This window comes from Mesocricetus auratus, unplaced genomic scaffold (assembly GCF_017639785.1).
Source record: "Mesocricetus auratus isolate SY011 unplaced genomic scaffold, BCM_Maur_2.0 Super-Scaffold_100010, whole genome shotgun sequence".
Classification (NCBI taxonomy): Eukaryota; Metazoa; Chordata; class Mammalia; order Rodentia; family Cricetidae; genus Mesocricetus; species Mesocricetus auratus.
In genome coordinates, this window is record NW_024429194.1 from 68,500,234 (window position 1) to 68,643,127 (window position 142,894).

The 142,894-nt window shown below is 43.8% G+C and overlaps 1 protein-coding gene and 1 long non-coding RNA gene across 5 annotated transcripts; one reads left to right on the plus strand and one right to left on the minus strand.

The window, feature by feature from the left end:
* Positions 1-24,028: 24,028 nt before the first annotated feature.
* LOC110340385 lies at positions 24,029-28,618 on the minus strand. The gene is made up of 4 exons (XR_002382180.2): positions 28,377-28,618; positions 25,255-25,339; positions 24,837-24,915; positions 24,029-24,124 (listed from the first exon to the last, which is right to left on the minus strand). It is a non-coding gene; the product is annotated as an uncharacterized LOC110340385 (long non-coding RNA).
* Positions 28,619-30,344: 1,726 nt separating this feature from the next.
* On the plus strand, positions 30,345-116,522 carry Slc38a4 (solute carrier family 38 member 4). Of its 4 annotated transcripts, none has more exons than XM_040753902.1 (16): positions 30,345-30,509; positions 90,322-90,552; positions 95,165-95,255; positions 95,761-95,876; positions 98,460-98,533; positions 99,010-99,102; positions 101,555-101,636; positions 101,718-101,821; positions 101,908-101,966; positions 102,705-102,980; positions 103,107-103,186; positions 104,266-104,366; positions 105,824-105,948; positions 111,663-111,807; positions 112,808-112,905; positions 114,245-116,522. In XM_040753902.1, the coding sequence occupies exons 2-16, from the start codon at positions 90,434-90,436 to the stop codon at positions 114,344-114,346; spliced, it is 1,665 nt and encodes a 554-aa protein (XP_040609836.1). In that variant the 5' UTR covers positions 30,345-30,509; positions 90,322-90,433; the 3' UTR covers positions 114,347-116,522. The 4 variants fall into 4 exon arrangements, with proteins under 4 accessions (XP_040609836.1, XP_021081152.1, XP_040609837.1 ...); XM_021225493.2 differs by lacking the exon at positions 30,345-30,509 and adding an exon at positions 36,582-36,802; XM_040753903.1 differs by lacking the exon at positions 30,345-30,509 and adding an exon at positions 36,584-36,802 and having other exon boundaries at positions 101,718-101,800.
* The last annotated feature ends 26,372 nt before the right edge of the window (positions 116,523-142,894 follow it).

Consider the following 142,894-nt stretch of genomic DNA (forward strand, 5'->3'; position numbering starts at 1 on the left):
GACCTGGAGCTCATCAGGTAGGCTAGTCTGGATGCCCAGCGAGCCTCAGAGATCTCCACCCATCTCCACCTCCCCAGCACTGGGATTATAAGCATGTATCACCATGCCTTGCTTTACATGTTGGCTCTGAGGATGAAACTTAGGTCATCATGCTTGCACAGCAAGCACTGTATGGACTAAGCCTTAATTCCTGCCTACTTCATGGAGTCATTTTATTTTGGATGCTAGACCTCATGAGATCTCCTATAAGTAAATGCTCCCCTCCCTCATATGCCTAATTAAGTATTCTTTAAAAATTATTCATTTAAATTTCTCATTTAACTTTATTGCATATATATTGGTGTGAAGGTGCCAAATCTCCTGGTACTGGAGTTACAGACAGTTACAAGCTGCATGTGGGGGCTGGGAATTGAACCCAGGTCCTATGGAAGAGCAGCAGCCAGGGCTCTTAACTGGTAAGCCCTAAAATTTTCATTTACACACATGTGTGTACACATACTTGTGGTGCTTGTAGAGACTAGAGAAGGTATTGGATGCCCTGTAGCTGGAGTTGCAGGTGATGATGAGCCACCTGATGCTGGTGTTGAGACATGAACTTGGACCTTCAGGAAGAGCAGTGAGCTCTCTTTAGCTATCGAGCCGTCTCTGCAGCCCTGAGCAAAGAACACTAAATGCCAAACTGAAAATGTGTAGAACGTTATAATGTTGTTATATAAAAGACATCTGCTGTCCACCTTCACAGAATTTATATGCACCTGCTTAACTTTCATTTAGAAAAATGGTTTTTTTAGGGGATTCCCTGTCTCCCTTCGCATGCTATCATTGGAACGCCTTTGCATCCAGCTTTACCTGGTTTTGGGAGGTCTGAACTCCAGTCTCCAATCTTGCATGGCAAGTACTATATCCCCAAGTCATCCTCCCAGTTCCCCAAGCTCCCACTCTTTAGCTAGAATTCTGAGGAAACTCTCTTGGGTTGGATTCCCTAGGTTTGAATTAAAGCTTGCCTGTCATCAGCAATACCATGTTGACATGTCAGAAAACCTTTCTATAGACACACTGCTAATTAGTTCTCTGTTGGCACATGGGTAATAGGATTGCACAACAGGTACACTGCAGTTGTGCATACCCATAATCCCAGCCACTCAGGAGGCTAGGACTAAGTACAGAGAGAGCCCAGCATTTGAGACTAGCCCTGAGGCCCCATATAAAAGTATGGATGGAAATAAGTTTTATGTAGCGTGCTTAGAGTAGCCTAGGGATGCTGATACCCTAATTTCTTACCTTATGGGGTCTTTTGTACTTTGTCTATGACTATGACTTAATTCCTATAGTTATTTTATCTGGTTGCCCAATTCATATTGAGCCAACTCACTATTACGTGGGAAATTATATCCAGCTACAAATTTATTTATTCTGTTTCCTGAATCCCTCCCAGAAAATATTTAAACAGCTATTTTAGAGAAACATTTATTTTTGCCATTTAGCACATTTAAAAACAAAAAGCAAACAAATAAACATACTTTCCTAGGGCAATGAATTTAGTCCTTCACCTATGTGTGTGTGTGTGCGCGTGCGCGCGCGTGTGTGTGTGTGTATGTGTGTGTGTGTGTATGTTGTGTGTATTAGTATGACTGTGTGCACATGTGCATATAGGTGGACATGTACATGGGTATGCATGGTATAGAGGATAGAGCTCTACATAGAGTATGTTCCTCTATTGATGGGGGAAGTCCTTCTGTGTATATGTTGTCCTACTGGTTGATTAATAAAGCACTGTTGGCCAATAGGGAAGCAAGATACGTGGGACTAGGAGTCCATAAGTATTCTGGGAAACAGAGGCACAGTCAGTCATGATGTTGGACACCAGGGGAGTAAGAGGTCCGAACCCTTTCTCCGTTAAGAAAAGGCCACATGGAAATACTCAGATTAGCAGTTATGGGTTAATAATTAAGTCAGAGCTAGCCGATAAAAAAAAAAACAAGCAAACGGCCAACAGCTTTATAATTAATATAGTGTTTCGTGTGTTATTTGGGGGCTGAGACACATACAGGATCCAGGCAGCTGGCAGAAAGAGTACACATTACACTTTATCACTCTTCATCTCATTTTTTTGAGACAGGGTCTCTCACTAAACCCAACTGTCTTGCATTTGACTGGGCTGGGCAGCCAATGGTCTTCAGAGATCTGCCTGTCTCCCCAAGTGCTGGATTATAGGTGTATGCCTCCATGCCTGGCTTTTTCTATAATTTCTGGGGATCCAAATTCAGGTCCGTGCATTTGGATTTGGCATGCACTTTACCAGCTAAGCCCGCCAGTTCAGTTTTATACATATGGTTAACAAGAGCAATCTGTACCACACTTTATCTTCTTATTCCAACTACATTCCAGAAGGTTTTGGTCCTGCTGATCTAAGGAATCCGCGCTTGTTGCTTTGTCCTCTCGTCCTCTGTGGTAGAGGATGATAATTTTGTTCTCTTTAATGTTTTGTTTTCTGTTGTCTGCAGAGCTGCCAGACATGGGCTAGAGTACCATGGTGTCTTGGATGCTCTCCAGACACAAATATCATTTTTCAGACCATAAAAGGAGTCTAAGAGCTTTTGGCAAACAGGGTAGTGTTGACTCAACCTCAGAAGGACTAACTTCATGCTGATGGGCACAGCAGAGAAAAGAAAACACAAGGCAGCAAAGGGGCCACCACAGATCACAGTTTTCGTGCAGGTTATGTCAAGACGAAGAACTCATCTGCAGTGTTTTTGTGTCCACACATGCCATGTATGTTATTGTACCTTTCTTAAATGATCCACTTCAGGCAGGCACTTTAACCCACACTGCCAATGGGAAAACTCAGGCATAATACCTTTAAGGCAACTTCACCAAATAGATACGAAAATGGTGGCACTTCAGAACGCCAGATCCAGGTCTTATTATATCTCAAAACTCAGGTTCATTCTTCTGTTACCACAGTGTCTCTTTAGAGGTCGGAGGTTGGTGAGAAATTTCAGATCACAGAAACCATCAACAAAGGGGAATTCTCAAGATCTGTCAACTTTCCATTAACATGTTGAATGTGTTAAACTTTTTTGAATTAACGTGTTGAAATGTGTTGGAGCTTTCTATACTTCACCGGCTGACTTGCAGGCAGAGCAAATGGGTAGATTTCTTCCAGTTTCACAGGAACTTGAGTAAGCTGCACAGCCAGGTCAGACTCGGCTGGCCTCCCAGCCGTTTTCACCCCGTTCTACAAATAGAGCGGTGACATTTTTACACCTGTGGTTGGTACTAAACACACGCTTGTGTGCACACCCTGAGCTTACTGCTTCCCTCTATGTTGACAGCCATATCTCAAATCATAGCTAGGAATAGAAGAAGGCCAAGAAACCCAACACTGCTTTCACATTCCAGAACTCTCAAAAGAGCATGATGGGAAAAGCAGAGTGGCCTTCAACAGGCAACGGACAGGTCAGTTCCGGATTGGGAGACTTCTTATCCTGAGGGAGCTGTTCACCAGCGACTGGATCTGCTCTTGTCCTAGGCTGGCAAGCCAGGCACTCGACTTTCTTGTCTGAATACCTTCTCAGATCACAGGGTTGGCTGGTGTGTGAGCACACAGTAGGTCCTGCTGTCTGTCACTTAGTACCACTGCCTGTCCCTTAGTGCCAGTCGAGGGCTTTCTTCTTTGTGTGCTTGCTGATGGCTCAGTTGGTTAATTAGTGTGGCCCTGCTGTGTGGATGCTAATTGATTTGGCCATCTGAGGCTGTAGGCGAGGCCCATGATCAAGGCTAATAGCCACTATCCATCCCACAGAGGCCACACCTCAACCTTCCCTTTGCCACAACCTGCTTTTAATTGAAGGGTAGCTGCAGCGGGGAGGTAAGGAGCTTCTGTGTGCTGCTGGAGAATGCAAACATTCCGGCTCCCTCTAACCCAGTCATCCCCAAACTTTGGCGCTCATGGCAGTCGTCTGGTGTGCTTGTTAAGACACAGGTGGCTGTGCCCCACCCTGAGGACTTCCCTTTCACTCATCCTAGGATGGAGCCCAAGCGGATGTTCCCGGCATTCACCCCATTGGTGCCTAAACAAAGCATGGCAGTCTTCAAAGCCTGGGGTTTGCCAGTGAAGACACTAAGGTTTTGTGAGAAAAGCAGCGAGACACCCAGGCGCCCTGGCTTCCCCTTTGAACAGAATAGAAATGTGGAGAAGCTACAATGAACCTCTTGTAGCCCTTCTCAAAGACTCCTAGGCTAAGTGTCAGCATCACCTGCAGACCCACCCAGAGGGCTGCAGCTCTCAGGCCTCACCTAGGTACCATTAGAATGCTGTTAATAGAACCCCACAAAGTCCCAGGAATAAATGTGGGAACCGCTGCCCAGGCCCAAGCTCACATGACAGTGACCCATCCCAGGTGAACTTGAGGTGATCACCGTAGATTCCCACTGGCAGCAGAGCAGGACAGAGGTGGAGTTTGTGTCTACCTTGCCCAGTGTGTGGAAATCAGTGTGGCCCATGGCAACAGTCAGGTCCCCACGCTAGAAGGGTCCTTCAATGTGTCCTTTACAATGACACCCATCCCCCTTCTCCACGGAGATCCTTCCTTCTCATCCCTACCAGTGTCACCTACGAGTCTGCTTTCCGATTCTAAAACGTAAGTCATCTGAAAGATGTTCCGAGGGAGCTGGGGAGCTGGGGGACCCAGCGGGTTAAGCCCTTGCTGCATAAGCATGAGGCTATAAGGTCAGATCAACATCCATGTAAAAGTGTAAAAGTGGGAGGTAGCAGCATGCGTTTGTAATTAGCATGGGGGAGGGCGGGGTGGCAGCATGTATGGCAACTAGCATGGGGAGGGGAGGGGTGGGGCGGGACAGCTGGAAAACTTCCACTTCTGAGATGCATCCCTGGTCCTTTAGCCTTTCTTTCTAATGTCATCATTTTGTTAATGTTTTTAACCTACATTTTAAAATTTTCTTTATAGGTCCTCCACGCTAATGTGTTAGATCTAGGGTTTGCAAGTATTTCAATATTTTCATCACTTTCACAGATAAAAGGTTTTCACTTTGCTGATGTCCAGTTTGTTGTCGTTTCTTCTTTGTAGGAAAACGGCAAATAGGAACTCAAACAGAAACACAACACAGGATGAATGACAGGGATCGCTTACACCTTTCCAGAGTAGCCTGTAAAATACAAGTCAAGCCAACTTGCTTCCCTGTATAAAACATCTTAGTGACTTCCCATTGCCTCCAGCCTCCTAGTGGCTTTAGCATGAAGTTTAAGGCTTTGCACTATTGGGTGTAGCCGCCACTCTCCACTGCTTCCCCACAAGGGACAAGTTTGAGTTTCTGGAGAAGCTGAGCCATCGTCAGTGTCCTCCCCTCCCCACGAATGCCTCCAGGATCCTACTGCATTGCTGTGGTGCTCTTGCCTCCAGGATCCTACTGCATTGCTGTGGTGCTCTTGCCTCCAGGATCCTACTGCATTGCTGTGGTGCTCTTGCCTCCAGGATCCTACTGCATTGCTGTGGTGCTCTTGCCTCCAGGATTCTACTGCATTGCTGTGGTGCTCTTGCCTCCAGGATCCTACTGCATTGCTGTGGTGCTCTTGCCTCCAGGATCCTACTGCATTGCTGTGGTGCTCTTGCCTCCAGGATCCTACTGCATTGCTGTGGTGCTCTTGCCTCCAGGATTCTACTGCATTTCTGTGGTGCTCTTGCCTCCAGGATCCTACTGCATTTCTGTGGTGCTCTTGCCTCCAGGATTCTACTGCATTTCTGTGGTGCTCTTGCCTCCAGGATTCTACTGCATTTCTGTGGTGCTCTTGCCTCCAGGATTCTACTGCATTTCTGTGGTGCTCTTGCCTCCAGGATCCTACTGCATTTCTGTGGTGCTCTTGCCTCCAGGATCCTACTGCATTGCTGTGGTGCTCTTGCCTCCAGGATCCTACTGCATTTCTGTGGTGCTCTTGCCTCCAGGATTCTACTGCATTTCTGTGGTGCTCTTGCCTCCAGGATTCTACTGCATTTCTGTGGTGCTCTTGCCTCCAGGATCCTACTGCATTTCTGTGGTGCTCTTGCCTCCAGGATTCTACTGCATTTCTGTGGTGCTCTTTCCATGTGCTGCCTGATGCTGCCTTCTGAGTTTGAACCACACTGTGGCAGGATGAGAGTGACCATCTTTCCCTACCCGTTTCTCTCCACTCCTTGAGCAGAGTGAAGGACTGTTCCTTTACTTCTGTCTTCCCACTGCCTCTCAAAATGCCCATTGCATAGGCAGCCTACCCCTGCTCCCTCGCAGCACCACCCAGCAAGAAAAAGAAACAGAACCAAACTGAAATGTTAACTCGCAAATGAAACATTACTCATGGGGCCTCTGATCAGCTTTCACAAAATTCTGCAATTACAGAGCAGCCTTCATTATCCAGCCCTGTGTGGTCAGTCTTCAGGCAAAATGTTTTATAATTAGGTCATTAATTGTTTCTTTATCTCCTTAGTGAGAAATGTTTATCCTCTTAGAGATGTTATCATCTTAGAGATGAGGGAAACCGAGCCCAGATATGTCAGAAACCACATCCAAAATCACCAGCAAATCATTAGCTCTCACTAGGAAGTCTCTCTGGCTTTGGCCCTGTTGTGCAATAGCACAGGATGTTGGTGAGGTCCACCAAAGTCAGACAGCACTAAGAGAACATCATCTAACACAGTGTTCTATGTGGGACCATGAACAACAATTGAATAATGATCATTTAGAATGTCTGTTCAATGCAAGAACTGAACAAATGCATCCTTGTGTCAGTATGGTAGAATATTACTTTAAGATGTGTGACTTTTGTTTATACTGCATTTGTTTAACTCTGTGAAGCTGTGATTCTTTGCCTGTCTAAAACACCTGATGGTCTACTAAAGCGCTGAACGGCCAATAGTGAGGCAGGAGCAAGGATAGGCGGGGCTGGCAGGCAGGGGGTGTAAATAGAAGGCAAAAGGAGGAAAAGGACAAGAGGAGGAAGACATCAGGGGCCAGCCACCCAGCCAGCCTCGGAGTAAGAAGGAAAGTAAGCTATACAGGAGTAAGAAAGAAAAGCCCAGAGGGAAAAGGTAGACGGGTTAATTTAAGATAAGAAAAGCTGGCTAGAAACAGGCCAAGCTAAGGCTGGGCATTCATAATCAAGAATAAGCCTCTGTGTGTGGTTTACATGGGAGCTGGGTGGTGCCCCCCCAACAGCAAAAAGGCAAAGCGCCCAAAAGAGTGAAAACTTCACACTACATGTCAATGCCGAGTTTAAGATGGCAGACTCCTGAGTCCTGCGTGGCACAAGCCTACTGGTGAGTCTCTGATAGAACAGACTCCCCTGCTTCCTACAGCAGCTCTAACATTGTAAGCAGAGAAAACTCCTCCAAACATTATTTGACCTGGGTCTCTCTCTCTCTGTTAGCTGAGAGTTAGCAATGGTGACCATTAGTTCTGGTTTCTTCCTGTCATTGTGATAAAATACTCTGAGCAAAGCCACTTAGTGAAGGAAAGGGTTTATTTGATTCTTGGACCTTCCTAGACCAAGACTGGATCTCTGCCCATGCTTGTTCTCTTTTTCAATGGCCATAGAGCTTCCAGGTCACAGTCCATCACTGAGGGAGGCCAGGGCAGGAACTTGAAGCAGAAGCCACAGAAGCTGTTGTGTGTGGCTCCCTCGCTCAGGCTATAGTGGTTAGATAACTTTATTATACAGTCCAAGACCACCTGCTTAGATATGGTAGCAGCCACAGTGGGCTGGGCCCTCCTACCATAATTACCAATAAAGACAGACCTTCGTTGACACACCCATGGGCCAATCTGATGTAGGCAGCTCCTCAATGGAGACTTTCCTTTCCGATGACTAGGCTGTGGAAATTGACAATCAAGGCTAGCTAAACACTATTCTAATCTTCTCATGCTGTCAGACTAGCTTTGCTCTCTAATACTGTGGCCTAGCAAAAAGGGGAAAGGGCTGTTTAAAGGGAAAAGTGGACACCAGGGAAAATTCTTAATGGGAAGAGTGAACGCTAGGGAAAATTCTGGAAGATGGGCCCCCCATATAACCTTCTCTTCTGCTTCTAAGGTAGCACAGTCTCCTTCGCAAGGCTGTGTGATTTGCAGATATTGTAGAGCTAGGGCCTTCTTAGACCAAGATTGTTGCTGGATCTTCACCCATCTTTGTCTTCTTGTATACCTACCACATGGCCAGGACGTCAAAAACTTCACTGACTTTTCAGAGAACGGACTAGCAACTGTGTCTTTTAGCTGCTAGAGTCACAGTGAACACATCACAGACTCCCTGAGGTGACTAGGAGAGTTCTTAAGCAAGCACTGAGCCAGCCAAGGTCCCAGCTGCCATGCATTGGACTTGCAATGGAACTTACCATTGTAAGTGCTAGGGCCATGCTTCTCTTGGGTTGTTCCTTGCAGGGGTGTGACACTAAGCATGATGATGAAAATGTTTAAGTAGATTCTGTAAAGAGAGGAAGGGAGGAAGGAAGGGAGGGAGGGAGGAAGGGAGGCAGGGAGGGAGAGGGCAGGAGAGGGAAGGAGAGAGGAAAGAAAGGAAGGAAAAAGGGAGGAAGGGAGGGATGTAGCAGTGTCTAGCTGGTGAACCTGTAATGGTGGCCACACCCCTTTGGGCGTGACTTTGGGCAGACAGAAGTGGAAAGAGGGAAGCTTGAGGTGTGGCTTTCTTTGTAAGGTCTTCCTGGTGGGTCAATCGATCCGGTAGGAAGGGCAGAGAAATGCTCCTGTGGTTCTTTATATTTTTCTGTGTGTTTCCCCAATAAACACCCATTTATCATTTGTCTTGGGTCTAGTGAAATCTTTACACCTACACCTTCAATTGGCACCCAACATGGGGATCAAACCCATGACCCTGAGATTAAGAGTCTCATGCTCTACCGATTTATGCCTTCAGAAGGAGAAGGGGAGAGGAGGAGAGAGGAAGAAAGGAAAGAAGGGAGAGAGGGAGAGAGGATGTGAAGGACAAAGGGAGGAAAGCAGGGAGGAAGTAAGGGCTTCACCATTACTCTAGAATTTAAATGCTCCTCCCCAACTTCTTGCCCTCTCATCGTTTACTTTGGTTCTGACAGCTCATTCACATGTCTGTTTCTCGTGGGGGCCATACTAGCATCCAAACCTAATATTCAACTCTCCCCACCAGTCTCTGCTCACTCTGACCAATTCCAGAAACTCTCCCCACACGAATCTTATAATTACACTCTGTGATCAATGTTAGGAAGAGAATGAGCAAGATACTCATCGAGCAAATACAACTCACTGGGGACTGTCACCCACAAGGAAGCTGCTTTTAGATGGAAACTTAAAGAATAACAAATACTACTCAGCCAGGGAAGCAGGTAGGCTAACTGCAGATCTCCAAAAAATGAATCCCCCGAATCCAAATCCCCACCTCACCCAAGCTCTGCAGCAGACCCCTGCAGCCTTCCTCCCCCAGTTGTCTTGTAAGGAGACCCCACAGGTCTTCCCCTCCTAACATCCCTCCCTATACTCACTGCTCTACCCAAATCCAGCAGGCACTCCCTAGGGGCCCATAGGCCACTGTGGCCAGGAAAGCAAACAGGCTACCTGCAGATCTTCACTTATTGGTCCTCTTCTCCAAATCCAACCCCCAGTCTAAGCCCCAGCTCTGCAGTAGGCCACCAGCTGAGGCCCCCCTTCCCGACCGCATTTCTAGTGGATCACACAGATGCCCCCTTCCATCTCCTCACTCATTGCTTTATCCCACCCCCAAATCCAGCAGCCAATCACTGGGAAGCTGCAGGCCACCCAAACCAGGGAAGCAGCAGGCTCGCTGCAGACCTTCACCTCTCCCTCTGTCCCTCCAAATCCAATCCCCCAGCCTCATCCCCAGCTCTGTAACCTGCCTTCTGCTGAGGCCTCTCCTCACGCTCGGCCCCCATTCCCAGGGGACTAGACAGATCCTGGAGGAACACCCTGCTTTCCTCCCTCCTGCAGACCTCCTCAGCACCCCAGTCCATTCCCATTCCTAAATGTCAGCTCCCAATACCTAGAAGCACATTTTACCCAGAACCCCCAGTGGCCACACCTACCAGGATCCCAGAAGAATTTCCTACAGGCAACACATGGCAACCACACTCTCCTAGGAACCAAGGAATAAAATATCCACCCAAGACAAGACCAGATATCAGCACATAGATTTACAATCTTCCTAAATCCAGATGTCTACATGCTAGTATAAAAACATGATCAATAGTAGCCAGGACAATATATCTCTACTAGAGCCCAGTAGCCTTATGACAGTAGGCTTGAGAATTGCAACATAGCTGAAGCATAAGACAAAGACCTTAAAATAGCCTTTGTGAATATGATAGAAGTTATTTAAAGAGGAAATGAATAAATCCCTTAAAGAATCTGTGAGAACACAAACAGTTTAATGAAATGAATAAAACAGTTCAAGACCTAATGTGGAAACGGAATCAAAGACGAAAACCTAAACTGAGGAAAATCTAGAAATAAAAAATTTGGAAACTTGAACAGAAAGTGCAGAGGCAAGCCTCACCAACAGAACACGAGAGATGGAGGAGAAAACCTCAGGAATTGAATTGAAGAAATGGATACCTTGGTCAAAGAAAGTGTTAAATCTAAAAAACTCCTGACAGAGAACATCCAGGAAATCTGGGACCCTAGGAAAAGACCAAATCTAAGAATAACAAAAAAAAAGAGGACAGAGAAAAAACCTAAGTCAAAGGCACAGAAAATATTTCAACAAAATCATAGAAGAAAATTTCTTTAACCTAAAGAAGGAGATGCCTATCAAAGTATAAGAAGAATACAGGACACCAAATAGACTGAACCAGAAAAAAAGCGTCCCCACTGCACACAATAATCAAAACACTAAACATACAGAACAAAGAAAGAATATTAAAAGCTGCAAGGGGAAAAGACCCATATAAAAGCAGACCTATTAGAATAACGCCTGACTTCTAAATGGGTACTCTAAAAGCCAGAAGAGTCTGGACAGATGTGCTGCAGACTCTTAAGAGACCACAGATGCCAACCTGAACTGCTATACCCAGCACAACTTTAAATCACAGTATATGGGGAAGATAAGACATTCCATGATAAAACCAAACTTAAGCAATATCTATCTACAAATCCAGCCCTACATAAGATAAACTCCAATCTAAAAAGGTTAATTACATACAAGGAAAAACAGGGAATAGACAATCTCAGACAAGTAAAGTCAAAACAAGGGAAACACACACACACACACACACACACGTCAGGAATCAACAGTCATTGGTCAGTGATGTCTTTCAACATCAGTTGTCTCAGTTCCTAATAAAAAAGACCCAGGCTAGCAGAAGGGATGCAAAAACAGGCAGGTTTCATCTGCTCTTTTTTGAACCAAGAAACTGCTACAAGCAAGAAACACCTTAACATCAAGGATACACATCACCTCAGTGTAAAAGGATAGAAAAAGATACTCCAAGCAAATGGACTTAAGAAGCAACAAGATGCAGTCATTTTAATATTTGACAAAATAGATTTCAACCCAGAACTAATCAGAAGAGATAGGGTTGGACACTCTATACTCATCAAAGGAAAAGTCCACAAAGAGGACAGGTAGTGCAAATCTTAACATCTGTGCACCAAACACAAGGACACCCAAGTTCATAAAAAGAACATTATTACAGCTCAAGTCACATATTGACTCTCGTGCAGTGATAGTGGGAGACTTCAATACCTGACTCACACTAATAGACAGGTCATCCAGACAAAACTAAACAGAAATGCTGGAGAGGAATGACATTATAAACCAAATGGCCCTCACAGGTATTTATAGGGCATTTCATTCAAACATACAAAAAATACACTTTCTTCTCAGCATCTCATAGAACTTTCTCCAAAATTGACCACACACTCAGACACAAAGCAAACTGGTTGAAGAAAATCAAAATCATACCCTGCAATAGAGAAAACTGGATTTCAACAACAGAAATAACGAAAAGCTTACAAACTCATGAAATTTGAACTACTTACTACTGAATAAAAAATGGTCCAAGACAGGAAAAGACTTTCTGAACAGGCACTAAGGTCAACAATTAATAAATGGGACTTCTTGAAATGGAAAATCTTTGCATGGCAATGGACAGTGTCATTCAGACAAAGCAGTAGCCTACAGAATGGGACAGGATTTTTTTTTTTACCAACTACACATCTGATAGAGGGCATCCTATCATCCAAAATATATGAAGAACTAAAAAAACTAGGTATCAAGAAAAAAAATAACCCAATTAAAAATGGGATACAGATCTAAACAGCAGATTCTCAAAAGAGGAAACCCAAATGACCGAGAAACAAACGTTGAACATCCTTAGCCATCAAATCATAGAACTACAAAATTCTCCCTGACTGAGGCATTCCAGACCCTGAAAAACAAATAGGATATATATTTGCTTATGTGTCGATATTACCTGCTAAGTCAATGATAACTAAGCTACAGTCTATAAACCACAGAGAGCAGATATAGAGTAAGGGATTAGATGGAGGGATTTCTTCACAAGAGAGGGAAATAGATAATTATGGGTGGATGGGGTCAGGGGAGGGGGCTAGAAGAGGAGGAACGAATGGGGAGGGAGGGGAAAAGGAGTATGAGAGAGGGAATATGGGGAAGGACAACTAAAATTAAGGGCTACTTGAGGGGAACCAGGACCTCTGTGACCACGAAGGCCGGCAGCGTGTTGACCCTGAGATAAGCAGGCAGTTCTGTTCAACGTGACTCAGTAGCAGGTGCTGGGTCAAACTCTGAGAGCTTGACTTAAGTGATTTATTTTAGGTATATTTAAGCACAGCACAATTTGGTGAAAAGTGTCCTGGTGATAAATAACCCAGTTCTGTGTATCCAACAAAGCCAAGACTTGACTACATCGAAATTCTTATAAAGCATAAGTGACATCTTCCATAAAGACTCTATAGATTAACTGAGAAGATGGGCTCAAGAGAAGGGTCTGGGGGAGGAGCCTCTGTAGAGTAACTGGCTAGTAACCACCTCTGCTCCCAGCCTTCTGGGTAAAAAACAGATTAGATATCTCTCCCTTTGGAGAGACAGCCCTGTGTTTAACATTACTGGTTTCCCTAGTGCTAATCTGTGAGCACAAAGACCTAAGAGTCTCTTACAGAAGGGTAGTTTGGAAACTTAATACAGTAGAAGCTTCTAGAACAGGTGATGTCACCCAAGAGGCGCTGAAAGTCATTGAGTGTTTTAAGATGATGTGTGCGAATTTGGACCTTTTGGGTTTTAACCTGATTAGGAAGTAATTCAAAACCAAGAAAAAGCTGCGGAGGGTGGACCTGTATTTTATCTTCTGAAATATTAAATCCTCTAAGTTGTAAAGTGTTAATAAGATCTCTTGCAGCCTGTTGGACAAGTAACTCATCGTTACAGGCCAATAAAATGTCATCCATATAATGAATGAGATAAATCGAAGGGTAAAGAATTCTAAATGGATCTATAATGGAGGCAACATACTTTTGACAAAGGGTAGGGCTATTGGCCATGCCTTGAGGTAAAACCTTCCATTGGTATCTAGGGTTGGGGCCAATACAATTTGTTAAGGGCACGGAGAACGCAAAACGCTTACAGTCCTCAGGGTGTAGAGGGATAGAAAAAAGCAGTCTTTTAGGTCTAAAACAATTTTAAAGCTTCCTTTGGGAATAGCAGAGGGGCACGGGAGCCCAGGTTGGGTGGCTCCCATGGGTACCATGGTTTTGTTAATTTCTCTTAGATCATGTAAAAGTTTCCACTTGCCTGTTTTCTTTTTGATAACGAAAATAGGGGTATTCCAAGGGGATGTGGAGAGTTCTATATGGCCAGCATTGAATTGCTCCTGCACAAGCTGCTGGGCCGCTTCTAGTTTTTCTCTAGCTAGAGGCCACTGCCCCACCCAGACAGGATCATCATTTATCCAGGTGATTTTATCTGCCTGGGGCGCAGGGGAGGCAGTGACCGCTACTGAAAATTTTGAGCAGGGGGGCTGTAGCCAAGGCCTGCTCTATCTAATTTTATGGGAGGGTTAACAGGTCGTGATATGCCCTGTAAATTCTTTCCAAGACCTTTAGTTGGGGTGTATCCCTGTGCAAGCATTTGTTTTACTGCTGCTGGGTTTTTACATTTTATAATGTAAACTCCCATCTGTTCCATAATATCCCGGCCCCACAAATTAATAGGCAAGTCAGGAATAATGTAGGGGCGAACAAGACCTGTGTCTCCATCTTCATCCTGCCAGACTAACCTGTTAGCACTAATGAGGACCTTTTTGACAGAGCCCGCCACCCCAGAAACAGTATCAAAAGAGGAAACCGTAGCCCATTCGGGGGGCCACTGGGTAGGGGAGAAGCACGTGGTGTCAGCCCCAGAATCTAATAGGCCAGAGAAGATTTTTCCCTCAATATTAATAGATAGCGGGGGTCGGACCCGGCACATGGCGCGGACCCAAAAAATCTCAGAGGAGCCAGGGAAGGTGATACCTCGATCTTGTGACAAGGCGGGGAATTGGGCATTCATGGGTAGAGGGAGAGCCTGGGCAATGCGTTGGCCAGGGACAATTTGTACGGGGTGATAGGGGGCCACCGCAAGGAGCATGATTTCTCCTGTGTAATCATTATCCACCAAAGAAGGTTGGACAATAAGGCCTTTGATGGTTGCAGAGGCTCTGCCAATAACCATAAAAAAAGTATTGGAGGGTGGGGGTCCATAGACTCCAGTGGGTATAACTTGTACCCCATCCTCGGGTTTTAATATCCTTGGGGAGGAGGCACAGAGGTCCAATCCTGCACTGCCGGCGGTGGCCCTGACAAGGGAGGTTGCTGTGGGGGCAGCATACTGCGAGGCACCAAAGGTTGGCTTGCTGGTGCATGCTGCAGGGCTGCAAACTGTGCTGGCTGGGGTGGGGTTTGTAGTGAATGCTGGTAAGGGCCAAACTGGTGGCGGGACCGGCTGTTCCCCGAGGCCGGTTGAAAGTTGGTAAGTTGTGGGACCCGGGGCTGGTCCCGCAACCCGTTTCCCTGAACAAGGGGCAAGGGGTTGCCTTCAATGTCATGTGTGGAGCGGCAAGCCGAGACCCAATGGCGGCCGCGGCGGCACCGAGGACAAGGGGGAGGGCGGGGAGCCAAATTGCCTGTCTGCGGTGCTAGGGCCTGCCGCTGGGGACAGCGGGGGGCAAAGTGGCCAGGGGCACCACACTGAAAGCAAGTCTTTCCTTTGTTCTGCCCTTGAAAAGCAACAAGGGCCTTAGTTATTTTGTGAACAAAGGGATCGGCCTCTCTACATAGGCTGATCATATCATGTAAAGTTTTTCCTTTCAAATTTCCCCTAAGAATATTTTTGCACGTATCATTTGCATTTTCAAAAGCCAACTGTTTCACTAAAGTATTATCAGTATCAGTGGAGGGGACACCCAAAATTCTTTCTACAGCTTCAAGGAGGCGGGAAATAAAACTGCTATAGGATTCATCAGGGCCTTGAACAATTTGGGCTAAAGGAGCCGTGGAGGTGCCTGCCCGGGGTAGAGACTTCCATGCTCCCATAGCAGCTAGGGCTGAATTGGCAAGGAGGTTGCGGGGGAACTTCCGTTGCTCAGCAAGTTTATCATAAGGAGCGGAACCAGAGATACGAGCGAATAAGTCATTGTCCCCTCCAGCTAATTCTTTGCAGCGGCTTAAAAAATCAACTTCCCATAATAAATATACCTCCCTTTTCAGTGCGGTCTTCGCTACACCCCTCCATTCAAAAGGCATGACAACTCCGCCGCCCCCACAGATTCAAGGCATGACAAGGTGTAGGGGGCCATAATGCCATAGGTATTAACTGCCTTGAAAAGCTCATGTAGGTCTTTTTTGTTAATAACCCTATACTCTAAGAGCTGTTCGTGAACAGGGCGGTCAGGGAGGTCTAATCCTCCCGCTGTGCCTCCCTCATCAGGAGTGGGGTCTGGCTCAATGGCATCGGGGTCGGGATTTTGGCGAGCCGCTTCTTCGGCTCGAACTGCCTGTCTAGTGCGTGGTCGCCCCTGTGCCGCAGGAAGAGGTCTAGTAGGGGAGGCGGTTCGGCTCCTTCCCCTTCAGGGCCAAAAAGAGGGAACTGGAGTTTAGGTGATGCTGAAGAGAAGAGCTGTGAAAACTTGTCGCTGAGAGCTTGAACGAGAGAGGAAGCAAGAGAATCGACAGTGGAGGAGTATTTGGGAGCAACAGATCGAGGGGGATCAGGGAGCGAGGAAAGATCATAGGGAGGAGGTCTCCTGGCCAGAGAGACCTCGCGCCCGAAGGCCTGAAGGTAGGCAGCAGCCTCTTCCTCTAGCTCCTGGGCATCCCCAGGATCGAGAGGTTCCTCAGTAGGAGCAGAGGCGACAGCCCGTAGGGAGGGGTAGATGCCACCGGTGGCTGAAGAGCGAGCTTTAGGGGCAAATGAGGTAGGTTGATCAGGAGGAGAAGGTGGAAGCTTATCAAAGTCAGAGTTAGCAGAGGAAGAGGAACAATCTTTAGAAAGATCAGCGACAGAACTTGCTCTGGAGCTGGCACGAGAGCACCCTCGGGAAGCAACCTCTAGATGTTGTTGGGCATCTTTAAGAATTTGTTCATTTCGGGGGCTTTCCTTTGCGTTAACAATGATACCTTTTAAGAGATCCCAATACTGCTGCATAATCTTTTTATCACTTTCAGAGCCTTTGGTTTCGAAATAATTAGTTAATTCAGCCCCGACCCGTTCCCAAGTACTGCAAACTATTTTTGGGCAGGTAATGACAAACCAGGGACAAACTTCATGTACAAAAAGCAAAAACTTAAGTAAATCTTTTTTCTTAACCTCAATGTTTCTATCTCTTAATTCTTCTTGAATTCCTTTAATAAATCTAGCTTCTTTGCTGATACTAGTCCCCATTTTCGCGGGACGGATGGGACGGCGGTGTTAACCTAGGTCATTAGACTAACCCTACTCTGCGCCACCCGGATGGGGCTTACCTGACGCCTTATGAGTGGGCTCCGGACTCGTCGCGCCTCTGCCGTCCGATCGGTGGTCTGTAACTCGTGCCCCACGTTGGGCGCCAGTTGCGACCCCCGGGAAGGGACCCCCGACCCGCGGGGGTGAGGTGATGAGGGTCGCTACTAATTTAGTGGGTCTTCACGAGCAGATCCGATCTGGAAAGTGAACTTCAAGAGGTTAATGGAAACAGGCTCAAGACAACGTTTGCTGATCAAGAGCCTTTATTTTTTGGGCGCGCTGGAATTTATAGAGGAAGGACCTCAGGGGGTGGTACAAGCATGTCAATCAAGTCTCAATTCAAATATACACCAAATACGGTAAAGACAAAGCTGTAATTTTCCATCAATCATTAGTTGCATTCCACAAATGCTTGTCAGCGTAAGTCAGGTGCAGGAATTAGGGAGGGGTAGGAAGTGTACAGCAGAACGCTATAATCTTGTTAACAAAGACAATTGCTCTGTAAGGGTATTTCCCCTGGCTAGGCGGGTGGGCTGCCCTGTGTAAATTTAACTTTAATGGTTAGCCTTTTCCTTTGTCTCAAGGGCATGTGTGCTCGCAGTCACGTAGGCGGAAGGCCAAGAAGCGGTTGACAGACTCCATTTTGTTCAAGGTTCTAGCAGTCCCCAACACACATATACCAATGGGCAATCTAAATAAAATCATGAAACAATGGGGAGAGAGGGCCCCAACTGGCCATTTCTTGTCACCAAATGAAGCTTCTAGTACCAGATTGGGTTACATCTAATTAAGCTGTTGGACAAAGGGGTCCCATGGAAATTCCCAAGCAGCCCAGGCTACTGTGAAAACTGTAGGTTTTTCTTCATAAACTGATGTAGAGGCCCCATACTGAAGAGCACACAAGCTGGTGCCTACACAGAGCCTTCACCCCTAGTGCATAAACACTAACCCAACCACAAACCCTTGGATGCACAATGGTGTCCTGCCCGGAAAATAAGCTAGGGCAATGGTGGCACAAAGCTTATGGAAGTAACCAACCAATGTCTGATTTGACTTGAGGTACACTCTGCGAGATGGAACCCATAACCAACACTGTTTGATGACCAAGAACCTGAGGCTAGACAGCCCAGGTATCTATGGAAAAAACAAACATGCTGTTCAAAAAAAAGTAGAAATAAAATGACTCCTAATAGATCCATGGCTTGCTCATCCATTATCAGAGAAGCTTCTCCCTTCAGTAGATAGGAACAAATACAGCAACCCACAGCCAGACATCACACAGGGAGTGAAAGACCTTGGAACACTCAGCCCAAAGTGGGACGCCCTCACCAAATTTCTCCTCTCAGGGTTCAGGGAACCCTGTGGAAGAGGAGGCAGAAAGAGTGTAAGAGCCAGAAGGGATAAAGGGCACCAAGAAAACAAGGCCCCCTAAACCAACATGAGCAAAGCTCATATGAACTCGGGCTGAGGCAGCAGGCACAGGTCTGCACACGGTCTGCACTAGGTCCTTCCTCTGCATATTTTATTGCTTCCAGTTTAGCATCTTTATGAGATTCCTGAGTGTGCTACAAGTGGATCCCTACATCTATGCCTGTTCCTTGTGCTTTCTCTTGGGTTCTTTTCCTTCTGTTTGTTTTGCCCAACTCCAATGTGTTAGTTTTTATATTGTTTTATTATTATTATCCTTTAGAAAGCTGTTCATTTTCTGAAGAGAGATAGAAAGGGAATGGATATAGATGGGAAGGAGGTGGGAGGGACTGAGAGGAGTAGAGGAGAGGAAACCATAATCAGAGTATATTATGTAAGAAAAGAATCTGTTTTCAATGAAAAGAAAATAGAAAGGAAAAGGAATATCCTCCCAAATGAACAAACACCGCATTTACTCACCCCACAAATGTTAATGGAGTGCCACCTACATTACCTGCCCAGCACCGTGCTGTATGTTGATGCGATGGTGACTAAGACTGATCCTTCTTCACCCTCTACAGCTTAGATTCTAGTGGGACAGACAGATGTTGCCTAAGCAACTATCCCGATTTATTTTCAGGTGGACAGGGAGGAGAGGGGTAAGACGAGGAGGTCATAAGGGACCAACGGGCTTGATCTCCCGGAAGAGTGAAGAGACACAGAGCTCCAGCCATATGACTGTGGTTCTAGTTGAAGAAGAGTGAGGAGACATGAGCACGCATGGGTGCTGGGTGAGAGACGACATTCCGAAAGGTTTTATAGTGCCTAGGAAGGTCTCTGTTGCTTACACTGAGTCAAAGGGAAGTCAACGAAGCATTAATAGTGTTCTGAAGTCCAATCTAGTTGTGGTAGAGATGGATTACAGAAGAGCTATGGTGGGCAGAATTCCATGGACTATCCCCAGTATTCTTGCCTTGTAATTATTCAGTGCAAGGCTGGTCTAGGCACTCCTGTGGGGGGACTTTGCCGATTGAATTAGCATTACCAATTGGCAGACCTTAAAATAGATTGTCCCAGATTATACAGATGGAACAAATCTCACCACTGTGTCCTTGGAGTATTGGAGCCCTCCGTCTGGAGAGAGAATGGAAGGACTGAGGGAGGTAGAAGAATGATGAATCTACAGAGGGTACCAGAGAGATGTGAAGTGTCCAAAGGCTTAGACCTGACCTACTTTGGGGATGCAGAAGGATGTAAGGAGCCAAGAACAGGGGTTCACTTTAAGAATTGGCAACTGCTCCCAAACATAGGATCAAGAAGGAATCAGGGTCTCATGTCCACATGAAATTGAATTCGGTCAACAACTTTGGATAGTTCAGTCACTTGCAGTTTGCAGAAAGGAACGTAGCCCTATCAGCACCGACTCTGTGAGACCTGGGCCAGCACCCATACCTGTGGGGATCTCTATGGAGACAAGACAGTTTTCAGCTGCTGAGTCTGTGATAACCTTTAATAGCAGCAACAGAGAGCTGATGCAGGAGTAAGGGCATCAATTGAAAAATTAGGACAAAAGTCTACCAACAGATGGTGGCATGGGTCAGGCAAAAGTATGGAGACATACAAGATTGGTCCCTGTGTTTACTTTAGAGGTAGAGGCAGGAGGATTTGGGTCTGAGAAATGGGAAGGATGGGGCTTTCTTTGAGCAGTCATCCGTGGAAGGAACAGTTTGCAAAGATAGATATGAAGAGGTGGCCGGAAGCAAATTATATACAGGCTTCTGAATCAATAATTTTAAACTTTATCATAAAATAAAATTACTTAATTCTTTCCAGTAGTCAAATATGAGAGACAGATTGGCACTTAATGGTGCTATTGGTCATTCTTTATTGTGTACGTTTACTTGACCAGTTATTATCAATGATCTACTACCAGCTGATAAACACAAAGGTGAAATTTGTGGGTTCCATCTGCTAACAAGGCAGCATGGTTTCTTTTTCATTTGTCAAGCCTGCACACAAAGACAAGATAGTAAAACTAAACAGAGTAAAAGGAAGAAATGAAATTAAAATAATTTGCAAATAATGATTTTCTTTACAAAACTCTAAAACAAGGTACCAGAAAATTGAACGAAACTAATGAGAATACTTAGCAAACTTGTTGGAAACTAAACCAAATAAATGTCAGTATGCACACCACAATACCAGCAACAGTTGAAAAATCAGAATCAGAGAGGTAGTACTTAAAATAGTGCAAGGAAAATACCTAATAATGAACAGAACAGAAAATAGGCAAGCTCATTATAGATAAATATTATTGAGGAAAATTTAATTACATGTAAAGGTAGATCATAATTGATTAGAAAATGCAAACATTTTTAGAGTTCATTCTTTGTAATTTAATTCAATGTGATTCCAGTCATGTCCCCACAGACTTTTCAAGTTTCTGAAAATTGGCAGGCTGGTAATAAATTTTATATATTCAGGAAGCCAAGAAACAACCAAGATTTTATGAATGAAAAGAAATATTAGTTGACGGATACCCCAAGTAAACACGCTTTATTCAATGCTGTGGGTAGCAAGGTATGCCACAGAGGCTGAACATCCTGGGATGAAACACCCATAGTGGGAAATTGGATATGGTGTTCTTCACTATGTGGTGTGTGGTGTGATAGCCTCTTGCTATGGTGGTTCCATGAGCCTTGGTATGGGTAGTGAGCTGTGTAAGGCAAACTGAAACACCAGGAGTGGAATGTCATGGGGAGGAGGAGAATTCTTATATTCATATATCTCCTATATGGTATGGAGTGATACTTCCTCAATGAATGGGGTCCAGCTATGGCTATGGCAACACCCTTGACAATAGTACAAAATGAACTCAGCCCATAGCTTCCATAGTCTTATAGTTCTGATACCGCTCAAGATCCAAGGTCTTTTCTAGAGTGCAAGATGGCCAGTTAACAGCGAGGCTTTGTAAAATGAACAGATTGAAAGCCAACATGTGCATGCTTCCAATGCACAGTGATACAGAGGAAACACCCTTGTTTCAAAGGAGAGGAAAGGGGACACAAGAGAGAAAGATCGGATCAAAGCAAGGGCACACCAGAGCATAACACACACTACACTGTACAGCTCCAATCCAGGGCCTGAAACATCACCTGTACCCCGTGGCCGCCAACCTTCTTTGTCAGCTTGGCTCCATTTAGGTTTAACCAGGAGACACCCCTTGGTACAGCTGTGAGGGTGAGGAGATAGATACTCCCTTGGTATAGCTGTAAGGGGTGTTTAATTAAAGGGGAAGACTTAGCCTGTCTCTCAGGTTTCTGCTGCTATGATAAAACACGGAGACCAAAAGCAACTTGAGTTATTTCAGGTTATACCTCCACATCACAATCCATCACTGAGAGAAAACAGGGCAGGAACCTGGAGGCAGGAGCTGATGCAGAGGCCATTGAGAATGCTGCTGACTGGCTCTACCCCCTCAATGTTTTCTCATCCTGCTTTCTTAGTCACTCTAGGACCATCCTCCTCCAGCTGGGCCCTTCCACACATGGATCACCAAATAAGAAAATGCATCACAGGCTTGCCCACAGGCCAGTCTGGTGAGGGCATTTTCTCAAATGAGGTTTCCTCTCCCAGAATGACTCTAGCTTGTGCCAAGTTGACATAAAACTAGACAGAAAACACACCCTGAGTATGGATGGCACCATCTGTAAGCTGGAGTCTGTTGTATTGGTCTCCTCTGAGATTGAAACATTCCATCATATACAGAAGCTCCTTAAGCAGGAAAGTAAACAGCAACAACAAAATAGCTTCAGGAAGTCCCCGAAACTGACCAGCTTCGATAGGCTCCTCCCTCCCAGAGTACACAAGCCAAATTGTAAAGAAAATTCTGAGACCAGACCTACTTCCTGGGAGAAGCAGAAGCCATCTATACTGCCAGAAGTTTAATACCAGAGTAACTTGGAAAGGACACTCTCTGATCTGTTGAGCTGACTGCAGGCTGTACAATGTAATCCAGGTTCCCAGCTTTGTGAGCTGTCAGAATCCATAATTTGGGTCTAATTTGAGATAGTAGACATGAGTAGTGTCTCCTCAGAAGTCTTGTCATATAACAGAGTCTCAGAATGAATAAAGAGGGAAAAAGGAGACAGCCATCTGAGCACCAACATGTGTCTCTTGCTGCCACCTGAGTGCCCACAACCGAAGCTTCACTGCCATGAGTGACTGTACTTCCACACTGTGAACCAATGTGAATTCTTTTTTAAGTTGCTTTTGTTAGGTTCTTCATCATTGCAATAAGAAGAGTAGTGATCAAATAGCAAGGGAAGAGCAGAGCAAATGCCAGCACCCAGCAGGGAAAACACCAAACCCTCAAACTCCAAGTCAAACCCCTCGGGGGCTGTGGTCATACCATCTAGTCTCTAATTATACAATTGAGAGCATATATGCACTCTTCCTTGGTGTCCTAGCTTGTTTTCTAACTGCTGTCATTTAAAAACTCATGCACCAAAGCAACTTGGTGAGGAATGGATTTATTTGACTTATGCTTCCATGTCTCAGACCGCTATCAAGGGAAGCCAGGACAGGAGCTCACGACAGCAACCTGGAGGCAGGAACTGAAGCAGAAGCCGGTGACGAATGCTGCTTATAGGTTTGCTCCTCAGGGCTTACTCAACTTGTTTTTTTGTACCACCCAGGACCTCCTGGCCGAGGATGACTGCCCATAGTGGTTGGAGCCCTCATTAATCAGTGCCCCCCTAGACCTTCCTGCAGGCAACGAGATGGAGACAATCCCTCAGTTAAGGTTCCCACTGCCCATGTAACTCTAGCTTGTGTAAAGTTGTGAAAAAAGCACGCTTACGTTGACTTCATTAAGTCCCTGCAGATTTCCTTTGTGATGGCCCACGTTTGTGGCACCTCTCAGACCCTGGGTTCTTTTTAAAGCTTTGATGTCACCTTCACAGCTTCACAGTGCTCACTTCAGAACTCTATGCAGAGATGCCAACCCTGCTACACATTGTTTGGCCTTGGTAACTTCATGCAGCCTTCATACAAGTCTCCATGCCTTGATAGCACTTATATTTTGCGTGCTTGCAAAACCAAAACCATATAGATGGCATCTAGCTGTACTCCCGGATTAAGATGTAGTCTGGATCCCTTGAGTCATAACTGCAGGAACTTGTGGTACATTCTCAGCCGAATCTATAAAACCAATTCCCTGGGCAGTCATTTTCTGTCAGGGTCCTGATAGACTCTGTCTTTCTAAGAGTCGAATCTTCCTACCTTCTCCTTTCACATACATTTAATTGCAACCCTCTAGAGCTCTGGAATGGTGTGACTTCGCCCTCGAGATACCTTCCCTACTGTCTCAGTGCAAGCACATGTGTTCTCTTTAATTGTGTTAATCTCTCTAAAAGTTACTGATACATCGTCTGTACCACCTTTACCCACACTATGATTGTTCTCTGCAACTTTAAACCTGCTCAGACTTCTTTCCCTGCCAAACTGAACAGTTTTCCTTGCTCCACTTTCTGTTCTCACTGTAAACTTGGCTAAGAGCAGTGAGCAGTAACCAGGTCAAAACCTGCATGTCATGTCATCCTGAAATAGCCACAGTCAAACGATTTCAGTTCATACCTTTAAAATTCAAATGCAGCCAGTTTCTGAAGGGGACTCCTGCATAGTGGGGGCTCCTATTCAGACCCTGGATTAGATACAAACACATCCGCACACCTGTTTCCACAGAGAGATCCCTTATTAGTGAGGGAAGAGAAGTTGAAGTGGCTGCTTTCTGACTCAGGCAGAAAATCAGCAGTGAATGACCTTGCAGGCATCAGTTTTAAGAAGAGGAACAAAGGGGGGGTCTGTGTTACAATGGGCTAGGACACAGTGGTAAAGGAGATGGAGGGCAAGGGAAAGGGGGCGGGAATATTTGTTCCGGGAGACAAAGGACTGCCTCTAGATAGAGAGGAGACAGATATGGCCCATAGGCATAGATGGTTTATAAAGCCAAAGAGGAAACCCTGTGTTAGGATGAGGTGTTTAATTTTAATTGGTAATGCTAGTTAGGCAAACCAAAGGGGGATTCTGATTGTTGGACCTTGGTAGTCAGCCTCAGCAGGAGGACATGGCCAAATAAGGGAATAGACCTTGGTGACAGCTTTAGGAACGTCATCTAAGGGTTTTTAGCAAGGAGAGGGAATGGGGGAGAAGGCCAAGGCCTGCCAGAGTCACATGCTTGAGGGAGCCAGGGTCCCATTAGTTTCTTTACCACAGTGTAACACTAATACCCTCTATCCCAAGTCCCAATACTGCCTTGTCCCCTCTGAAACCCCATCCATGAGCCTGGCCTTCCCCACCCACATTTCAGTCATCATTTTGGCCTCTAGAACATCTACCAGAAGGGCCTATTACACTCCACTTACAGCATTCTAGGGATTCTCACCTACAATTCCAAACTCTCCAACAATCTTGCTGTGGACCAGTTCAGAAGACCTGGGAGCCATAGCCATGTGCTGAGATATCTGTAAGTCACAGCAACGACGTTACCTCTCAGTGTCCATTCATGGTGGAAGACCTGCTTCTCCTGCCGTGCTCTTCCACCATGATTGACCATGAGCTAAGATGAATCCTTCCCTCTTTGAGTTGCTTTTAGAACGTAAATGATCACAGATATAAGAAAAATAACGATGACGACAACAACAGTGACAAAAATTGTGCAGAGAAGCAGAGTTGTTGCTGTGGCTTAGGGGTGCCTGGCCATACGTGGTAGCAGGGGCATGAGGCTGCTTTCCTGCATCCACGCTGACCCAAACAGAGGCAGGCGCAGAAGGGGCACACCCCCCCCCAAACAGCATACTCACCTATGGACCAAATGTTGAGTCACTCGAGCTTTGGGGGAACATTTCACATCTCTTCTGGCTGCCAATAGTCTCTTCACAGCCACCCCTGTGTGGATTGGGTGAGAAAATTCAGTTAGTTTTAAATGGAAGCATTAGATCTGAATGGGTTTGGCTTAATGTCTCACTGATAAACTTGACAGTCCACTATCCTGCTGCTTGCTGTATTTCTATCTCTGACAAATAATATCTGTGCCGCGTCCATACATAAAATCCCTTTCTTTTCATTTTGCTTCTGTCTTCTCATTTTGAATTATCTTTGACGTCTTTCCCTCCCTCATCCAGGACCGGCTACCATAGCAGCGTCTATCTCAACCATCAGTCACATGTCCTTGTTCTGGGCTCAGTTTAAATGAATTCAGTAAATACCTATTATTTGTTCTGGGCTCAGTTTAAATGAATTCAGTAAATACCTATTATTTACCGGTGGGTGTACAGTGCATCACAGTCCTTATTTAAAAACCAGCCACAGATCTTTTCTTTCATCTCCCTGCTTACAGCTTAGGCTATAGCAGGCTGCGCCAACAAGAAACTTGATAAGAACAGATGAAATGAACGGAAGGATAAAGGCAGAACACACGCACAAAGCACATGATTCAAACTTGCCTAGAAAACAGCAGCAGAATCTCTTTTGTCACAGCTTTGCTGCTGTTGCCACTTTTTCATACCCTAAGACACCTTGTTTTAGCGTGCTGTCCGGCTGAATATTCTGAATGCAACTGGGATTCTATGGCTAGAAAACAAAGCCTTTGGTATATTCATAGGACAAGGTGCACGTGGGGAGATTAATATTAGACACCTGTTTTCTTTAAACTCTTTTATGATTTACAGCACATATAGTTTCATTAAAATGTGTCACTTTAAGAGATTTGAGGTCAAGAGTTTCCAAAGTTCTGAGTGAGATATTTGTGACTTACAAGAATCTAACTGAGATGTGATTGTTTAAATATGCTAGAGACCAGTTGTCGCTGATCTATAGGCGAGAATGCCTATGCCCTTGGAAGGCAATGGCCCAGAGCTAACCAAAGCTCAGAGGAGAGGGTCTCGATGACTCTGATAAGTATCATGCTAAAAGTCTCATTAGGAACCTAATAACCTAGTTGTAGCTTTTAATCCAGACATTTACCTTATTACTTAGTCCCCAAGACATGGATGAGCAATTCCTGGTATATTTGGTACAAATGGACATATTACTCCAAAAGGAGGTTGCAAATGACCATGTGACAATGAGAGTTACAACCCGCAGATATTTAGTCTGCCTCTGTGAAGAACAAGCGTGTGTCACACGTGGCTAGCTTAAAATCGAGTTCTGGAATTGGCATTTGGAGACATTTACGAGTATGTGCACTCTTCAATGGTTTATATAGTCTTGTTCAGTCTGGTCTCCCCCTTCCTTGCAACTGCTGTTCCCACATTCATTCTCTTCCAGCCCCCGGCCTTTTAGTGGCTGTAGATTCTCCCAGAGTCCCAGCTTCTTAAATAGGGGTGTAACTGCCTATTTAATGTCTTTGTATCTCTCCTGTAACAGTGCCGTGAGGTTAGAGATGGACCTCTTTTACCAGGGATAGCAGGGCGCAAGGATGTGGTTTTCCAGCACTTACGAGGTAAACAAACCCCCTGACTTCTCTAATTTGTAATCATTTAAAAACAACAGCTTTCATTTAATGTAATATATCACTGTGGTAAATCCTTCTAATCGTACCCACGTTTTATCAAAGGAAATGTGAAGTGTGATGGTCGTGGTCCCCTGTCCCGCTTACATGCACCAGTCTCCTCTTAGCCCCTGTTAATCGGTGTCAGAAGTGACCCTTTCCTTGTGCCCTGGATTTCAACATCTTGGTGTGATCTCCTCTGGGACACATTTCTTTGCATGGGCAGTCGGGGAGGAGGCTTGGCGGTGCAGCTCCTAAGAGTGGCCAAAATGTTGCAACAGCTGAGGGCGAGGGTAGCAGTGTGACCAGGCAGAGCCGTGGCGGGGTGCCAGGGACGCTGAATCAGTCATGGCTTCTTAAGGCCAAATGCACGCTCAGGAAAACAAGAGGCAAAGCAAAGGTCAGAGTGAAGCAGCCGCGGGGTCAAGTATGCTCTGGCAGGGGCTAGCAGCAAGGAGGCCCCAGTCACCGGATATCCAGAAGTTTGTTAGTGTTTGCCGGGACCAGGGATCGGGCTGTGGGGCACACCAGTGGGCCAGCAAGGGCGAAGCAGAGCTTCATCTGTGTTAACCATGCTCTCTGTCTAGTGTAGTGGCTGTTCCCTCGGTCCTCTGATTCGCTTCGGCAGACTATAAACTGTGCTGACGCTCCACCGAGGAAACACCAATCTCTGTGTCACTGCAAGGCTCTTTTTTTTCTGCTAGGCTGGAGGTGAAATTCATGTGCTAGGCAAGTGCTCCTCCCCTCCCCCGCCCCCAACACACGTATAAGCTCGGGGTCTCTGCTGTTCACCTCCCATTCACCGCCCCGTCACCCACAACAGCCTCTTCGCTGTCATTGGATACAGATGACACGTGGTTTTTTTTTCCCTCTGAACCGACTCTTTACAGACCACCTCTTCCTCCGGGGCCTCTCCAGCATGCCTGTCTGCTGGCTCCCGTCTCCTGAGCCTCATCGGTTCTTTTAGTTTGTGACGCCGTATCCCTCACCCAGCCGTTAGACATCCGCCAACATTGTACGGTGGATAACTGGTTATGCACGTCTGCCTTGTCCTCCACAGTTCATCAGCTTTCTTAGCATGGCTTTTTTTTTTTTTTGTCTCTCATACAATACATCCCAAGTGCTGTTTCCTCTCCCTCCACCCCCACTCCCACAAACCTTTGTACCTCCTCCCTCCCCATATCCATTCCTCCTACTGGTCCCTTCAGGAAAGAGCAGGCCTCCCAGGAGTATTAACTGGACAGGGCATAACAAGATTCAATTAGAAAACGCACAAACCCTCATATCAAGGCTGGACAAAGCAACCCAGTAGAAGGAAAAGGGTCCCAGGAGCAGGTGAAAGAGTCAGAGACAGATCCTGCTCCCACTGTTAGGAGTCCCACAAAAACATCATGCTAACAACCATAAAATATACACAGAGAACCTAGCACAGACCCATGCAGTCGAGCAGTGATTATCACTTCAGCCTTCTGTGAGCCATGCTAGTTGATTCTGCAGGCTGTGTTCTCCTGGTGTCCTCAACCCCTCTGGTGCCTACAATTCTTCCTCCCTCTCTTCCACAGGGTTTTCAGAGCTCCAGGGGGACCAGATAGCCTGGAGACCTAGGATAGAAAAAAATAAACCAATAACATGATTTCTAAAGATATTCTGCTATACTCATAGACCGGTGCATGGCCCAGTCGTCATCCGAGAGGCTTCCTCCAGCAGCTGACAGGAGCAGATGCAGAGAGCCACAGCCAAACTTTAGCCAGAGGGAGAGCCCAAATTAGAGCTCTCCACTGGGCTCTAGCATGGCACTTAAAAACAAAGCCTACTCAGGACTTGCCCAGGGTTGTTCCACCACCTAACCTATTCCTAGATTATCTTATTGACTCCTTTAAAAATGGTTTCACATGAAAACATCTTTCTTATTGTATCATATGTTGATAGAAACCATCTACTGAGTGATTCCTGTTTGCTTGGCACTCTGCTGGATATTTTACTTGTATTTATTTATTTGTTTAGATTTATTTTGGTTTGTAGGTGTTTCTTGTCATGGTTGAGGTACTGTGAATGTATAATTTCAGGATACAATATCTAGAAAAGAGTATATAATTACTTAATAAACAATGAAGCCAGGGTTTGGAATTATCCTCTGTGCCTATAGTGTAGAAGGCCTTTTCTTTTGAGCTACCAACCAGCTCTCAGATCATAACACAGAGACTTATTATTAGTTATGAATGCTTGTCTTAACTTAGGCTCATTTCTGGCTAGCCCTTGTTTTGTTTTGTTTTGTTTTGTTCTTCCAGGCAGGGTTTCTCTGTGGCTTTGGAGGCTCTCCTGGAACTAACTCTTGTAGACCAGGCTGGTCTTGAACTCACAGAGATCCACCTGCCTCTGCTTCCTGAGTGCTGGGACTAAAGGTGTGTGCTACCACCACCCGACTGCCTATTGGATTTTAAAAGGGCAAAGACAGGTCCACCTGCACAGATACTACTGTTGTGGTAGCCTCCTCCACTCCCAAGAGACATCACACAACTAGAACACTAGCCACTCCACAGGATACAAGCTGGAGAGTTTCAGGAGTGTGGGAAATCCTGTCCAAGACAGAACCTAGTAAGCCGCGCGTGGCTAGTGGAGCATCCCCTACTCAAGGAAGGGAAAGTTAACAGTGAAGACAACTTTGAAAGACATCAGAAATTGATCCAATACAGGCTCAGTACCAGCATAACTCATAGGACAGGCAGGAGCTCACAAGTTCCAATAGCTCATCTTTCATCCACAGGACTGCGCGAGGATGCCCCAGCTGTAAAACACAGAGGGAGCCGCACTTACACTTCTCTTTCCCCCTTATTTATTTTTGCCCTTTCTGTTTCCCCATTTCTCCTTTTCTATGCTTATCATGGAATCTTTACGTTATCATTCCTTAAATTATGTTTTCAGCTTTTATTTCCTGCCGTACATTTATCTAACTGTGCTTACACATATTTGTTATTGAGCAATCTTTTTCTTTTAGTCTTTTTCATTATTCTTTTGGCACCCTGCCTTTCTCCTTTTTGCTGTCTGCTAAAATTCTATACTATTTTGATTTTAAATTATTATTGTTAAGCTTTGGTGTTTTGATGTTTTTATTCCTTTGTGTGATGGTTAGTGTCAATTATCACCTAGGAGATGAGTTTGCAGACACACCTGCAAGGTGTGATTCCCGATTATTTTAATTTATGGGCACACCTTTGAGTGATGTTTTAACCTCTGGGCACACCTGTGAGGGACGTTTTAACCTCTGAGCACACCTGTGAGGGATGTTTTACCTCTGGGCAAGTCTGTAAGGGATTAGGTTGGTTAGGTTGACTAAGGTGGAGGCACCTACACTAAAGGTGGGTGGCACCATTCCCCAGGCAGAGAGCCTGCATTATATAAAAGGGAGAAAGGGAGCAGAGCATTCATCCCCCTGCTTCTGGACCTGGACCCAGCTGCCTCCGGCTCCCCATCAGGATGAGCTGTAACATTGAACTGTGGGCCAGCATAAGGCCTTCTATTTTTTGAATTGCTTTCTCTGGGCATTTTTTTCCCACAACAACAGGAAAAGTAAGTAAGACAGAAAAGTGGTACTGAGCAGTGTGGCCATTGTGTGATAACCCTGACCATGTGGCTCTCAGGCCTTTCTAGGAATGTGAAGGAGTCTGGAAGCACAGGCTTGCAGAACCCTTGATTCTGTAAGCACAGTTTAGTGGCCATTGGAGGAGAAGATGCTGAGACAGTGGACGTGTGGCCAGCGGATCATGAGAGGAGTAAGGAGTCTATCAGGAACTGGCTAAGGGACCACTTGTGTGATATTTTGATCAAGAATCTAGCTTTGTTTTGCCAGTTGTCCTGAGAACTTGAATGGGGTTGAATTCAGATGTAATGGGTTAATTTGTTTGCCAGAAGAAACTTCAAGACAGGAGAATGTTCAGGCTGTTGCTGAGGAAGTGACTGGATGTTAGTGAGAGCAACATAGAGTAAAGGAGACTTCTACATCACACTGGAACAGGAAGGGTGTCGGGAGGGCAAACCCCCAGCTTTGGAGGCTCCTTCCAGACTCATTTCAGAAAAGAAAGTCTAAACCAAAGGATTTCCCTGGTGTTTGAACACAGCTTCCCATGGGAGTTTTTCCCTGTGTTAGCGCATAGAAGCTGTACAGTTGTGGCCCAAAGGGGCTACATCTCAGCTGGTAGCAGAATTTGGCAACATCACCTGCATGGCGTTAGTATTTCAGGCATGAAAACCTGAAATCAGAGAGGTCGTGGGGTCTTTCTGCATGGTTTCAGAGAGTAGCCAAGACCAGGAAAGGCCACTTCAGGGAGGTGTGAAGATGAGGCTAAATTATAATGCAGACCCCTGATGTTAGAGATGACAGAAGGTGGGATGCATGCTGGGAAAACTGCGGGCACAGAAGGGAGCTGACCCAAATGAGAATCTGTGTGTGTTGCAGGCAGCAGACAGAGGGGGACAGGGGGAGGGAGATGGCGAGGGAGAGGGAGAGGGAGGAGGCGGGGCTACCTAAGATGTGGGGGCCTGTGTTGATTCCATTACAAATCCCAAGATACCAGATGGAACCTTAGGATTCAGTGTTTTCCTTGCTAGAGTTTGGTTTTTCTTTGGTGTCATTATACTTACTTCCATGGCAGGTGGGCCTCTTTGACCTTTTATATCTGTTAGTGTTTATTTTATGAAATTATGTGAAAGGGGATCAATCAATATTGTAAAAATGGCATGACACTCAAAGAAATCCTTGTCAAAATTTCAGCCAATCTTCACAGAACTAGAAAATACAATTTTAAAATTCTTATGGAAGAAAAAAACCCACCCACCCCCCAAAGACCCTGAATATCCAAAACAACCCCTAAGTGGAAATGTCAATGTTGGAGGCATCACAATCTGACCTCAGACTACACTAAGGAGTCATAATCATGAAAACAGAATAGTACTGGTACAAATATAGATGTGTAAGCCTTCATCTAAACCCACACAGCTACTGCCTAAGCTTTGACGAAGTATGAAGAATAGACTATGCAGGGCCCCTTCAACATGAAACTACTAGAGGAAGACACCAGCGAACACCAAGGTATGGACAGTGACTTTCTGACCAGGACACCAGGTGCACGGGAAATGGTCCTGAGAACTGAGAGATGGGATTTCGTGGATGAAAAATGATCTGCATAGCAAGCAGAAGATTCACCCAAGTGAAGAGATGGCCTACGAATGGACAAAGTATCAACTGTCACCCTGACAGGGAATTAGTTTTTAGAATCTATAATGAACTCCAAAAATGAAATCCCAACCCTCCAAGTCACAATCTATAAAGAGGTTAATGAACTGACCAGATCATTCTCAAAGGAAGAAATGCAAATGCTTAGTAACTGCTTGCAAAAAATGTGCAGCATCCTTAGCCACCAGGGAAATGTAAAGTAAAACATCTCTGAGATTCCAGTTTGCCCCTGTCAGACTAGCTATGATTAAGAGAAGAAGAAAAGCTAAGTGATTGCAAGGGTGTGAGAAAAGAAACTTGGTGTAAAGGGGTGAAGATGGGGTGCATAGTCACAATAGAATTTTATTTAGCTGCAAGGAAAAATGAAACATCATATTCACAGAAAAATGGATGGGACTGGGGATCAATATTAAAAAACAAAATAAAAAATCAAGAATCAGAAAGGACAAATGTCATGTTTTCTTTCCTGTGTGGAATATACATTTATTTATAAGCACATACAGGACATTAAAGTAAAAAAGGGACCATGAGAGCAAAGAAGGGAGTCAAAAAGGAGGAAGGAGGAGAGAACAAGAGATTATCTATATTATAAAGAGAAAGCGTAAGAGTTGTTCAGTAGCTTGGATCAGAAACCACAGAAGACTGCTGGTTACTGGCCTTCTTGACTTGCTCATCTCATTTTCTTATACTGCCCCTGTTTACCTACCTAGGGATGACGCCACCACAGCAGGCTGGGTGCTCCTAAATCATTAGCAAGTAAGAAAATGTCTTAGGGACATAGCCACGGGTCACTCTGACCTGGGCAGTTCTTTAGTCGAAGCTCCTCTTTCCAGGGAACTCTAGGTTTGTGTCAGCTTGACAGCTGATGTTAACTGTGACAAGAGGAAACTGCGGGGAAGAAGGGGACCAGGAAGAGGGAGAGATGGGCATGGGGCAGTGTAGAGTGTAGTTTTTCCCCACCGGTTGCCTGGGCCCTGCCACGCTGTCTGAACCCCCAAGTAACACACAGGACACTATATTAATTATAAAGCTATTGGCCGTTTGCTTGGTTTCTTACTGGCTAGCTCTGATTTAAGTATTTAACCCATAATTGTTAATCTAAGTATTTCTCTTACCAGAGAAAAGGGTCCAGACCTCTTACTCCTCTGGCTGCCTACATGGTATCTGACTCTGCCTCTCTTTCCCAGAATCCTCCTTGACTCCTAGTCCCACCTATCTTGCTTCCCTATTGGCCAACAGTGCTTTATCCAACAACCAATAAGAGACAGATTTCAGAATGACATCTCCCATCAGGGCAGGACAGTGAGAACAGGAGACAAGAAGAACAAAGTGTAAAGATCTACCTGTAAGTGTGAAAATGACACAATCAAATCTAGTTCTTTGTACGCACATCAAAAAATGAATCTTAAAAGCTCTCGTCACGAGATGCCTGGCCTTTTTTTTCCTAGAAAGTTTGGTATGCTGTGTCTTCATGTTCATTTATTTTAAACATTTGCTAATTTCCCTTACTCCTTCTTATAAAAGCACTAAATATTAGGGAGTTTATTAATTTTTTCTGTTTCTGATTTCTCATTTCATCCCATTTTGGTTGAAGACCATGTTTTCTGCCTATGACTTTATCAATACCTTTTAAATCCCCTGCCACGTGGTCTGTACTGGAGAATGGTCTGTGTTCTTGGCAAGTTTTCTGCTGTTGGTGGTGGTATCCTTCAGCTGTGTGTGTCAGGGGACTTGAAGACTTCCTCTCTTTATTTCATGCATTCTGCTTCACTTGTTTTTAGTCCCTTATTGTGAGGTGTAGAAATAGCCAAATTTGTCGCGTTTTCAGATTGACTCTTATCTATAATCAATATCTCTTGCCTGTTATCCATTGTCATTTTGTCATTATCTGTCTCCTCTAGTAACACTTTGACAAGCTCTTTCTTTGGTGTTAACGTGGCCACCATGTGTTTATTGTTCTTGCTTGCCCAGTGTAACGTCTCCCCGTTCATGCACCTTCATTCTGTTTATATCTTTAGATCTGAAGTGTGTGGGCCTTGTGTCTTTAAATCCAGTGTGACAATATTTGACTTTCTGTCGGCTTGCCTAATCTATTCACAGTTATTATTGATAATTGGATTTGTGTCTTTGTTTTTATTATTCTGCCTATCTTTTAAAAATTATTTTATTCATTGCCTCTTTTCTTTTGCAGTAAGTAAATATTATCTCACTTAAAATCTCACATTCTTTAGCGATCTCTAGAACTCTAAGCTCATATTATATCTCCTGTTTTGTTAGAATCCACTTGAAAATGCTTAAGAAACTCATAAATCCACCTCCTATGTGTCTCTCATCACTTCCCAATTTCTTCCTCTCTTCTTCGTCCTCCTCCCCCTCCTCAATTCATTTAGCGTTATTATTACCATCATTATTAATCTGCACAAATCTGTGCAGATTGACTAATCTCTGTAATAAACTCAGAGGATGAAGGAGAATGAGAATGTTTATAGAATATACTCTATTAATCGTAGTTCTCATTTCAAGATCTTTTCATTCCTTACTGTGAATCTCAGTTGCTGTCTAGAAGAAAATTTCATACAACTTTGTTCCCAGCCACTTACCTTGTGCTCTTTTGCCAAATTATAATATTTCTGTATGTTTTCAAAACATAATACATACATATTGTTATATACTGCTGTATTTTATTCAGTTAACAAAGTGTAAATATGCATTTATACTGTCCTTTAGAAATACATAATGAAGATTACAGTACTCTTAAAATGTGGTGTGTGTGTAAGAAAGAGAGGGAGAGAGAGAGAGAGAGAGAGAGAGAGAGAGAGAGAGAGAGAGAGAGAGAGGGCCTGCTTTGAAATTTTAGTGTTTTTGGCAACAACTACTCACAGTTAATTCTCTGGCAATGTCCTTATTCCACTTTTGCTTTTGAAAGCTAGTTTCTCTGAACATAAAATCCGGGTTGAAGTTTTTGTCTTGTGAGAACTCTGCCTGTGCATTGCAGCCTCTGGGCATCCATTATTTCAGGTATGGAACAACTGGCTGGGAGCCTCTCTCTATTCTTCATGTTTTTAGGATTCTTTTCTAAATTATGATGTGTCTGACCTGTGTATCCCTGCACTAACCCCAGATTCTTGGATTTAAAGATGCTTTTTTGTTAATATTTAGAAGTTGTAAGTCACAATTCCTTCAGGTAATTTTTTTCAGCTTCTTCCTCTCTTTGGCATTCAGTTACACATATGTTCATGTATTCATTGGTGTCTCTCATGTCTCCAAGGTTCTCTTCATGTTTCCTTTTTCCCCAGTCATCATAAGGTATTTTTGTTTTCATGTGGTATAATCTTTATCCATCAATTATCATGCTTGTAATTCTTTACTTAGCCTGTTTGAATAAAACTTTATTGACTTTTTCATTCCTGTTCTTGTACCTTCTGTCTTCAGACTTCCCATTCCATTTCCTTCAGTAATTTACACCCTTCCATTGGCAATTTCTCGTTCATGATCTGTGGCTACCACTCCTTTCTGTTTCTTCATTCATCTTAGTCAAGAGTCTGAGGAGTAGGTTTTTCTACTTTTCTCTAAGCAGGGTCTCCTCTAGTCCGTTTAGTATGTTTGTAACAGTGACGTTCAAGTCATTGTTCATGTACATGGAAACCACCTGCAGAGTTTTGGTTGAGAAAGGTTGGCTCTCCCCATTTTTTTCCCCACACTTCATCTTTACAGAGCTGTTGGGGAATATTAGTTTAAGGTTGTTACTTTTGTTTGTGCTACATTTATTTAACTCTGTGAAGCTGTGCTACTCTGCCTATCTAAAACACCTGATGGTCCTAATAAAGAGCTGAATGGCCAATAGCAAGGCCGGAGAAAGAAAGAGGCAGGGCTGGCAGGCAGAGAGAATAAATATGAGAAGAAATCTGAGAGAGAGGATTCCAGGGGTTAGCCACTCAGCAACTCAGCTACACAGCCAGACGCAGCTTAAGGAAAGAAAAGGTATATAGGAATAGAGAAAGACAAAAAGTTCCGAGACCAAAGATAGATGGGATAAGTTCAGAAAAGCTGGCAAGAAATAAGCAAAGCTAAGACTGGGAGTTTATGAGTAATAATAAACCTCTGAGTGTATTTATTTGGGAGCTGGGTGGCGCCCCCCACCAAGACTAAAGAGCCAAAAGAAAAAACAAAACCAACAATTACAGAGCTCAGGACTTATTTCTGTTAATGTTGGAGATTTTAGGTGCAGCTTAAGACAATATTGTGGTTGATTTAATGTCAACTTACCACAAATTAGAATTACCTGAGTAGCTTGTCTCACTTGAAGAAGTGCCCCATTGCTTGATTGGATGCACGGAGACCCAAGGATTGTGGGCGGTACCTTCTGATGGTTAATGAGGATGAGGCAGCGGGAAGACCATCTTCTCCTTTGGCTTCTCTGCTTCCCTCTTGCTGCCAAGTCAGTCGGCTCCTTTTCTGCTTTGCTAATTGCTGATACCAGAGCAAGCATTCCCAAGCTTTTGTCACCAACTAGGGTGTCTCTCCAGGAAACTTCCGGGCTTCAGGCGGCATATTGGGACCATTAGACTACTCCGACTGCGGAGGAACCCAGCCTCAATTCTGAGTACCTTCCCAGGTTCTGGGCTCTCAGGTATGATTCTGCTGTTTACTGTGTTAAAGCTGATGTTATCAACTCTTTTATTTGTATTAAATAACATAAAATATTAAATTTCACACACACACACGTATCCATTCCACTAGTTCTGTCTCTAGAGAGTTAGCACTAATACAGTGTTCTCCCCTTTCCTCTGGCTGCCTTCCACATTGCTTCCTTGCTCGTTGGTGTAGTGACTTTGGTGGAATCTGGGTGAATTCTGTTTTCCCTGACATGTAAGCTCTGACTCATTTCTGCAGGCACCACATTGGACTCTGGGCTGCCAGTGAATTCCACAGAGCTCTCTTTGTTTCCTTCCCCATCTCTATTAAGTTCTCTGCCCTGTTGGCATCACATCCAGGTGTTAGACATCACTAATGTCTGGCTGGTGGCTCATATTTGACAACACCCAGGAACATACATTGTTGCAAAGTGCTACTAGTCAAATTCAAGTAGTATTAGAAGGGAAGTCTTGAGAGACAACCTTTGAGGTTTACTAAACCAGGGAAGGTCTGCCTAAGTTATCCCTTTCCCTGATTCTCTTAGAAACCAGCAGTGTATAGTTTAACTTGTTGCTCTCATAAAGTTATCTATCTGCCTCTTCTTAAGCATCTAAATCCAAACTCCCATTGCTCTTAAGAGTGCTCGACATCAAACTTCTAAGTGTATTTTAAAGATTTTTAAAGTTTTATTTGACATGATGAGTGCTTCGTGTGTGTGTGTGTGTGTGTGTGTGTGTGTGTGTGTGTGTGTGTCTGTAAACACACTGCATGTTTGTCTAGTGCCCATGGAAGCCAGGAGAGGGTGCCGGATCACCAGGAACTGGAGTTGCAGATGGCATGACCATCAGCTGAGTGCTGGGAGCTGAAGCCCTGGCTTCATCAGGAGCAACCCTTAGCTGAAGTGCCATCACTCCAGCCCTCCTGGGTGCCTTTTAAATAAAATCAGCACCTCTGGGAGGAGTTTTGGAGTGATGTCATGGGCTTCTCTCTTTGGGCAAATGTTTCATGTGTGCCTCCAGAGTTATTTGGTACAGGGACAGTTCACTTCTCTGAGTGGCAACCCTGTTTATGAGCAGGGTGTTGGGTGAGGCTGGCAGCCCTGGCATTTTCTGCTGCTTTTCCAGGTGCAACTCCCGCCTCGTGACTGAGCAGTTGTGAGGATAATTAAGCCCCTGTTCTCTTGGCTTTAGAGCACCCATCTTATGGGTGGGGTTGGATACAAGAAGGGACCCTTGACTTCTTTATGCGCTCATAGAAAAATTAGCCTTTGCATTCTAGAGCTAGTGGTGATGAGAAATGCTTCCAGCCTGCTTCCTAGTGAGAGAGCTGTGTCCCTCATGATCTAACGGACAAGGGAGCCCCACCATCTCAGCCATGTCTGCAACGTGCAGGACTCTTTCATGCCTGACACATCACAGACTCTCACAATACATATTGAGGTTTAGTAGGTCTTCCCTGAGTAAACATTTCTTCACAAGCCGGGCATTGGTGGCGAACACCTTTAATCCCAGCACTCGGGAGGCAGAGGCAGGCGGATCTCTGTGAGTTCGAGGCCAGGCTGGACCGACAGCCTCCAAAACAATACAGAGAAATCCTGTCTCGTAAAACAAACACACACACACACACACACAAACAAAAACAAAAACATTTCTTCACTGGTTCTATGTTCTTTGTTTTATTTTTGGAGACAGGGTTTTTCTGTGTAGCCCTGGCTGTTCTGGAACTCTCACCTAAAATTGTAAACTAGGCTGACCTTGAACTCAGAGATCTGCCTGTCTTTGCCTCCTGAGTACTGGTATTGAATGTGTGTATCACCACCACCCGGTTTGTATGCTCTTAAGACCATTTCCAGAGCCTGAGTTTCATTGTTTTTCATTTTACTTTGTGATATTTTTAACTAGGATTTTTATTTCCCTAGAGCAGGGCTGCAGAGTTTAACATGCCAATATTGAAATAAGTTCTCACACTAGTTTTATGTCTTTTAGGGGACATTAAGGATAATGTTTCTTATTCTCAGTAAATTTACCCATTCTGGTAGATTCAGTATGGTTTTAAAGTTTGAACACTTGGATCATAGGGATAAAGGCTAGGCTCTACTGCCCAGTCTACTCTGACGGGGGTGGTGCTATACCTTTTCCTAGGTACTGCTAGAAGAAGTCTGTGTTTTCCAAAGAAATCACCATGGTGTGAGTTAGCTAGGCAGTCCCCCCTGGTCAAGCCCATGAAAACAAAAACTGAAATCCTTGGACCATGCTATGTGAGTCAACTTTCTGTTTCTGGCAACATCTGGAATAACCAGGTTTTAAGAGAGGAAGGATTCATTTTGACTCACTTTTTAAAAGATTGTTAGTCTGTGATCAGTTGGCTCCATTGCTTTAGGGTCTGGGGCAAGATAGAGTATCAGGTCAGGGGCACTGAGGTAGAGGGAGGTTACATCATGGTAAACCAGGAAGCAGCACCAGAGATAGACAGATGATATATATATATATATATATTATATATATATACACTCATACACTGATAGACACACAAATAGATATAGATATAGGTAGGTAGACAGACGGACAGACATGTCATCAATCTTCCAATGTCCTAAAACCTCCTACCAGGCCCCCACCTGTTAGTATTACTTACAATAGTAGTATGTTGAAGAACAAGTCTTGGCACCTGGGTATTTCAAAGCTATTTCCAAATCTAAACTACAGCAGCAGTCACAGCTTAATTGCTGTAGACAGTCAACATCCATTTGTTTCCATGTGGTTACATCATCCCAGACATGCATCTGCACTAGTGATGCTGTATAAGGCCAAGGTGAGTCGTCCCTAATGAATAAGTTTATATGCAGAATAAGTGAATGGTTTTATTTTAAACTAGTAAGATTAGAAACATAGAACAATCTGCTAGGTAGCAACAGAAAACAAGAACATGTAAGAAACTCATTCACCAAATCTACCACATAGCTCTCCATCAAGCTCATTCCTTGGTTTATCTGAAGAACAGCTACACTCAGCAAGCTCAAGGGGAATTGGAGAATAAGGATGGTTATTAATACTACCGCATCCATGACTTCATCATGGGTTTATTTGTCTCTGGAATGCAGAAATAGGGGTGTACTGATGATTATCAAGGACATTATAATTTCTTTGGCTAAAGAAAAACCAAGAGGGCTGGAGAAATGGCTCAGTGGTTAAGAGCACTGGCTCCTCTTCCAGAGGTACTAAGTTTGATTCCCAGCATCCACATGATGACTCACAAGCATCTGTAATAAGATCTGATGCCCTCTTCTGGCATTCAGGCATACATGCGGACAGAGCACTCATACATAAAATATAAACAAATAAAAATTCTAGAAAAGATTTATTCAAAAAAATTAAAAGAAAAACCAAGAAAGGAAAAATCAAAGAAGCCCCACACAGAAAAGTAAGACAGGATAGGCTCCAAAGTTACACAGAGAAACCCTGTCTCGAAAAACCAAAACCAAACCAAAACAAAAAAGACATAAAATTGTAGTTTGATTTGTTGTTTGACAACAATTTCCAGTTGTCTCCAAGAGCCCAATATTCTGGTCACATCTTAATAAACAGTGTGACTTTAGGTTAGTCCTACCTTTATGGGTCTCAATTTCCTTGTATATAAGTGATGGAATTAGATTAAATCATTTCTAAGATGTTTTCCTGCTCTAGTGTTTACATTTTTTAAAAACACAAATCATCCCTGCAGCATCGTTAGTTCAGTCACCCATTTACTAGCTAGAATTAAGTAGATATCTACAGGCTAAGTGCTAAAATTAAAAGGATAAACAAGATGTGGGTCTCTTAATGAGATCATAGTTAAGAGATAATGTAAGTAACTAACTGTAATATAGTTTAATAAATGATGTTAAACATGTACAGAACAAATTATAGCTATGACTCAAATGTTTGCTTACATCTCTCAGGAATAGTGTCATACTACAAATACAAGTTCTCAAGAGAGCTTGCTTTCATAGCAAAACCATTCCCATAGTAGTCCACTAGTCCATAGCTATCAATGAGTTAGTCTACTCATCATAAACCTCCCTCTGAGAATCTCATCTCTCAGTATGGCTCCACTAGGAACCAGGTTTCCAGTACATGAAATTTGGGGAACACACTCAAGCCATGACTGTAAGCAGAGTTACCAGTCTCACTGTTGTTATTAATTATGGCCTTCTGTCATCTGAAGTGGGGCTTACTTTCCATCCAAAGCAAGTGCCTTCCCTGTGCTTCCCATAAACGTGCTCTATAAGTCTTTATTCATATTCATAACCACTTTGAACTCTTTTCTGACCCATGCTATATTTCTTATGACAGCACAAACAAAAGGTGAACATGTGAATGCACTTCACAGCATACAGGCTACAGGCAGCTCGACAGGCTGGAAAACATTGTTCCCAGGCAGTTCAGCTAGTCTAAGCCAGATGCTCAAAACTCAGCCCCTTCAAGCCACTCAGCTGGTCAGTGCTTCTTCTAGGCGGCTTGTCTAGTCTTGGTGTGTCTTTTGGCAGTCCTTACTGCTTATAGGTTTGGGAGGGAGGGTGTCTACTGTATCTGATCAGTTTCAGGGACTTCCTGGAGTCATTGGGTTGTTTACTTCCTGACTGTAAGCAGCGTCCCTGCAGGGTGGAATGTTTCACACACACACACACACACACACCCTTAGAACATCCTATTGCTTCACTTCCCTATTAACATCCTGTGTCTCAAGGAGCTTTCTTCCAAAATGAAGGTTTTAATCTCAGATGAAGTTGCAACATCTGTGTTTTCATCATATGGCAACCTCTGTCATGTCATGCTCTTATCTGGAAGACCTCACTAGAAGTCAAGACTATTGGACTCCCCAGAATTATGCACTAAATAAACCTGTGTTGTTATTTCATTTATCCAGTCTGTGTTCATAGCAACAGAAAATGAACTAAGATACTGAGTGCTTACTACATGCCAGGTACCATTTTATTTTATATTAGGCATTTAAAAATTCTTTATATGATAGCCTCATGAGGTACATTAAGGGTACCCTAATTTTATTGCTAGAAGCATACAGAACAACTTGCTTAGGTAGTAAGTAATGGGGCCAAGGACAAGTCCAAGATGAGTGCTCCTGAGCCATTGTACTAGTGAGTTTGGACGAAGAGTCTCCAGGCTGGTCACATATGAACAGGCTCCTTTTAAATTAGGAGATGGATATATTTGATCTAATAGCAAAGGGGGAGGTGTTTGAAATATTTAAATAATTTGATACAGTAAGGTAAATAGTGTGGAAGTGTTATGCTTAACCTCCCTTCTGTGGGCTAGAAGAGGGAAGGTGAGATGTTCTGGCGCGAATGCTGTGTGGACCTCTGTTTATCTCTAAAACAGACCAACAAAGCCCAGCCTCATGGGCCAGGCCATAATGAAGTCAACTGCACAGCAGGTACCCAGGCATCTCATGATGCTATACAAGTGCTGCTAGCTTGAAGGAGCTTGTGCTATTTAATAGCATCAAAGATGGAAAGAAAGAACGGGAAAAGCACCCTGGGAAACTATTGGAATGCATTACTCTTATCTGTAAGTGTGGCAAGTACAAACTACAAAAAAACGTATTCGTCACAAAAACATCCAACTTTCCATCATCACCTCCCTTACTCCTGTTCTGCTATTCTCACTTTCACACTCCTTTGTCTCAATTACAAAGCTTTTTCATGTGTAGTTCAATTGGCAGGCCATTAAGAGATCAATCCTGGGACTAGTTTGAAGAAATCTGAGTGTGTGCCATGGAGAGACACTTGTAGGCAAAAACCTTCCTTTGACCCGGTACCAAAGTTCCATGCTGTTTTGTAGAACTTTGATCTGAAAGAAGTGCGTACCCTGTCTTAATCGAGCCTCATCTGGTTGGAGACTGTGCAGCTGTGTGTCTCCATGTTCACGATTCATCAGGTCCCACACTGGCCTGCAGGAAGCCCCCTTGCCCTTCCTCCAACTGAGGGAGCGCAGTTCCTTGGGTGCATGCTTTGTCCTTAGTTCACCTATGCTTGGTGCCAGGCACACATCACTCATGCCTGCCAGGCCCATAGGCAATGGACTCATTCATCATGCTTGTACTGTGTCTCCAGAAAAAACAAGTCACTTGCTGGAGACATGTCTACGAAATGTATGTGAAACCTCGTCTGTTTATTTTGCAAAGCGGAGATAAAGGAGGACAACGTTGTTGCCTCCATAGGTCCTTCCTCTTCCCGCATTCAGGTAAACACTCTCAGTGCTTCCCCACAGAAGGAGTCAAATGGGGTGCCTAGAAGGCAGTGTGAGAATTCCCTCCACCATGCTGACACACTCCACACTAGGTTGGGTGCTCAATTAAACATTATCAATAGGACAAAGCTCCACATCTCCTATTAGTGTCAAATGACATGGAAGAAATACTCCAAAGCATGAGATTCTTACATGTTTTTGCTCTGGGGACTCTGAGGAAAACCCCATTCTTTAAAACTATATACATATTTTCCTACGTGTATATACCCTGGAACGTTTCCTATTTCCCAATGAAGGGACCTACTTTCCTATGCTAAAGATTAGGCTCAGCTGTGCCCTGGAGGTAATTAGCAGGATGCAGTGAATAACTGGGGGAAAATATGAGATGTTTTCTCAGATGCTTGAGGCTAGCAGACCCAAACCACCAGCCTGAGGAGGCCACCAGCATGAGATTAGCAGAGCAGCAGCAACCCATCCCCATCTTGTGTCCTACCCCTCCTAGAATCCTGTCCACTCTGTAGTTCTGCATGCTGAAGCTTGGGCCCGCAGACCTGCTTTTTCTCCAGATTCTCACAATGCTAAACAGACAGGTCCCCACGGTGACTAACTTTATTTTATTACAGTTCATTCCCCATTTATTGTATGTATGAGCTGCTAATATGCAGTAAGAGGAAATGATGTTCCCTGTATCTTTAAATTAAATTTTTACTAACAAATTATTTTTATGTCTTTCCCAAAGCAATAATGACCAGGTATTTTACCAGGTGAATGAAATTCACATAGTAACTGCCAGCGTCGTGTTCTTTAACTAAGAATATTGGTGTTCTGAACTCACCTGCCCTCTTTCCTATCTCATACAGAAATACAAAAGTGCTTGCCTAAAAGCAGAACTTGACTCCAAGGCCTTAAGAGTGGGAGGCATTGCTCCAGGGTAGAGATTTTAAGTCTTCAGGAATAATAATAATGATTTGGGGCTTAGATCTTGTCCCTGTAGGAAATGCCCAGCCCTAGCCCATTTCTTTGCCTTGCCCCCAATAATTTCTGTCCCTACCTTGCATAGGAAGCTTTTATGGCAGGAAGGGGTTGGGGGAGGAGGAGGCAGAAGAACAAGGAGCTGAAGGGCCTGTCCTTCCTAATACTGCAGCAGCCATCCAGGTCATGGACCTTCCCTGGGAAGAAACTTGAACATCCCTGTATGTCACACTCTGCGTGTGCAAGGATGCCCCCCTTTCAAATTTTTTCCAGTTGGGTGTTTGATTCACTGTGCAGAAGGAGATAACAGAATATAGGAGGAGACACTCAGATGACTGATGCTTGTCTGCAGGTGTTGGGGGTGTTCTGGGTGCATTCTTTAGACATGCTCTGAAAGAGAGGAAACAGTTTCTGCTGCACTTAGATTGGAAATTTTACATGTATATGCTCGTAAGTAAAATTATATGGTTATATCATGTCTTCCTATACACATAAAAGCATCATATTTGCCTACTTGAGGTGAAACTTTATGTGTTAGAATAGTTAGGCAGTCCAGAGCTATAAATAGCATTAAAAGATTTAAAATGTTTTTATTATAACTCATATGGCAAGGCACTGATAATATGTCTGTTTCATAAAGCATCCCCAGTATGAGGTTGTTCTAAACCAAAGTTCATTTGGTCATTTAACATCCTCCTCATTCTCATTTCACTTCCTTTTGTCATTGAAATAGGCAAAAGTCATGCAAATTAATTTCATTGGCTGCATAGCACAGATGTCCTTAGTAAGTAGAAATGGAAATGATTGCTTTTTCTTGCAGCTCATCAGGGTCTGTTTCCTTTGTGGTCATTTCCTCATAAGGCTGAGGAGGTCAAGAGAGCCAGGCTTCCCCGAGGATGATTGCCTTCCTAATAGGCCCCCAGACAGTGGGAGCTTCTAGAATGTTGAGAAATAAAGATGCATTTTCTAAAGTTTTGGTGATACTTTAGATCAGTGGTTCTCAACCTTACTAATGCTGTGACTCTTTAATATAGTTCCTCTTGTTGTGGTGACCCCCAACTCTAAAATTATTTTTGTTGCTGCTTCATAACTGCAAATGTGCTACCATTGTGAGTTGTGATGTAAATGTCTGATATGCAGGATATCTGATATGTGGCCCCTGGGAAAGGGTCATTTGATCCCAAAAAGGGGTCACCACCACAGGTTGAGAAGCGCTGCTTTGGGTTGATGGTGATGTGGTGTATACAACTAAACTACAGATTCAAAGGCCACAGTTCAAATTACTAGTGAAGTGGCTCTTTTAGGATGAAGTTTTGGGGAATTTGTTCCACTGTGTGGCCCAGATGATTCAAGCCAACCTCTGGTTCCCTCCTCAACAGTTGGAGACTGCAGAGTTATGTACATTTCTTCCCATTGCTTGGAATTCCATAGAGAGCCATTCATTATTTGGTCTATAAAGTGATTTTACTTTGCTGTTAAAAAATACAGGCTTTCCCCAGAAGGCAGTGTCTAACATCAGCTAATAGAAACAAGCAACATCAGTTACTGCAGCTACGCTAGAGAAGGGATGTTGGAATATTCTCTGTGAGGAAGCCTCCTCACTTTCTTTCACGTCTCCTCTCTAACCTTCAACACCCTCTTAGAATTCTTGATTTCACGCTTCTCTACTAGACTGCAAATGCTTAAGAACAAAGATGTCTTAGTCTCCAAATTGTCATTTAATCAACAGCAGGACCCTGATCTGTTCACCCCCCCGAATGCCAGTGGGTCTCATGCATTACCTCCCAGTGGGGTCTAAATGGAGAGGGATGACAGTGTGAGAACAGGAGAAAGCTAAAGACATTACACAGGCATCCAAATGGCTGTCCCCAACCCACTGGGGTGTACCCTGTAGAGGCAGAACTTCTCTGCCATCAGGAGAGTATGTAGGCTGCCATGATATAATTCTTTTCAGGGCTTGCTCTGTAGGAGAGCAGGACACCTCTTGTCATAGTGCCTTAAGGCTTGCCTACCCTAAATCTTCATGCTACTGAGACCTAGAGAAAAGCAAGTTTGTAATAAGATTTAAAAAATTGGGGGGGAGGGGGAGACAACTTTGTTTTGGTCTAGAGATTCTACATCTGGGCAGTATAAAGCAGGGTATTTACCTTCACATTTGAGTACAATAATCTCCCCCCTCCCTCCTCTTCCTCTCCCCCCTACTTCCCCCCTCTCTCCAGTGAGGGTCTCTGCAAACACCAGAGCCATTAGAGTCATGATCCAAATGAGACAAGAAGGAAGTCAGTTTGTCCAACAAGACTGAGTAGTGGGTGTTGGTTCAAACTTCTAGAGCGGTGATTCTTGACCTGTGGGGTCTCAACCTCTTTGGGGGTTGCATGACCCTTTCACAGGGGTCACCTAAGACCATCAGAAAACAGATATTTACATTATGATTAAGTAGCAAAATTGCAGTTATGAAGTAGCAACACAAGTAATTTTATGGTTGGGGGTCACCACAATGTTGAGGAACTGTGTTAATGGGTTGCAGCATTAGGAAGCAGACTGTCCTAAAGTCTGACACCAGGCAGTTTATTGTAATCATATTTAAGTACAGTACCATTTGGGAAAAATTTTCCTGGTGTAACTCAATCCCCTGTGCACAAGGAGGCATAATTACACTGAAACTCTTCTCAGAGTACATGTCACTTCTTGCATGAAGATGGGATCTAGAGACGGGCTGCCTGTGTTATCTTAAGGGCCTCGGGGAGGACCTGGGTCTGTCATACAGGTAGTGCAGAGGTCACCTAGGCTATTAGCCACCTCTTGTTCTGATTTGGGGAGCTTGGGAGAGCCCTGGGCCTAACAGATTGCTCAAAGGTCCTCTAGACTAGTAGCCACCTCCAGTCCAGGTTGTGGGAGCTTGGGCGAGCCCGTTATGACCTGACCCTAGAGATAGGACAGGGGTTACCGAGGCTCTTAGCCACCTCCATTCCCAGCCTTCTGGGTGGTGAACAAGTTATACATCTTTTTCTTTAAAAAGACAAACCCTGCGTGTTTAACATTCCTGGCTTCCCTAGAGCTTGTTATCTGTGATCACATTTGTGATCCCAACATGCCCTCCTGCTCTCCCTTCCTCCCTCCCTCCCTCCCTCCCTCCCTCCCTCCCTCCCTCCCTCCCTCCCTCCCTCCCTCTCTCCTCCCTCCCTCCTCTCCTGTGTGATGTGTGTGTCTGTATCTGTGTGCATGTATATGTGTATATGAATGTGAGCATTCATGTGTGTATATGCGTGTATGTGTGTGTGTGTGGTGACCAGAGGTCAATCTCAGGTGACTTTTTAAATCATACTGCACCTTTTTTTTTCCTTTTTCCTTTTTTTTTCTGAGGAAGGGTTTCTCATTCAACCTGAACCTCACCAATTCAGTTGCATGGGCTGACCAGCAAACCCCAGGGTCCTCCTGTCTTTGCCTCCCCAACCTTGGGATTTCAAGTGATTCCTGGCTTTTTGCATGGATGTTCAGAGTCCAGACTCAAGTACTTACGCTTGTGAAGCAAGTACTTTACTGACTGAGCCAACTCCCTGGTCCTGGAATAGACTTTCTTGCCTCAGAAGCGTGGATAGTACAGTGAAAAATAGGTTAGGACCAGAACGACAAGAACATCTAAGCCAGGAGTTAGAACAGGGCATCAACGTCACATCCCACTGAAGGAACTTTCCTGTCTGTCACCAGTCTAATGTGCATAAAGGCATGTGTAGCAAAAGAGTAGGACCCTGTACTGTGGGATCATCTCAAAAGGAGAGCAAGGGAGACAGAATAACCAGTTTATGGACAGAAGACACAAAGTGATACAGTGATGCGCAAATTTATATTTAGAGACCAAAATGTCAAGCCATCTTGACAAACTCACTCACTCATTCATTCCATTGAATAGGAATGGTCAAAGTTAACCTGATTGGCTTCCCCCTGGATGCTATGAACTTGGTTGGTAATGTGAAAATTGGTTGCATTACAAGCTACCAGCAGAACCCTGAGCTGAGATATGACTTTGTCCTTTACTCATTAAGTATTGCAGAATCTTGCAACACATCTTTCCTAGCATACAGCGTGCTGCAATATGTCAACACAGGTTTAAGAACAGATGTGGGACTGACTGTAAATCACAGTTCCAAATCGACCTTCTCATGTTTTTGCTTGTTTAAGGTTTGCAGGAATCTCCCCCCTGCTTTGTGTGATGTATCCTTCTTAAAACTGAGATACTCAAGGTCTCCATATCAGACCTAACTCTCTAAGACTCTCCTGTTCAGCTTCTTATGGCTCTAAAACCTCCCCCTACTCTTTGTGGTCAGTTGAGGTAAAATGTCTCCTCCCCTTGTTTTTTTGAATCAGCGGAAGATCCCATATTAGAGAGACACCACCCCCCACCACACACACACACACACACACACACACACACACACACACACACACACGTGAGATCATTTCCTGTCAGATGGCAAAGAGAACGACCCAGCAGTGAGTGACACTGTGGCGCTCAGTGTGATGAGGCCACCCAGGCAGCCTGGCAGGAAGGCAGAATTGAAACCAGAGCCCAACTTCTTCCCCGTTTGGAAACATGTGCTTGCCAGGCTTGGGGTGGGGGGGAGGGAGTGGTGTGCACCTGAGCAGGTGAGGTGTTCCTCCTGCTCCAGAGGCTTCAGAAGGTTGGGCTGGAGGCTCCCATCATCTCAGGAACACTATCCACACAGGGCTGCCTCTCACAGACATGCTAGCATGCTGAGCAACAGCCAGCTGAGCAAGCCAAACATCCTCACAGTCATCCGCCATTATTCCCATGGCGGAGTCTCCCCTTCAGTGCAGTCATGCCATTTTACACATCTGTGTGCCACACTTCGATTAAAACACTTTCTCCAACCACATTACAGTCTCCATAAGGACAGAGTCGCACCCATTTACATCTGTCCCCTCGCACCTTTCAGAAGGCAGCCAATCAAAATCTGTCCAGTAGGAGACTCGGTGAGTGTGATTTTCTGATGAAAGTGATAGGGGAGGGGTCACTACACAAATCTGGGGCCCTTTATAGACAGATGGACCCCAGAGGTGAGAAACCACTCAAGAGAAGGCAGCATCTAAGGGGTATGGGCTCCCAAGAGTGTTGCTTTGTGCAACCAGGTGAGCCCGCGTTTCAATTGTTTGTTTCCTGCCAAGAACACTCTTCTGAGATGGTTCACCCTCCAAGTTCACTGATGCCAGCAGTTAGGAAGCACATGGTGGGTGCCCTAAGGGTCAGACTGGGAAAGAGAGGGGAGGCCTCGATGTATTTGACTGTCTTGTTGTAAGCACGTTAGAGTCGCTTCCAGATTCTTAAGTGGACGTATTTTAACTGGTAAAGCTTTACAAAGTTTCAGGCAAGCAGTATATCAACACTTGTTCTGTATTTTTTCAGAGAAACTGAGTCACTTGAACATAACAAATTTGTCCTGGGGAGGTGACTGTAAAATTAGGGTAGAATCTGTCTTCTCCAGAGACAGCGAATGATCTCTCGCTAAACCAAAATGTGTTTCAGAGAGCGTGGTCCTTCAAGGACACTCATACCACTTCGGTTGGCTTCCTGTACCTTCGAACACTTGTTTAAATGCTTGAAGAACTGGGTTGTTGCTACATGGCCCTTCATGGTCGAGTTTTCATAGAGATACAGGCTTTTCATCGTCTCACACTTCTCCACATCCTTGTGAGATCTTCTGCAGCTCTGTTGAAATACAATCACCACAGAAAATGGGCGATTTGAACTTTAATCAGAATGCCACTGCTCTATAGATGAAACCAGCACCATTTTTCCCTCAGCCCACAACCTGATTCAATTACTAGTATATATAAATGAATAACCCATAGTTTCCTATTAAATCAGGCAATGAATCAGAGCTTTTGATTTTTTTTTTGTACTAGCTAAGGTACAGATGCCAAGAACTGGTTATAAATAGTTTCTTAAAAACGTTGACTAGAGAGATGGCTTACTGTTTAAGATCACTTGCTGCTCTTGCAGAGGACCTGGGTTCAATTCTCAGTACTTACATGGTAGCTCACAACTGCCTGTAACTCCAATACCAGGGGATCTGACACGCTCTTCTGTCCTGAGGGCACCAGGCATGCTCATATTGTATAGACACATAGGTGCAGGCAGAATACCCATACACATAAAATAAATCAATTTTTAAAAAGAAAAACAAAGAAAAAATGGATAATAGAATTTTTGTTTCTTAAAAGTTGGGTGTTTGCTCCTCTGTCAGGAGTTCCTCCTGCTGTGACTGCTCATGTCTTCCGCTGACATTTTGCCTACAGGCCAGGCTTTGCTTTTACTGTCTTGGGTTAGGCACTGAGAGATACAAGCCTACTTTCCTCTGCCACTGATCCTTTCTCTTGGTCCCGACACTCTGACCTGCAAGTGGCTTTCTACAAGATCCTTACTTACATTTTATTAAAGAAGAATGAACAGAGAAATACTGTAGTTTAAAGAAAATCCAATTTCAGCAAGCTAAAAGGGACTTCAAAATTCTCCTGCTCTATTCTAATTCCACAGGATGGAGAAACAAAAATATATGTATCATATTTGATCAGGCTTGCTCACCACATATTGTGCTTTGGGAGTGGTTATAGAATCATGCCGTGGTAGAAGTTAGGTATTATGCTGTCCTGCTATTGAATTGTTTTGTATGACCTGGTGTGTGTGTGTGTGTGTGTGTGTGTGTGTGTGTGTGTATGTGTGTCCACACTAATGGAGAATTCTGAATGTCCCTTATTGCATATACACTTCTGTTGTTACATCTTTTGACAATCTGGAGTGCTGCCCATGTTACAACACAGAAAGAAGCTCTAAAATGCAAAGGAAGGGCTGGGTGTTCCTGGTAAGAACAGTGGGGCTGGCAGCTCTGAATTAGCTTACATTGTATGTATGAGACTTCAGAAGCACTCCATATCCCTGGTGAGTCTGTTAGGGCAAGTCTCCATTGGTGAGCCCCCCTCCCATGACAACTGACTGTTACTAAATAACACAAGCTTTCTTTGAAGTAAGAATTATGCTGAGTGTCAGAAAACATCTTTATAAACACACTTTTCCTTAAGATGGTAGGTAGACCCCCTAACCAGCAGAAGGAATGGTTTATTATAACTTCATGTATTCTGGAGATCATACTTGTTAGGACCCCAGAAAGAGAATTACGGGAAAGGTCCCCAAGTGGGCTAGCAAGGGGACTCTTGTTTTGCGTAAGGTGACTTTTTACTGTAACCAGTATTTTCTATTTGTTTGTGCTCTGTTTGTTTTTCTCTACACCACAGTCAGCTTGGCAGTCCCTGACTTTGTTTATTGAGTACTCTACACTGAACACTTTTACCTACTTAAAGATGGCTATCAACAAACGTTCCTGCACACAGGAAAATAAAAAAATGAAGAAACTTAACCGTCGAAAATTAACTTATGCTGAGATCTTTGGTAGCAAAGGCTCTGGGCCAGTACAGGGAGGACAACTGGACAGCTGGTCTCCACCTGGGAGGATGCTCTGTTGACATCTCAGGTTGCTGCTCTGCGATTGGTGGCTAGACTGGAAGGGAGGGTCCGCAGGCACCGCGGCTGGGATGCTGCCCCCTATCACAGAATGGAAATTTCCACTCTTTAGTAAGCGAAAAGAAAAGAAGGGTCTCTCAAAACACTCCTTAAGGCCACTTCCCTTGGATTCCAACCCAAAGAGGGTACGGAAGACAGGCGGGTGAGTGTAATGTCGTCTATTTTCTTTTAAAAATGCGTCGGTGTGGAAATTTAGGGCTGGATCCTAGCCTGTATGGACTAATGTGTGAGCGAGTCAGGACACAGGCACGTGGACATACAGGTCTCTGATCTATCTAGGGTCTGAATTTTTGACTGTCCCTAATTATTCTGAAGAACTATAAGCTAAATGAATTATCCCAGGCTAAAGACTGGAGGGATTAGAAAATAGGGTAAATCAGGGCAGGCAAAGGGGAGTGCTTGCAAAGAGTGTTGTGGGGCTCCTTTCCCCTCTGCGGGAGGGGAGGGGGGCTGTTTCCTGGAGACTGGAGCAGAGTGCGGGCTTGCCCAGGCTGGAGGTCTCTTGGCTCTTGGGAGTGATTTCTATTTGGGATTGCCTGCCTTGCCACCACAGTGTCTGACTTGCAGAGGGTCGGACCCTTCCGGGGACCTCCCAGAGCTCCGCACAGCTGGGGACGGCTGGGGATCGTCCCTGCAAGGTGTTATCCGAGTCGAGGGAACTGTTCCCATGGGGGGGGGGGAGGGGCAATGGGGACAGCACAGCAAGGGTTCAGGGTTTAAAATAGATTCGAAGTCTCTTTGATAGTTCGATGTCCCAAAGGCTAGAAGACCAGCTGTTTTCCTGGGGTGCGGGGCTTTGGGCAAGAGCCTGGAGCAAACTGAGGGTGGTCGCCGTCTGGCTTTGCTTAGTTTTATACATGGTGGGATCCGGGACCTGCCGTGCTGGACAGACAGCAGACAACGAAGCCGGACAGGAGTGTGGAGAGTGGGGTCGAGGTCATCCACGGAAAACTTCAGAGAGGAACGGACCCGGGCCGGGGGGGGGCGGGGAGGGACAGCGCTCTAGCTGAGCTCAGAAGGAAGGTGGGAGGAGGGTTCCGGATTCCAGTGAGCTCGGGAAAGGGGCTGACAGTCTTGGACTAACCTACAGACCTGCCCAGGTGGCTCTCTTCATCCGGTTGGAGATCAAGCTGGGGACCCTCGAGCCTATCTACAGGGAGAGGCGGAGAGAACCCCCCCTCCATGCGCACCCAGGAGTGGAGCGTGGTGCTTCTGGGTTGCTGAGCCGGTTGACGGAAAAAGAGCAAACTGACCCAGAGGAATCTGGGATATGCGGTCACTGTGTCTAGGTGGTTGCTCCTGGCCTTGTGGGCCAGATTGGTGCTTGATGTCTGTCTGTGGTGGGAGAACCAAACCGGCGGTTCTCAACCTTCCTGAGGCTAGAATGCTTTATTTAATACAGTCCCTCGTACTGTAAAATTGTTTCGTGGCTACTTCATAACTGCAATGTTGCTACTGTTTTGAATCTTAATGTTAATGTGCGATATGCAAGATCTGATCCCTGCAATGAGTCCTTTGGCCCCCCTGCCCCCCCCCCAATTGGTCACAACCCACGGGTTAAGAACCACTGTATTAAATACTTGGGTATTTTGAAAATGGAGTCTTAACTGCCTGGAGGGAGTCCCAAGGGCTACTTTACCTCATCAGATCCATAATCGTGTCCATTTTATGGGTTAAGAATCTCACTTAAGCGTCGCATAGCGCTCTGTGCTGTATGTATTTGTGAGCTTGCATTTTAGAGAAGGTGAATGAAGCTCACCTTCATTCCTTAACCTGTGGGTCACAATCCCTGGGGATGGGGTGGGGTTCACATAGACCATCGGATGGCTGAGAACTACTGGCTTAAGGACGAGTCTGTGAACCAGCAGTTAGTAAATGAAAGTTCCTGCTTGTCTGATTAAAGGTGGCCAACAGGGCGGAGAGAGTGCTGTGCATCCCGGGAGGTTGGCAGCCATGGGAGAAATGGGAAAACAGAGTCAGTGTCATGTCACCGCTGACCTTCCTCTGGTCCTCCTCCTTTTGTTTCTGTGGTGACCTAACTACTCATTCGTCCCTTAGACTGTCATCAAATGACACTGCATATGGAACTGTGGTAGAGAGGGCTTCGGGCTTTGTTTTCTTCTTTTTTAATCTATTTCCCTGTCACTTTACACAGAGCTGAGAAAATCCTATTACTCAGAAATGTTTGTTGAATAATGGGTAAACAGTTGCATTCTACAGTGGGATTTGCTTTATTAAGGGGAGGGTATTTGAGCCCTTATCTTAGAATTTGACCTTGGAGAGAGTCAGGAAGGGACACAAGGCTAGGTGTTTTTTGTTTGTTTGTTTGCTTTTGTTTTATTTTATTTTGTTTTTTTGAGACAGGGTTTCTCTGTGTATCCCTGGTTGTCCTGGAAATCACTCTGTAGACCAGGCTGGCCTGGAACTCTGAGATCTGCCTGCCTATGCCTCCCAAGTATAGGTATTAAAGGCATGCGCCACCATCACCCAGCAAGACCAGGCTTAAGCTAGGAAGCAGAAGTAGGAGTTGGCCAGGTGAGGAGTCAGAGGAGGTGAGGGGGGACCAATAGCAGACAGCCCCAGCTGAGCAGGAGATAGGAGCCACTTCAAGGTCTAAGAAAGTCAGGAGTGCAGATGTCTCCAGGGAGGGAGGAGGGCTCAGGGAGGCCCTCTGTGATTCCTCTCTGTCTTGTCTGTTAGCTCTGTCCTCTCTTGAATTTTGGAAGTGTTGATCTGTATACACAGAAAACAAGCAGCATACTGTATGGGTTCATCACTGTATGATGGGCTTCATAAGTAGGCAGGGCAGACAGGAAGATGGACTTTGTAGTGCCCGCTATGGGGAGCCCAGTTTGTTTTTCTGGTTCTGGGGGATCCATGTTAGTATAGACATGGTCGCACAAAAAAAGACTTCTAAACAAATGCTGACTTTCTGTGTTTATATGGAGAATCCGAGGGTGTTTTCTGTCCTGATTTTAGGTTTTAGTGGTTTTATAGTTTTTTTCAGTGTTGCATACCCAAAGTCACGGCATACAAATATTGTTTAAAGTATGGTGAAGTGGGGGATTGAGTAGCAGAAAGTATGAATGTGGCCACCCTCCTCCCACAGATGCAGGTAAACTTTTTGGCTTTTCGAAATACATTGAAAATCATCTCCTGATGTCAATGCTAAGGGACCTCTTGTATCAGTTTTGCTTTTTCACTTAAGTTCAGGGATCACCTTGCCTCTATCGCCTACACACGGTAAGCTCTTTGTTTGGGAGATTAGAAGGTGAGACTTAAGAGTTAGTGAAGCATACAGATCCTCCAAGATGCTTCTTTTACCGGATTAGACATCACATTGTAGCATTCAGTCTTTGAGGAGGGTTTCTTCATCTGTAATTCATGATGGCAGTGTCTCAGCGTATTATAGGGAGTGAGCAATTTATTCCCTGTGGAATGCTCAGGCTGATGTCTGACGTACCTAAACACTCAGTGTGAGACAGCTATTATTGGAGAAGCCATAGTTTTTACTACCTGTAACATTATTGTTGATGCTTAAATGCTAGTAAGTGTTTGTATGTGGTGGATTCATGTATCTGTATTGGCACATGGGTGGATGTGTGTGAGTGGAGGCCAGAGGTCCATGTTGTATGCTTTTCTCTATCGTGATCCACTTTATTCTTTGGGACAGTATCTCTCAGTGAACCAGATCTTACTGGGTGGCTACACTGGCTGGCCGGGAGATCTGGGCATCTGTCTGCTTTCTTTTGTCTCCCAGTGCTAGGTTACAGACATGTACTGACATGCCCAGCTTTTACATGGGTGCTGGGGACCTGAACTCAGGTTCCCAAGTTTGCACAACAAGCACTTCATCCACTGATCCAGGCCCCTCTCTAGCTGGTGTGTGTGTGTGTGTGTGTGTGTGTGTGTGTGTGTGTGTGTGTGTGTGTTTGCTTTTGTTAGGGTGTTTTTCTTTGTTTTCTGACTTTTTCCCAGGAAATATGAAAACTGTCTATTCACCTTTGATAAGTACCAGTGATGGGACAAAGCAATGATTTCACTCTGGCCTAGCTTAGGGAAGCAGTGAGTTTACTAGGACAATCCATGAATGAGAAGGCACTTAGAGGAATGTGGATGAAAAAAAGATGTCTGCTTACTGCAAAGCCCACCCCAGCCTACTGAGGACTTCCAAGTTTTAGTAGTTTCTGGAGCCTTGTAAGCCTCCCTCTTCCCTCCTGGAGAGAATGTTTCAATTCTGAGGGAAAAGCTACACACACACACACACACACACACACACACACACACACACACACACACACACACACAAAGGTCACAACTAAAATGAAGGAAATAAACGACAAAAGGAAATTTAAAAGGACCGAATAACTCCTGCCGGGTAGCCTCGAGAATGGTGCCATTCCCTGAGTGATTCAAAGGCAGTGAGTGTGTCCTGCTGTCTGGCCCCTCCTGCCCTTGATCAATCAAGTACACATCTGTCATTCTACTGGAAGGCCTCTCCAGCTCCTCAGTTTTCTCTCAGTTTGGCTTTTGTTTGTTTTTTTGAGACAGGGTTTCTCTGTGTAGCTTTGGCTGCCCTGGAACCCATTCTGTAGACCAGGCTGGCCTCGAACTCCTAAGTGCTGGGATCAAAGGTGTGCCCACCACCTGGCTCTTGCAGACTGCTGTTACCCATTGTCCTTCACATTCCAGACACTGGGTACATGTTTGTTGAGGGAATGAGGAAAGGGAAAACCGGCTTCTTTTTCCCAACAGTATTTGTTCTTTAAATAAGCACTTTGGTGTTTAACTCTTGAAGGTTCAGGCATTGCTGACAGGCAGCGATGAGTCTGTAAGTTATAACAACACACGTAGAGACAGTTGCTGCATTTGGCTCCCGCACTGGAGACCATTGGAGGGCTGACCTGCGGAGCTCCTGTCTGGGCTGTGTCACTTGGGTGTTCTGGATTCAGTCTGTGGCTCTTCTGCTTTACACTAGAGTGATTTTGGGCAAACTAGCCTGACTGCTTCACTGTTTATCTGTAAAACCAGAGAACAGACTGGCTCCTGCCTCACAGGACCTGTGGGAAGTAAACAATTTCACATTTACAAAGCACTTGGGGGCCTGCACGGGGCCTCCTAACACGGGAGCTGTTGAAGCTGAAAGAGATCTAGTTTTCCTGTTCCACATAAGAGTAGTGCACACCTCCTACATTATAGGGACACTGCACTTGAGTCTAGTAAACATTGGGTAGAATGTTTGCACCCAACTCTCTGCAGTCGGCCATGGGGCAACTTACACTGACCTGGATTTCCTTGTGCTAAGCCATTGAGAGTCTTGATTCTACCTTACCTCCCTCCTGAACCCTCTGCCTGCCTGGTGTGCCCGGTCTGCCTAGTGTGCCCGTGTGCCCGCTGTTTGTCTTGTCCTTTTTACTTTGCGTCATTCGCTCCTTTTACGTAGTCTTCTCCTCGGGACCAGGACTTTGCTCTTTGTTTTGGCATAATTCTGTAACACTGGGCACACTGCGTGCTATAAAACGTTGAAGACGAAAGAAAAGGGAAAACAGCAGCTTTGGCCCGCAGCTGTTTGCAGGACTGCTCCTAGAGCTCCCGCAGCATCTGGGATGTCTACGAATCCAGCATGAACCTTGGGGTGGCACCGGGCAGGACCAAAGTCACTGGCTGGGATACTGCGTGACAGGTTCGCCAGCTGCTTTTGCTATGCCTGGATGCCTTGGAGAGAGGGGCCAGCCTGGGGGGAGGGGCAGTGGACTTGGCTGGGCATTGTGGGAAAGACCTGCAGAGGGGCATGAGGGAGGCAGTCACTGGACACCAAGGCTGGAGACTCCAGTTCTAGACAGTGTTCCCAGGTTTGGTTCTTGTTTGCCCGCATAGGAGAGACCTGTCACACCAATGCAGGGCCTCCCTTAAAGCTCTGTGACCGGCCTGACCTTTGTCGCTAGGTAATCTCACCTAAGGGTTGGAGTTCCAGTGCTTCGGCATTGTGGTTGCTGCAGAAGCATCCAGTTGACAGTAATAACTGGACAGGACTGCCTTGTTCTGGTCCAGGAAACAATGACTCCACTCTCTGACTTTCTAAGGAATTTCATTGCAACAATACACTTTGGAAGCATGTTGGGCATTTTATTGGCACATGCTGCTTTGCTGTCACTTAATTATCCTTTCTGTAAACAGTTCATACTCTCCTGTCACTTACCTACATTGGTAGACTCACTGAAGCTTAAGCAGACAGGACTGGATACCTTCCTCCTATTTTTTCTGAGAATCATTCTCCCCTACTTCCTCTCTCCCCCTCTCTCCTCCCACCACGTGCTGGAGACTGACAACAGGCCTTGTACAAGCTAGGCTTAACACTGGTCCCCAGAGCCTTATCTCCAGCCCCCGGTTTTCTGTGGTAGTTTACATCTGATACACGTTAACACAGCATCAAAACCAGGAAGTTGGTATTGGTAGGATGGGTGTGGTCATTTCATCACACACATAGATCTGTGCGACTATAACCAGTCAAGATATAGAACTTGCGTGGCTCCAAAGATGTGGCCACATTATGACAGTGAAGTCCATCTTTTCCTCCCCGAAGCCCCTGGGAACTAGGTATTTTCTGTTGTTTACTTTGTCACCTAAATGGAACCATCCTGTATGTTGTATGTTCTTCTCGAGATTGATTTAGTCTTCTTTATACACTGCTCTTAAGATCCATTCAAATTGCTATATAAACCAGTAATTTTATTGTTTTCATTGCCAAACAGTGTTCCGGGTACTTATAATGGTGCCACATAACACAAAGCAAAACAAAACCCTGTGAGCTTTCTAGTGTAGCACATCAGTGGGAGCTGCGGATGCTGAAGGGAGAGAGACCATTTTCCAATAGTGCCCAGAAAAGGTGAGGTCCCTCCTACCTTCAGTCAGCACCCACCAGAAAGCTGTGCACCCTCAGAGGGGAAGGGGAAGGTATCCAATACTGCCCCAGAGAATCTGGGTTTACACCTTTGAGTTTTTAGAGCTCCACACGTAGACTCCAAACTGCTGTCAAGTCATAGACTAATTCCGGGGGTCTTACCCAACTTGCCTCTGTGTGATTGCACTTTCCCAGCCAGGGACTCTGTCATGATAGTTTATGTCACCAGATAAATGTTCCTCAGTTTACACCTTGTGGAGGAGGCAGGGTGGCAGAGTGGTGATTGCACAGACTAAACATGGCAGACTTCACCACTTGTGTAATATGTAAGTCCTTTCACCTGCAAACCTGCCCTGTCTTTACCTTCCACACTGTCCAGTTTTTTTTTGTCTTATTTTTGTTTTATTTAAAGTAAACATTTAGGTGCTGGTCATTTTGCACTGCTCTTCTGGATTGTAATTACTGAGGTGTGTGTCTGAGTATACCCTGTGTGCATATGTGTTTCTGTAAGTGTGTGTGTCTGTGTCTTTCTCTCTCTGTGTATATCCATGTGTGTGTGTCTCTCTGTGTGTATATCCGTGTGTGTGTGTGTGTCTCTCTCTTTGTATATCTGTGTGTGTGTATCTCTCTCTCTCTCTCTCTCTCTCTCTCTGTGTGTGTGTGTGTGTGTGTGTGTGTATGAGATCTCTCTCTGTGTGTATGGTCAGGAGACCCTCAACCTTGGAAGGGTAGTTACCCCAGTCTCACAGTCTTGCTGCAGTGAGCACCTGTGGTAAGTCAGGGACTGAACAAAAGACCCACTGAATCTTGATTTTCCTGTCTCTTGTGCTCAGTGTTTTACTTATTTGACTAACAATGACAATCATTAAGAAGACAAGATAAGAAATGCAAATATATTGACCACCGTCCTAACATTGCAGGCTTTGTGTTTTCTTGAGCACACTGGGAATGGAAGTTGGTTTTTCTTTTAGAGCATTTTATCTAAAGAAAAGAAAAAGAGCTTTCTGAAGTCAACCTGAAAATTCAGTTGCTACATCCATGTGGACAGAAATCAAACATAGGCTGTGAAATTGTTGTAATTTAAAATCAGCGGCTCGAGAGAAAGAAAGACACCATATACCAGGGTTCAACCAGAGGGTTTCTTTTTGTTTTGGAAAAGGGAACCTATAAAGGGGAAAGGGAAGGGGGGACCAACATCGGAGGACAGGAGCAGCAGGAGAAAGGGAGGGAGGGAGGGAGGGAGGGAGGGAGGGAGGGAGGGAGAGAGAGAGAGACAGACAGACAGAGAGACAGACAAAGAGAGAGACAGAGAGAGACAGAGAGAGACAGAGAGAGACAGAGAGAGACAGAGAGAGACAGAGAGAGACAGAGAGAGACAGAGAGAGACAGAGAGAGACAGAGAGAGACAGACAGAGAGACAGACAGAGAGACAGACAGAGAGACAGACAGAGAGACAGACAGAGAGACAGAGAGACAGACAGAGACAGAGACAGAGGGGTAGCGAAAGAGAGAGAGAGATAGAGACAGAGAGAGACAGAGAGAAGGGGGAGCAAGAGAAAGAGAGGGAGGGAGGGAGAGAAAGAGAGAGGAGGATGGGAGTTGGGCAGGGCCCTTTTAAAAGGGAACATAGTGAATGTGCACAGGTGGTGCTCTTAGTGGCTACAGCTGAGGATCCTGCAGATCCTGTCAGAACCCCAAGGACAGGTCAGTACAATGCCTGAATACTAACAATAATTACTTTTAAGTAATTAAAATTAGGATACTATCTTGATATCCACACTTTGAAGAGGGAAACAAAATATAACGATTCTTTATACCAAAATTCCTTCAAAGTTTGAACTTCTTAAAACTGGCAGCTAAAATCAACCTTGGCCAAATGCCAGCATTCCATTTCAGGCAAAGTAGACCCTTATTGTTTTGGCAAAAATGAGGTCAGTCTTTGGATACCATTTCTTCTGCTGGGACCCCAACTTTCTCCCCAAAGTCAAAGGGTTCTTCTCCACTCAAGCTTTTTCTCCACTGGCCCAGCCCATGCTGAGCTCTCGAGTTCTGTTCCACACACCACAGAGGCATAGACCCTGTTATATGATTGGTTATGGTTTGGATCTTAGGTCCCCTCCCCATTTCCCAGAAGGCCCAGGGGCTAATGGCTTTGTTGAAGCATGTTATGGCTATTTCAAGGTGGGTCTGGTGGAAGCCCACAAAGGGGACATTGCAGCCTCAGCTTCTTTGGGCCTCTTTATTCCCTGACTTCTTGGAACCAAGCATCTTTACCACACCATGTTCTTCTGCCTCAGCTCAGCCCAAGGCAAAGGGAAAGGAGGGCATTTTTTAAAACCCCTAGAACTCCGAGGCAAAATGAATTTTCCCATCGTTTAAGTTTATTGTCTTGGGTAATCTTGACATTTTGATGGAAAGTTGGCTAACCACACAGCATCCAACACAAGTAGGTAGGTACCTGGGTCGCTGCTCTCATCTGTCTCAGTTTTGGGGTAAGTGATTCAATCTTTGTGAGCATCAGTTGCCTCCCTTATAAGTTGGGTAAGAGGACTACCAGTGTTAGCTTTTACTCAGCACAATGCTGGGCTGAGAGGCAATATCATTGTCATTTTTATGATTTCTTTAGTTATAAGAGCTTTTCAGATGAGGTGGCCATCTTTAAAGGGCTAACAGGCTATGGACTTGAAAAGAAGATGGAGAGCTCAAAACATGACTATTAGGCCTTCTGTGTCTCCCTCTCCATCACGACAAAAAACAGGGCCTTTCTGTATTTACTGGTGGGCAATGTTGCTCATCCATATGCATGGGATGATGCGTACTGAGTTTTGGACAAGAAGTAAATCACAGCTGGGATTCTGTAACGACCTAGGCTCTGGCTTCAACCAGAAGTGAAGAGGCATTCAAAAGTGAAATGTCCCTTCAGCCTGTTAACAGGTTTGATCAGTAAAATACGAAATTATTATGTTTTCTGCTGCCAACTATGCTTTTCTACCAGTTGGTTGGAATTTCACTGAGCACAGCTTTGGTCAACCCCAGGGTGTGTCTAGTAGTGCTCTTATTGGCGACATTGACAACATGAATAACCCTCCCATGCTCTGAGTCACAGACCTAAAGGTGATTCGTTTAGGTCACAGCATACTTTTAAATAAAACCTCAGTGCTTTAACCAACAGAGGAAAATTTGAGGAGAGGGCTGCAGTCCCCCTTGCGCTGTGCCTTATATAATCTCTCTTTGTTAAGAGACTGGAAGTCTGTGTTTACCCATCTGTCAACATAACATCTCCCCAAGATGTCCCCAAATTCCAGTTATTGAGTGGGGTCCACGTGGATATATATGAATTTCATGATGCCATTATTGCTGTTGTTAGTGTGTGCGCATGCGTGTGAGTGCAGGTGCGTGCTCATGATGTGGTTTGAGTGTGGAGGTGAACAGATGTCTCTGAGGACTTGCTCCTGTCTTCTCCACCATGTAGCTCTTTGGGATTGAGTTCCAGTTGCCAGGCTGGTCCAGCAGCCTCCCTACCTGCTTAGCTAGCTCTCTGGCACTCATGATCTTATATATAGGAAAATTCTAAATATTCTGAAAAAAAAGTGTTACAACAAATAAACAATTTCCATAAAGTTACAGGCTGAAGAGTCAGCATATGCACATTAGCTGTTAACTACACTATATGTAATATCCCAAAAGGAAGGTAACAACCGCAGAAGTAGTAGCAACAACAAATGGCCCTTACAACAGCACTTGAGTATTTAGGTATAAAGTTAGGCAGGTAGGCCAAAGGCTTGCACATAGAAAACTAGAAAACATTGATGACAAAAGTTGAAGACAACAAGTAAATGGGAACATAGCCTGGTTTCATAGATGGGGAGCTCAATGTTACTAAAATGTCGTAGTACCCAAAGTGACAGAGTCAACACTGCTCCTCTCAAATTCCCACCTCCTTAAAAACAAACAACAACAAAAAGAAAAGCCAGATAGAAATAGAAAAAAAAATCCTGAAATTTTATATGGTACCACAAAAACCTCAAAATAGCCTAAGTGACCTTCAGAGAGAACAAAATTAGAGACATCATACTTCTTGATTTTAAATGTTTTGCAAAGTGTAAGTAATTAAGACTGTGTGATATTGGCCATGCAGATAGATAGCCACATAGATCAACAGACTAGAACAGAGATCCCAGGGTTAAATCATGCAATATGCTTGATTGATTCTCAACAGGACTGATAATGATAGACCCTGGAAAAGAGATTTCCTCTTCAATAAGTAGTGTTGGGGAAAGTTGGCAACTACACAGTAAACAATAACATTGTGATCCCATCTCATAACATACACCCTCAGAATGACTTAAAATCATGACTGTACAGTATGAATATAATTATATTCTCCTGTAATTTGGGAAAAAACATAGGTTAAAGGTTTTGTTTTGTTTTTGTTTTTTGTTTTTTGTTTTTTTTTTTACCTTGGCCTTGGCAATGGCATCAGAAGCACAGGGAGGAAAAAATGGGGGAAAAAAAAAACAAACCAGAACTACATCAACCTAAGAAGTACCTCTGCACAGCAAAGGGCATGAGAGAATAGGGAAATGCAGAATGGGAGAAAATGTTTGCAAACTACGTGTCTCATACATGTGAGACTACATAACAGAAATAGTCCAGCTGAAGATGGGTCAAAGACTTGAGCAGACCATTCTTGAAGGGTGGCGCACGTCAGGCTAGCAGCTCCATGAAGATGCCGATCTACCTACTCATCAAGAAAACACAGAAACACGGTGAAGTCCTGCATCACACCGCTCAAACAGCTGATTCAGAAGGAAAACCCAGAAGATGGCAAGTACTGGCAAGGATACGAAGAAAGGGAGACTTGGTCATTGCTGTTAATGATATGAAAGTTAGGCAGGGCTTCCCCCATACTTAAAATCAGCCTCGTGTGTTACTCAAAAGCCCTACTTCTTAGTATTTATTCCAAAGGATTGGGATCATGAACTCAGATGGGTAGCTGCATGCTCATTTTCATGGTGGTAGTGTTTGTACTAACCAAATTATGAGACAACCTGTTTGTCCATGGGCAGGTGAGTGGTGGAAGAAAATTGTCTTCGTGTAAGATTATATCTTCTTCAGAGTGCCACTTTGACAGCGTAGAGGGTACTGTGCTAAATGAAGCATTCCCAGTGCTCAAGGCAAATCCTGCAGCTTCCACTTGTACGAGGTAACTAAGATGATTCAAGACATTAGCTGTAGAACATACCAGAGGATTCCTAGGAGATATGGGGAGGGGAAATGTCAGGGTCTGATCAAATGATTAGAAGTTACAGCTCTGCAAGACTGAAGCTCTGCTCGTACAGCTTTGCACCTGCAGAACCCTGTAAGAATAATTAAGATGTCGTCACACTTTAAATGAATCAGCCCTTGCTTGATATTAGCAAACATTCAGAGTGTTCAGATATCCCTGACAATCATTCTCCTCCACCCCACTATACCCCCACCTCCAAACCCCCGCCCCGGTTCAATCCTTAGTTCCTTTGAGTGAGAATCCAAGCAGGGCTCTTGGTTGATGTTCCTCTTGGGTCTCTTTGAAGACACCCCCACCCCCAGAAAGCAGTTTATTTGATGATGGGACTTAGTGATTTATCTTATAGCATTATTATCCACATTTTAAGGAAAAGATAGAATTTGCTTTTCTTTAGCTTGTTACCTGGAGGCCATTCAGTCTATAATTCTAATTGTTTTGCCCAACGTCTTTCCTACCTGAAGCGTGTGATTCTCTTGACACTTCTTTCTCCAGGATGCAGCTGACCGGGAGTGCACTTTGAGTCAGGTTTCAAAATGTTCACCAGAGGTGTTTGTTCAACTTTCCCCAAAGATTGCAAAACATAACCAATAAATGCAAGGTGTTATTTGGGCTTAAGACTTGTCCCATGTGGCCATGTTTTAAAAGCCCTCTTATTAGTGATATGAACTGAAACAATTATCCTGAAAATAGAGAATATATAATAACATGAGGGGGAATGGTGCTTTAGATGGAGTAAGAATGGCCATGGTTAATTGCACCATGGTAGACCCTACATAAAAGCACCATATTTTATACTATCCACTTTTACACAGTTTGAAAATGCTCACACTTAAAAAAGTAAAGCTGAGTCACACCACATTATCCAAATTAATGAGGCATTTTGGGAACCTATAGTTTTGCCAAGGATTGTTAAAAAAAAATCATGCCTAAGGAGCAATGAACGGTCTTTCTCACACTGCAAGCTTGTTTTGCCTAAAAGCAAGTCAGATTTCACCTCTGAAATAAGCATATAAATATATTGAGATGAAGAAATGGCCTGGAGTAGGTAAGACTAAGACTCACACATAAGTGGCTCAGGGGTTTTGTTGCGGGTTCTCCTTCAGTTCAGGGGGCTTTTGGATGAAGGTTTTGGAGGTGTAGCAGTTGCCCAGGGGTAGGGCTTCAGGTTGGTGAGGAGAGAGCAGACTGTACTGAGGTGTAGGATTGGCCTTTTGTGTCCTGGAATGCCATTTTTCACATTCAAAATAAGAGATCTGCCTGGAGAGGCAAAGGAACAAAAATCTACCTATCCAGGCCTAGTGGGTTAATTAAAAGTTTCCAGAAACCAACTTAGTCCTGTTCCCGGACTCACATCTGGAGGGAGGATAAGCAAGAAACAACAGCTCTAACCTGTAAGATCAGTGTAGCATCAGGGGCTGGGGGATGAAAGCTCAGCTCAGCCTTAGAGTGCTTGCCTAGCCTAGCAAAAGCCCTGGGTTCAACCTTACCATTAAAAGCAGACAGAAAATGGATAACAGGTCCACAACCCAAAAGTGTTTCCCAGTGTAAACCTGCCATTGTCAGAGCTCTGGGCAAGAGAAACTAGAAACTTTATTGAGCGAGAGATGGGAAAATAAATTACTTGTGTTTAATTATTGCCATATTGAAGTTGGTAAAAAACAAAACAAAACAAGACAAATTCTGTAATTCTGTCTCTAATGTCTCAGGAATTTGAGGCTCAAATTCCTCTGCACTGTGACTTCCTACAAAGTCACTCAAAAAAAAAATCTCAAAATGATAAAGAAACAACTCACCTGATAAGACACGCACGCACACCAGAATTTTAATTTCCATCTCTGTGAAATTTTTTATTTTGTAAATCATTAGAACAGTGGTGAATGAAAATACATGTAGTTTTTATGATGATTCCTTTATTCTTCACCAAAATTGACTGGGGGGAAGGGGAAACCTGCAGCAATTACATGTGAAGAGGTCAGCTGTGGGGGGGTGGGCAGGGTGGGACGGTGGGGTGATGCTGAGCTGCTTACTAAAAATGAAAGGGATAATAAAGATTTAAAAATCACAGGGTCTGATAGTAAAATATTACTATACTATATACACATTTCTATTCTGCAGAATATACCAGTTTACACATATAAACTAAACTGTATTTATATGTTTCTTTACAAATATTCTTCTTATCTTAGAAATGCACATGTTTGAGTTGCTGGTGTTGCTATGACAAGCTCATATATATATTTAAAAACCAGGCCAGAGTAAACAGATATAACAGCAACCAAAGCCATTAGATGGTTGGGCACTCTGCTTATGAATACATTGTTTTTCAAGCTCTAAAGGGTTAACTGTTCAAGATGTTAATCCTGCCAATGGCTGGGTGTTTTTAAAGAGCTTATCGGGAAAGCCATTTGTCCCAAGGATCTGTTAACATTCTAAGTGTCAGAAGTTGGGGAATGATTCATGAAATGTTGGCCTGAAGGCCTGAGAGTTAAACTTGCCATCTGGATTTTAGCCAAGGATGTGGAATGAAATGTTTGAGTTGGAATCCAGTCATTTTATGTTCAGTCAGTAATCTGAATCAAGAGTCGCCTACTATTTAGGAGTAGCTTGATTCTCTTTTAAAATATTCGGTTCAATGCCTGTTACTTTACATTGTCCATACAGAGTTAAGCTACATGGTCAACAATAACTGATAGGCATTTAGTTTTTACTGTATTTACCTCAGTCTGTCTTACAATATTTTTACATAAATCATTTCATTACTGCAGACACACAGAGTGGAGAGAGTTGGGAATAGTTTCAGTAACCACTTAGAATTCTTTACTAAGTCATTTTTGCTCTGCAGAATTCACGAATGGTATCTCATCTGTATTTCATAGGTGATTATTCTCAAGCAACATTAGCTCATGTAACATACTTGTGCATTAATGGGTCTTGCACTGGGCTTGTCCCATTACAACCACACCAAAGGTGGGTGGGACCAAGGAAGATGGTTCGGCCTCCTTAAAGCTCAGCGTGCAAGTGACATGCATGTACTATGGCATTTAGAAAACGTGTCTTCATTCATCCTTAGATCTTGAAGTTTTTGTCAGACACAGTGAAAAGAATGATAACCCAAGCTAAACCAAACACACCCCATCCCCAAATTTGCTAGGATACGTGTGTGCTTAAACCCTGCTAAGGACAGGTTCCAGGGGGGATTTGCACCATGCACTGTTCTGTTTCACTTGGTGGTTAATATTAAACAAACACACATTGCAGCCCACGTCTTATTACAAGGTTGTTTTCGGAGGTTCTGTGGGTCAGGGCCAACGCCTGTCCTTTTCCAGCTTTCTGACAGTGCTGATCAATAGCTTAACAAGTGAGCCAGAGTCCACGGAGCAGCAGCAAAACTTTCCAAGCTGCAGCTGACTCAATCCTATAATCAAATTGACAAACATCTCTTAACTCATATAAGCAAACAATAAACTACCTTGTTTAGTTAGAACACTAAAATGCCCGTTGTCTCCTTTAGCTCTCAAAGCACACTGGCATAAATTTGTCAAATCCAGTTAGAAAGACAAACCTGGGGGTCCAGAATATTTACAGGGTTTTGTTTACTTCAGAAATGCCTTTTGTTGTTTGTTTGTTTGTATTTTGATTTTTCCTTTTGTAAAAATGCAGTCTTGCTATGCAGCCCAGGCTGGCCTCAAACTTATGATATTCCTGCCTCCATCTAACCTTGGGATTATAGGTGTGTACCACCATGCCCAGATTAACAAAGCCCTACTAAACATGTGTATAGAGCATCAGCAATGTGGACAGTTCTTTAAATGCACTTACAAATATACAATCTTCCCCCCATGCCAGATGCCCATCTGAACACTGTACAGATGTTAGCTCAGTTAATACTCATAACAGAAGTGTGAGATAGGCATTATTGTTTCCTTTTATAGGTGAGAGAGCTGAGGCAAGGGAAAAGGCAAAGAAAAATGACAAACACCTTGCCCAAAGCCAGCTCTCTAATACGCCATAGAGATTGGAGTTAAGTCTAGGCAGGAAAATCCTGTGTGTGATCTGTGCTCTTGTAGAAGGTAGACGCATACACTGTGAGAGACTCCCTACAAACTGATAGCACAGCTAGTAATTGATGGAGAATTAGATTCTGAGTCAAATCCATATCCAGTGCGTCACACCGGCTTGAGTTAGCACTAAAACTGAAGAACTATGCTTGGCCATTCTGCTCCTGGGTGTGTCGGACACCATCTCCACTGGATTAAAAGTTTTAAACAGAGGGGGGTTCAAGCAAAAGCAGGGAACTTACTGGAAAAAATTTAAATGACCAGTCAGACAAAAGCCCAAGTCGGCATCCATTTGTTACCAGTCTCCTTATGTGGCATCCTGCAAAGGAGAATCAAAGAGAAACATATCAGGAGGTAGGCGTGCTTGCTAAGTAAGACATCACAGTTACTGAACACTTTATTTGTACGATTTGCTCAAGCATCACCTTTTAGGTGAATTTTAAAATGATTAAGATAAATTTAAATAAATGGAATTATAGATTCTTGTTTAAAGTTCAATTACCTAGGAAAGAACAGTCAGCTTTCTATAATTAAAAACTGATTCCTCCTGGAGAGATGGCTCAGAGGTTAAGAGCATTGACTGCTCTTTCAGAGGTCCTACGTTCAATTCCCAGCAGCCACATGGTGACTCACAACTATCTATAATGAGATCTGGTACCCTTTTCTGGACAGAACACTGTATAAATAATAAATAAATACATCTTAAAAAATGATTCCTATTTTAAAAACAAAACACATTAGAGTAGAAAACAACAACAACAAAAAAACCGGACTGATTCCTGAACACTTGCTATTAGTTCCTTATCAATACACAGGGAGTTTATGGTAAGATCAAAGTGGCAGGTGGTCAGCAGAAACCAGATGTGGACAGAGTTTCTTTCCAGCCAGGTCCCGCAGCCATTTACTCCCAAATAAACACACTGAGGATAATATTAATTATAAACTGTCTGACCAATGGCTCAGGCTTCTTATTGACTAGCTCTCTCTTAATTATTAACCCATTTCTATTAATCTATGTATCTCTACATGGTCTTGGCTTATTGGAGAATGCCCAGGCATCTTACCTTCCTTGTGGCTACATGGCATCTCCCCCTGAGGCTCCTCTCTGTCTCCCTCTTCTCAGCATTCTCCTAGTCTGGTAGCCCCATATATACTTCCTGCCTGGCTACTGGCCAATCAGCATTTGTTCATCAACCAATAAGAAAAACATATATTCATAGCATACAGAAGAATATCCCCCATCATCTCCTCTTTTCTGTCTAAATAAAAAGGAAGGTTTTAACTTTAACATAGTAAAATTATATATAACAAAACAGTTATCAAACAAGAACTATACTTAACAATATTTAGTGCATTAACTTTTGACAAAATTTAAAGAAAATATTCTATCTATCTTTGTGAGTCTAAAGTTTTATGAATAACTTGTCATAACTAGGAAAACCATAACCATAACTATCTGTCTTCAACTCCATCAAAGACCTCAGAAGGATAATATATAAACTCTAGAATTGACAAAGATATTGTCTCAACTCTTGTCCATGCCACCATCAAGTAGCTTGTAGCACACTTTTCTGTCTGTATGAATTAAAACTAAATCTGCCATGCAGCATGTTGTGCAGCTTGGATACGTAGCCTCTGTGTACTGTAACAGGAATCTGCCATGCTGTGTTCAAGCCCAACTTGCACCATGACCTGCATGAGACTGTGAGATTAGGAAGCCCAGTATGGCTCCATTTCTGTGTGTTCAGAACCCTTTTTAAGCTTTTGTCAGGTTTACATGGAAATCCTTGCCCCACATTTTGGGAGCTGTTTGTGGACTGAGTTTCTTTCCAGTCAGATCCCACAGACATTTAGTTCCAAATACACAGAGGCTTATATTAGTTATAAACTGTTTGGCCAATGGCTCAGGCTTCTTATTGGCTAGCTCTCTCTTGGCGGGAAAGACAGACTCATGCCCAAGATCACTTGCATCAGCACAGCTTCCAACTGTGCATTCTCTTGTTGTATCTGAATTCTTGAGCTCAGTGTGGTGCAGGTGGGTTAGATTTTTGTATTCATTGTTTCTAGTCGAATAACAACAAGAAGGCCTGGCATTCAAATTCCTGTGTGATCCTCCCATCTGTGTTTCAACACTGCAGATGTTTCTGGCAGCCAGTTGGATCTCTTGCCTCCTTAGAAGACGAATGCTGTGAGGTTACCTCCCTCTTACCTAATCAGAGCCTGCCTGCAGCCTGCTCTCCATGTAATCTCTCCTGACAACTCTTGTTTATTCCCTCAGTTTCAGCTGATCTGTCATCTCTTTCTAGAATGTTCGTCCTGTCCGTTTCAAGTCAAGCTGAGTACTATACTTTTTCTGCTCCAGTGGGCATTTCTCTGCCATGTTATGTCATCATCTCCTACTTCAGCAACAGATTTCTCTTAAGAGGACAGTCACGGGGTCTTTTATAACTCCTTATCACACACCACAGAAACTGATTATCTTGGGCCATCACAAAAAAAAAGTTATCTCCATTTTTGAACAGCATTTTGAGGCAAGGTGGAGTGCCACTTATAGACAGGAAGTCTAGACTTCCAGAAAGAAGTTGAAGGAGTATAATTTTATCTAGACTTGAATTTGTTCAGAGATGCTGTGTTGGTTGGTCCTTTGTCAACTAGAGTAATCTGGATAGAAGGGATCTCAATTGAGAAATTACCTCCATCAGATTGGCTGATAGATAAGCCTGTGAAGCATTTTCTTACTGGGTGATTAATATGGAAGGGTCCAATCCAGTGTCTGTGATGCCACCTCTGGATGGGTGGTTCAAGGCTGTATAAAAAAGTAGGCTCAACAAGTCATGAGGAGCAAGCCAGTGAACAGCACTCCCCCATGGCTTCTGCTTCGGTTCCTGCCTGCAGGTTCCTGCCCTGAGTTCCTGCCCTGAGTTCCTGACCTAGGTTTCTGCCTTAAGTCCCTGCCTTGCTTTTCTCCACTGTGGGCTCTAAGTTAAAACCTGTTCCTCTTCCAGATTGTTTTTGGTCACTTGCTTATCACAGCCACAGAAGTTACAACAGGACAGATGTGCATTCAAGTAAATATTTTCTTAAAGTTTGATAGCCAGGTATCTAAAATATTCTCATTAAAAGTAGAGGGTGTGTGTGTGTGTGTGTGGATGATGCCAGGGAGTGATGAACCATTTTTGAAAAATCTCTGAGATGGACTCCTTGGTTTTGGCTATTTTTGTTTATGATTATCTTTATTGTTTTTCTGAAAACAAAAGTAGCCCATATTTTCTAAAGGTCCATCAAAGTATCAGTGAGACAAAATGAATATTAACTACCTTTCCACATACTAGAAATAACACTTGATATTCATCATTTCTGACATCTTCGCATATATTTTATGTTACATTTATAAAGCTTTTGAAGAATTATTATTATGTGTATATGTGTGTGTGTTCACACAGATGTGTTTGGGTTCCTGAAGATGCCTGAAGAGGGCATTGGGTTCTTCAGAGCTGGACTTAAAGTTGGTTATGAGTCATTCAGTGTGGGTGCTGGGAACCAAACTCAGGTCCTCTGGAGGAGCAGCAAGTGCTCTTACCACTGAGCCATCTCGCCAGCTCCTGCATTTATAAATTTTAGAATAACATTAGGGACATAACGTGGTATTTATTTATTAGATCTTGCCTTCTATAAGTTATAATTTGCCCTTTTTCTGAACATACAATTTGAATGGTGGCTGACATGTACTTTCTCCTGCGGAGCTCACCTGGCCTCCTGTAGGTTGAACACTTACTTCAGCCTTCATGGGGCTCTGACCTTAGGGTGTTGCTACATTTTCATGTATGGCAGGGTCTATCAGTTAGAATTGTCATTGAATGTCTCACTGCAACCTCGCAAATAAGTCCTAAAGGCAGTGGATGGACAGCATGAATCAATACCTTTAATATAAACTTTTATTCATTCAATATTTATACAGTGCCAACTATAGCTGGGCATAGTCTATTATTAATCAAAGCAAACAAGGAGGGTTGTTTATAGCTAATTTAAATTGGCTGTCTAAACAGACTTAAACCCATCCTCACACCTAAATAATCAGTCTGTCTGGGTGACTCCATCTGCTGCTATCCCACTGAATAGGTCAAGACATTTACTTAAAGGAAGATTCATTTTATTGATTTTACACCCAGCCCTCCAGGGTTATTATTCTTAACTAAAGTAACACATAAAACACAAAGAGCTGAATTACGTTGCCAGCCTGGACACTGTCTGCCTGAGAAGAAGAGAGCAGTGTGTCAGGTTGGCCCGGTGTAGGGCTCTGAGTGCAGTGTGACCATACCCTGGAGTTGGCTTGGAACCCAGCAGGAGAAATGATCTTTGTACCAGAAACCTGTGCTCCCTCCCTTGAAGAGACTCACCTCAAGAAAACTCTTTGCAGTTCTCTGGTATACACGTGCAGAGTGGTCAGAGCCCCGTCCCGTCCCCATTCACATTCCTTTTGGAGTGCTGTCTGGTAAGCATGTGTGCTAGTTTTCTGTTGCTAGGGCTGAGTACCTGAGAAAGTCAAGTTAAAGGAGAAAAGGTCCCTTCTGACTCGTGGTTTGAGATGTTTCTGTCTGTGGTCACTTGGCTCACTTCTGAGCCTGTGCCTGGTGAGCTGGAGCTTTATTAGGGGGCAGTGTGGCAGAGTGAAGTGGTTCACCTCACGGTGAGAGTCAGGAGAGGAGGCTATCGGCCAGCGTTCCTTCATAGTCACATCCTGCGGTCCACTTCCTCCACTGAGGCCCCAACAGTTTCTACCACTCCAGATGATCCATCCAACTATGATTTATCCACTGATTAAGTCAGAAACCTCATCATCTACTCGCTTCTCACAAGTCCCAGCTCTAAACACTGCATTGGAGACCCAGTTGCAATACATGAACCTTCAGCGGTCTGAACTACAGCGTTAGAAGTTCCTTCCTCCAGCATTCTGGCTGGGGTGCTGGAAAGGTCAGCCCATGCACAGGTCTGACCAGCAGGGACAATGACCCTCCTACAGCTCAGATCCTCACTGTCGTGGCCATTCCCTTCTAAAAGTCCTGCAACCCTGAAGGAATGAATTCTTTCTTAAGCACTAGTTACCATTAATTAGGAAGACAACCAACTCGACTCAACTCTATCAGTATGAAAAACAGAAATGGACAGGGAGATTAGTTGATTAGGAGATATTTTATAATTATGCATATTTTAGCCATGTTGTTTTATCTAGTAGGCATTTTTGTGTATATAATGTATGTATGTGAAGTGTGTGTGTGTGCGTGCGCGTGCGCACAGGCACGCTCGTTCATATGCTCTAGTGCATGGAGGTAGCAGTCAGAGGACACCCTTGGGTGTCAGTTCTCTCCTTCCACCCCGCTTGAGACCGTGTCTTCGTTGCTGCCTTTGCCAGGCCATGTTTTCTGTGACCTCTGGCTCCTTCCTCCACATCCCGTCGTGTCAGAGGCAGACTAGAATTGCAGGAACACAGGGTGGGCCCATCTTCCTGAGATGTGAAGTGAGGTCCTCACACTTGTGTGGCATGTACTCTGCCCACCGAGAACCCCCACAGCCCTCTAGTAGGAATTTTAAAAGCTGAGAATCACCATTTAAGCAAGTTTTTAAGAAGTATGATTTAGCTGGGTGTCAGTGCACATCTTTAATCCCAGCACTTGGGAGGCAGAGGCAGGCAGATCTCCGTGAGTTTGAGGCCAGCCTGGTTTACAGAGTGAGTCCCAGGACATTCAGGACTACAGAGAAAAACCCTGTCTCAAAAAACTAAAAAAAAAATTAATATTTAGAATTTCCATAGATGTTCTAAACTCTCAAAGACCTTGTTGCTTTTATCCACCATATGTGTTTGAGTAGAAGGCTAGAATGAATTTTTGATACTTTTCCTGGGTCATTTCAATGTGAGGTCAAGAAACGGATGGACAAGAAAGATCTGTTTCAAAGGGGAAAGCAGAAAATATCAAGGTCATATCCTGCCTTCAAATGAGTAGTTCTGTCAGCTAAATACAATTTTCTACTTAGGTCGGTGGCAAAGTCAATAAATTTGTCAACCTTTACCAAGCCTGTTTGCTAATTTTGCAATGTAGCTGTTGATTACTCAAACATTTCCAAAATGGCCCATTGTATAACTATAGAGGTGGCGTAGGCCGGGTTGAAGAGAGGAGAATGCCATCAAGTTCACAGTTTTCACAGAAGTCTCATCTTGTTGGAGCAGTCCTTTTGGAGCATTTAGAATGGAAAATCAACCCTCTCCCATCCTGGGACCTAGGCTGAGAATCCCTTTGGGGTCTCGTATTGGGAAGCTCATAAATTTGAACTTTTGGAAACTTTATCAAATGAATCTATCCAGGCAGTAATTTACAACATTTGCATGCTAAGACATTAAAAAAAAAAAGAATTATGGAAGGGCCCCAAGTTCTTTGCAGTCTTGTACTGGGCAGATACATCAGGAATCTGGAAAAACCAGTGGAAGAACTTTAACAAAGTTATAAAACATACGGGTGGTTACAGTGAAAAAAAAAATGTACTGAAATTCTAAAGCTTAAAATAGAAACATCTGCAGTGTACTACAGTTTAGAAATCCTGTTTCAGATTTTGTTAGATTAAATGTATTTCCTGCTTTAAAAAGAATCCTAGGAGGCCAACATTCCATTGGAGGCTTGACATGTTCTACAGAACAGGGGGTTGGAGGGTGGGGAATAGAGTTGGAAGAGTGTTTCCACACCATGCACGAACCCTGAGTTCCACCCCCCCAGTGCAGAAAAAATTGAGTATGTTGGGGGCGCTCTTGGAATGCCAGCATTCAGAAAGTAGATGCAGAAGGGTTAGAGGTTCTAGGTCATCCTCAGCTATACAGCAAATTGAAGCCTAGCCTAGGATACAAGAGACCTTGCTTGCCTCAAAAAGCAAAAAAAAAAAAAAAAAAAAAAAAAAAAAGTGAAAAATGAATGAAAACATGAAAAAAAAAATGAAAAGTTAGGCAGATAGAAAGCCAAACCTTTTCTGTTTACAGTTATTTGATGCATGTGGCTCTTTAAGGTAATATTCAGTGTTGTCTTCTGTCACTTATCTTTTTATTATGTAAGTTGAGGCAAAGGCTACAGAACCATGGGAAGATATCTGCATGGCACATATGTGCTTTCAGGGCCGACAAGCGGGGAGAAGAATGAGGGGCACACGTGTAAGCACTTGGCTCACTCTTTGGATGACATGGAAAACATAGGGCTCTGCGATTTGAATTTTGCAGGAAAATTTTTGTAGTATTTCTTTGTGGATTTTTTTTCTCTTTTTGTAACAGCTAGTATTTTACAAAGTAATAAAATGATGACTTAGGAATGCCAAATTTGTGGCATCAAAAAAGATGAATATTCTCTTCAGTTCGCTGAGTCTGAAAACCAGAAGGCACAGGGCAGATCCTAGGTTACAAGGAACGTGTGTTGTGAGCTTCCACGTCTGGGGCCAGGCTTGGTACACTGGTCCATTGGAGAGTTACTTACCTGCACCAGTAGGAGAACACTTGGACTAATGCAAACACTGTGAAAACATACCAGCAAGCTTGGCATCTACTTCATTAGATTTTGAGTTTATGACCCCAAGGGCTAGTAATGACAGTGACTCTCCCTGGAGATTTGTGTATCATGAATATACAGTATGGTACCGAGAAGTTACATAAGTCAGGTATGCTAGCAGAGACCCATAATGCCAGCACTTAAGAAGTAGGGCCAGGAGGGTCCCAAGTTCAAGGTTACCTTAGACAACATGCCTAGACTCTGTCTCTATAAATAAACAAATAAGTAAATACATCATATATAGCATAGAAATGTTGAAAGAAAAAAAAGGTCAGATAACATGAAGAGAAGTTAAAATGGGAGCAAGGAAAACAAGTGTGTACTTGCAAGTAAAAAAAAGTACTCGAATGTTGCAAAATTATTAAAAGGTAAACTACTTGGCTTCTAAGTCACCATTAGGCTTATGTGTCTTCCTTGAATTAGGCTGTAACCAGAATCCATTTCCAGGTATTATTTTGATCCATGACTAAAATTAGAAATTCAGATACAGTCAAGACAAGAACAGGGATTACTTTCTGTGTTGTTACAAAATGGCGAGGTAATCCAGCTCAGGTTCCTCTGGGCTTTTTGTTTGTCATTGTTGATTGATTTTCTGAAGTCCCTTTGAGGATACTGTTGAAGCTGAAATTTCAAACAGGGTACGTTAGGTGTTTTAAATATGGGTGAGACAAGTTCCGATTCAAAACACTGATGAGTTCTAAGTCTCTTTTGACTCAATAGTTTGGTGCTTACAGTTAGTGACATCCTCTTGGAATGCACATCCTAGTATCTTCTCTGTTTGAGGGTAACAGCCAAATGCGAATGGAAGCCCTTCGTCACTATGTGAGGAAAAGATTTGATCTCAAGTTTCTGGTTTCTCCTAATGAAGTCACACAAAATCCATAGCCTATATTGTGAGCTAGAAAAGTGATACAAAAGTTTCATTTTTGTTTGTTTTGTTGTTATTTTTTGAAACAGGGTTTCTCCGTGAAACAGTTCTGGCTGTCCTGGAACTCACTGTAGACCAGGCTGGCCTTGAACTCACAGAGATCAGCCTGCCTCTGCCTCCCCAGTGCTGGGATTAAGGGGTATGCCACCACTGCCCGGCTACACAAGTTTTAAGAAAAAAATAAAGTCGGATTCCTACTGATTTCAATTTGAATTCTGTTTGTCCTCCTTCTGCCATCATTCTTGACAGGGAAATCACATAAATCCCAAGCCATCATGTCAGTCATCCTTGCTCCCTCCTCCAGCTCCACCCATCACCTCTTTGCTTACTCCCCTTTCAGCTTCGTTGTGTTCTTCTTGGGATGATTGCAAGGCCCTCATCATAAGCATCTGAGGTCCCAGACTCAGTGTCCTCCCATATGGATTACTTCATTCTGTTCTCCTGCCCGGTCAGAAGGCTCCACTATGGGCAGAAGGGTTCTCACGCCAGCAGAACATGGTCCTCTTCACTCAGGATGCCTTCTGCCTTCTCTCTGCCTATTGGAATCTCAGATGGCCTTTCCCCATAGCCAGAGGCCCCAAAGATCCCAGAGAACTTCCAGGATGACCTCAGTCCCTAGCAACTCTTCATTTGACAAGTCCCAGAGGACACTGCAGTTAATCTGATATTAATGGTGACAAAACCCTGGGAAGGCAAGGATGTCTTCATGGGAACATGTGTCTTCAGCCCCAACCCTGTGCCTACGTAGACCAAAGCAACTGCCCCCATTAGTGAAATCATTTACTTCTGAGTTCTTTTAAAGGAGATCAGTTAAACTGTCATCTCATTATCCAGATGTGCTCCATTAGCCACCCTTATTATAACCTACATCATTCTTCCTTTTTTACTTTTAATCTTTAAGAAAAGGTCTCTCTATGCAGCCCTGGCTGTCCTATATCCTGGAACTTACTATGTAGACCAGGCTGTCCTTGAACTCAGAGATCTGCCTGCCTCTGCCTTTCAGATACTGGGATTAAAGGTGTGTGCCATCATGCCTAACCTCATTTTTTACCTTTAAGAGACCAAGTCTGTGATCCTTTACTTTCTACAATGATACTTCAACTATATTAGAACCTGACTGGACATATTGTATTTACTATGTTTTAAAAGTCAAGACAGCACAAATCTACCACCAGATGTATGTGAAATTACACTATGACAAGACTGTAAGAAATGTAGCTGGGCATTGGTGGTGCACACCTTTGATCCCAGCACTCGGGAGGCAGAGGCAAGTGGATCTCTGTGAGTTCGAGACCAGCCTCATCTACAGAGCAAGTTCCAGGACAGGCTCCAAAGCAATACAGAGAAACCCTGTCTCCAAAAACCAATAATGTAAAATAAAATAAAAAGACAGGGTGTTAGCTATCACATATAAGTCTGGTTTTCTTACAGAAGAGAAGCTTTTCTTCCTTTTGTCAAGACCAGACCATACAGTTTCTTTATAATTTGGTCACATTTGAATATGTGAAAATGGTCTATGAAAAAACAAATGGTCTAACCACAAACCAGGACCTTGGCCATTAGAGCTAGTTTCCATGTGTGTAGGTTTGATTTTAAGTCAGTGGTAGGAATTTTGTGATTAGAATTGTGCTACATAGAGTAGGTTGGAATAAAAAAGGCAATGAACATAAAATACTAATTGCTATAATTCCTCATTACACTTGAAAATAAGAATTATGAGGAAGCTGAAATATAAAATGCGAAGGAAAGTGAAATGTTTGAAGTATATATGTGTTTATCAACTTCCTATTTATTACGAGAACACTATACAGTAAAGTTCTTCTCTCAGGAAAACATCTATACTGGCTCAATTGGCCCACTAGGAAATAGAATTTTGCTAGAACATTTAATTTTCTAACAATTACTGCAAATCTTTGCTCAAATTTTCTCATTTTCATTCGATAACTTTGCTAACAGGAGGAAATCCTAAATTGGAAAGATTACAATTAAACAGTAGAAACAGTCATTTGAAAAGGATTTTTTTTTCAGATTTCCCTGAAATTCATGAGTAGTATTCTTTTCCCCCTGGAGTACAATAGCTCTCATCCTGGGGGGTTTTGTCAGAGAACAAAAACAAAAGCAAAGAACTAGAGGTGAAGGACATTCCAGGTAAGAATAAAGTCATCATCTTAGAGTTAATAAACCAATTGGGCAGGCGAAAGAGGAAGAGAGAAGCGGGTGGGCTTGTGTGCCTCTAATGTTCTTTGTGTTGCACCAACTTGGGAATTTCCTAGCAGGAGGACAATGTTTGCTTTTTTATAGGAATAGGAGTTGACAGACTGTCAGGACAGATCATTGTTTCTGATTGGTTATGAGGTTTATTTAAGCCATAAAAATTTAACAGGCAAGGAGCCCGAATCTGGGTTGGTTTCCATGTCTTTCTCATCTCCCTTTCAGAATGTCTAGCTGACAAACTTTAATTGAAGATACATTACTTGCCAACATATTTGAACTCCTCTCTGGTGTGTGGAGCGCTTAGTAGGTTGTTTCTTTTAAGGAGAAAATATGCACATTTAGAAATTCTTTGAAAACATCCTCCAGCTTGCTTGCCTAGCGCTCTGCCTCCGGGGAGGCAGCGATGGTTGACAGTGGGCTACAGTCTCCAGCTCTTGGCTCCTTCAGTAACGATGCTGGAGGACGTTCTGTCAGTCTGTCGATTTTCTTCTGAACAGGTCAACAATGCAAAGGAAAATAGCGCTCCTGTGTAACCAGTATCATCTGTACATTCGATGACATTCTACGGTGTGACAGTTTAATGTCGGTTACGTTTTCCTTTCCATTGTCAGTTCATAAAACTTGAAAAATTAAGGCCTCTCGATCTGTCCACCGACTACACAATAGAACTTTGGATGCAGTGTGACACGAAAGTAAAACTTCCAATTAGAGCTTGCTTCATTGTACAAAAGCCACAATTGTAAAAGCAAATAGAAATTGGTGTGAGCAATGTGTAAGCCAAGTGTATGACAGCAAACCAAGTTAGCGTCTCTCTTTTAAGCTGACGCAAGCTGGACTGAGGGAGGTGTTGGGGCAAGGTGTTGGTGTTGATTGGCTTGTGTCGTTCACTCCCACCGGCCTTTAAATCATCGTCTTGCTTTCCAAACGTTCAGATACGTCACCTCTGTGGCAGGGGTCTGCCATCCCAAACAATTCATGAAAGACTGCACAGGACTGGATAAATAATTAAGGTACAGTTGGTTTTACATAAATGTTTACAGATGACAATAGTGTTTGCTTTCTTCTTTATATTGTATTGATTGCTTATTCGTGACAAATTAAAATGTTTGGCAAGACTACATGGATAACTTTTAAAAGGTCAGCTGAATATATCACCAGACATTGAAATTATTTATCCAGATCCCAATTGCATTTTTCCTTTGCAAATGGTTTTAGGTCTGATCAGAAAATTGGACGGTGGTTAATAGGAAAACGAAACACTGCGAAACCAGCCGGTAGCAGCAGTTTCACGACTTCCGCTTCCGGCAAGTCACTGATTGTAATAAAAGTTATGAAGAGATACATAGTTGTAGATGACCTGTCTTCAGGTGGCACCATTCAACAAAATCCACAGAAATTTAATCAATAAAAAAGAATGCCCCATGAGTGAAAGTGGGAATGGATGTTTGCCCTGTCTGATAAAGAAGACTTTTGTCTTCCATATCTTTTTAACTTGACCATTTTCCAAAGAACATTATTTTTAAAAAGAGCAAAGACACAAGGAGAACCTGTGGGATTGAATAAATATAAATAGGGCTTTAGGCTTTGAAGGACTAGAATCAGTGGTGTAGAAATGGTTCTTCTCAAAACTGCCAAGGGGGCAGGGGCTTTTCACGTCTGTGTATCAAGCATCTGATAGAGGAACTAGCAATGATTTCCATTAAACAGACTAAAGCAAAACCAAGAGCATTTTATAACCCAGTGGAAACATTCCAAACTCAAAATATTTCATATTCGTGAACAGTGGTTTACAATGAAACTTCTTGACAAGTTTAACAAAGTTAGCTGAGTTTTTCTAAAAAGATTACAATTCTTTTATAGCCCAAGAGCCTCCAGTCTAGATTTATACTTTAGTTATTTCTAGAATTCTCTTCATAGTGCTGAGGCTCCTAAAAAGTACAGTGTCAGCATCTAGGATTATGATGATCAAACTTGAAGGGTTTCTTTAACTCTGTTTTACAATATGTGACAAACATTATTGGGATTGTTATTTTTAATGTATACATTGTTTTAATGGAAGTGAAAAATCATTTATTTGGGGGAGAAAAATAAAAAAGAAAATGGCATTTCCAGAGGTAGCCTCGAATCTGTTCTGGAATGTAGACATTTGGGAATGTACTGTATTCATAGTCGAATGTACTGTATTCATAGTGATGGCATCACTAATATAATTATACAGCACTAAGAGTTTCTTTGGCAAGATCATATGTGCTATGTGCTCCTGTTTGTTCCATAAGATGGCTATTGTATGGGAAAATAAGGAATGAGGTGTAGATGTGGGTTTCTGCTTAAGATGACTGCATCTTCACCTGAAGAAAAATCTGCAAGGAAGAAAGCATGTTCCAATTTTGTGAATGGTCTTAAGCATGTCGTACTTTTGTTTTGAGGCAGGACTTCACACAGCAGCCCACACTGGCCTAGGATGCACTCTAGCCTAAGCTGGCCTCACATTCAGAGCAGTCCTTCTGTTGGGTTTGTGGTCACAGGCCCCTCCCTCACCTGGTTCAGCATGTAATCTTTGTGGAGGACAAAGTCTCAGTCTAGGGGCTGTTTATCGGAAATGTTCTAGTTCTCCCTAGGTGTTATTTCTAAACTGTGCCTCAGTATGGGACGGAGAAGGAATACTAAAATACTGAAGTAAATGTGGAGGGTTCTTTTCTGAGACTGAGGTTTTGTGCAAGTGAGTATGCACATGTGTGTCGCAGACACATGTGGGGGCCACAGGTCAACACTAGATGTCTTCTTCATCCACCCTCCACCGCATTTTATGTATATATATTTAAATATAAATTTAAATTAGAAACAAGGTTGCTTCACATGTCAATCCAGGTCCCTTTCCTTTTCCGTCCCCTCCTCCCGTGCCCTCCCATCAACCCCTCCGCTATCTCCTCATTTCCCCAGGGAGGGTGAGGCCCTCCATGGGGGTGTCCATAGTCTGTCATTTCATCCAGGGCAGTCCACTGCATTATTTAGATAACACTACTCACTGCCCCCACAGCTCATGGATTCAGCTGGACTGCCTAACCAGGAAGTCCCAAGAGCCCTCTGTCTCTGCCTCCTTGGTGCTGGATTGCAGACAGCCTACCGCCATGTCTGGCTTTTTTATTTGGGGATCAAACTCAGGTCTTTAGGCTTGTACAGCAAGCACTTTATAAACTGGGTCATCTCCCTAGCCCCTCAAAATGTTTCCATGGAAGGCAATTTCTGTGAGAAACAGTGAGTTAGATAACCAGTTTGTCTTGTTATCAAAGTGTGAGTAGGACTCACTGGGGAAATTGAGGCACTTCAACATGAAGGTAATGTTAGCTTGATTTCCATGCAAACACTCCGTTCATTTATCTGAGGCACACTTTAGGTGTGACTTTAAATCAGTTCCTCAGATAGAAGATAACCGGGTTTCGAGTTGCATGGGCAGCTGCCACTCACTTGCTCAACCCAGGGGTCACTGCCACATTGGCCGTCTGCTGCCTGTGCCAGGCTTTTGGAGTAGACTCGTCAACCAATGGCAGCCATGGAAAGCCTGCCCTGACGTCACTAGCTCCCCTTCCAGTGTCCCTTATCAGGTAGGACAAATGTTTGCAGTCCGCACAGAAGGTCGTCACTCTAGCTTCTGACTCAGGCCAGTTTTGTTTGCCATTTTTTGATGGCTTGGCTTGGTGGTGAGCTATAACATTGGAGAACCTTCTCGTTTTGAGATCCCTTCCACCATGAGCTTCCTATCAGCAATTCCAAAGGGGAAATCCCTAGCGCGGTTGATGACCAGGTTGGATGTGAGGAATTTGCGGCTTGAGACACCTGCTAAGAAATGTGCTAAACTGAGAGAAAGTCTGCTGGTGTGACAGTGCCCCAGTACCACTCTAAGTTTTGACTTTGCATCTCCACGGATAGAGGATTGGTACCCAGGCTGCTGAGCTCTGCCCTGGATGATCTAGCCTGTTTCTGTAAGACTTCTTTATGTCATGGAGAGACTGAGCTAGAATGGAAAGGACAGAATTCCATCCAAACTCTGACTTTTAGAGGCGCTCAGAGCATTTTAGGGGCAACAAAACCGTTCTTTCTCTTGGTGATCAGAAAAACTTGCTGCTTAATTTTGAAATATTAACCACACACCCTCCTAAAACTAGCAAGTGTATGTATCCAAGTCTGTAATGGCTACAATGTCAAGTTGCTTTGGTGTTCCCAGTCTATAATCACAGCGGCACCATGCTGGAAGCTAGGAGTTTGTAGTGTGCAAACCCGACCCCCACTCCATTCCTGGGAAGCTTCCTCCCTAGTTAGTCACACGAGTGCAAATGTATGCGCAGGATCTGATGAGCCCTGCAGGGGAAGAGAGCATGCTTCGAGAACATGGGAGGTTTGATTCAGATGTGTGTTATGAAGGGGCTTTCTAGACTTGTGGCCTTTTTTTTTTTTTTTTTTTTTTTTTTTTTGCTGCTGTTGTTTTTAGAGACAGGGTTTCTCTGTATTGTTTTGGAACCTGTCCTGAAACTTGCTCAGTAAACCAGGCTGGTCTCAAACTCACAGAGATCCGCCTGCCCCTGCCTCCCTAGTGCTGGGGTCAAAGGCGTGCACCACCAATGCCTGGCCAGACTTGTGGCCTTTTAAGTTGCTCTGGAGATGCCTCCGTAGGAGTACAGGGAAGAGAGTTCCATCAGAGGAAACAACACATGAAGAGGTTCTGAGGTGGCGATGGAAAACGCAAGATGCCCGGTGACTCATGAATGTCAACTGTGATTGAATTTTGGTGTTAAAGAGTATGAAGCCCAGAAAGCTATGGGGACATCACGTCAGGTTAGTGATCTGGAGCAACCATGGAGGTCGATGTGTTCTATACTGAAAAAAAGAACTGATAGATCTTGGTTATGGGTGGACCTGAGTGGGGGGTAAAGACAGGGACTGGAAGTGTCAAAGTTGAAGGCCAGCCTCATCCAGTGAGCACGCAGTGAATAGAGTTGCCTGCCATGGGCTGAGTCAGGGAACAGAATTTAGACCCACAGGAAGGAGCTTGCCTAGCTCGGGTGTTTGCTGGCACTGTTCTTTTCTGTCAGGACAAATGTTTGCAGCCGCACCATGTGGCAACCTTCTTAGAGTAGCTTACGGTGAGAGAGGAAGATGATTTTAGACATGTGGACTTTAAATGTTGAGATATGCAGGTGTTACTTAGGCCTCTGGTCACATGGAAGCACAACCTGGAGGCAAAGCCTGGGCAAAGACGTAGCTTGAAAATCTTGTGTGTGTATATTAAATGTGAAGGAAAGGACAAACGGGAGGTGAGCAGTAGGTACCTAGATAGTTGACAGATGTGGTCACAGTATACTATGGGAATTGGCCCATGTGATAATGAGGATGTAGAGGTCCCACAATCTGTCATCTGTAGATGAAGAACTAGGAAGTCTAGTTATATAATTGATTCTGGGGCTGTGGGCCTGAGAACCGGGCAGCTATTTGCATAAGTCCCTGGATGCTAGGGCCTGTGAACTGGAAAGGGGATGGGTGTTCCAGGCTAAGGAGGGAAAGGGAGTCTGCCCCCCCCCCCCACCTTTTTGTTCTGTTCACATTCCTAGGGCATTGGTTCAAGCTCACAGGCCTCCCTGGCAGAATGTCTTCTTTACTGGGTCTGTTGATTCATATTCCCCAGAAACATATTTATGGACACTCTGTTTGAAGGATAGCCTCTTACGGGATTTTTGGCTATTCCTTAGCTCCATTAATTTCACAACGAAAAGTCTTAAAAGCAGAAGGGGTAAGGGCTAGAGAATCGAGCAGTGAGACTTTTGAAAAACAAAAACAAACAACAACAACAAAAAGCATTGTAAAAGGCAAACCCATGGAAAATACGACAGGTGGTAGCCAGTGATAGCATCAACTCATGGCAACTTTGAAGAATTCAAAGAAACCAGAAAGCAGGTAGAATTGGGAAACCTGAGAAAGGGGATAAGCCTCAGGGTAAGTGTTTTTTTTTTCTTTTCTAGAGGGTGCTCTTGTTGCAACACCAAGTCATGTCAACATCTTCAAAGAGGAGCATAGGTCATAGGTGACCAGGAACAGTGTTCACCAAGGAACCTTGCTTTAGGGCATTATAGTCTGTTTGGGCTGCCATTTTTTAAATTTACCTTTTTCGGAGAATTTCATATATGAGTATTATATTTATATCACCTCCCTGCTCTAGCTTCTCCTGTGTCCTACTCTCTCTCCAGTTCATGACCTTGTTTGTCTTCTATGGTTATAACTGGTACTTATAAATACAGACATTTATTTAAAAAGAAAACCTACTGAGCCCACTTAGTATTGCTTGCATGAACACAGGTTTAGGGCTGACCACTTGGGATTGGATAAGCTAGTGGAGCTTCATCCCTGGAGAAGACCGATTCTCCCTCCCTCAGCAGCCATTGACAGCCTGTAGCTCTTCATTTATGGGTAGGTGTTATGACATTTCCCCTAAGTTGATAAGTTAGCTGATGCAGTTGGGCATTAGTGGCACACACCTATAATTCCAGCACTCGGGAGGCAGAGGCAGGCAAATCTCTGTGAGTTCGAGGCCAGCCTGGTCTTCAGAGAGAGTTCCAGGACAAACCTCCAAAACAATATAGACAAACCCTGTCTCGAAAAACAAAATAAAAAAGTTAGCTGATGTAGACATTATGTAGGTCTTGTTTAGGCAACCCTACTGTTGAGATTTCATGGGTGCACTTGCCCTGGTGTGTCTAGAAGATACAGGAGTTCTGGTTCTCCAGTTCTTACAGACTTTCCACCCCTTCTTCAGTGATATCCGTGAACCTCAACGTCTAGGGGGTTTGCGTTGTCGATGTACCAATTTGAACTGTGTATCCCATGGTCACTTACTGTACATTTTGACCAGTTGTGAATCCTCTGTAATAGCATTCATATGTTGCCAAAAGAGGCTTGTTTGATGAGAGGTGAGAGCTGCACATATCTGTGTGTATAAGTATCTAGAATACAGTTGGAAAGTAAATCGGCTTAGGGAAATGGTGGCCTGCCATTTTTTTAAGGTTGATTTTGTAATCTCGTCCATAAGGAAGACCTCCACAGGACTTTGGGATGAGTCCTTGGGCCTTAGCAACAGAGAAAGAAGTGTACCGAGTAGGAATGAAGCCCCAGTGGCAGCTGTGCATAGGATCGGGCCCTGCAGGGTGTCCTTCCCACACACAAACATGCTGCAGAGGAGCCACTATGCAGAGAGACCAGGAAAGGAGCAGGTGGCACTGAGCCAAGCCCACAGTGCCTGAGACCCTGAATATCCACTATCCTATCAAGCTCTGAAGATGCCAAGTCAACACCTTTAGAATTTGGAAACAATGTGCCCATACATAAAATAACAAAAAGAAGAAGACCTGAAAAAAATGAGGAAGAGGAGAAAAAAATTATCAGTGGAAATTAAAAGCATGTCTTGTCAGGTCCAAAACAAAAACAAAAAACTAGGGACACATGGCTAGCTGTGGTGCCTATTAGCATATGAAGGTGCACGCCCCGCTACCAGGTTCCCTCAGCATCACAAACACCTGTTACAGAGTCCGTGCTGCCATCCTGGGTCTTCCCACCCTGCCCCCTATCCTACACTTCCTTTTCTTCCGATTCTCCTACTTAACTCTGCCATTTTGGCCATGTGTCCTCTTGCCCTCCTGCCTCTTGCCTCTTTCTTAGTCTTCTTCTGTTTCTCTCACTCTCTTACCCCCTCCCCTCATGGCCGTGTTTAATCTACTACTTTCTCTCCCTGCTCTAGACTCTTCTAGACTCCCCTGGCTGTACTGTCCCTCATATCTACAATAAAAAGCTCCCCCTCAACCATACCTTCTGAGGTCATGTCCTCACTTTATACGTCTGTTGCTGAAACCCCCACTTCATAGCCGGATGCAGGGGCATCTGGATGAGTCCAGAGCAGAGAGAAGAAGTAGACTGGACATGGACATGCCTGAGGGACAGAGTGAATTGCTAGCTAGGTTGAAAAGAAGAGATGTACCCAAAGATCTGTTTATTGTTTGGACATGACATTGAGAAACTATACCTGAGTCTGGATCAGTAAGATAAAGAAAGGGAAGGCGTGGTTGCTACTTGATTGACAAAGGAGCCACAATGGGCTGTATTTAGTACATCTCACCTACCACACGAGTCAGCTTCCTGTTATTGTGACAAAACACCTGAGGTGATCAGGTTAAAGGAGAAAGGATGTGTTTGGGCTCATGGGTCAGAATTCACTCACATGCCCTCCTTATTCTGGACCTGTGGGAATGTCATTTACATGGCGGTAGCACACGGCAGAGGAGACTTGTGTATCTCATGGTGTATGGAAAGCAAAAGGAAACATGGAGGGGGGGGTGTCCTTCAAAAGCCAACTTCCAAAGACCTGAAGCTTCCCGTACTTCCTAATAGTGCTACAGACTGAAAACCAAGCCTTCAGCAGGTGGGCTTTGGAGGGACATTCAAGACTACATTGTCCAAGCACAGCAGTTTCTCCATGCAGCAAACTAGAGAACTGGCTGTTCTTTGTGCATTATTGCTGGCTGACTGGCACCTGGAGCTTACCACTGCCTCCTAGTGTTTCAAAGGAGTCCAGAAAAAAACAAGATACACTGTAACTTCACAAACAAGGAACCACCTGTAAAGAGAGAAGTTGAGCAATCTAGACCAACAGGCCCACAATGGCTCTGAATAAACACAGGAGAAGACATAAGATAGCTTTAGGCAATGGCAGACAAAAATGTTCTTTTGTTCTGAAGAAAACTACATGTCTTTTGATTGAACCGGCCCTCTATATACAGAAAAGGGTGGATTTTAAAAACTACCCACATCTGAGTTCATCCTGATTGTTTTAATTTCGGTTTTTGTTGTTGTGATAAAACACTGAAACAAAAGCAACTTGTGGGAATGAAAGATTTAAGTCCATCGTGGAGGGAAATCAAGACAGGATCTTGGAGCTGAAAACATGGAGGAACCCTGGTTACTGGCTTGCTCAGCTACCCTACTAATACAACCCAGGCTTACTTGCCTAGGGGTTACACCATCCCTCCCCCATAGGTAACAATGAAGAAAATCCCTCTCAGATTTGTCCATAAGTCAGTCTGATGGGGATAGTCCCTTAGATCAAGCTCCCTCCCTGGTGTGTCAGGTTGACAACTGAAGCTAACTAAGGCACTGGTGAAATTTAAGATCAGTGTAAGCAGAAAAAGCTTAAGTCACTCAGAAAATAATGTTAGCTACAAAGAAATGAAAAACAAACTAATCAGTAGAGAGCTGCGGTAGAGGGAGAAATGTTTTCAACACCCAGAGGGAAAAGAGTCTGAATCTGGAATTCATACAACAAAGTGCGAAAGCAAAACAAAGTCATTTTCCAGTGTGAAAAACGACTCAGTCTGTCTGTGGATAAAGGCGCACTTGGTAAGAAAGGCATCTCCAGGCGATATTTCAGCACAATGCAACATGGATTGATGAAACAAAAAGGCAAGTTTGGAGGAGGAGGCCGTTCAAAGAGGAAGGAGAAGCCGGAACCTTGCCTTCAGAATTGTGGTCATGGAGTCAAATGCACCACTTGGTTTTCTCAGGAGTGCCGTTTACACAATGGGAACGCTGTAAATGGAGACGGTTGGTCCTGCGTGGAAGCAATCTGTAGATATCAATTGGAACGGATTTAATAGTTTTGTAGATCAGGACGAAATGAGTCTCAACACCGTAAACCTATTTCTTTGACACAAGGGAGAGTGTGGATAGAAGAAAGTGTGCCACTGTCTTATCACAGAACGGCAGCCTTGGGGACCGGACAGCAGAATGAGCTGAGCAGCTCCTGTCTGGAAACGAGACTGAGCAGGCGCAACGGGCAAGGGAACCGCCGTGCTCGGTGTTTTGTTTTGTCTTTTAAGCATCCACAGTTCTTCCTTCTGCACCCCACGCGTGTCTCCTCTTGACTTTATCTTATGCATGTACTCTGCCTTGTATTAATAAAGGTTTCACTTTCATCCATCTAATTTGAAATGCCTGTCCTCTTTGAAATTCTGGGACCTGCTTTTTCCCATATTCTAAACCTGTACTTTGTCAAGTTTCTCTTTCTATTCTGCCTGTCTGTTTTTGCGATTCTGTCACATGGGAACAACTGGTAGACCCTGTGCCAACCTCTTAGCTTCTCCTTCACATTTTTGTTTCTTTATCTCTTTGTGCTATAATTTGAGTGATTTCTACAGCTCTCTCTCCCACTTTCCTAGCTCTTCCTTTAGCTGCATTTTCCTGTTTCAATGGCTGCAATTTTTTGTTGTTGTTGTTTTTAGAATTGCTTTTGTATAAACTAAATTTTCCTTGTTTTACAACAAACTTAACTAGATGGTATTTTCTCCTTTGGATTTTTTATGACTATGTCACTTTAAAAGCCTATTTTAACAGAGCAGTGGTGGTGCATGCCTTTAATCCCCCAGCACTTGGGAAGCAGAGACAGGCAGGTCTCTGTGAGTTCGAGGCCAGCCTGGTCTAGAAAGAGAGTTCCAGGATAGGCTGCAAATCTACAGAGAAACCGTGTCTGGGGGTGGATGGAGCCTATTTTATAATTGCTGTGTGACTTGGGAATCTTGTCCTTTCTTGTGCCTTACTGACATTCATATTAGTGAGTTTCTGTATGTGTTTTAAACTTCATAATTTGGGGTCCTAAGCTCATATCCACAGATATGCTTCTGAGAATGGTGGGGGTATTTTCATGTGTAGGTTTCATGTTTCTCAGGGTTTGTGGTTCTCTGAGTTCTGGAGCAATTTCTATGGTCATGTCTCTGTTCAGTGTGTGCTCAGAGCGGATAAAACTCACATCTCAGAATTACTTCCTTCCAGTACAGTGGTAATTCCTGTTAGTATAAGGGCTCCACCACAACCGAATGCATCTAGCTGTAAGCTTTCCAGAAAATTTCTATCAGTAGCATAGGATGATTTATGGTATTTTTAGAAAAGGCAAATCCACCCAGTCCCCCTCATCACTTTTCATTGAGGAGAACCAAGTCCATACAAAGCTATGCTTACAATCAGTGCCTTAAAGACAGAGTACATTCTAAGAGCCGAATCTCTCTGTGGCTGATGATACACATTTGAATTAGAAGGTAAACCAGTGTGTTTATTTTGTTAGTAGTTTTAGGCTTGCATTCCAGATGCCTAGAATGTGTCTTTCTAACCTCAGATCTGCCCAGAATTGCATATTATCAAGCACTTTGGTGCCTTGAACTCCTTCATGCTCAGTTAGATTAAGTCATCAATGTTCTTTCTAGTTACAGCTCGTGGAGATACTTGGCAGATCTTCCTTTGTCAATAATTTACTTTTGTCCTCTCCCCTCCGTTTAAAAAAAAAAAAAGAGCATGCAATCTGCTTAAAAGACCTAAATCTTCACGATGACTGTCTGCCACACCTTGAGATTTTATTTTGTTTTTTTGTTTATTCCTATAGTGAGTTGCAAAATATCTGCCATGCTTTTTCTTCTCCCTCCCTCCCTCTCTCCCTTTTCCCTCCTTTCCTCCTTCCTTTCTTTCATTCTTTGTTTCTTCTTTCTCTTTTTGTGTATTAGGTAAGGGAAACTTTCAGGGCATATTTTTCATGAGGTTTCCAAGAACCTTATCCCTTTCCTCGTTTTACAGCAGGTATCCACAAAGTAGGGGATTCAGACTCATGATCCAATTCAAAGCAAATTATACCGGTGTGTTTTGTGCTCTGTTTTCAGAACAGCGTGTTCTGAACGTCAACGCGAAGGGCAAGAGCCTTAAACTGAAGGGGCTGTGGATTATTTACTCTGAAGAAGCTCCCGTGTGGACAGGAAAGCGCTGACAGGTCAAATGGACCCCATGGAACTGAGAAATGTCAACATCGAGCCTGAGGACGAGAGCAGCAGTGGAGAAAGCATTCCAGACAGCTACCTGAGGATGGGGAACTCTGAAAAGGCAGCCATGAGCAGGTACGGGATGAAAAATCGTCAGTCTCTATGGAAAAACAAGATGGGCCACGGGCTTGGAAAACCAGGGTCTTGGTGGAGTGATTGGATTTATTGTGGATCAATGTGAGATAACAGTGTTAACACATCAACTCTCTGATCCTTTGTGTGACTGATGGGAAATTGAAGTTGCAATGTCCTTGTCTCCACTGCTAATGTAACCCCTATTTCACTGATATTAGCCTGCTGTTCTGTTTCTCTTTTGGGGGACCCCCACAATTCTTCTCCTTTGACTACACTTTCAATATTATGCCTCCAGAGGTTTTTTGTTGTTGTTGTTTGGGTGGCTTTCATTCTTTCTTAGTTTTGGTTTGTTTTTCATCTCCAAAAGCATATCCCAAGTAATATCATTCATGAACTATCATGGGGCCACCCATTAACTACGTGGCATATTCTCAGCCTGTTAACCCTTCCATCGGAGTTTCAGGTCATTTTGTTCACCCATCAATTGCACTAACCAGTGCAACTCAGCCACCTGATTTCTAATAAGGACATTAGCTCCTTCCCACTCTCGGGGAAGGGCAGTCAGGAGGGGCAATGGTCTTCCTATAGATGGTCTGGTGCAGGGAGTTTTAGGATTGTTGGATAGGAAGGGGTAAATCGGGGCGTTTTCTAATCTCAGTGGCTCCCGAATGTGGTAAAACACAGGGCACTGGCGTCTGCAGAGTGGTTGCTTGGCTTGGGGAAGATTTATCTTCATCTGAGCTTCCGTGCAAAGTATAGACTAGCAAAGCAGCACCTGCTTTTCCAAGGAGTAAGTAACTGTGTGGGACATAAGGTGATACTCAGCGATTCTGTGCTCTTTCCTTCTCCGTCATTGCTCTTAGGATGCTGGCCCAAGTCTGATTCTGAAGGAACACACACAGGTGTAAGTGCTGGGGGCGGAGGGTGAGCTGAGGGGGGGTCCAGTCCCAAGGCCAGCCCTAGAGTCCATGTGGCTGCTGCTGTTCAGTTTCACAGCGTCTTCTCAGCTACTGACACTGGCACACTTTCTTACATGAGAACTCACGCCTAAGATGTCTGGTTTGTGATTTTACATTCACTTTTAACAGGTGGGTTTTTGTTACGAGAAACTTTTCTTGCTAGCCGCTTTGGTTTATCACCCACCAGTCGCCTGGGCTCTGCCGCGTTGTAGTCCCCAAATAACACACAAGACGCTGTATTAATTATGAAGCTGTGGCCTTGCTTGTTTCTTACTGGCTAGCTCTGACTTAAGTAATTACCCCATAATTGTTAATCTAAGTATTTCTCTTACCGGAGAATAGTTCCCGGCTTCCTACCCCGTGGTGTTACATTTCGATTCTCTCTTGTGTTTCTCCTTCCCAGAATCCTCCTGGACTCCTAGTCCCACCTATCTAGATTCCTATTGGCCAACAGTGCTTTATTAACAAATGTACAGGACTTCCCCCATCAGGTTTTGTTTGTGTTTGGTTTAGAATGCATCTGTAGTTGTGCTTTTTTTTTTTAATTCACATACTGTAGGCTTTGCTTGAGGTCATGTTCCTTATGTTTTCAATACACGTTGCCTCTGACATTCAGATACTGAACATGCTGAGGGCATTTCTCACATATTTGTACAAGCTCAGTCTGTTTTATGCCTACATCTCATCTCATGCCAAAATAAGAACATTGCAAATGCCTCAGAAATAAGTAATATGCTTACTTTCAAATTCTAGGTTTTAAAAACCACTCGTGTAGTGGAGATTTTAATTTGCTGAGTAAAATAAGAGTGTTGGACACACTTCAGTTTAGATTGTACTGGAAGAAACACTTGCTTTTATAGTCCTTTGTCCCATTTTACTCTGTCATCCCAGGTTCCAACTGTGAGCATTATGTAACAGCTCCTACATAGCTAGTATATTAAACACAGACTGTTAAACCACTTAAAGATGGTAGGAGGACTGTGGAGACAGAAGAAAGCAGCGGGGTGTGGGGGAGCCTGTGTTTCATTTGAGAAACCTGGGGCAAAGCTAGGAAGTGGTTTTTGCTTGTGCACTCAGGATTATTACTTTGTAATTCCTAGAAATATACTGAAAGCTTTGTGGGTGTGCCTGTTGTGTTCTGGCTGTACCTTGTATAGGGATACTATGTGTCTCTTGTGTTCTAGCTATACCTTGTATTGACACTGTGTGACCTTGTCTGATGTGTTCTGGCTGTACTGTGTATTGACACTGTGTGACCGGGTCTGATGTGTTCTGGCTGTACTGTGTACTGACACTGTGTGACCGGGTCTGTTGTGTTCTAGCTGTATTGTGTATTGACACTGTGTGACCGGGTCTGATGTGTTCTGGCTGTACTGTGTACTGACACTGTGTGACCGGGTCTGTTGTGTTCTAGCTGTATTGTGTATTGACACTGTGTGACCGGGTCTGATGTGTTCTGGCTGTACTGTGTATTGACACTGTGTGACCGGGTCTGATGTGTTCTGGCTGTACTGTGTATTGACACTGTGTGACTTAGTGTGTTGTATTCTAGCTGTATTGTGTATTGACACTGTGTGACTTAGTGTGTTGTATTCTAGCTGTATTGTGTATTGACACTGTGTGACTTGGTCTGTTGTGTTCTAGCTGTATTGTGTATTGACACTGTGTGACTTGGTCTATTGTGTTCTAGCTGTATTGTGTATTGACACTGTGTGACTTGGTCTGTTGTGTTCTAGCTGTACTGTGTATTGACACTGTGTGACTTAGTGTGTTGTGTTCTAGCTGTATTGTGTATTGACAGTGTGACTTAGTCTGATGTGTTCTAGCTGTACCTTGTATTGACACTATGTGACCGTGCCTGTTCTGTGCTAGCTGTACTGTGTATTGTACTCTAGTGTCTGAGTGCAACCCTGCAGGACCTCTTCCCACCAGATCTGTTTGCTGTGCCTCTTCCCTGTCAGAGCGTTTTCAGGATTAGCTCCTATTTAAAAGTCGATTTGAAAGGATCTCCTGGAGAAATTCATTTCTCATTTTATATCTAAGGGCTATCTTCCTAACTATTCTCCAGATGTTTTGTTTTACTCTCGAATTTGAAAAATGTCTTAAAAAAAAAGACAGCTAGGAAGTCCTTTCCAGAAATGGGAAGAATTGAGCATGTACTGGCAATGAAGGCTTATGTTATATTTGTATATTTAAAAGTGTAATGGTGGCAGCTGGGCTTGCTGGTCGGGCCTCTTGGAAGTGAGACTGGTCCCCTGGTCACAGCATCAACACTGGCATGTGACTTCTGGAGCTGACCAGCACAGGCGGGAATGGCATCAATGAACTTGTGTAGCCTCCAGACTGTGCCCAGGCAGATCATAATCACAGTAAGCTTTATGACTCATGCATTAGTTAGTTAGTTAATTGGTTAGTTAGTTTTTCAAGACAAGGTTTCTCTGTGTAGCTCTGGTTGTCCTAAAACTCTCTCTGTAGACCAGGCTGGCCTCTGCTTCCCAAATGCTGGGATTAATAAATACCACTATACCCATTGGTTCATGCCTTTTGTTTGTTTGTTGAGACAAGGTTTCTCTGTGTGGCTTTGGAGGCTGTCCTGGAACTCAGTCTGTAGACCAGGCTGAGCTCAAACTGACAGAGATCAGCCTGCCTCTGCCTCCTGAGTGCTGGGATTAAAGGAGTGCGCCACCACCGCCCCATGGTTCATGCCTCTTCAAAGTCTTTCTCAGCTTTTCTGCCAATTCACTGGGCTTTATTAATAATTTTCTCAGTTTTATCTATTACCTATGAATCTCACACACACACACACACACACACACACACACACACACACACACACACACACGAGCATGCAGGTACGCAGAACCAAATACAACCCAGAGTTACTATGCAACTGTTTTCTAAGAAGCAATACAGGCATAGCAAGATGCACCTGCAATGGAAATAGCTATGGAGTCGTGCTGGGACTGTGTTCTGCTGGGACTGTGTCGTGCCAGGAAGGGCCACGGGTAGAGTGTGGCAGGAGGACATGCTTCTTCCTTTCCCAACTGCAGTTGCCTTGCCTTTAAGTAGAACCAAGGAAGCTCCTCCCACAGGGATATTCAAGGCATCAAATGAGAGGACTGCCTGAGTGCATTTGTTACATCTGTAAAATTAGAGCGGGGTGTGGCTCTGTAGAGCCCCAGCCTTACAGAGGTTTCGTCTCTAGCACCATAAAAAATCAACAAACAACAATAAGAGCATCATCTCATCTTGGCATGACAGTAGTTTTTAAAAACTCAGACTGTGGCTCTGCACCCTCTCCTTGAAAGGGTTCACAAAGGGGGACTAAACCTAAACTCAGTTAATCTCTTGCATAGTCAGTGTGGGGGAAAAAGAGATAGCATATACAGTTTTCAGCTGAACCTATTTCCTTATAACACCCTCTGCTACCCCACAACTGTTCATCATGTGTTCAGTGGTTGGTTTAGCATCAACACTAGTGGGAAGGAAGAGAAGACAGACATTTTGGACATTGCCTTCCCTGGTACAGTTCATTAGATTGCCCTGCACTCAAACACAAGTCAGAGCATTTACTGAAATGTTTTCCTGGGTTTTTTTCTTTTTTCTTTCTTTCTTTTTTTTTTTTTTTTGCTTTCCTCCCGTCTCTTGTTCAGTCAATTTGCTAATGAAGATGCCGAAAGTCAGAGGTTCCTAACGAATGGATTTTTGGGGAAGAAGAAGCTGGCCGATTACGGGGATGAACACGTAAGTGACGCTCTGCTTTCAGGAGGTAAACATGCAGAAAGGTGTCTGGTCTACCGCCGTCTCGGTGGGAAAACACCGTGATTGAAATTTTCCAAGCCTTCATCAGCACATTCTGTGTTTATTCAGGCCCTTACTGGAATAAAGGCTTGTTTTTCCCATTTGCCATATGGCTGCATGAATCATTTATGAAATTTATTTTTTCAAGAAATCAGTTCTCACCCAAATGTAACCTGCAGCCATACATTGTTTTCCCTCCTTCTTATTGCTCCTCGGTATTTTTAATTTTGCCTGCGACCTACGTTGAAGCCAAGGCTTGCATCCCATTCAAAATGAAACATTGTTTTTGATGCTCTGAGTAATTAATGGCTTTTACTCGCTGTGGTTTTCTCTTACTCTTCCATTTGGGGTTTCAGTCTCTTCCGGGAGATATAATATGAGAGGGATAGTCAAAGGCAAGACTGGTACCTTAGCAAATGTTACTCATGCTGCACTTCTTTTCCTCAAGCATCCCGGAACGACTTCCTTCGGAATGTCCTCCTTCAACCTGAGTAATGCCATCATGGGCAGTGGGATCTTAGGCTTGTCCTATGCCATGGCCAATACAGGGATCGTCCTTTTTATGTAAGTGAACATATATGACTGTGTTTAGTGCCACGTTTGCATATAACCTGACACCCTGATGCAAATTCTTTGTGAGTGAGAGTAATCTGAGAAAGTATTAGTAAGTTGCTCTTGCTTTTCTGCCACGGTTGAATGAGCAAGCTCACTCATTTGACCGTCTTTAATCAGATGGTAGAATGTTTATGTATTCAACCACCAACATGTTCGCGAAGCACATCAGTCTACAGGAAGAAGAAACCATTTCCCAGAGTAGCTCATCACTTGATGCTAAAATAACGTAGTGTTCAGTAACCAGAAATATTCCTCCCCAAAGCAAATCAAATTCTTGAATAATCTTAGGAAAAATAACTCATGTCATCTAAGAGCCTGCATGCCCCAATCCTATTCCTTGTGCCTCTGGACATCAGACTCAATGCACTGGCCTTTCTTTGCACATGGTCTCTGAGCCCTCTTTCCTCTCTTCACTTCTCCTATCTCTGTTCAGCCTAACCTTAGTCTGCCTTCTGTGACAGGGGCCAGTGTGTCATAGGTGTGCCTCCATTATAACACCCTTGTGTGCTTGTCTGATTTCCTTAGTTAGTGTCGAGCTCCCTTGCTAGACTGCAAGACCCAGAGAACTGGCCCCATGTCTCATCACACACCCTTTCCTAAATCCTAACACAGTGCCTGCAGGATATGTGTGGATGACTGAAGCTTATTTCCAAACCCCTATGCTTTCTCCACGCTTGGTCCAAGGCTGCCTGAAAGCAGCAGTGTTCCACGGCTGACCAATAGGACGGTTGAGTAGGGGCCTCACCTGTGATGGACAACCACAGACGTCTGCATGGTTGTACACAGTTTGGTGTTTTCCAGGACACACTTCTCAGTATTTCATATGCACATTAGGTGTCATATGAACATGGAGCCTGGAGAGCTAACTGTCTAAGAATGCAGCACATACACTTTCAATATGTGCTATTTGTGTTCTGCCACCGCATGCGATTAGCTAACCACACAGCTATGTAAGGACTGAGTTTCAGAACTATAAATATTTACCTTGTGTCAAATGAACTACTTCGTGTAGTATAGGCTTTAGCTGAGTGGATTTTTATACCAATTTCAATAAATTGTTTGAAATCAATTAGCTGTTTCCCATCTGAATAATTGGCCCATAATATATTTGTATATCTATATGCTTTTCTAATGAACACAACCTGTGAACCAAAAAGAATGCTTTCTCAATAATCATTTATGTCATTAGAAATAATTAAGAAATTCTCACAGATCATTGATGAGCAGAAACAGGAATCACTTTTTCCCAACCATGGAGCCATAGACCATCTTCTGGAGAAGACTGCAGTCCAAATTTAAAACAAAGGCTTCATTTCATTTAGCTGGTTAATTTGACCAGAACCATCACAACTCAACACCATAGGTGTTGCTTTGTGCGTCTCAGAAACATTCAGCTGTGCCCTTAGTTTGCAGCAAGTGACATAGTATTCCAGCGGTTTCACTTTTAGAATTTGTCTCATAGTATGCATGTGTTTAAGCTACAGGAATGCTCACTATTCTTACATGGAACAAAACTGCAGAAACTGAACTACATAATTCTTTAAAAACAGGTACATTCATGTGACATGTATGGATAAGCCATTGATTTAGACGGTCCAGGAAGACTTGGTTTCTGGAATATCAGGACACATATGGCTAGAGTAGCTATAAGTGTGTACCCGTGGTCTGAATGTACATATACAGTAGTGTTCTTGCTGGGATTATCAGATAAAATGTGGGAAGATGTGTGTTCTCAAGTAAACAAAAGGAAAGATTATTTTTTGAAATTTCAGATGTTAGTTATGCCCATTTATTACCCAAATGATGCTAATCACAATTTTTTTAGTTTGTTTGAAACAAGGTGTTATTATATAGCCCAGGATGACCTTGTACTAATAATCCTCCTGCCTCAACTTCCCAAGCGTTGGGATTACAGGTGTGTGCACCATGTCTGGTTCTACCCATGTTCTCCTCTTTATTTTGGAGATACGCTGATTGGTACTAACATAGAAGCCATTCATACATGCGGTTGTGTAGACAGTCCTGATATCAATGAATTCCATTTGAAGATAAGCAAGTGTACTGCCGGCTGCACTCACCATCCTCTGCTTTCTTTATTGCACCCGACCCTCCAGTTAGCAAAGCACCATCCTTTCTTATGTAGTAAAAAAGAAATTGGAGTGTCTAAGCCTAGGTCTAGTCGTGTTCTCAAACAGCCTTTCACTGCAACCTGTTGATGCAAATATGCCAGGCACACACCTGGACCCTGAGTGAGTGGATGGATGTGCTAGTTTCATGCCCATTAGCATCTCACCTGTGAGACAGATTATACCACAATGTAAGTAGCTTTAGGTAGTAGCTGAAGCAAGTACAGCACAGAAAGTTCTAGTTGGGTGGCAATTAAAAACTTCCCGGAATCCTCCAATTCCATATACTTTTGCAAAGTTGACAGTTGAAGAAGCAAAACTATTACTGTAATTTATTGCAATGTTTAGCATAGCAATGTCTTACCTATGATAAAACTTGTATTGTCTACTTGCTGTTTCATTACAGAATCATGTTGCTTACTGTGGCAATATTATCACTCTATTCGGTTCACCTTCTATTAAAGACAGCCAAAGAAGGAGGTATGTTCCCTTTAAGCCCACATCTTCAGCCAAAAGCTGTCTTCCTTGATTCTCAAGAGAGCCTCTCACTTATACAGCATTATAAGCTAAGGAGGATGTCAGTCAGGTTCTTTTTCCCCTGACCCCCTTCCCCCCCCCCGCAATGAGTTCTCTCAAGGTTATTAGTTAATCAGGCAGGTGAGAATCAAGAATGGAAGCTGACTGGCCCAAGTTCAAGCCAAATAGGGGGAAGAAAAGATTTTTGGCAAATGGTAGGTATAGCTACTAAGGACACACAGCTCAGGCGAATGGAGCCGTGGCTTCTGTTTGGAGAGCGTTCGACATTGCTCATTCGTTTCTGAGGTCCGGTCCTTTGGTTTTGTAATTTCTCTCTACTATTTGGTTACACGCTGAGTATTCCAGTGTAGAGTTATGTAAAGCAATGCTAGAGGCATGAGAATGACCCTCTAACACAGCAATTCTATCTTCCCTTATAGGGTCTTTAATTTATGAAAAATTAGGGGAAAAGGCATTTGGATGGCCCGGGAAAATTGGAGCCTTTGTCTCTATTACAATGCAGAATATTGGAGGTGAGTGGGGAGCTTGCAATGGACCACTTGAACTTTCCGTATGATGCACAATAAAACGAGCAACTACAGAACTTCTGGCAACAAGCGGACAACAGCATTCTAATTATTAAATCTCACCAAACCCTCTGCGGCAGCACTGAGGCCGCTGAGGTCTTGAATATGCATGAGCTCTAACACTGAGCCACACCCACAGCTCCCAGTGTGTGTTTATTTGACTTTGTTTTTAAAGTCTTGTGTAGACATCTCCAGAATCACAGGGGTTGTCTTTGTTTTGTTGTTGTATGTTTTTGTTTTGTTTTGCTTTTCCCGGATTGGGGCCATAAACATTTAAGCTCACTAAAGAATCTGCTCTACGTTTAGTTAAAAATCTCCAGCTTTTCGGAGATTTAAATCATCGAGCGTTTTACGAGATCACCTCAGTTTGTGACATCTGAAATAAGGAGCCCAGAGTGTGTTTAGGCCCTAACTGCGCAAGCTGAGTCATGGTGCCATGGCTGTTCAAAGTGTCACTACAGCCACCATTACACTTCCAGGTGTGAATCAAAGCAGGCTCTGTGTTAAGCCAAGCACAAGAAGCATGGCTGCCTACCCCCACCCCAGAAAATCCTCTCACTTTAACTATTTTGTATGATTAGAGGTTTGGCATAAGGGAAGCCACTTGCGCTTCTTAAATTAGCAGCTCCACATTTAGAACACTTTAATTTTTCAACCCCCTAAAAACTTGGCATTTGCCACTGATGTTTTGACATTAGCAGGATGATATTGACATTACCCAAACAGGCCTGTAGCGCCCTGAATTTTCAAAGACCAAACACATTAACGGTGGTGACATCACCCAGAATCAGCAGTTAAGAGCTCTAAAATCGAACGGTTCCTCCGTGAGCCAGCTCATCAGAAACACCTCCTGTTTACGCTCTGTAAGGTTCGGCTGTGGCCAAGGGCATTGTAAAGATTAACCAAGCCATGTGGACAGGAGACACGGCAGCTATCGGAGAAACCATCTCGCTTTGACTGTTGGGAAGAGACGGTGATCCAGAGTGAGGGGCCTTGTGCTTTTCACGTAGTCTGCCCTTTGCAAGAGTGTGATCTTGGATGTGTCATTGAGTTCCTCATGTCCTGATGTCCTGAACTGCAGGGTAGGGTATGATGTACACCTGTCTCTCCAAGATTTTTCAGATGACCAAATGATGAAACGCAATAGTGTCAGAAATGATTGGCACCATTCTCACCTCCTTGGAAGCTCAGGGACTAATTTGAACCTGGTCAGAATTCGGTGTACAACTTAGATGCCTGTCCATACAACTGCACCAGAGGGGTGTCACTCATGCTGAGAGCTGTATAAAACTAGCCTTTCCTTGTTATGTAGTGTGGGGACCAGAACTCAGATCCCTGTGCATGCTAGGCAATCATTCTACCCCCTGAACTACAACCTCAGCCCTACTGGTTTTACTTTTAATTGCCTCCCTGCCTGTGTGCCACCTAACAAACTAGAAACAAATTGCATCAAATGGTGGACTTGGGAATGGAGTGCTGCACAAATCCCTCTAATTGGAGGCAAAATTGTCATGTTTTATGTATGTATGCAGACATGTATTCAAGGAGAGGTTGGGGGGTGGGTTGTTTGTTTTTTGTTGTTTGCTTTGAGACAGGGTTTCTCTGTAGCTTTGGAGCCTGTCCTGGAACTTGTGCTGTAGACCAGGTTGGCCTCAGACCCACATAGATCTGCCTGTCTCTGCCTCCCAAGTGCTGGGATTAAAGGTGTGCACCACCACTGCCTGGCTGGTTTTATAGGTTTTTATGATGTTTTCAAAATAGTGCAGGTGAAATTTGATCCTTTCTGTAATTTTTCTTGACCAATGGGAAACTGGAATAAGAGAAAAAAAACCCAAACCCTTAACAGACAAAATGGTGGAGAAGCTGTTGTCTCTTATACTCTATTTATCAATCTAAAAGACTTTCAGTGGCCATGGGTCGAGATTCTGTGTGTGGCTCTGGGAGACCACAGAGGACCCCACAGATGTCACTTGGGGAAGGGAGTGCGCAGAGACCTGCCTTGCAATTCTGCTATGTCGGTTTTGGCCTTCGCTGCCTTCTGTCAGACCACCACCTGTAGACATACACAGCACAGGCCTTGACGATCTCTAACTAAGGAGAGTGAAAATGTGGGACCCGAAGTTTCCCTAGAACCTCAAGTTGGATTTAACCAAGAATCAACAGGGACACTGTTAGCAGCAGCCCCTTGTGTCTGAGCTGGAAAGACAGACATATGTACTCTTGAAGTGAACCTGAAAGCCTTGTAGAGGGCGTGGGGCCTTCACATTCTGTTTTAGGGATGAGATGCTGCTCATCTTTCTAAGGGGAATGGATGTCCTGAGTGCTCTGACTTCTTACAGCTTGCGTGGGATGACGGTGTGTGTGTAACACCACTAAGCAGTCCCTTTGTCCTTTTCAGCAATGTCAAGTTACCTCTTCATCATTAAATATGAGCTACCTGAAGTAATCAGAGCATTCATGGGACTTGAAGAAAACACTGGGTATGTCTTAGGTTCTCTCTGTGAAACTGAGTGACTCCGTTACCTTTTCTGTTCCCAACACCCTCTCTCTTTCTCTTCTAGGGAATGGTACCTCAATGGCAACTACCTCGTGATATTTGTGTCTGTGGGAGTTATCCTTCCACTCTCTCTTCTTAAAAATTTAGGTATTAATTCACTAACTAAAAGTACGTTTATCTTTACTTCATATTCTAATAGGCAAGCTTTTTTAGACACTATAGTCACCTTCCAAAATATTTCTGCTAATTCGTAGGTTACCTTGGCTATACCAGTGGATTTTCCCTGACGTGCATGGTGTTTTTTGTCAGTGTGGTAAGTGCTCTGTTGACATGATCCTTGTAGCTTGGCAAGCATGCCATGTTTCATTAGTGTCCTCATTTTTGCCCAAGCACTTCACTAGCATAAAATAGTTCTTGCTTCACAAGCAATTTTATTGTATTCTAATTTGGAATGAGAAAGGGAGACTCATGGGTTTAAAAATAGTTTAATTAGAATGCCAAGGTCATACATAGCACATGGTATGATCCAGGATCTCTGGGTGAACATTTGGACAAAGGACCATGGTAGTGACCCAGTGTTTTAGAAGACCTGAGTAGCGCATGTGTCAGCCATTCTCTCTTCCATTTTCTACCCACTAAGAGGCATTGAGCATAGCAGAACTAAAAAAGAAATCAACTCTAACAAAGGAGAAATTTCTTAAAATATCATAGATGTGAAATTTGTAAATCTTTTCCCCCAAAGAGGTAAAGGAAGAGGAAAGAATTTTTGATGACTTGTGTCATGGATATTTTGATGTAATGAAGAAATTATCTTTGTCATAAAGAGCCAGAAAGGTCTGGAGTGGCTCACCAAAGCCTGGTACTATTGACTAGAAAGGAGCTTTGCCAATCATAGTTGCAGCTGTTTCCTTTGATAGTCCAAGGAGATCTCAACTGAGTTCTCTCAGCCGCACCCCTAAAGCCACACCGGTGGATTTTCATTTCATTGTTTCCCCCTCAAAGCTTGACTTCTTTTATTTTTGTTGTTTTAATTTTTAATGACTGACTGTAGGTGATTTACAAAAAATTTCAAATACCCTGCCCACTGCCTGTGCTGGATCACGGTGCTGGAAACCTGACGTTCAACAGCACACTTCCAATACACGTGATTATGTTGCCCAATAACTCAGAGAGCACTGGTGTGAACTTCATGATGGACTACACTCACCGAAACCCTGCAGGGCCGGATGAGAACCAGGCCACAGGCCCTCTTCACGGCAGTGGAGTGGAGTACGAAGCTCACACTGGTGACAAGTGTCAACCCAAATACTTTGTATTCAATTCCCGGGTAAGTGACAGATCCACACCCCTCGTATGCTGAGCACTGTGGTCTCTGAGTTTTATTTCATACACTGAGATGCTCTGGGATCACCGTCTATGCTGGACCTCTAAACATACGGTGTTTGTTTTACAGACCGCCTATGCCATCCCAATCCTAGCATTTGCTTTTGTCTGCCATCCCGAGGTCCTACCCATCTACAGTGAACTTAAAGAGTAAGGCAGCCATATCATTTTAGCATTCTCATTTGATGTGCAAATATGTTCATCTATTCAAAGATGCCCGATGAGGCATCTCCTGTGGCTTTCTGAGCAGAGATGGTTTGTGCTACAACAATTCACTGGTGATGTGTTTCAAGCTAGGTTTGAGTGAGCCCACATGCCAGACTCTGCTTCCTCTCCCATCCTGCCATTATGGTTCAGGGAAGGATCTTCCACAGGCAGAAGAGGAGATAGTAGATGCATTGATTTTTGGCAGGTGTATGGATTTGAATGTGGATTTTGTTGAAACTGGAAAGAAACAATACTCATGATAACCAAAACTTAAAATGAGTTAGGGAAGCCTTGCCAAGCAACTGGTGGTCAGTTCCTTGCCTTAAAGGTGTTCACTGGAACTGATGGCCTTGTGTGTACATTGGGGACACTAGCTAGTTTCGACCAGTGCAGGGATCTGTGACTCATTAATAGTCATCTCCTTTGGTCTGAACCTATTCTAACAGCTGGGGTATCAGACGATGATTCTTAACATTTTAAACCTGAACAGTGGTGCTATCTTGTCCTTTAAATTCTGATTTACCTCATAAAGTTCTGGAGCACGTTAAGTTATTGGGAGTGGGGATCTTAGATTTACTTTGTGAGTCACATACAGTATGAACTCCATAAACCTTAAGATTGGGTGAGTGCTATCTATACTGGTTTCTAGAAACTTCTGTGTAGTCTGATCTCTTGGTAGTGGGGTTTTGCTGATTCCCTAGGTTGTTTCCTTTACTGGAGTCATCTCAGTGTGAAACGGAAAAGCTTTGCCATAGGGGCCAGTTTGAGTCTGGCCATTTAATGTAATCAAGTTAATTAATTACATTAATCTTCTGTGGATAAGCTTACCTGACATTAAAGGAACTACTGGATTAAAAGAACATTGTTTAAGAGAAATGGGAAATAAGTCTTCCTTAGCTCTCTGGGACAAGTTTAAATAAGCTGTAAGCTTTATTTAACAAGTCTAAAGTCTTGTTTCATAATTATTTCGTTATATTTAAAAAGGTTTTTAAAATGAAGCTTGGTGTTCTTTTTCTTTCCAGTCGGTCCCGGAGAAAGATGCAGACGGTGTCCAACATTTCCATCACAGGGATGCTCATCATGTACCTGCTTGCCGCTCTCTTTGGCTACCTCACTTTCTATGGTAGGTTACCCTGTCCTTCTTTCTCTTTTCGCTTAGTCTGACAATTCACCTGGATACATAAGATGCTTTTGCATTCCTTCTGTGAGTAGCATGGTGTGTATGTAAATGGTGCAGTCTTGATTAATGCTCTATTTAGCCTTGCCGCTTTCCAAAGGAAACAGGCTGTGGATTCACCTGGCTAATAGATTGTAGCAACTGGTGAAGTCTCAAATTGCAGCTAGGATGATGGCTCAGTAGGTAAAGTGCCTGACTCCAAGCGTAAAAACCCAAGTTTGGATTCTCCATTGCCCGTATACAAATCCATGCATGGTAGTACATTACTGCAACCCCAGCACTGGAGACAGGATAATGCCTGGGACTCATAAGCTAACAAAATCTGTGATCTGTGAGTCAGTGAAACAAGGAAGCAATAGAGGAAGATACCCAACATCACCCTCTATATGTACATGTTCACACACACTCCTCAAATAAGTTAATTTCCTTCACATATAAGTGATGTTTCTTTGTCTAGTTTCCCAGTCCAGCTCAGGCTAGAAACAATGAGAATGAATCCAAGTCTATACAGTAAAACGTAAAACTCTTTTTAGGGAAAAGTGGTTGCTTAATATTTGACTGTTAGCTTGCTCTCGATTCGGCATTAGCTCCTCATTGGTCACAGGTTTGTGAAAGCCAAGATCAATACCACTGAGTGTATTCGTACCCCTTGTCTCATCCTGAGAGAAAAAGGGGGGAAACCAGGCTGCATCTATGTGCATTTGTGTCTGGTATTCAGAATGACTGTCTTCAAAGAAGGCATCAGATAAATCTTAGACTAAAATGACTGGGAGATCCAGTAAGAACACACTTGCATCCTTGCATGCTTTCCTAATGAGTTTTGTAAGGCAGCCTTTTAAAACCCCAAGAGGACCTGAGTTTGGATCACCAGCACCCATGTAAAAGCTGGCTATGGAGGCATGTACTGGTAACCCCAGTGCTAGTGACCAAAGAGAGATCCTGGGGTCTTGCTGACTAACCAATCTAGCCAAAATGGCAAGCTCCAGGTTCAATGAGACTCTGTCTGAAAGAGGAAGGTAAGTGATTGAGGAAAACATGTCCCCACCAACCTCTGCCCCCAACATGTACACAGAGAGAGAGAGAGAGAGAGACTGAATGACTGACTGGTCAGAGGATGTTGATGGTGCCGAGGGTGAGACAAGCTGGTGGGACTCAGGCTTATCCTTCCTTTTAGTGAAAGCGCATTGTCCTGGTTTGTGATGCTCTTTGTAGCAGACTTAGATTTACATGGTACAAATCATGTCAAGAAGCTCATCAGCCCTTCATGCTCTAGCTTTACGAGCTTCAGGACTGTCTGACTCCCACGCCTGGGCCTCTTCCACCCTCGTCTCCTCCATCGTCATCACACGTTTCTGTGAGGAGCCGGTGCCGACTCATCAACCCCCCAACTCTTCGTCTTGCAGGGGAAGTTGAAGATGAGTTACTCCATGCTTACAGCAAAGTCTACACATTTGATACCCCCCTGCTCATGGTACGCGTGGCAGTCCTGGTGGCAGTGACACTAACTGTGCCCATTGTCCTCTTCCCAGTAAGTAACACCAAGTTCTGAAGGATTAGTGCATTGTTCTGACTCAGTGTAGATTTAAGTGTCTTTGTGTTTGCAGTTGTGTATCCCAGACAATTATTTTTTTTCTCATAGAATTTTGGAGTCACTTAAAATTGACCACTTAATATATAGACTCAGCAAGTGATTTTAGATAGTGTTTTTAAAGTATAAGAAAAAACATGAACTTTATTTATTTTTTGGTTTTTCGAGACAGGGTTTCTCTGTAGCTTTGGAGGCTGCCCTGGAACTCGCTCTGTAGACCAGGCTGGTCTCAAACTCACAGAGATCCACCTGCCTCTGCCTCCTGAGTGCTGGGCTTAAAGTTCACAAGCTGGGCAGTGGTAGCACATGCCTTTATTTTTTAAATTCAAATAAAAACAAGCAGTGCTTGGGCTGCCAAGCAGCTCTGCCTCCAGAAACGTGAAAGCCAATGCCACTTACACTTGTATCTTGCAAGTTTGAAGGTGTTTCAGTTTGTTCTCAGTCTGTTGTGTTCAGGTTATTGAATCTGACATTTTGGTGGCTCATGGGGCAGGAGACTCATTAAGTAAATGACATTCCAGAAAGGAGGAGGTGGTTTTTGTTGTTGTTGTTGTTGTTCAAGACAGGGTTTCTCTGTGTATGTAATAGCCCTGACTGTTCTGGGACTAGCTCTGTAGACCAGGGTGGCTTCAAACTCAGAGATCCACCTGCCTCTGCCTCCCGAGTGCTGGGATTAAAGGCATGCACCACCACCCTGCTTTTGATCTCTCCCACCAAAACAGACACACACCTTCTGGCATTTGAGATTTCTGCGCGTTGGCACTAGTCAGGGTCTCGGTTTGTCATGGACTTCAGCACTGGGCTACAAGAGTTAAAACACCGCCTATGAACAAACACAGGTGTTCCCCGACCTGCCAACTCTGTCCCTTTTGTAAATACTCAGTTTACTCATCCATTTTAGGGGGTAAAGATAAGCGACCCAGCAACCATCTTTGCTGTGGACAAAACGTTCCACACAGGACTCAGCATGAGACAGCAACTTAAATAATGTGGTGTGGTCCCTTTAAGTACCGCTTGTGTGCTGAAGCGTATTTTGTCACATTCCTTTTTCATGAGTGCATGAAATCAAATCCTCGTCGCTATCGTGGCTAGTACTTCCCTCTTAAATAACGCCTGGCCTCTAACATATCCAAGAGCATTCTGAATGCCATATGTGGAACTTTAGCCTAAAATGAGCTCAGGCTTGAGCGGGATGTTCTATATGATGAAATTTCTAGTTACTCTGGCAAAAACTGTTGGAGTCCTTGTGGCTTTTGGCATACCAGAAACGATTGCATTGTTGCTTACCTATTTTATGCAAGGAATCTGTTACAATCTTTAATTTGCTTTACTCCCAAGCCCTTGATAAGGTGTGTTCGCACATAGTCTGGAGAGATTGAAGGGCGTGGTGGTGGTCACGCAGCTAGTTGGGAACTGTGAAGCTAAGGCAAGGCTCATTGCTAGAATGGGAAGTAAAAACTAGTCTTGACAAATATCACATCTCGCCATTGACAATCCAAACCTCCCTTAGAAATTCTCGTTCTGTGCTGACTCTGAGCATCAGGAACTACAGGAGTTTGTCAGTGTTAGATGCCATCAGGATCGAGATTGGCCCTAAGAACCAACATCCAGGAAAGTAGCCAATGTCTACCATTTCCTGCACACGGCATGCATAACCTTTCACTGCCACAGTTACAGGGGTCACAGACAGAATGCGAGGATGAGCCAGCAGCGTTGAATATGAAAAATGGTCTTTGGGCGAATCTTGCCTTCCCTGAAATGTATGAACTACCTTTTCAAGTTTATTCATGGGAGTGAGGATCTGGACAAGTAAATCAAATGGCCATGAATGTGATGGTGACAAGCAAGTGGCCACCTCCTTGTCCCAGTCAAGTTCTAAAGAGCCAAATTCTGAGGTGTTCTTGGCTAAGTGGTAGATATTGTGGGTAGTGTTTTTATTCGTTTCTTGTAACTTGGGGCCAGGATTTTAGTGAATCAAATGCAGGGTGTGGCTCTCCTGCATGGCATGGCTCACCTGGAGGGTGTGGCTCCATGGCTCTCCCCAACAGCTTTCTTTGCAGTCACAAACACTTGAGGGCTGGAGAGAGGGCTCAGAGGCTAAGAGCACTGGTTGCTCTTCCAGAGGACCTAGGTTCAGTTCCCTGTAGTCACATGGTGGCTCATAACCATCGGTAATAAGATCTGGTGCCCTCTTCTGGCCTGCAGGCAAACATGAAGGGAGAACACTGTAAATATATAAGTAAATCATTTTTAAAAAGAAAAAAAAAAGACATTTGATGGTCAAGAAACTTTTTTATATACCATAATATTCTCACATACAAGTAACAAAACAAACCTGGTCTGGGTTCAAATCTAGCAGTCTTAGCTATTATTTCGCATTCTTTGTGTTGCAGGACATGGTAACCTGACTCTTTCTTAGATGAGAGGATAAGAGTTGTGTGCCCAGTTTTCTCTTATCCTCTTGTCATCTCCTTAGGTTGATTTTTTTTCCTTCTTAGCACTAGTGTGCAGGAGCCGTCTGATGTCTGTTGAATAGATGCAGAAGTGAATCGAGGCTAGTTCTGCATTAGCATGGATCTCCTTAGGTATGGGGTAGGCGGTCCACTATGGGATGCCCCTCCTTCTGGAGGATGGACAGTGACATTTGCAAGTGTACTTCCCTTCATGCAGCAAGGTTCACGTGTCACCACAAAGGACAGAAAGAAAAGCTAGTAACCTTTATGATTTCTCCTAAGTGGGCAAAGTCTACCTGTAGTATGTTACGGGAACCACTACACACACACACGCATATATGGGGAAAACAGACTCATGGATACTGGACAAGGTATAACCAGTTGCAAAGTCCTTCTGCCCTAGGGAGATGGGAACCAGTCACATGCTGCTTCACCCACCTACCCCCATCTTCTCAACCCAAGAGAGAGTGTGACCTCTGTCTCTCTCCTTTGAAGAGTCACATCTGCAGACAAGAAGCCACGCCCTAAGGCCGGTACCCCAAAGCTATCACGGGAATGAATTCCCACAACAGTAGTATGTTCAGAAAATCACCTCTCAGACTTTCCAGCCCCAGCTAGTTCATCTTCTCGAAGGATAATCATCCCTTTTGCATGTACTGCCCCCAGATCCCCTGTTCTGAATCGTACACAAAGGTAGTCATAGCAATACTGTAAGCACTGTTAGGAACTGCAGTAGAGCTGGTATTCCCAAGATACGATCCCTGAGCAGCCCTATAGCTCGGAGAAGGCATCATTTCTGCTCAGTGGGAGAGTCTGTGTTTATTGAGCGTGTCTAATCAAGGCTGTCCCTTTCCACTTGACTTCCGTATCTGTGATTCTCACATTGGGGCCCTACATCAGCACAGGGCGCCTCCTAACAATTGACGTTCTTCCCAGAAAGTACATGGAAACTTCCTAATGTCACATTCTGCATCAGGAGCCCTGGCTGGTGCTGGGGACTTCCTGGACTTGCATTTTTATATCCTTATCGGTTCGAATCAGTAGGTAAAGGGCACATGGGTAAATGGAGGAGCACTGGACCTTTGTGGGTAATAAGGTTGAGTTACCTCTGTTGTCCTGGTGTGGGGAAACAGAACTGCCCCAGCCTTTGGATCCACTCTCTCATAAAGGAGAGGTGTGACATAGATTGACCAGTTTTTTTCTAACCCTGTCCAAGGCCACGATCAGCCTGCCTCCTCCTTGGCACTGTTGCCCTCTTGGGGCAGCAGGTATTGATGCCCCGTGTTTTCTTCAGTCCTGTGAGGGATTTTCTTCGGCTCACTCTCCATGAGAACAAAGCTTTTGCATTCACTCCAACCAGGCTGCATTTATACCTGCCCACTTTCTGTCCTCTCTTTCCATAGGCCACACCTTCATCTACCACATGACCTTAGGAACCCGGGTTATTCTCGGAGGCCCTGAGCATACAGGATTGCCCTTGACCTGGCTAAAAAGTTTGTTTGTTTTAACCTGAGTGCTTTCATAACAACAAAACATATAAGCATGGCATCTTCATGGAACTTGAATTTGTATTTAGTTTGCTTTGTTTGTAAGCTTCCCAGTCTTTCATACCCTTGAGCAACACACTCCACTATAGAAAACATATTGCAAGTCCACTAATGCTGGCTTCTGTGCACAATATGGGACAAGCATTCATCACAGGTCATCATGTCCCAGTTACTGGGGAAAGTGGCATCAGACTACTTGCCTTCCTTGAAGTGCATTTCATAGCGCGCTTCATATTTTTCACTAATCCAATTTTTACACTCTTTCACAAAGTCACTGTGAAACCATTTGTGACACTGTGCAGTTTGCCATTCTAGACCTACACAGATGGCTTTCATTTTCCATGAATGGTATGAAAGGAATGCCACAGGAGAAACTGCAGACGATTTAGCTTGCATTTTTTCGAGTTGTCGGTACATGTCTCAAAATGGAGCTCACATTTGCTGTTTCTGCAATGAGTTCCTGTCTCTGTACCCTTATGAGATTTTGAGACTGAAAATTTTAAGTGAAAACTGACCCCATCACTTCCAAACATGGGAAGCCTCAAATTAACTGAAGGGCTTACTCACTGAAAGGCCAATAGAGTAATCTTACTGAGTCCAAAGAGTGACCTCTTAAGAGATTCCAAAGGTAAGTATGTTTCTCTGTCGGGCTGTCCAAACCCAAATGCTCGCTGACCCTCTCCCACCGTGACCTCTTTGTCTATGGACACTGCGGTTACTTGAGCTCTGTTGCAGGCGGAGTCTCTCTTGAGTCTTGGCGTACTTTTTCAGCTGCTGAAAGAGAGCTGGAATCTGTGGGGGACCCCGAAGGGAGAGCAAAGATTCCTGCTGTCAGTTTAATTCAACATTTACTGCATGCCTGCTATGTGTAAATGACTGAGCAGGATCTCTGAGGAATGTTGGGGTTATTGAGTCCCACTGTTTGCCTTCTGTGAATCTGTAATCTATTAGTGGGGGCGGGGAGCACAAAAAGTACCACTTTAACAAAAAATGCCAGTGGGAAATGTTAAATAAAATGGAAAATTAAGAAAAAGCCAGGTTTACAGAAATTGCCTTACAGGCTGTGTTAAGTCATCTTGGTGTCTGTGTTCGATGCCTAGGCTGGTCTAATGAGAATAAGACACGGTTAGCCGTCAGCAGGGTCTTCCCTGCCTCCAACCTGTACGGAGCAGTTATCTCTTCTGCCCAAGATTAGTTTTGAACAAAGCTTCTAATATCTAAAAAAGTGGGTGCATGATACGCAGCCAAGGAAAGATCTCACTCTCAGACATCACAAATCAGTGTGAGTTTGACACAGCAACACGAATAGACTTAATTCTGCTGAGCTGTACAAATTTAAGATGACAAATGCCACTACGTGTGTTTCAATACAATGAAAACGTGAGAAAAAGCATCAGGATTTGGGGGGATAGCAGCATGGGGAGTGTGGATAAAACAAAACACTTTAGAATACTTGTAACAAAAATTAAAACCAGCCTAGTGGTGGCAGTTCCCAACACTTGGGAAGCAGAGGCAGGTGGATCTCAGTTGAATTCAAGGCCAGTCTGGTCTGCAGAATAAGTTCCAGAACAGCCAAGCCTACACAGAGGAAACCATGTCTCAAGGGGAAAAAAAAGTTAAAGAAGTGCTCACACCTTTGAAATCCTTGTTGCAGATTCGGACCTCTGTGATCACACTGCTGTTTCCCAAAAGACCCTTCAGCTGGATAAAGCACTTCCTGATCGCTGTCGTGATCATTGCGCTCAACAATGTCCTGGTCATCCTCGTGCCCACCATCAAATACATCTTTGGATTCATAGGTAAGTTTCACAAGAGCTTTTGTTGGATCTGTTCAGACTTATGCCTCCTTAAATGACAGATATGAAAATTGTGCTATGTAGACGGGGCTCCTTGTCCCTCTCGGGCTAATAAGAATCCCATGAGCCCCTGTTGGGCTCAGGGACCACCCTGGCTATGTTCTCTGCCTCTCACCTGATGTTGGCATCCAGGTATAGCCATATCATCCAAGTGCCCTTTCAAGAGACAAGGAAACTGAGCCTTAGAGAAATCAAATCACATATCTTTTGGTGGACACAGGATCGGGCATGGGCCGTAGCTCTGTCTTCAAGGGGAAAGTAAGGGCTGGCTACCATAAGTCTGTGAGTGCCAGCTGGAGTCTTGAGGATGTCTTTAGAGGCATGAAGGCTGATAGTCCAAAACATCTCATTTCCTTTAACCACATGGTCTCTTGGTGTGTTTAAGTTCTCCATCCAGGCAAAGGGTTTACTAGATTTTCAGGGCAGAATGGACTTTGTTGTCTGTTTCTTTGAGATAGGGTTTCTCTGTGTAGCCCTGACTATCCTAGAACTCACTTTATAGGCCAGGCTGGACTCAAACTCACAGAGTTCCACCTGCCTCTTCCTCCCAAGTGCTGGGATTAAAGGCGAGCAGCACCACTGCCAGGGTAGAATGACTTTTTAATAGAATCAGGTGTGGACAGGAAGCTTGAGTGTTGAGTTCAGCCCTCTGAGTGTGTAAAAGTTATCTAAGTCTTTGCCAACTTGTATTGTTTGGCCTTTTATTGCTTATTATTGTTGTACTTAACATGCCTACAACATGAGGCATACTTTAATCTTCTTTATAGAGACACATCCTAGAAATATGTAGGCAAGAGGGACTATGACTTAAATGTTGCTTTCAGTGCTGAGAAAAACAAAATAGCATTACATTTGTTTGTCCCATAGCGTGTGCTTGCAGATACCCACTTTCTGGGGCAACCAACTGTGCAAGACATTAACTGCCCTGCATCTCTCTCCCCAGGGGCTTCGTCTGCCACCATGTTGATTTTCATTCTTCCAGCAGCTTTTTATCTCAAACTTGTCAAGAAGGAACCTCTTAGGTCACCCCAAAAGGTTGGGGTAAGTAAGCCTTGTAATGACCCCTACTGTAAGTATCTCAACTACTTAGAGGAAGTCAGAAAACACACATGGTTTAGAATAATGAAACAGGCAAGACCCCAAAATAAGCAAAAGCCACGGGCTGAAAATGGGCAGCCCGACAGTGGGGAAGGAGAGGATTTCTGACACTCAGAGGATTCTTGTATTTCTGGTAGCAAATAACTAGATATTCTATGTGGCAAATGCTGTCTTGGTGTATTTCCCACGGGCATGCATGTTACATGCCCACTGGCATCCAGTGCCAGGCTGGATGTGCTGTGGCATTAGAGGAAGATACTGGGCCCCCTCCCAGTGTGGGCAATGGCAGCAATTTAGTCCCATTTTCTAGATTCACAAGGGCAAAGGTGGCTTTTGTTTCCTTTCTATCAAACCCTGTGTGTTCTGTAAAAACTAGAATCGATCATTTTTCAGTTAATCTTTTCAGGTATAAAATATCATCTTATTATACTATGACATACATATTTTCTTTCCATAATAAACACTATAGAGACATACATCGCAAAAGATCTCTTACCCATAATTAGGCATTGATGACCAGCTAAAAGGGCTTTCTATTAAGGCTTGGAAAGAATGCTTCTAAATCCAAGTCTTGAAGTTACTCACCTCTTGGGATGCCCGTGGATGGAAGGGCAACTTGATAGCGCAATCCCCTCCTGTCATCTTTCCCCCAAATTTGGACTCCGTGTGCTCCCTCTTGCTTGGGTGTCTATAGCGGTTGCCCCGGGGAAAGTACTCATCTTGGCCAGATTTAAAGTTGTCTCCTAGAGCCCTGCTAATGACAAATTTCATTTGCTGCTCTCCAAGGGGTAGCATTATAAGACTGATCTATGTGGAATATTTAAGGACTCTTCCAGTTAAGCTTCTGAAGGATAGATGTTCTCAATATTCCTACTTACAAAGATGCCTATACTTTTGTCTTTTTTTTTTAGAAATATTCAACATACACTGGGCTTTCATTTTATTTTATGTGATTTGTCAGTTGTATCACGAATGCTACTCTCACTATGTCTGACCCTTTCCACCCAGGAGGTCATGAGTATTTCCTACATCACCGAGTCTGGCCTGCATCTCGCTTAATTTTTGGTAGTCCCCCTATGTTCATGTACCAAAACAATCACTACTACTCTCCTCCTGACCCTTAAGCTATATGTTTTCAATCCTTTCCCAAGGAGGGTCCTAAAGTGACCTGACATGTGTCACTAAGAATATACAAGGTACATTACCACCCTGTGACAATGTCCTAAAGCAAACTGTGCTGTTTCGGGTCTCTGCTCCCTAATGTGCTCCCTCTGAACCGCAGGCTTTGGTCTTCCTCGTGACTGGAATCATCTTCATGATGGGAAGCATGGCGCTCATTATAATCGACTGGATTTACAACCCTCCAAATCCCAAGCACCACTAACCTGAGGAAAAGCTTTCCATTGGAAATGGCCGAAATTATGCTCCAGAGGACAATTTACCTGCCTTGATTGGGATGTTATTCAGAAGAAATAACGAGAAGATTCCAGAGACAATTCCTAATTCCATTGCCTGACACCTGTGGAAGAGAAAATTATGGGTTTGGTCGGGAATGGCGAATGATGAATTAAAAACCTGTGGCACACATTTCAACCCAGGCCTTCTAGTGCGGTGTGTGATGCCCGAGGTGTGTTTTGCAGTTGTGCAAGCAGAATCTGGTTGGCTGCATGTCTTGGTCAGCAGACAATGCCGTGCCCCTGTTACTCTGCCCACAATTCACCACCCCAGATTAGCAAATCATTGTGTTCTCAGAGCACCAAGCAAAAATGCCCCAGTGGCAAAGCCATTGTCACTCATGGCCATCTCCCATCCTACAGTAACACTACTGACTACTGACTGACTGAGGCAGGCACGTATCTTGGGAACTGTCCCTGTAAGGTACATGAATGACAGGTACCAGTCTAGAGTACTTTGTTTCAATACTAAAAGAGTTGTTTGCCCAACCTACTTATTACAGTGAATTAGTGTCAATGGGTTTTTTTTACGGTAGATGTTAAAACATCTCACTAAATGGACAGTGGGAGTGGGGTGGTATTTAATTATCAAAAAAAGAAAAATAACAGAATAATGCTTTTAGCTAGACTGCCGAGTGAGACAGCACCTGCTTTTTCATGTTGTTCCTGGCATTTTTGTCACACGTTTGTCTTTGAACAAGGCTTTCCCTCTTGTCTTCCATTCTCATGCGTAATTTTCAGAAGACCATAATTCATGTGGAGACACGCTACCCAGTATTTTTTGATACATTTTTATTTGATAAACCTTCAGTGCAGGAAACTGTGATTGTGCTATATGTTTGTATATATAATTTCATTCTGTAGTTGCCAGAATGTTGACATATGGTACATTGGATTTTCATTTTTTACATATGAAGTTTTCTTACTCCACAGTCAAAACAATTATATTATCAGGTTGGGGCAGGGAAGTAAGCTAGTGGGCTCAAAAATCCATGTGTATGTATGTTACTGTCCATTGGAGGTATCTAAAAATTGACCCCAAAGTTGTACATAGTTCAGTAATGCTCTTCACTGTTTACAACACTATAATCATCTACAGGAAGGTAGCAAAGGGAGGGGCTCCTCGTTTGTAAATATTTTTCAGTACTAGCACTGGTCTTTGAGTTTAGCATGTCTAGAATGGACTCTGCTTCTTTTAGCTCGCTTGGGAATTTGCTGACTTTCATCTGTTAATGTCAAGTGGTTAGACATAGATGCGCTAATGTGACATGGAGATACAGACTGCCATTCTTGTTCACATCCATAGACACTTACATGGGATGGAGTTCAGTTGTGACTCACTGCCTAGAATGTTTGGCATTCACTACTATTTTTTTTCAGTTATTTGTCATGTACTTTACATTTCAGTAAAGCCAAGTATGACATATACATATCAGGATGATGATAATACTGTCATACTACAACAGTTTTTCTGCAGTGTGCCTAAAAATATATATTTGTTTTATGTATCGTTTTCTGGAGTTATATACTATAGAATGGTATGCCTTGTGATAGAAATTGAGCATTACTAGAAACTATCATAACTTTTTAGTTATTATGATTTGGGAGAAAAAAATCACTAAATAACATCTTTAAGATGTCTTTCCATTTTCATCCACCCAACAAATAAACCAAGATAGAAAGTGGAAAAGATATGTTACAAATATTAAATATGTTTAGTTTGAACATATTTAAATGTAAATATAAAAGGTTGATCCAAAACCATTGGAAAACTGTAAAATCTGTACATATTTTGAGTATTTTACATTGAGAATGACTAACTTGAAAGTATCCACACTTGTAATTATAGAAATAGTCCAAGAGCAATACGACCGTGCCAAAGACTACACACAGCACCGTTCCTTCGTGTGGCCATTTTCAGGGGTAGGGTTTGCACAAGCTGCAGGGCAGATTTGCAGAGTACCTTGTTCTGGCAAATTTAACCCATTTGTAAACAGATGCAAATTTTATTTTCTTATATCATTTATAAGGTGGTTCGATGTACTGGGGAGATTTTTTATTACAGAGACTGTATATTGGTATATAATAAATGAACTTTTCAAATGATCCAGCTGTGGTTTTCCTTCTCAATAAAGAAGGCTGTGGGTTATTTGTGCATGAAGTGAAACTGAAAGTCCAAATGTCACCTGTCTTAAACTCGTGCACGTTCACTGTGCAGGTGCAAAAGTACAGGTCCTTCTTCCCCGGAAAACACAAAACATATCAGTGCCTTCATCTCACACATGTACACATACTGTTGCTGTTGGGACAAAGTAGCACACTTAGTGGTGTGAACACAGAGAAAATTTAAAGCCAGGCATGGGGTCGCATACTGCGCACTGCGAAGCAGAATTGTTGATATGAGACCGACCTGGGCTTCACAGTAAGGCATGATCTCAAAAGACTCTGGGGATATCAGTAACATTATTTTATGGTTGTAGAAGTCAGCAGTCCTAAAATCAAGGACTGGTGGCTCTGCCTCTTTCTGGAAGTTCTAGGGTTGGATCTAATCGATTCCCTTGCCTTTTCCAACTTCTAGAAGTCACCTAGATTCCATGGCTCCTCACCTATTCTTCCATCTTCAAAGTTCACAACACATGCTCTTCCAATTCAGATCTCTCTCCCACTCTCGCATTCCTTTTAAGGATTTTGGGGACTGCATGGGGTCCATCCACATAATACATATACTATCCCTTTGTAAAGATCTCACATCATGCAGTCCCCTTGCCTAAGCTGCAAGGCTAAGACATGAACATTTAGGGAGGGCTCATTCTAACACCACCCCACATACATCTCCCGGCCTATACCACAGACCATGCTTGTGTTTACCTGTGTGCCTGGTATGTGTGCTGGTTACCCCAGATACTGCAGATGTCTCTGAAGGACATAAAAGGAGGTGAAAGATACATTTTAGAAAGATGATCCTAGCTACTGGCTGGAGAATGCAATGGGAGGCAACTAAGAGAAAGAAGAAAGAAACTGTAGGACTGTTGTTGGTCACTGGGAACAGCAAGACCCATTCTTCCCACTGGTAAGTTCATTCTGTCTTGCACTAGAGAAATGCTTTTGGTCAAGAGTCTTGCAGATACACATTTCTCTGGTCTGGCTTTCTTTTTCTTTTTGAAACAGGGTTTCTCTGTGGCTTTGGAACCTATCCTGGAACTAGCTCTTGTAGACCAGGCTGGTCTCGAACTCACAGAGATTCTCCTGCCTCTGCCTCCCGAGTGCTGGGATTAAAGGCGTGAGCCACCACCACCCGGCCTCTGGTCTGTTTCTTTTTGTTTGTTTTTAAAGGAAGATTAAACTAGAGGGAGGAACGTATGCTGACTAATGGTATATGATTCTTGCACAACTTGGAAGCTCAGAGGCATCTTATAGGCACTTTAGGTTCTCGCCTACACTCCTAGAGTTCTCCAAATGTCAGTCTGACAAATAGAAGAGATAGTAGCAGCATGAAGGGACATCCCAGGGAGAGCAGTGGCCTTTTTACTAAATACTTCTGCATCAAAAAACACTTATGGCAGAAAGATAATTCTGTGGAAAATACAAACATCTATGATTCTTACACAGAAATTAAACATTGACCCCTAAGAGTTGCATTTTACATATAAAAAAATGAGAATACCCTAACCAGTGTTATATTTTATATTTTCATATGGATAATGTTTTGTTATAAAATGTGTTATATGTTTTATTTTTCTTTTACATATGAACAATGTTATATTTTCCTTTCACATGTACACAGGAGTTTTAAATGAAAACCTTTGTCTCAAGTTCTAAAAGTCCTCTTTTCAGTAATTAGACTTTTTAAAAATTCCAAATCTAAAGAACATTGCTGTAGCACAAGTTCTAGTAGGTCTTAATATAAAAGCCTGAAGTCAGTTATAGGGGGAAATGCTGAAAGTTCAGAGAAGGAGCAAGCCACAGCCACACCTTACCTGGATAACTTCCCAGTCAAAAAGAGCCCAAGCTTCTGTCTCCTCCCACCTTATTACTTCCTCTCTCCATCCAGCTATCTCACTTCCTGTCTGTCTGTACAGACCTCCAGATCTCTGAGGTTAACTAGTGGCTAGCTCTGCCCTCTGATCTTTAGGCAAGCTTTATTTGTTAGCATATAAAAAAGATATCACTACACATTGCAGCCTGGTGTGGAAAGATGTCTTTATTCTTCCACAAGCAACCACAGAAATTAGGTCCTGTGGGCTGGAGCCTCTTCCGCTAAACCTCTGGGACTAAGCCTCAGCCACTATGAACTGGGAAACTTAGTGCCTAGGACTCCTCTGTCTGCTCAGAGATGCTTAGATATCTGGGGTGTACTTGCTGTGGGAATCCTGTCACACTGAGATCCCAGATAGCAAAACCTTTGTATTCTTTCCATCAAGCTGAAGACACCCTTTACTAGCAGAGACACCCACAACCTGGCTTGGGGAAATATTTCCATGTCCCAAGCATCACTGGCAAGAATCAGTGAGCAGAAGAGAATTGTGAAAACCAAGCAAAACAAATAATACAACAAAGATTATTACAGTTAAACTATATCTTAGTACTGCTGTCACAAGAGATGCCAAAAATCTGTGTTCCAATAAAGGGTTGAAACAGACATATGACATAAAATGTTCAGACTTATAACTGAAAATCACCTGTCACACCAAGAGTCAATAAAACTACAACTTGAATAAAAAGAGACAACTAATGCTAACACTACAACAAATCAAATGACAAGAACTTTGAAGATACCCACCCTAAAAATTCAACAATGAATCATCAATTCTTTTTGAAAAACAAATATATTCCAACAAAGAAAGCGAGTTTTAGGAACCAAACAAATATAAAATGTAGCATTGAAAAATACAGGAGCAGAAAGTGAAACTTGCTGAATGTACTAACAGTAGGTGGAGACAAAGGAAGATGATATCAATGAACGCAAGTGAACTTGGTATCGGAAAGAGTAGGAGGAAAGAAGGTGAAGACAAAGGATAAATCCCCCAAAGTATAATATGGTTGTGCTGCTGTAGGACAAAATACAAAAACAAATTCAACATTTCTGTTCTTAGGTTTCCAGAAGGAGCTTAAAGCTGAAACCCGTATATTCAAAAGGCTGGGTAAATCCCAAGTAGTATAAACCTCCCAAAATTTGTGCTAATAGTCTAGTCTCTGAAAACTAATGTCAAGAAAAAAAATCCAGAAAATATTTTGAGACAAAATTACACACTAACTATAGGGGAACACTAGTACAAAAGTCTAAGGATTCCTATGGATTTTAGACATGGATCAGGATAGTGCCAGTCTGCACTTCCACTGATAGAGAGTTTGGGAAACAGGAAAGAACCTAAAAGATATGCATATATGCATAGTACCCAAGAGAAGAGGATGGAGACAAGATCCTCTGAATGGATGGGGAACACGGTGAGGAGTGGGGGGGAGTGGGACCTGGGAAGAAGAGAGGGGGTGAAAAGGAAGAGAGTTGGTCATGGGGGAAAAGGAAGTTGAGGGGGTGGGGGTAGAATAGGGGGAAGAGGGAATCATAGGATCGAATACAGATCAGGCACCAGAGCGACCTCGAGTGATCTAAAGGGATAATACCAATTGGCAAGCTAAGCAATAGTGGAGAGACCACCTCGAATGCCCATTCCTGATAATGAACTTGATGTCTATAACCATCCGGGAGCCTTCATCCTGTGACTGATGGAAGCAGAGGCAAACACACAATTAATCACTGAACTGAACCCAAGGAACCCAGTGACAAAGAGAGAGGAGTGATGAGCAAATTGGCAAAGAATGGGCTGGCAAAACCAGCAGAGACAGCTGATCTGAACAGGAGAGAGCTCTTGGACCCCAGACTGACAGTAGGGAGGCCAGCATGGGACTGATCTGGACCCCCCCAAATGTGAGTGTCAGCGAGAAGGCCTGGGCAACCTATGGGGCCCTGAGCTGTGGATCAGTGTCTATCCCTGATATACAAACAGTCTTCGTGTGCCTATAGCACAAAGAGGGATGCTCTCTCAGCCTGGACTCTTAGGGGAGTGCCTGGACCCTACCCAGAGTAAAATGACAGACTCTGATATCCCCTATGTGGAAGGATTTGGCAATAGGGTGGGAGGGTGGGGGGAAAGGGGAGTGGTAGAGGAGGGGAGGGAGAGGGAACTGGGATTGACATGTAAAACAAGCTATTTAAAATAAAAAAAAATTGAACAAAAAAAGTCTAAGGATTCCTCATGGAAATCAGAAAGGGATGAAAGAGAATTGGCACTGGAACTTCTATACCCAGCAAAAGTATCTCCCAGGCAGCCAAGTAAAATAGATATGTTCCCCAAAAAGAGAAATGAAAGGAGCTTGTTGTAGACCTTCTGAAATTAATAATTATAAAATGTTAAAAAAAATAAAAAAGAACAAGTTCTTTAATCAGAAAGTCAATGATGAAAAACAAATATCAGAACACAGGAAAGAAGACACAAAGGAAAAACAAGAAACACAGGTGACTATAATAGAGTTGCTTTTTTTAGCCGGGCGTTGGTGGTGCACGCCTTTAATCCCAGCACTCGGGAGGCAGAGGCAGGCGGATTTCTGTGAGTTCGAGGCTAGGCTTGACCGACAGCCTCCAAAATAATACAGAGAAACCCTGTCTCATAAAAACCAAAAAAAATAGAGTTGCTTTTTCTCTGTGAACATCAGAAATACATTTTTGAGACAGGATATTACTATGTGGCCCTGGCTGCCTTGGACCACACTATGTAGACCAGGGTGGCTTCAAACTCAGAGATTCATCTGCCTCTTCCTCCCCAGTTCTGGGATTAAAGGTGTACATGACAGCACCTGGCTATAAATACATTTTTATTAAAAAATGAACCATTGGGCTGGATGAATAGCTCAGCCATTAAAGGCTAGGCTCACAACCAAAAAATGAACATTTGTCTGATCCCAAAGCTGATGGGGCATGTCCTACAAAGCAACATTTTTAATAGGGAAGGTAATGGTTTGAAATAGAAATGATAATCCATATTACATTCAATTTGGATGATATCGATAGCAGTAGACATATTAAGTCACATACATAAACATAAAAATACACATCGATTAACAATTACTTTAAAACAACAATACAAAGACATATTCAACAACATAAATAAATTTAGGGGATTACAAAAATAAATTTATATAATCCACTAGAATTCAAGACAGTAGAGGGGGAAAATAAACCAAAGAGAAAGGATAATAAATAGCAGACTTAAGTATTGACACATTAATAGCTACTTTATTGGCAAGTGTGATCTAAATAGTTCAATTAATAGTGATTGGAAGAGCACATAAATCCACGACCTAATAACGATGTGCTGTTTGTAAGAAATTAGCTTCAAATTCAATGACCTGTGTAGGTAAGAAGAAAAAAAGATTTAAAAAAAGGTACACTTATAAACATCAATGATAAAGAAAGGAATGTCTGTGTTAATTAGATGTCAGAAGAGTCAAGGAGTATCATTTTCCCCTATCATGTATATAATGATAAAAAAAATCACCTCAGCAGAAAGACAGGGCCATCCTAACACATCCTAGCATGTCCTACCACACTCCAACAACAGAACTCAAGACCCTCAGGAAAAAATTGATAGCATGAAGAGATATAAATAATTCCACAATTATAAATGAGGACTCCCACAACCACCTCTCAGGAACTGGTAGAACCACTAGACAGAGTAATCAGAGGGACTGGGAAGATGGGTTAGTGGGCAAAATACTTACTGTGCAAGTTCAAATCCCAGCATCTGTATAAATAAATGCCAGGTGATCACAGTTAGCACACCACTGCTGCTATTCCTAGAACACCTTGTGATTTCCGTTCTTTCTACTTAACACATACCACACTAGCTCGTTCCTTGTCCACACACCCCTCCAGGCTGTAAGCTCTGTGAGGGTGCACTCTGCCTGTCTTGCTCACTATTGGCACACCTAGCCAATTGTACAGCACTGTGCTACACTGGCTGCAACACACATTTCTGATAGGTGACTAGATGATTTCTAGTGGAACCCTCTCCCGTTTGGTATCAGACACAGCCAAGCTCTTCTTACTCAAAAGGCCATGAGAATATAGTTACAGATCACTTCTGTTCCACACAGCAGTGAACACCTCATCAGGGCTCAAAGCCAAGCCCAGGGCAGTATCTCTGAAGGCAGAGTGCAGGGCCATTGAGGAGAAGCATTTAAAATCAGGAATAAGATGCTGAAAAGATGCCTCGGTGGTTAAGAGCATTTATTGCTGTGAACACTCACAACCACCTATAACTCCAACTCCAGGGGATTCAATGCCTCTGATCTCTACTGGTCTGGACACAGACACACACACATATACACAACTGAAAATGGGACTAGCAAGATATTCCCAATGGTGCAACAGTGGTACTCACATTTTAGGGGTAACCAACAGCAATCTAGTTGGATCTAAAGCCCACTCAATACCTGGTACTAAAAACTTAGCCAAGAACCCATGGATAAAGAGGTCATAGGCTCTGGAGGGGAACCTAGAGATGTCCCTTTTGAGGCTGGGTATCCCATAGTCCCAAACAGGACACATATAACAAAACCTACAGCTAGGAAACTTCCTGGAAGAGAGGTCAGAAAGATGGTAAGAACCTGGGGACCAGGACGACTGCTTTGTGATAGTGTGTGTCATTTAGACAAGACAGGGATGCTGCACCCATGAACTCTAAACAATATGGCTGCCTGCACAAGACCCACAAAGACTACACCAAATGACAGCCAACATAGATGGAGGAAAATTTAACAAGGCCAACCCTAGATGAAAAGCAGTCAAGAATAATGATAGAAAAAGAGCCAGCTTCTTCCCCCAGGGATGGGACTCCTCCATTCTTAAGTGATCTTCCCTCTGCACATGGGTAGATTATATATATTTATGTATACATACATGTAGATAGATGATAGATGAGAAGTAAATAGATAATAGATATATAGATGATGGGTAGATACAAATAGATGTATATAAAAATGAAAACAAATATAGGACAGATCAACTCAAGAGAGGGTGGTTAGGGTGATTTCAGGAACTGAGGGTAGATTGATACAATTAGAGTGTATTTATGTGTGAAATTAGCCTGAGCTTTGGTTTCCTTCCTTCTTAAGGCTGGATTACATTCTTCAAGTGCACATTATGTTTTCCTTATCAATTCTTCCTTCAGTATACAACAGATCATTTCTGCCTCATGCAGATTACCATAGGTTGCAGGCATCAGATGTCTAAGAACTTCCCTTGTATCTTTTGGCTACATGCCTAGAAGTGGGACTCCAGGGTCACATGGAAAATTCCACTTCGATTTTTTGAGTAGTCTCCATCCTACCTTCCATGGTGGCTAGGCTGTTCTACACCCATGACAACTAGGTTCTTATGAATATGTCTGATGGTAGTTGTCTACATATTATAAACATTTTCTTTAAGCCTTTCTTGCTTCTTGTAGCTTTTCCTATAATGTCTTTCACATAATAACAGTGTGTTTTGACCCAGTCCATTATATCTTTTCTTTTTCCTCCAAGCCCAAGGACATGACAGCATTGTGTTTTAAACTTTGAAGTATATCTAAAATATTTAGGTACTCAACCAGTAATTTATTTCTGAATGTGGTGCTAAGAGGAAATTGTTTTCTATCTAGGTAATCAGAAAGAAGCCTTTCTCTGGTTTGGGGATGCCATTTCTGTCCTATAGATTTCTTACATAGGGCAAATGCTTTCTCTGCAGTTCTGTTGACTTCTGCCTTCTGAGCTTGAGTGGAAATAACCACATGATCTTCTCCAATCCTTCAGCAAGCACATAATTGAATGCTTTGAGTAGGCAAAGTCAATCATGATCCTAATTACACCCAAGAAGGGATTTGAAATAAATGAGGACACAGAGGCTTCCCATGAAGAGATTAAGATCGACTTGGGAGCTCTAAAACAGGCAGATAATTACTTAATGGTAATAAGAAACACTACCAGCATCAACACAAGTTGCAAGCACGTGCAGATGTGCTGTGTCATCCATCATGGGGAGAGGCAGCTTCCTGGGAAAGGAAGCCAGGAATGGCATTTGGAGCACGGGGAAGGGTAGGCTTGGCTAAGAGGTATAAAAGCTTGGGAAGGGAGAGCAGTGGAGAGAAGGAAAGGGGAAGAGGGAGAAGGGAAAGGAAGAAAAACGAGTGAGGGATGGGAAGGAGAGGAGGAGGGTGGGAGACAGGGAGAGAGAGAATCCCTTAGAGAGACTGTTCCAATGAGCAAATAAGATTGTCTAGACAAGAAGCTGTGGTTGAGCATGAGGACTACAAGCCCTACAAACAGAAGCTGCCGGAGTTTGAACACTTCCTGCCTTTATGAGCTTAGAAAACGTTTCAGGATTGTCTGTGCCTCAACCTCCTCACCTCTAGATTCAAGGTAACCGCTGTGAGTCAGCATACACAGGGTAGTCAGCATGATGCCCATCACCTCCTAAAAGTCCTTGCTTTCAGCGATTGCTCGCACCGTGATCAGAGGCAGGATGTGGAAGGAGGCTCAGATCTCTGAGGATGACTGCACGTTCTCACCTACCATACCATGATGTCATAATATCCTTCACGGATGAGCACCTATTGCAAAGTGTTTCCATGATGGGGATGAAAGCCCACACAAGTGATCTGTGGTTGGTCGAGGATTATTCAGCCATTGCCAGACCATCTAGTACCAGTGTGAGCATCTGCTAGCTGCCTTATGGGCTCCATCTAGTACCAGTGGGAATCTCAGTTGGCTGCCTTATGGGAAGCAAACCATGCATTCCTGTTTTCTAGGACAGTCCCAGTTTGCGCATCAGCTGTACCTGTATCCCATTAGCAGCCCCATGCATTCAAACATGTCTAGAGTTAGAAGATAAATTTAATGGCCAGCTTGATGCTGAGTTTTAAATGTCAACTTGACACTACCTAGAGTCATCAGGGAAGACAGTGAGGGTTTGTGGATCAGGTTGGTCTGTGGGGGACTGTCCTGAAACTTTGAGGTGAGAAGACCTTCCCATTGAGGACAGCATCATCCCCTGGCTTGGGGTCCTGGCCTGTCTAAGAGCAGAGAAAAGCTGAGAGGTAAGCATATGTACTGTATGTTCATTCTCTGTTTTGGGGGGGGTTGTTTGGTGCTTTGAGATGGTGTCTTACTATTTAGCTCTAGCTGTCCTAAAACTCTCTGTAGACCAGGTTGGCCTCTAACTCACAGAGATCCACCTGCTTCTGTTTCCCCAAGTGCTTGGATTAAAGACATGCGCCACCACACCTGCCTTCCTCTCTTGACTCCTAGCTGTGGATGTGACTAGCTGGCATCACCAAGCTTTGCCTCAACTTTCCTTTAGTGATGGACTGTAACTGGAATTCTGAGCAAAGATAAAATTGCTGTCTCGGAGTTCTGTACACTGTGAGCATCACACGCGCCCGTCCAGCAGAAAGAAAGATGGTGACTCCCGTATAGACAGAAAGACAACGAAACAGCCTATTAAACCAACTGTACTTGAAGTGCAGGAAAAGAAAGTGGCTGATATCTATGAGGACCACAGCTTTGTAGGTGAGCTTCGCAGAGCATGAGCAGGAAGGCTTTGGTACCGATGATCAGAGTTGCTGGTACTTAACCTCTGCCAATGTGCCCTCTGCTCTCTTCTTGTCTGTGTTAGTTGCTTTTGTATTGCTATAGCTAACTCACTTGATGGAAACAACTCAAGAGAGGAAATAGTGATTTTTGGCTCACGGTTCCAGAAAGTTGAGTCTGTCATAGTAGGAAGGCATGACTGAGCAGATCTGTTCATGGTGTGGAGGATGTAATAAACAGCATTGGTTCAGAGCAGAGGTGGGGGGTGGGGCATGCCAACTCCTAGCTGCCTTCCTTTTTTTTTTCTATTTTTTATCCTGTAACTTGGGATAGTGCCACTCACTTTCAGGGTAATTCTATTCCTTCAGTTACACCTGTTTATAAATGTCCCCACAGATACATGCCACCACTCTCCCAATTGAATCTAAATCCCATCATGTTGACAATGAGGATTAACCAGGAGACACCCTTCAAGGTCTGAAAAACACCTTGCACTTATATTCTGATTTAAAATGTCCAAGTGAAAATGTATGCGTGATGAACCGTTGTGAACTCAGTTTCAATATATTCCTATGTTTTCTCATGAATGCAGACCCATTCTTTGCTAAGCAGAAGTGCACGTAAGCATAAACTAGGTATTTAAAACAGTGCAAAGGGAAACCTTTAAAAGAATGGAGTGTTTTTATTTACAATGTTTACATTTAATTACATGAAATTAGACCCAATACTCAACATTGATTGGCTTCCTTGTAATACATTATCTACTACAATAATGGGATTTAGACTCTCTGTCCTAAAGCCAAGATCCCCTGCAGTGTTTTTCACTCAAGAACAAGATGGAGAAGAAAACAAGTCCTTCTTGGATAACATCCAAGGTAGTTTAATCCCTGAAATGCTAAAAGAAAATCGCTACAGGGCAAGAAAGTCCCCGAGTATGGCTGAAGTATGTCAGAGTTGGAAAGAAGTAAATACAAGTGAAGCTTCAGATAGTGCTTAGCCTGTGTCTGGAAATACTTAACATGCTTTGCAAATATAACTCAGAGTGAAGTCAAAAGAGAGTAATATCAAATGTTTCTGGAAATCCCAACTCCTAAGGCAGGAAAGAAAAACAAGGAAGAGAAGGGGGGTGGGGTTGACCAGAGGGAGAGAAAGAAACAAAGTTGCAAAGCAGAATGAGACATTCATGGAAGTGTTGACCCGGAGAGAAAACCTTAGAGTCCCCATCCAAAGCCAAGCCCTCTTAGCACTGGCACCCTGGGAAGCGTTTCCCAAGAATTTCCCTGACTCACTAGAAGATGAAAGTGGACTCCTCTGCCCAGGGTCTGCTTTTTCCCATTGACAAGCAGTGCTGGCGAGTAATGATGAAATAATAACTAACATGGACTGAGCATTGTCTCTTTCACTCATGTTATATTATGCTAAACGTATCTCGGCCATATGGGGAAAAAAACCCTTGGTGGTCTCTAGTTCCTTACAGATGACACTGATGCTGCTGAGACCCAGGTAGACTTTGTGCAGTCAGGAAACAGATGGGAAACAGATAAAGACTTTATTCCCTTTTCCAGGTACTTCAAATAGTTACAAAACTTGGGCCAAATAGGCATGCATAGGCATAGTTTGGAAGGCTGAAAGGAGTGAAGTGAGGTAAAAGCCATTTCCATAAAACTTGAACACAGTGTCACGGAGGTGTTTGTGTATCAGCTCTGAGAGAAGCTGGACACTTAGGACCGTGCCAGCCTCTATAGGTGTGGAGAGGGACAGGACATTGTTTCCCTGGCTAGCAGTGTGGCAGAGGCCGGAAAGAATCCAACACCCACAGCAGATGTGGTATTGCCTGTTCCTGAGACAAGCTCCCGTAGAGGACCTGCTCTCCAGCACGCTTCAGCAGCTATTCCTGGAAGCCTAGCTCGGCTGCATCTTCAGCCTTCACTTCTGAGCTCCCTGTTCTCTATACCCCCTATCTTTCTGCCAAGACGGCCCAAAGGCGACTGCTGCTACTGAATTTGTGCCGTGCTGCCTTCACTAGTTATCAAAACTTGCCATGTTGGAGGATGAAGGAGACCCAAGCACCACTACTGAATAGAACATTTGTAATTTGAAACAGGTAGCATCAAAACGGCTCACTAAACCGTTACCTAGAGCCATATGAAGAGGGCATCCGCTTCTTGAAGAAATGATTTTACAGATGGGCGCTGCTGCCACAGGATGGCATGAGAAGCATGAGGAATAGCGAGCCCCGAGCTGAGTGCTAAATTCTTCCATCTGTACCTCAGAGCTCGACAGAAACAATGTGAGACCACAGTTTACCCGAGGAGCATTTCGTCATTCTTATCTCAAGAATGAAGAGACATGGAATCGGAGGCTGGGAATTCAGTCTCCCTTCCATGAACAGTGAGGATTCTAACGGCTACACTTGGGATGAAAGAGGTCTCTGAGTTTCTCCAGATCCCCTGGTCATCTTTGTACGGCACAGTTGCCTTCTCATCTGCTGTGTAAAACTCTTTTCAGTAAGAAGACACATGGCATGTACTCTCTCATATATGGATTTTAGTCATAGATCTGGGGAGTGCCAGCCTACAATCCTATGGCCAGAGAGTCTGGGAAACAGTAACTTCATTTACTGGCTGGTTAAGTACTGAGCTGAACTCAAGAAAGCCAGTATCAGAGAGGGAGGACTGATGATCAAAGGGATTAAGACTGGGCTGGTTGAACCCCCAGAAACAGCTGACCAGACAAAGGTTAACTCTTGAATCCCAGGCATCAGCCTGGGAATCCAGCATGGGACTGATCAAGACCCCCTGAATCTGGGTGTCAGTGAGGAGGCCTAGGTAATCTATTGAGCCTTGGACAGCAGATCAGTACCCATCCCAAGTATACACACGGTCTCTGGACTCCCATAGAACAATGTGAGGTGCACTCTCACCCTGAACTCTTGGGGAAGGGTCTAGGCCCTGCCCTATATGAAATGACAGACTATGGACACCCCCATGGAGGGCCTCACCCTCCCTGGGGGAATGAGGGGATAACGGGGGGGGGGGATGGAGGGAGGGCACGGGAGGAGGGGAGGGAAAGGGAGAGGGACCTTGTACTGACTTGTGAAGCAACCTTGTTTCTTATCTAAATTTAAAATGGAAAATAAAAAAAATTAATAAAAAGAAAAAAAAAAAAAGAAGACCCATTTCCTTCATGTCTCACCTACATCATCTGGCTGCCACTGGACCTTCACGTCAGCACCATCCAACACGTCCCAGCCAAGCAATCATCCAGACTCGGGAGGAAAGTATTTATGTGCCCAAAGTAAATGGCCAGTAAATGTCCCTGGAGGCTGGTCTCTTATTAGGTGATTCTGGATCCTGTCAAGTTCGTCCAGTCAATACTATGACACCATCCAATTTGTCTCTTGCCACATAATGTGCCATCCCAAGACAATGGCTTAAAGTCACGGAACTGGCTCCTGACTCAGCCTGGGTTGAGCATGGCATGCTGGTCCTTCTCGTTTGGGCCGCACCAACTTTTCCTGGCCGGGTTCACTTATGCCCTGAGATAGCAGAGGACAGTTTATATGATCTCTCATTCTCCAAAGTCTTACCGGGGCTTGTTCACTTGGAATGAAGTGGTTCCCAAAGCAACGGTGGGGACCGCAGCACTTGCTGAAGCCTAGATTCACAACTTGCAGACGACCGATTCTTCCACATCCTAACCATTGGAGCCCGTAGGAAGTATGTTCAGACACTAGGGAAATAGACCACTCCCCAAGGATGTGCTGCCGAGAGCTTAGAGCCATTCTTCCAAGCAAGAACATGAAGCTCATGAAACAGGAGGAAACCAAATGGTGAGACTAGTATGGACCAAGGCAGGAGGGATGTAATTTGCACCGGTTAGTACAACTGCACTCTGAGATCCGGGTCTTACTGTGCTAGTCAAAGCACGGTGATGCTAACCTTTGATGGCTGGCTGCCATAAAGCCCCCGTGGCCACAGGTGGAAGTGAGAACATTGATTTGTATAACAAAGAAGGGATCCATAGACTACCACACACATGAACGATGATCCAATCAGTAGCCGCATGCCAGGACAGGAGCCCCCACTGCAATCAGAGCTCCCCGTGGTTGTTTAAGACTGTACTGTCACTCTCATGAGCCTAGGACTATTGTCGCAGTCACGTAGATGAGTTAGACAGGGTGCAATACTGCTTCATGCTCTCTGGAGACTCCATGTGGCCTACCCCACTCACTAGCAGTCTGTGAAGCGTATTTCCGAGGAAAAGGAACAACTAAAAACACTGAACATCGCAAGGTTCTTCTCAGTAAAAGGGCTGATACGTTAGTAGATATAGCTAAGAGTTCAGTCAGCCATTTTAAAAACAAAAATTCCATCTAGAGAAATCCCATACCTTTTTACATGACCACAAAAGTATTACTTTAGATAATGTAAATTGGTTGAGACAGACCTACACCAAGACAAACAAGCAGAGGAATATTCAAAATTGTAAATCTCCCCCTTTGTAGCACCTGTATCCTGAGGGAAACAGAAAAAGACAGGAGGAGGGACACTTGTTCTGGGGAGGGAGGAGAGGGAGAAATACTGAGGAAGGAGGAAGGAGGAGTATAAAGAATATTAGGGATAATGAAATAAAACACAGGCAAGCATTTTATGTTTCCTTAAAAATACATATTTTATGTATGTGTGTTGCATATGTAAATAACGCTGCTTGAGGTGACAGTGCTCCCCCCAAGAGCCAAACACTGTCTAACAAAAATCCCAGTGTGGGCATGGAATCCCTTTCTTCAAATTGCCCTTAGAAGAGTTCAAGAGGCTGTTGCTGCTGCCCTTGGTCACCTCCCGAAGCTTGAAGGTGAGACTCAATTGCTGAAGACGCCTCATGCTTTGGACACAGGGCTTGGAAGATACCGAGCTAGAACTGACCTAGAAACCTCCTTGCCAAGGACTAGCTCTCCTGGTATCCAAAGCTGCAATGAAAGCTACAGGTGGTGGGGGGTGAGGCAGGGGCGAGCAATTGAGAGTCCTGCTCAGCGGTGATATCTAGGAACTTCAACACTGACCAGCACAGAAGGATAGACCCAAGGGTGAAATAGTGGTACCATAGCCTGGCCAACTACCTGTGACTGGTGAGACCACGGACCCTAGAGGAGAACCAATTACTGACACCCTCCTAAACAGCATAATCTCAAGTGTATCCTAAATATCTACCCTTCTATCCACAGATAAGTATAGTCCCACCCCCATCAAAGGAACTTCCTTTTATAGCAGATAGGACGATCACAGAAATCCACAACTGGTAAGAACGCAGAGAGTAACTGACTATGGACTGTACATCCCCAGCCAACACATCTACGACACAATCCTTACCCATAAGGCTCAGGGAACACAGAGGAAATGGGAAGATTGTAAGAGCTAGAGGAACAGGATGTCTGCTCTCAGTGACTTCTGCATACGGCAGGGAGCTGCGCCCACAAACCCTTAACACTGGGGTCACCTAAACAAGACCTCAACGATGACAACACTGAGGTGGGTGGGTGAAATCTCACAAGGCTCCTCCCATATATGAAGGGTAAATTAATAGCTGCTAAAAGAGCTCAGAGACTCAGTCTCCTCCAGGGATGAGCCCCCTCCTCCCCCCAATAGGTTATCCAAGCCCAAGGGATCAACCCTAACTATTACTAGAGAAGAAGAGGTCATTGATATGAGAGGGTGTGGGGAAGGCCCAGGATGAGTTAGAAAGGAGACAGGGAAAGGTAAAAATTATATAAATAAGTACTTGTATATGAAATTCTCCAAAAAAAAAAACCCACTTAATACAAACGTAAACAGTTGCTTTAAATCTCTTTTGGAATCATTGAAGGATTATTCAGTAGCCCAAAGCTTGAGCCCAGAAAATGTTCTAGAATAAGCCCATTTACTTTCCACAGCAGCACATACTGAGCAGAGGCCACAGGTGACAAACTGAGATGAAGAGAGACTTCAGAGAGTTCCGTTAGGGATGCACGGTGAAGGGAATGTCTAACAAATCACACTTCTGGGCCCTCAGAGGAGCTAAACGCAGCGGTTAGAGTCAATAATAAACAGGCAAGTGCTTAAAATGCCGAGGCCCGCCGTCAGGTCACATCTGCATGGCTCATGGAAGTAGTCAACAATACTGTCTGACAGGAAAAAAATTCTCTTCAAAGCTGATGACACTGCCCCAATTTTCTAGATTTTTCCATATGTTATTTACTGTTTGGGTAAACATGGAGCAGAGAGGATAAAGCAAAAGCAGATGCACCAGTTATTGGTTCTCACATTGGTCTTCACCAAGGTGGATAATTTAACAAGAGAGCTGAAATGATAATGTGTCACCACCCGGTGCCATCCCAGCATTCCTGGGGTTGAGACAGGAGGACTGCAAGTTCAACTTCTACCAAAAAAATGAGATTCTGTGTGTGTGTGTGTGTGTGTGTGTGTGTGTTTTAAGTGAAAAACAAAAAGGAAAAATGCATATCAAGAACATCATAAAATTATAATTAAAATAAGTAATTTCAAAAATGAGATAGCCATAGCTCCTAGCTATCCTGGTTTGCTTTCTCTTGCTGCGATAAAGACTGACTAAAAACAACTGAGGGAGGAAGGGATTTATTTGGCTTGCACGCTCCAGCCCCATCATAGTCCACCATCAAGGGACACCTACACAGGAACTCAAGCAGGAACAGGAACCTGGAGGCAGGAAGTGAGGCAGAAACTGTGTGGGAGTGCTGCTTACTAGCTTGCTCTCCCTGGCTTGTTCACCCTGATGTCTTACACAGCCCAGGACCACCTGCCCAGGGATGGCATCACCCACTGTGGGCTGGGCCCCCCCATATCAATTATTAATGAAAAAACACCCCCACAGACTGGTCTATGTACCAATCTGATGGAGGATTTTCTAGATTGAGGTTTCCTCTTACCAGATGACTTCTGTCTAGTAGACAAAGGAACTAACCAGCACATAGAAATGGGCAGAACTAGTTAAATCACAAAACAGATTTAGTAGGAAAACTAGCTGCAACCCAGATGGCTTAGCATGCATTATGGGAAGAGTTATGGGTATTAACACCTATAGGGAAGCTAAGAAAACCAAACAAGTGAAATCAAATGAGAGTGGGTGGTGCTGGAGCCTCCACAGAGTCAGCCAACTCCATGGGAAGCTCCAAGCTCAGAGGCCCCTTCAGAACTTCAAGGGGGATGACTGGGACCCATTTTTCATGCTTCTAGATTGAGTCATAATCGGAAGCTGGTTGTTTCCCAGGAGAGGGAATTACCTCGGGGAGAGGTGGCTCCCTTCAGCAGAGTTCAGTTCCTCGTACAGAGGGACATCTGGACTTCTGAGGGCTCTGAGCCCCATCCTTTCCTGCAGTTGGGAGAATCGCCTCTTGGTCTAGACTGGATAGGGAGATGGAGCAACTCAGAGACACAAGAAGCAAAATACTGAGGAGAGGAGGAGGTGGGACCCCAACATCTAAGGACCCAGAAAAGGAATGGGCATGAACAGGAAAGAGTTTTCTGAAAGTGATCAGATATCAAAAGATGTACTTTAATGTTCTGTAAATATGGGATAAGTACAGAGGTGACTATATGTAGGTTCGTCATATCAAATTGAAAACAAAACAACAAAAATATCAAAAAGTTTTATTTAAAAGCAGTTAAGTGAATACTTTCAAAGGACCAAAAGCAATCCTGGGTCCTGACAGCAATAGAAATGATGGAATTTCGGGGAATGAATGTTTTCAAAATGCTAATAACAACTAATATCTAGATAGGAATTTTATATTTAGAAAATAGTTCAAAAAGGAAAAGGGAGTGAAGGAAGGGAGGGATGGAGGGAAGAAGGAAGGGAGGGAGGGGAGGAAGGGAGGGAGGAAAGGAAGGGGAGGGAGGGAAGAGGGAAGGGAGGGAGGGAGGGAAGGAAGGGAGGGAGGGAGGAAGGAAGGAAGAGAGGAAGGAAAGAAGGAAACACCTTTTTTTAGATAAAACCTGAAAGAAGTGATTGTCAGTACACTTTGAGAGTACACAGAGGGGCTTTTCTAAGTAGAAAGGAAGGGATGGGGGTGTAGAGATGAAGAATGGAGACCAATGGGAAGAAGAAACACTGAGTATTGTTTCAGGAAAGTCACTTATAACATGGCCTGCGGGGTTGGCTTGAGGGTAGCAAGCTTAGCACAACTCAAAGGCTGAAAAGCAAACACAGGAAAGCATTGTGTGCATTTTCTAGACAGAGGTAGACGTATGGTGATTTCTATTAGCTTGCAATGAGTCAGGAGTGCATGAGCCAGAAGAATGGCAGGAGACCATGGGGCTAACAAGCTAATAGAGCAGAAGAGTGGATTGGAAAAGAGTGCAATCCAAAAGAAGTTAAAAACAGATGGAAAACTGCAGATGAGACAAATGGGACACAAACAATAAGACATCGGTGTAAACCCAAATACATTAGCAATTAAAGCCAATATAGAAAGAGTTCCCTTGGGCAAATAAAATTACTAAACTTCATTTTTCCATAGTTTTGTGGTAGTAGATCTTGAACCCAGGGCTTAGTGCATTTGAGGAAAATACTCTGCCACTGAGTAGACCCCAGCCCGATGCTTTTATGCTGTACATTTTTTAGTTTGTGTTTTTAAATTTTTGTTAGTTTTTCCAGTTAGCACTTTTGTGTCGGATGAGAGATGGTGACTTAGTTTCACTCTTCTACTTGTGGACGTGCAGTTTTCTCAGTGTTGGCGGAGCTGTGCTTTCTCTGGTGGCATTTTTTGGTACCTTTTCTGGAAATCAGGTGGTTATAGCTGAGTGTGTTTGTATCTGGCTGCTGCTGGATTTTTTTAAAACTTTGGCTTTACAATCTAGTGTGGAGTTGGCTATTTTGATATTTCCAGTTTTCAAGGTCTTTGCATGTTTTAACATATTTAACCCTTACAAGAAGGATATTGAAGGGCCCAGAACTTCACGCAGCCCCCTGCTTTGGCAGTCATAACAGGCTGCAGAAAAGACTCAGGAAGACATAGGCCCCTAATTCAGCAAGATGTGCTGAGCTACAGACCTTGCCTGACCTTTCCCTAATTACTAGGAAGCCAGATACCCTCCATGTGGCAAGGAACCAATCAGAGGTTAGCTGGCAGGCTCTGGATGTGCTCTACTGATAATAGTGGAATGCAGGGCCTAGCAACTTCCCTAGGAGGACCTCTAAGCATAGCAACCTGCCTGGAGCTGCAGCGGACCAATCAACACAGGACAGGTTGCCCAAGCCCGGAGGTGCACCAATCCTGAGACTGTTGCTATGCAACTTATGGATTCCCCCCAGACACTCCCCTTGCTCTACCCCAATATATTCCCCATCCCACTGCTGCTCGGGGTCCCTCCGGTTCCACTCACTGTGTTCGATAGATGGAGGACTTGAGTTAATTCCAGTTAACTTGTTAATTATAAAGACTTTGTTTTTGCATCAGATCTGGTCTCTTGGTGGTTTTGGGAGGGTTCAGAGTCTGGGCACAACAGATATAAGCCAAATTGCTGTTTCCATTTCATAGATGAGGCACACCCAAGATGAGTAACTAACTTGTCTGAGATCACACAGGTCTTCTGTGGTAGAGATGAGAATTGACTGTAGGGATTTACCAAAGTGTCTTAGCTAGCTTTCTATTGCTGCGATAAACACATGGAGAGGAAAGGGTTTATCTCATCCTGTGGTTTATGTTGCATGATGAGGGGAACTTGGAGCAGGAACTTGGAGACAGGAACTAAAGCAGAGGCCATGGAGGACCACAGTTAACTGACTTGTTCTGCAAGTCACTTGCTTAGCTTGCCTCCTTATACAACAACATACCACCTGTATAAGGGTGGCACCACCCACAGTGGGCTGGATCCTCACACATCAACCATCAATCAAGAAAATGCCCCACAGACATGCCCACAGGCCAATCCGACAACATTCCTAAAGCTGGCCACCAAGGTCTCTTCCCTATGTGGCAACTTCCTCCTCCTGAGGCTGACCACCAAGGTCCAGATAGGAAGTACTGAAATCCAGCAGTCAAAGGCCCCCTTTGGCTCACCTAATTGACATGCCCAATTAAAATGAAACACCTTATCCTAACACAAGGTTTCTCTTTTCCCTTTATAAACTGTCACTTGCCTGTGGGCCACCTCTGTCTCCTCTCTATCCAGAGGCAGTCCTTTGTCCCCCTCCATGACAAATACCCCCCTTCCCGTTCTCCCTCACCCTCTACCTCCTGTCTTTGTCCCTTATCCTTGCCCTCTGTCCCTCTGGGGCAAATAAATCTCCTTTGTACTGAGACCTTGGTCTTGTGAATACTTTAACTCTCAATGGTTCTTCCCTAATACTTCTGATTTGTTTCTGTCAGAAAACTGTGGCAATTCCTCTCATTGTCTCCATACACCCAGCCTCTGGTCCCTTCAAAAATGCATCACCCATGCACACAGCCATTTTGACCAGCTCAAAGCCAGTTTCTACCAAGTCACATCATACTGACCTTAAAGTAGAAGCTAAAGTGTGAGCTAAAATCCTCCTGTAGTCCTCCAGTGTTTCCATGGTGACTGCATCAGCAGGCGTGTGTACTTTAAAGTCACCATCAGGCAAGATAAATAGCTCTGGGTTGCCTGAACTCTGGGGGAAAGGCCACTGAGCTTATAAGGGGCATATTCTGCTCCAGTTGGTTAATTTTCTGGATCCAGTAACGACGGACTGGAGTCCAGACCTTTCCTTTCCCTTCCCTTCCTTTCTGTATCACAAGTAATAAAAATCCAGAGTCAGAGCTGGCCAGTGGTTACACACGCCTATAATCCCAGCAGTCGTGAGGCAGAGGCAGGCGGATCTCTGTGAGTCCGAGGCCACCCTGGTCTACAGAGTGAGTGCCAGGACATCAAGGGCAGTTACAGAGAAACTCTGTCTCGAAAAATCAAACAACAAAAACAAAACCCAGAGACAAATATTGAGATTCAAGCTGCAAATCGGAAAAGCTAAGCTAACCACTAGCTCTTACCTCTACCTCAGACTGAAAGGGTGATCCTGTTTCCATGAATCCTCAGTGTGGCTGAAGACTGAATGCCTGCTCTGAGACCTTGCTCCTGTCTTAATCTACCTTTCTAGTGTTGGGATTAAAAGCATGAGCTCTGTTTCTCTTTTAGAATGACTCACTCTCATGTAGCCCTAGGTGGCCTTAAACTCACAGAAATCTATCTGCCTCTGTCTTCTAAGTCCTGGGATTAAAGGTGTGTGCCCCCACTGCCTGGCCTCTATGGCTAACTATTGTGGCTGGCTTTGCATTCTGATATTCAGCCAAGTTTTACTAGATCATAAACAATATATCACCACTTCCTCTCTCCCTTCCTCCCTCTCTCTCTCCTCCATTCCTCCCTCTCTTCCTTTCTTTCTTTTGTTGAAAAAAGTTTTTTTCATACAATATATTCTGATTATGGTTTCTCCTCCTCCTACTCCCGTATCCTTCCTCTGTCCTACCCCATCTGGATCAAGCCCTTTCTGTCTCATTTAGAAAACAAACAGGCTTCTGAAGAATAATAATAAAATACAGTAAGATACATAGAAACAAACCAACCAGAATATGACAAAACAACCAGACAAGAAAAAGGGACAAAGAAAAAGCACATGAAACACATATAGACACTGAGATGCAGTTTGCACACACGGGAATCTCATAAAGACCCCAAACCTGAAGCCATAATATATGTGTGAAATACCTGTAAGAGTAGAAAAACAAACAAAAAATCTAACTTAACCTTCTGAGGCAAAGAACCTCCAAAGATGCTGCAGGGTTAGTTGATTTTGTATTGGCTATCTTATGTGTGTCAGTCCTGCTGTGTCTAGAAGGAGACTCTTTGGTGTCCTCCATCCCTTCTGGCTCTTATGCTTTTCCTTCCTCCTTCTTCCCCTAATTCCCTGAGCACAGGCAGGGAGGGATTTGATGGAGACATTCTGTGTAGTCCGAGTGTTCCAAGGTCTCTCACTCTCTGCATGCTGTCTGGCTACACTTGTCTGCATCTGCTACAAGAGTAAGCCTCTCTGATGATGACTGAGCAAGGCCTGACTCTTGTTCCTTTTGAGGGAATGGGGAGTCAGGGTTTCATGTCTCCCAGACTGGTCTTGAACTTGCAATGTAGCCAAGAGTGCCCTTGAACTTCTGTTCCTGCTGATTGTGCATCTGGAATGCTGGGATACCAGGCATGTTTTACCATGCCGCGTGTGTTCTGCCTCTAGAATGCTGGGATACTAGGCATGTATTACCATGCCATGTGCTCTTTATCTAACTTTATCTAATTACCTATCCAGCTGGCACAGTATAAACCAGGCTAATTAACAGACACATTCAAGGAAAACATGGCATGTGATAAAAGAAAGTTACTCAGCAAATTATTTTCTTCTGCAGGAACCATGTCAAATTCGAGTTAAATGCTTTTTTATTTAGTGCATTCTGGCACCTTTGGGTGAGGATGTCTCTTTGCCTCCAAACCTGTCTGCACATGCCTGTGCAGTAGCAAACCATGCTAGATGCATGCTGCTGGGGTTAACACAACATATTTGATGGGCTTGTCATGTCTGGAAGCGGGAGCTTCCTTTTCTGGGGCTCAAGGCACGTAGCTGCTTGTTTCAGTTCATTTCTTCCTTCCCAAAAGACTTAGTGCGTCAAGGAAACTGACAACTCGTTTTTCAAGAACTTGGACGTATTAGAGTTGGCAAGAATGAGCCTGCCTCCTTCATGAAGGCTGCCTCCCTGGTCCTTGATTCAGTTTCATTTAACCATACAAATATTCACCATTTGACTCAGGTATAAAGGACCAGACAGGATGCCCTAGAGAAGGTGTGTGACGCAATTCCTACCACCAGAAGCAGTAGAGTAGAGATACATTACACAAATGCCTACAAAACAAAGGACCATGAAGGATGGTGAAGGATGCTGGCAGAGCTAAGTGGGAGTATCCTGGAAGAGGACGCTCCTGCTGCTGAAGGATGAGGTGTCACACCTGTGCACAGTGCTGGAGTCAGCATCTGCATCTTCCTCGGATGAGCAGGAAACTTATCCTGAAGCTGGGTCTCAGCTGGAAAATGGGCAAATTGATCTGCCTTCCTACGTCAACAGTTAGGTTGAGGATTACATCAAATGCTCTGTGTGAGCTTCCTCAGTGCAGTCCCCAGGAGGCAGCATGGGCTTGGCAAACATTAGCTTCTTTTGCTCTGATGATAGCTTTGGTTCACTCCCAAAGGTAGAAGGTACAGAGGCCAGGAGTGAAAAGTGGGTTGTAGATACTTTTGGCAGAGAGAGCTTGAGAAGGCACATGGGTGGGAAAAACATTTTTCTCAGAAAAGAGCTAATAGTCAAATAGTGGGGAAGGAAACAGACGGGCAAGGAAGGGTGCTGGGGCCACCCCAAAGGGGTGTGTTGTCTGAAGGGGCAGAGTGGGTGAGTGAGCCTGGGGTCTGAAAGGGCAGAGTGGGTGAGTAAGCCTGGGGTCTGGAGCCACGTCTCTTGGGTTAAACTGTTTCCATCATAAAGTAGTGCCGGTGTTGAGTCTACACTCAGATCCATCACTGTCAGAGAGGGCTGATGAGAGCCACTGCCGCAGTCCTTCCCTGCAGGCTACAAGCTTCAGCTTCTGTGAAGCAAGTAGAATTGTGCCTGGCACACAGTGGAAACCCAATAAACACTAACTGGCTCTCCTCAGCCTGCCACACTCTTCATCATGGAGGACCATGGCCAGAGGGCGTGCCACAAATGTCCCAAACACAGGAAACTAAGCCTGCCTTCACAGGTCGAGCAAGCTCGTGAGACTCAGAATGCTCCAAAACTCTTTGTGCGCATTGACACGGTGCCCTCAGTGGAAAATTCCACAGCAGGGAACGTTGTTTCATGCCCAAAGTTATTTTTAAATTTTGTCAAGCTACCTCCGACAAACGTGTAAAGATATATGACACCTACATGAATTTCATGTTTGGTTTTGTCCCATCCCTAAACTGTTTCATTATGGATATGCAAATATGCCAGAATCCAAACTATGCAAATTCTGGAACATTTTAGATGACGGTACCCAAAGCACACTAAGGTAAATGGGTCTCTCGGGTCTGAGAAACAGATCAAACTATTCAGCTGACTGTCCTAGTCTGAAGATGAAGAGACGTACCCTTCCACCTCCTGTTCGGCTGATGGTCGGAGGCGGTCTGAATCCCTGCCAACTGGCTAATGCACAGATCCCCGGAGGATCAGTTCATGAGCTGCTCCTTTGGGGCTTGCACAATGGAGAACCACACATTCTGATCTTGAGTGTGAGGTTCTGAGCAGTGTTCCTACTCCAGCAACCAAGAGAAGTTAGACTACAAAGAGGAGCCAAGGGTCGCCACACAAGTCTTTGAAGATTCACACAAACTGCAGCCATTTCCCTCTGTTTGCTCAAATGATGACAGCACAAAAAATCGCACCCTCGATATGTTTGGCATAAAGGAACCACGCTCGTGTTTAATGAACATCCACGTATAATTCTAGAGAATGCAGATTTGATCATGGGAAAATGTTACCCTAACATGATGGCAACATTAGAACTGCCCAGGAATGGAGAGCATGATTCCATCCAAAAGAATGAGTTATCACTAGAGATACTGAAGAAGGGGCTTGAGGACATCTCTCAACTATTTTGCAAGTGGGATTTCTGCACTGAGAGATGGTGAGGTAGACAGAGGAGTCCAACACTCACCGATGTTGCTCTGTTCCTTCCATGGCCCAGACTCTTAAATATTTTCATTTTATTACATAGAAACCCAGAGAGTTAAATGGTTCTGTTTCTAAGATTCTACAAAGCATCCTGGAAATGGGACCACTCAATCTCACTATTTATTTATTTATTTATTTGTATTTTTTGTAGCTAAAGGGACTGAAGCACAGTTACTAATTGCTCTTAAGGTCACGTGGTTAGCAGGAGGCAGTGCAGCAACATAAGCCCATGACCTGGAACACCATCATACCTGGAACACCATCATAATCTCCTATCAGTCCTCCCCCATCTATCCATCCTACACATACACATATACCATGCTGATGATACTCCGAAGCCACAGCTCTGATTTGTTGGGAGCATGAAGGACCTTGCATCCAGGGAAACCAGGAATGTTAAGCACACAGGATTGACCTCTCAAGGGACATAAAAACTATTCTTCCATCCAGAAGGCTGGGGGTTGGAAGTTACTAACAGCCTGGTGATCTGTGTTATCTGTTGGGCCAGGTCATATGAAGCTTTCACAACCAGGACCAGAAGTAGCTAGGAATCTAAATGACTCTCACCTTACCTGTATAACAGCCAGGGGCTCCCTAATAGTCTAAATGGCCTTTATATTACCACAACCAGCACCAGAGGTGGCTAATGACCCTGACACTGTCTATATGATGAAGACCACACCCTAGGCCCTTAAGCTAATACAGCCTATCTCTAGAACTCATCTTCTCAAAAGAATTACATATATTTTGAGTTGAGTTTTATATAATTATGCCTCCTTATGCACTGGCAATTGTATTACACAGGGACACTATTTTCCAAATTGCACTGTGTTTAAGTATACTGGCAAAAAACTGTCTGGCATCAGATTCCCAAAGTTTGATCCAGCCTAAGTCAGGCTGAACTGAGTTTTCATTCTTACTCTTTATGGATCATTTCACTGTTGGCTCTGATGCCTGGAGGAAACCCCCCCTCACCACACACACACACACATACATACATACATACATACATACATACATACATATACACACACACATATACATACCATACACACACACAACACACATACATACACAACACATATAACACACACATCCATACACACCACACACACAACACATATAACACATATCCATACACACCACACACATAACACACACACAACATATATTAACACACACCCATACACACCACACACACAACACAATACACACACTATACACACAACACACTACACATACACCACATACACAATACACACCCAAAACATGCACCACACATATAACACATAACACACACACCATAACACACACTGATCATGTCATACAGCATTTAAACGTGTGCTAAAGCTACTTGTGTTCTTTGAACCTATGCTTGGAATTCTCTATTGCAACATTTACCACTAGGTCTTGGGGCCAGAGGAATGACTCTGTGCATAAGAGCACTGGCTGCTCTTGCAGAGGACTAGGTTTCATTCCCAGCACCCACGTGACTGCTCTTAATCACCTGCAACTCCAGTTCTAGGGGATCTAATGCCCTTTTCTGACCTCCTCAGGAACCTGGCAAACCCACAAATATATACACATATGTGCAGGTAAAATATTCATACACAATAATACACACACATTAAAATATCCTATTATAACCCCTCAGTACTAGCTATTTCTATATTCTACATATTCTATGTTTTAAAGCTACATGTATGATAAACATGGTAGGTTTGCTAAAAAAAATTACAATTCTTAGATTATTTCTTGCCCTTTCTTCCTTTGTATGGTTTCCTAACCATCTGGTGTTGAGCAGTGTGTGACAATCCTCAGAATTTTGTGGGAACTTCTTGCTACATCTAGAGGACAGCCAGTGTTTTTCTAAGTGTGTATAGTCAGCCTCAGAAATCGATCCCTGCCTCCTGTTGCCATGGCCTGGGTGTTTCCCTCCCCTTGTTCAGGGGTTGGATTCAGTGATCCATCCACCTTTAATAGCTTCAGTGGAAACAAGGAGGTGTCACTTCTAAGTCAGTTATAAAAAGACTGTAACTTCTGACTCCGGGAACTCTCTGGGAAGGATGCCACTGTGTTATAAGAAACTTCTAGAGAGAGG

Bases quoted from the DNA above. Each gene is read 5' to 3' on its own strand.
- Slc38a4 (XM_040753902.1), top strand. From the start codon at position 90,434: ATGGACCCCATGGAACTGAGAAATGTCAACATCGAGCCTGAGGACGAG. The intron at 90,553-95,164 runs GTACGGGATGAA...TCTCTTGTTCAG, and splicing joins GAAAAGGCAGCCATGAGCAG to TCAATTTGCTAATGAAGATG. The intron at 101,967-102,704 runs GTAAGTGCTCTG...GACTGACTGTAG, and splicing joins TGGTGTTTTTTGTCAGTGTG to GTGATTTACAAAAAATTTCA.